Below are 117,401 nucleotides of genomic sequence, written 5' to 3'. Positions count from 1 at the left end.
GTATGACCAGTAAGCAGGAAATTTAATAAAATCGTTTTGTTAAGTCCTCGAGCCAGTCGCCATTGCAAATACGACAGCAGAACATTATTTTTGTTCTTCCCAACGCAATTGTCGCAGAAAAGAACAAGTGTTTCTATGTCCTTACAGAGGTTTGCAGGTGATAATGCAGGATGCTCACAACGCAGTTCGGTCCTTTGCCCACATTATCTTTTTCGTCTATTAAGTAATTATACTGTAAAAAAGAATTATAAGCAAGATCTTGTAAAACGAGGAATTTGAGTTCGTATGAGACAGTTTGAAATCCAAACCTGAACTTTTTGTTTTTCGTCTGTAATTCCAAAGAGTGCGCACTTCTTCGTTGCTTTAAAGTAAGCCGTAGCGGGTTGTTGTGGACTGACGGGGTAACGGACCGTTTGAGCAAAATCGATTGACAGAACCTTTTCCGTATCATCTTCTGAGCAGAAAGAAAATATTCTGAGCTGACACAAAATGTTGACATCTTTCAACCCCGGCCAACGTAGACAAAAGAGAACAACTAACGAGAAACTGACGAACCGAGTTGTTTATCTTTAATAGCGATTTTCTCGAAAACTTATTTTCGAACGTAAACCCACTTTTCGTAGACCAGGTCACAAGTATGTTTAAAATTTTTCAACAGCAGTGTATTCTACTTAAAAAAGTGTCTTAAGAACGTATCAACCCCATTTCTCTAATTTGAAAAATAAACAAAATATGAGCATTTTTTGAAATCACGAAAATTTGACTTTTTTGCTATAACTTAAAAACAAAAGAAGATAGAGGTTTGGTGTTTGCGGGATTGGATTAGTCTCGAAAAAAGAGACCGGGACATGGCACCTACTTTTTTCGTATCTTTTATAGTTTCTAAGATAGCTCATAATAATACCCAAATTTGCCCACCCTGTACACCTCCCAAAATAAGAGAAATTGCTCAGAGTTCAATATCTTCATCACTGTGGACCTTGTATTCAATGCTAAGATCGTGTTTAAACATCCATAGACAAACATTGTCACATTGACAACTAGAAAAATTAATGACCCAATGTCACCAACTTGAACTAGTTCCATAAAATGTTACTAAAATCTCATTACAGCATCGGATGCTGTAAAGAGTCTCATTACAGCACTCGTTTGAGTACTGTTATAGTTTTCATTACCGTCGCGAATTACAAAAAATAATAAATAAATTGGAAAGTTAATAAAAAGACTTATAGTGATTTGTAATTACGAAAACTTGTTAATAAACAATAATATTTAGAAGAAGTCGTTTAATTTGTTCATTAACAACAACGACAAGAAAAAGAATCGTAATAAAATAAACACGATGTTTTTTTATCTATAAGGGGTCGGGCCTAGTAGAAAGTAAACTCTGCCTCGTTGCTTCCGAACGTCCGTCGTCTGCGCCCCTCAGAAACTGACCGACCTGGTAAAGTGGGCTCTTAAATTATGTACATAAAAATAAAGCCAATTTCAGAATAAATTCACAATTACATGAACATAATACACGTAATAAAACACTTTTCGAAATACTGTCGCATCACTTAAAGGTGACGCAACAGGGAGTAGATTATCGCGATGTCAAGTTCTATAACAAGTTACCTTCGAATGTCAGAACTTTAAATCATACCAAATTTAGTAAAACCGTTAAAGAAGCGCTACTAAAAAAATGTTTCTATACGACTGATGAATATTTGAACTGTAGCAATATTTTCAATTAAGGCTTTTTCTTTTGTTTTTACATGTCGTTTATTGTTTGACATTTTTTCTTGACGTTTTTGTATTGTATTGACTGACAAACAAATAAAGATTATTATTATTATTAATATATTTATTCTCAAATAAAATATACTTTAAAAATTAATTTTTATACCATATATATTAAATAAATACCATCCCCATATTTATGTACTCAAAGTTTTCCTTTTTAAACAACTTTTATAATGAATCGTCATGTTATATTTTTGAGAGAATCGTTTTTGACAAATAACACACTCATAGGGTTTCTCTCCAGTGTGGGTTCTCATATGCTTCTTTAAACCGTTCAATTCACTAAATCTTTTACTACAAACGTGACATACAATTGGTTTCTCTCCTGTGTGCGTTTTAATATGCGCCTGTAGTTTGCTTTCGATCCTAAACGATTTTCCACAATAACTACAAACGCAATTCTTTGGTATATCCGCTGAATGAGTTCTGATATGAGCGGTATATTGTCCTCTCACGGCATAAGACCTTCCACAAATTTCACATGTAAAAGGACGTTCTTTTGAATGAACACCCTTAACGTGAGTAGATAATGTACTGGATTGCGTAAAAGTTTTATTACAAAACAAACATTTAAAAGGACGTTCTCCTGTGTGAATTCTCATATGCTCCATTAATTTACATTTAAGTTTGGTTTGTAATCCACAAACGTTGCATTCAAAAACTTGTTTTTCACATAAATTATTGTGTTGCTTTATATGTCTATCTAGTACGGCTTTGTATAAAAAGATTTTTCCACAAATAGGACATTTATTCATCCCTCTATGTGATTGCTTGTGATTTATAAAATCTGAACGTTTATCAAATCCTTCTGAACAAATTTCACAATTAAATCTACGTCCGGTATGATGTTTAAAGTGTGTGTACCAACTGCGATGTGAGGAAAACTTTTTTCCACAAAATTTACAAATATATAACTTTATATCTTGCCCTTCAATCATTTGAATGTCCATTTTTGACTCTAAATCATAATCTGATTCATTTGGTTCATCTTTAATGGAGTCATCAAAGAAATTATCATCCGACAATTCTTCTTTTTGATTAAATATATCTTCCTGCATCTTTTCTTCCATACTACTAGTAGATATAAGTAACTTTAGTTTGTCTTCAGTTTCTAAACAGTTTCTTTTAAATGTATACGCTGTTAAAAGCAAATTTGAACAATTTAAACATATCATTGGTGATTCCGTTAACATTAAATCCTAAAATAAATTAAAATTGATTTTGTAACATATCTTTATTGTTACTTACAACTTCTGGTATGACAAGTTTAAATTGATCTAAATAATTCTGATCATTAAGATCTTTATAACTTCCAGAAGATGGATTTAAACACAAACGACAACATCGTTCAGACATAATTAATTAATACTATTTAATTTACAGTTAGTAATTTGCAATAAGCTTCGAATTACGGCATACACAACAAGATTAAACTGGATATTGTATTTAAGCTATCAAAAATATCAAGTAAAGTAAAACTAGGTTAGGTTTTGAAACGTCAAAAGTAATGTTTAATGTCAACAAATAAATCGCGGGATATTTAAATTAATATTATCTAATAAATTTAATAATATATCAAAATTTCTTTTTTCGAAAACTGCTATTAAAAGTTGACTTTTGCGTAGTACTTAGCGACCGTCAAAACGATAGTTTTTTGTCAACAGGACGTAAAAGTCTATTACGTCCAGGACGCAAAAGACTTTTACGTCCAGCTACGACAATCAAAGAATTTGATACTATTAATTGTTAATTTATTGTTATGAACAAATTATAAACACAAAATAATTCTCGAACGATTTTTTTTGCTCGCTAAAGCTCGCAAAAAAAACTTTTGTTCTCGAATGCAAAAGTGTCATTTCGCTATCTTGTATCAAAAATAACTATTTAGTTCAATTCTAGTAGTTTATGTGTGATTTTTATTCATTAGTCATATTTAAGACTGTAAAACTTTATGCTTTAAAGGTTTGTTAATGTCATAGTAATAAATATACACGTGTCAGTGTTGCCACACAGAGGCCGCTGTAGTATCCTTCTTGAGGGATTTTACTTCTTGAAAACGAAAATTACCGTACTTTATGTAAAAATAAACAGTAAAAATCGATACCTTATCACCGCCCGCTTATGCAACTTCATTCGCATTTTCCTTAATTTCCTTATTTCCGTAATTAAAACTTCCAATTTTCATAATTATTCATTTAAAACCGTTAAAACTTTTCCCGAAAACGTTTCCTGACCGAATTTCAAATAAATAAAAGCAATTAGTGGAAATCGCCGAACGACGCGACGTAATTACCGAAAAGCACATGGTTTCTGAAAATTATTATTTAAAATAATACGAAGAAGTATCAGTAATCAGTGTGTTACTGTATACAAGGCCGTCCGTTCCGAGTGAGTTTCAGCAGCCAGCGAGCTACCGTTCAGCTACCGTACAGCGACTATTTTTTATGACGCGGAATTAGAAATAGTAGAACAATCAAACCGATTTCAAACAATTACTAGTATCATGAAATAACCGTTGAATGATTCTAAAGACCTTCCGATTGTGATTAACATGATTATTAACCAAAATCATCCCGCATCTTAATTAATTAATTTACTTCATTCCTGATGGTCATCCATGGAAAATACTACCCGTATAGGATTGCCCCGGACACCGGCCAACTGCTGAAGCTACTTTGTGTTGAAGTGCGCGTTAATTAATACTGATTAATCGAAGTTAACGTGAAACACGCGGTCGGGAAAATGTATGTAGTGTATGTAGTATGTAGTGCCGTAAACGCTAACCGATTTTGTAAATTATATTTTTGTACTCATAGCATCTAGATACCTATTTCCCGCACAGAGAGGACGAAAACGCGTTTCCCGCACAAATGCTTTTTGTTACCGCAACTAACAGGAATATAATAATAATGACCAAATGTGCATGTTTATAAGAAGAGGTTAATAAGAACGTTTTCTACATTCGTGTGCAGAAAACACAGTTTTAAAATATTTAAAAAAAATCTATAAAAATCAATTTGCAATCAATATTGACGTTTTGAATTTCGGTTGATTTTTTCCTGTCAAAAACCCCACATGCAACTCATATCGTCACACAGGGACGTTTTATTCGTTACAAAAAATATTGTACAATACACATGCGCAAAGGATTTTTTCAGCATTCGCACGCAAATGCAGAACTCGCTCCCTTCGGTCGTTCGTTCTGCAAACTAGCGTGCTCATGTGAAAAGCGAGCCTTTCCGCATTTGTATCGTAAATAACTATTTTGTACTCATAGCATCTAGATACCTATTTCCCGCACAGAGAGGACGTGCGGGAAACCCGTTTTCCCGCACAAATGCTTTTTTGTTACCGCAACTAACAGGAATATTTAATGACCAAATGTGCATGTTTATAAGAAAAGGTTAATAAGAACGTTTTATACATTCGTGTGCAGATAACACAGTTTTAAAATATTTAAAAAAATCTATAAAAATCAATTTGCAATCAATAAAATCAATATTGACGTTTTGAATTTCGGTTGATTTTTTCCTGTCAAAAACCCACATGCAACTCATATCGTCACACAGGGACGTTTTATTCGTTACAAAAAATATTGTACAATACTCATGCGGAAAGGATTTTTCCAGCATTCGCACGCAAATGCTGAACTCACTCCCTTCGGTCGTTCGTTCTGCAAACTAGCGTGCTCATGTGAAAAGCGAGCCTTTCTGCATTTGTATCGTAAATAACTATTTTGTAATTCGCGACGGTAATGAAAGCTATAACAATACTCAAACTGGTGTTGTAATGAGACTCCTTACAGCATCCGATGCTGTAATGAGATTTTAGTAACATTTTATGGAACCAGTTCAAGTTGGTGACGTTGGGTCATTAATTTTTCTAGTTGCCAATGTGACAATATTTGTCTATGGATGTTTAAACACGTTCTTAGCATCGAATACAAGGTCCACAATGATGAGGATATTGAACTTTGAGCAATTTCTCTTATTTTGGGAGGTGTACATGAAACATTTTTGTCAGGTGAATACATTTTGTGTTTTGACAGTTTCTAATTGTCAATTCAAATTTCTATTTTCTAGTGTTACGGTGTTACCAACTGCTACATACCTATTTCCCTACATTGTCAAAATTTATTTTATTTTTGAGAAAAAAAAAGGATAAAAACGCGAATTACAAAAAATAGCATAAAAAACACGTTTCATAAGACTTAAAGCACTCATTCATTAAAAAACTCGTGGCTTCGCCACTCGTTTTTCAATTTAAATTCGTGCACTTCAAACGTGTCTTAAGAAACTTGTTTTTTAAGGGTGATCTATCCGTTTTCTTTTAATATACTATTTTGTAATATTCCACATAAATAAGGGTATCTTTTGAATTATGTTATAAATTTTTCCGATAATTATTTTTAATTAATTGTTAATTACTCCGCTATTCCTTAATCAATTTTATCCGCTCAAAAAAGGAATTTAGTTAATTTTGTACCCCGCATCCGATAGCGCCGTTAAAATTTCGCTACTTTCATTAATTAGCCCCGCACATTATAATTTAGTTTTGATAACTTGTTTTAATACGATCCCCCACTCGGAAAAATCCAGTTTTCACCCCAAACAAGTATAAATAGCCGGTCAAAATTTCATTTTTAATCAGTCTTCAACTGTCTTGATCAGTCTTCGACAGTCTTCAAGAGTCTTCAACCGTTATCAACCGTCTTCAAGAAGTTCGCCAGACTTCACCGAAAAATCGCCGAGTTTTGGAAATAACGGAGTTTCATCGTAAGTTTGTTTTTGGTCTTGCAATTGTGGGACTTTGATTTTATTTTCCGCAATACTTTCCCCGACCTGGTGTTGCTGCGAGTTTTCCGCAACACTCTCCCGACCTGGTATTGCTGCGAGTTTTCCGCAATACTTTCCCCGACCTGGTGTTGCTGCGAGTTTTCCGCAACACTCTCCCGACCTAGTATTGCTGCTAGTTTTCCGCAATACTTTCCCCGACCTGGTGTTGCTGCGAGTTTTCCGCAACACTCTCCCGACCTGGTATTGCTGCGAGTTTTCCGCAATACTTTCCCCGACCTGGTGTTGCTGCGAGTTTTCCGCAACACTCTCCCGACCTGGTATTGCTGCGAGTTTTCCGCAATACTTTCCCCGACCTGGTGTTGCTGCGAGTTTTCCGCAACATCTTCCCGACCTGGTGCTATCGCGAGTTTTCCGTAGCACTTCATCCAGACCAATTATTCCCTTATGAATAATTATTTCAATTACGTCCGAAGTACGACTCCCACAAGATTGCACTAGGCCAGACATTTACCGATTATATATTTAAATAAAGTTTTTTTTTGCTCCGTAAACCCCTATGTTGATTTTTTTTTATTATTAATAAACTTTGATTTTATTTTCTTAATTTATGAACCGCATGTTTTTATTTTTTTAACCCTCTCTCAAACACCCTGAATCTCCGACTGTAGCCCCCAAAAGCTACTTGGAGGCGAAAGAGTTCCTTAACTCTCTAAACATAAGGTGGCGCCCGGGACCGTTAACATCCCGAACATATAAAAGGGCACCAAGACCCCTTTCCTAGGACCGAACCAGGAAAGGACGTCGCAAATTTTGGCGCCCGAGCAGGGACCGTTTTTCAGAACATACAGAAGAAGAGCAGGGACCGTTTTTCCGAATATTAGGAAGAAAATTTAAACCGATAATTAAAAATGAATACCGGCGAAGAACACCTTGAACCACCATTCGAAGGACCCAGTCAGGATGTTGCAAATGTGCGAACGGGATGGATATATAATCTTAGAAAGGCTGATTTAGAAGTAGAATTAGACAAATTTGGTTTAAATGCAACTGGCACCGTGGATAAAATGAAAAAACATCTAGCCAAATTCATCAAGGATGGTCGGACACCGCAACTACAGCTGACAACAGCCGTGATTAGTTCCGAAGACACCCGCTAATTTTTCTTAGAAATACCCGTATTTCAATTCCGTCCCCATTCTCCGACCGTGGTCAAAAATTAATAAACGGCCCTCCTATTTGTTTATTTTATTATTAATAAAGTTTATGGTTATTTGTTTTCCGAATTTTTCTTGTTTTCTTCTTTCCCATACCGAATCCCTGAATCTCCGACTGTAACCCCTAAAAGTTACCTGGAGGCGAAAGAGTTCCTTAACTCTCTAAACAGAGGTGGCGCCCGAGACCGTTAACATCCCGAACATATAAAAGGGCACCAAGACCCCTTTCCTAGGACCGAACCAGGAAAGGACGTCGCACTACGTAGGACGTTCAAACAACTTTTTCAACATCTCAATGACGAAATCTCAATCATAGCAATATCGAAGCAGTTTAATATTTTAAAAGCAGTCGAAAATGTTGGAGAATCTTGGATAGAAGTCAAACAAAGTTGTTTAAAAGGGGTTTGGAGAAAACTGTGGCTAGAATCTACTGAAGATGCCGAAGGAGCAGACACTGATGACCTCGAAGGGATTGTCAATGATTTGGTTCAATACGCAGAAGAGGTGCATTTTGAAGGGATGGAGGTAAACGACATTGAAGACATAATTTTAAATCAAGATGAAGAAGAAATTACATGCGATGAGTTACCACAAAATTTTACTGCTGCAACTGAAGAGGCCACTGAGCATTCAGACACAGAAGACATTACAGAAATTACAAATCAAAAATTACCAGAAGCGTTTTCATTAATCGACAAAGCTGTCGAGATTTTTATTAACCACGATAAGGACGAAAATCGAAGCAGAACTGTAATAAATGCTGTCGCCATAGATGTTCAGTGCTACAAGGACCTGTACACTACACGTAAAATGAATGCAAGACAGCAAACTTTGGATGATTTTTTAAAAACGTAAAAATATTATTACATATTTTTATTGTTAGGAATTATAAATTTATTTTGTTATTACAATGTTGGTATTATTTTTTACTATTCATAATGTTTTTTATAGTTGTTTTATAGTACATAACACATTATAAATATTTTTATTATTGGATTGTTTATTAAAATACTACCTAACATTGATCCCAGCAATGATTTTGTATTATAATTGCATTTGTGTGCGCATTTCACACAGTGTTTACGACGTCGCCGGAACGAATCTAATAAATTTATATGGTGTCTTATGGAATAATGTGATTCGATTTGCGTTGTTTCGATTTGCGTCACACTTTACCGGAACGTAACCCCGACGCAAATCGAGACCCCCTCTGCTCTTGATGGCTGGCATCAGGCGTACAATCCAGTAAAATAGAATAATACTTTGCCGTTTTGATATGACTTAAAATAATTTCATTTATATTATTCTCTAATAAATTAATTGTTTCATTTTGGATTTTATCCCCCAGGCGATGAGGCATATTTGCTTGAGTTTCAATTCTATTAATATATACACACATGTTAGGATCAAATCTTGCGATCATTTCAATACACTTTGAAAAATTACCATTATTTCTTTACTGGAACCGCGAAATGCTAAATTTTGTTCTGCTAAAACCTGAATAGCGTAAATAATTCTTTCGTTAACATCACACTAATGTTTAGTTTCCTCTATGTTTAGTAAGTCCATTATTTGTGTTGCTGTTAATGGACTTGACCACATACCAGGATCATTGGAGACCGATAAATACGTCCCTCCTGCAGCAATTGTAGAATTTATATTTAATGTTTTCGCCGCCGTCTCCATTGATGTTGAATGAAAACCTCCTTCAAAAAACGCTACAAAAATCACAAATAAAATACCGACAAACATAACTTTTAATTTGTATCAATTTATTGAATGAACCGTTTCGCGTCAACAACCTTTGGTACCAACTGATCGTGTTTTGCAATTGGTTTACGAGTCCATCACGTCTATAGTTCTGTGAACCTGGAACCCGAGTTTACGATATTTTGGTTTTATTAGTACCATTCGATAGAGAATCGCTTGTACTCGTTTGTACCACCTTTACTTTCGTTTGTACCTCAGGACTTAAAGTGAGAAAAAAATTTTAAAAATTTGCCGGAACCCCACTTTTTGATTTTCTAATTTTATTAATACCTTTCGGTAGAGAATCGTTTGTACCTGTTTGTACCACTTTCGATTTCGTTTGTACCTCACCCGTTCCAAAATACAGCGATTTTTGATTTTTCAGAATACCGCTGAAATTGTGTATCTCCGGTATTAACACAGATATCGCAAAACGGTCGATGGAATTCGATAGAGAATCGTTTGTACCACTTTTGTTTTCGTTTGTACCTCAACCAGTTCCAAAATACGGGGTTTTTTTGGTTTTTGAGAATACCGCTGAAAGTGTGTGTCTACTACACTATGTTTGCTTTACATAACATAGTTTTTCTATTATCAATTCCATATTACAAATATATACTTATTATAGCTAACGTAGTCTGAAACAGCTATTATTTTTACTAGAACAACTCTCTAAAGGGCACTTTACTCTTTGAAAATTAAAGTTTTTGGAAGTTTCAGTCAGTAATTCTTGTGTCAGCGGTTTTATATTACACAATAAGAATTAAAAAACATACAATCAATCTAAAACTAATATAAAAATTATTTGATTTTACCTCAGAATTACCAAACTTCACGGCCTTGTGCAGCCGTTGCCAGATGGAAATTCAACAAATGGTTTACATATTCGGAAAGAGCTGACCTTGGACTATCTTATTCCGAGTTTTCGTCCGTCAATATCTGTCGACGTCTGTAAAAAACGCTCCTGAAAAAGAGCCTATAGTTGACAACAAACTTTACTTTTGTATTTCCATCTATGTACTTTTCGGACGGATATCTTTGTTATTTATAACGCTAGCGGAAAACTAAGCACACGGTTGGAAAGCTTGGTCGTTTCTCTATCTTAAACCGAGATTTCGTCCGCCGATATCTTGATAATGAGAGCAAGAAAAAATAAGAAACGTCGCGCTACCACGAATTTTTGCCGCGGCTAAACCACGCTTGGGTCAATAACTCTCTTATATGACGGGAAGGAAACTCTAGAACTATATTCATCCTATGGGAAATTTTCTGCTCTTTTCATCGGTATATAACACATCTCAATCACACGTTTGGACAATCGTTTTTCAGCCCAACAACAAACTTTTCCCTTGTATTTCTGTCTACTTTTCGGGCCAATATTTTCGTTATCTAGAAAGATAGCGAAAAACTGAGCACACGGTTGGAAAGCTTGGTCTTTTCTATATCTTAAACCATGGTTTCGTCCGCCGATATATTAATAATAAGAGCAGAAAAAAATAAGAAACGACACACTACATTTAAATCACCTCAAAATTGCCCCACTATAAGGCTTTGTGCAGCCGTTATCAGAAGGAAATTCAACAAATGGTTTACTATTACATATTCGAAAGGAGCTAACCTTGGCCTGTCTTATTTCGAGTTTTCGTCCGGCAATATCTGCCGGCGTCTGTAAAAGAAACACACCTGAAAGACAACTTACAGGTAGCAGAACGCAATCACTTCTTATTCTAACTTTCTTATTTGATGAACGAAAAATTGGGACAAAGTTTTACCCGAGAGAATCCTAACTTCATTTCATGTTGACAGATAATTTTTCATTCACTCTTAATTTATTTAAAACCATATACTATCATATAAGAGAGTTATTGACCCAAGCGTGGTTTAGCCGCGGCAAAAATTCGTGGCAGCGCGACGTTTCTTATTTTTTCTTGCTCTTATTATCAACATATCGGCGGACGAGAGAAAAGACCAAGCTTTCCAACTGTGTGCTTAGTTTTTCGCTATCTTTCTAGATAACAAAGATATGGGCCCTAGAAGTAGGTGGAAATATAAAGGAAAAAGTTTGTTGCTGAGCGGTTTGTTGCTATCGTCTCGCCGGTTTAAAAATATCAACATTATAAAAATTACGTTAAAATAAAATTAACAGTATATCACGTCTGTCAAGTTGGCACTACATCTTGAGATTTGAATAAAAAAAATTATTGCATTAATTGTCGCTTAATTTGTTGTAATTTGTCGTAAAGTTTACAAATTTGTCGCGTCCTTTTTTATAAACAATATTTGATATATTGCATTTTTGAGGTAGTGCTAACTTGACGGTGGGAATCTATGGTATAGAACGGAGATAACAAAAATATAGACGTTATTAATTGTCGTTTATTTCGTTAAAATAATTTTTGAGGTATTGCACTTTAAAGGCATACTAAACGTACTTTAAATTTTCGCCAATCGTCATCAAACGTTACTAAAGATTGGTATGACGTCATATTAAACCCACAATTGACCAATTACAGTATTCCATTTACAGTTACTATAGTAGCGTATTATTGACGTAAGGATCAATGGTGAAAAACCAACATTACCATACTAAAATCGTGAGCAAAACTGTTCATCAAACGTTACCACGGTTGTTTTTCAAACCAGAATTGACGAATTACAGAATTACGATTACAATTACCATAATAACGTATTGATGACGTGTAACAATTCTGCTTATAATTTTAGTGTGTTGCATATGTGAGGTCTACCTCGTCTTACTTGACACTCGGTCTATGTCTTAAAATGGAGATATTTCCGCAAATACATCATACATGCGATACATCATTGGAAAGCTAAAATTATGCTCTTTTCATTAACAGCATAATCAAATATAGTTTGTATTTAAAAAAATACAACTTTGTGTTGTATCTCAAAAATCATCAAATATTTTTAAAATTTTTCATCGGCAGTATATTCTACTTAAAAAAGTGCCTTAAGAACGTATCAACTCCATTTTTCTAATTTCAAAAATAAACGAAATATGAGCATTTTTTGAAATCACGAAAATTTGACTTTTTGGCTATAACTTAAAAACAAAAGAAGATAGAGGTTTGGTGTTTGCGGGATTGGGTTAGTCCCGAAAAAAGAGACCGGGACATGGCACCTACTTTTTTCGTATCTCTTATAGTTTCTGAGATAGCCTATAATAATACCCAAATTTGCCCACCCTGTACAATATACAGGATGTCCTGTTAAGCGTACGGAGCGGCTGTATCTCAACAACGGTAAGGCCTAGAGGTTTGGGAAAAAAATCCTTATAAGCAAATTGGGCAAGAGAAATAGCTGGAAATTATTTTGAAGTTCGTAATTCGACCGCTAGGGGGCGTAACTGCCATAGAGAAACATAAAATTCCCGCTATCTCAGAAAGTTAGACGATGAGCTATAACTTTGACAACATCATTTACTAGCTTGGATAATACCGCATCGCTTTTGTTTTGGGATATTTCTCATATCTGTCATAATAAGGGAGGGGGAGGCCAATGCGTTTTCAAATGTTTACATTTTAATATCTCCTGGACTGTTCAACCGATTTGAATATTTTTGGTCTTGTTTGAAAGAGCATTACATGCTCTTTTAAACGATATTTTCAGTAAGACCGCTTGGTTTAAAACAAGTAAGCTAGAGGGCGTTATCTGCAGCGGTTACATATTTTTGTGATTTTTGAAAAAAAGTTAAATGGAACAGTACTATTTACTTCACCGACCCGGAGTCACCATAAAATTTGCTAAATATTAGTGAAAACCGCATCTCGATATCTCCATCCATTCTCGAATTATAAAAGAAAATGTTAAAAATTAGTATATCTTAATCGGATCCAGTTACCTTAGGAAATAAATAAGAGAGAACAAAAATTTTATTATCTAGAACCTTCCTTCACACTTTATCCAAGCTTAGAACTGCTTCAAAACTACTTTTGAGGCGTGTTGAAAAGCCAACGGATCAATGAAACATCAATAATGATAATAAAACAAAATAAACCAAAACACTTAGAATAACTTAAATTTTTGGCAAAAATAACTCACTAATGGGCGAAATGCCTTCCATAAACCTCGATGCATTTATTTAATCTAGTTTCGACGAAAAAAAAGCGCTGCTTAAGTCTCGGCCCTGGACACGTTTCTACTGGTATTTAGTGTTTTGTCATATTTTCCCTGGTTATTGATTTTTCTTGAAAAGTCAGGTCGTTTAGTCTATCCAATAGATAAAGGGGTGAAAGCAATGTGGGTTTTGCTTGAACCAAGAATGCATATTATGCAAGTTTACATCAGCTTGTGCACAGATGCTTCATGCATCCATAGCATTTGTGATAAAAGGTTTGGATTTGCCCAAATCATATTTAAAAGTCAATGGTAATAGTTCAGTCTGTTATCACAATCGATATCTGTTAAGGCCTGATGTAAAACAACGTGGTGGAGATATTATTCTCTTGAGAAATCTTCTGGACAATTGTTTTCGGAGTTCCCAGATTATGTGGGATCACATTGCCCACCAATGTGATTTACGAATTCATAGGGATGTCTGAATGGGCTACACGTTGCCAGTTTTCCGTAATCGCTAAATCTTAAAAACACTTCTAGAGAAAGATGTCTTTCTTTGTCGTAATTGCATTGCACATTTTTGCCATGCAGTTGCATCGTATTCAAAACATTGAAAATAAATCATCATACGCTCTATCATACACTTCTGCGTTAGTAAATGACATGTTTACAGTTACCATGGTTATGTGATTTGTTTTTGTCGATGAGGTAACTGGATTGATGGCACTCGAGTTTTTAACATTTTCTTCTATAACTCGAGAACGGGTGGCGATATCGAGATGCGGTTTTCACTAAAATTTAGCAAATTTTAAGGTGACTAAGGGTCTGTGAAGTAAACAGTATCGTTTCATTTAACTTTTCTTCAAAAATCATAAAAATATGTAATCGCTGCAGATAACGCCCTCTAGCTCATTTGTTTTAAAGCAAACGGTCTCACTGAAAATATCTTTAAAAATAGCATAAAATGCTCTTTCAAACAACACCGAAAATATTCAAATCGGTTGAATGGTCTAGGAGATATTAAAATGTAAACATATGAAAACGCATTGGCCTCCCCCTCCCTTATTATGACAAATATGAGAAATATCGCAAAACAAAAACGATGCGGTATTATCCAAGCTATTAAATGATGTTGTCAAAGTTATAGCTCATCGTCTAAGTTTCTGAGACAGCGGGAATTTTATGTTTCTCAATGGCAGTTACGCCCCCTAGCGGTTGAATTACGAACTTCAAAATAATTTCCAGCTATTTCTCTTGGTCACTTTGCTTATAAGGATTTTTTTCCCAAACCTCTAGGCCTTAACGTTCTAGAGATACAACCGCTCCGTACGCTTAACGGGACACCCTGTACATATAAAAAATGTATTACTGATTTTTCAAACTTATCTCAGCATAAATAATGCGTCGGATATGTTCAAACCACTAAGGTCCATTACTACCATCTTTTAGTTAAATTTATCTTATAGATAAACCCATCTACTAACCAATCAGAGCGCGTGAAATAGCCGTAACCATAGTAATAATCCCTTAGATAGCTTAACCAGAAGATGGTAGTAACGAGCCTAAGGCCCACTTTTACCACCTCTTGATAAATTTAACCGATAGATAATTACCATGGTTACAGCAGTTTTAAGCGCTCTCATTAGCTAAGAGCGCCAATTTATCTATTGGTTAAATTTATCAAGAGGTGGTAAAAGTGGGCCTTAGTCTCTTTGTCTGCCTCTTTATGGATAATACAGAACCCGTTTCCAATTTTTTTTCATCAGTTTGCGAGCCCCACATGAGATATTCTTGTGTCAAGATATTTTTGCTAGAATTTTTGTATAACTACACGAACACATGATTCATTAGTACCATAGTACAGTACTAAATAAATTCTCTCTTTCATGGTTAACATCCTTTGATTATATATAATATGGATTGAGCTAACTGAATATATCTACTAACAAAAATCTTGCTCAAGGTGAATAGACGCAGATGGAAAGCGATAATGTGAAAGTGTAACAAAGATAGATATATTATATGTCAGTACGCTTCTATATCTATCTCACTTCTATCAGTACACCCATTATATGGCAGTACGCTTCTATGTCTATCTCGGTTCGATCACCTTGCGCAAGCTATCTCTCTCGTTGGCTCAATCCATATTATATATAATCAAAGTTAACATCGCATGAAAAGACTTAATCTCACCAACACAAGTTGTAACTTTTATGGTTTCTATGGTTACATATCATAAATTGAACTTCAATTTCAATTTTCAATTTAGAAAAAATTCCAATTACCTCCGATCTTCCAAAAGGGTCATGGTCTTCACCGTCGTATTTTTTCCTATCCATGGCCACGGTGGCATTCCCTTTGTCTACTGGTAGCACGATGTTGTGCGTTTTTTCTCTGATCGTCAGTAGTGTTCTTCTTTAGTTGATTATTAAGGTTAATTTTGGTGGCTTCGCTTTCACCGCCGGTATTCTGCGAAGCTCGCTTCCACTCCGCAGATGATTTCTTCCTTCGAACCCTGTTCTTTGGGGCGACTGCGTACTTTGAACTTATTTCTAAAGAAGATTGCAACATGGCATCCTAACATCTTTTTATCAATCCTAACAAAATTTTCATCATATTGGCGGTGTATGTTCCTGCAATTTTTCGTAAAAGTTATACAATTGAATATTTACGGAAACTTTATTGAGACAATGTACAAATTAACCCGTCAATTTTGACGTTGACTTCTTAAAAAGGGGGGATTTCTTTTTGTATCGAAGGGTAATTTTCGGTTTAAAAAAGAAAGCCGATTGCAAGTTTTTAGTGAATTTGCTATGTAAAGAGATTGAAAAGAACAATGTTGAAGACGGCGGCAAAATTGAACGTAGACTGTGCTGGTGATAGTAATTGGAACAATCCCAAAAAGATTTCCGTTTATGAGATAAAAGAATGTACCGACTACTCATCAATGTTAGCAGAATTTATTGCAACATGTAAGTTTATTTTAATTTTTTTTAATAAAAAGTTAGTTTTGAATTATTATGTTCGAAATATAATTAAAAGTGCAGCATTTAAAATAAATATTTATTGGAAAAATATGTAATAACAACAACAGCGAACTCTTTCGTTTTTTTGTTAGAAACAACAATAGGCACAAAATTGTTTTGGTAAAAAAAGAAACGACAAAATAACAAACATTATATTGCAAATTATAATAAAATACTGGAAAGAGTTAATATGTATTACGTCACTAATGCGGAAATATTGGAAAAAGGAATGCACTAAAGTTATTTTTTTTATGTAGAATTTTATTATTACTAAGATAAGGAGTAATAATTGTCGTTACTATTTTAACTGGCCATTTAAGCATTATTTATTATTGTTACAGTTTGATTTTAACTCCTTTAAATTTTAATATTGCAATACTGTTTTAAAAATGGGAATAGAAAGACGAAAAGTGAGAGAGTCTTTAAGTACTACTATTATTAAAATCTGGGCTATAGATATAGAACTAGATAGAAAAAGCTTTTTTGATTTGATATGTTATCTTATTTTTTGAACAATAACAGTAATTTAAAAAGACAAAGCTTCCAAATAAGTGCTGTTTTTTTTATCTTTTAATACTGAAAGCAACCCTATGTTGACAAAAAAAACGTAACATTCAAAAACAAATTAGAAAATACAAAATTTCTTTTTTATAAATTAACATTCGGTCTTAATTAACTTTTCAAAAATAAAACATTCAAACCAACCAAATTAACGAAAGTCGAATTTCGATGCGCGACGTTGTTTATTAGTTAATCGCTTACATCGATACTATCATAATCGATACTGGTTAAATCGCGCGGTTTTCTCGAATACTTTAACCCGATTTTATTTGCAACCTTTTCGATCGTTTCTAACGCATAATCCAATTGCTCTTTCGTGTGCGCCGCTGATAGACAAATGCGAATGCGAGACTCCAAAAACGGCGTTGCCGGATATCCAACACCGACAGTTGCTATGTTGTGATTTCGCAATTCTCTAACCACCGCCCTAAAATTATTTTAATAAAAGTATTAAAAAAAATCATAAAAAAATGGATATTAATTACTTACGTAACCTTCGAGTAGAGATACGTTAAAAACGGAACAACCGGAGAATCCTCGTTTCCATAAGTGATGACACCAATTTGAGCTAAACGCCTTCTAAAGTATCTGGTATTCCGCATTAATTTATCAACGCGTTTCTTTCCTTCATCGGTACCATCTTTACCCATCAATATACGTAAAACTCCGATTATTTGAGCCGCAACCGGTGGAGACATTGCTACTGCATATTTATTTGCGTAACTGTATTCTCTTAGGTAAGATACAAATTCCTGAAAAGTAAAAAATAATTACAGTTATTTCTCGTTTTGCACAGTACTATTTTATACGTTATTGCTTTTATTTGGCTCGAAAGTAAAAAAAAAAATAAATGTTAAAAATAAACTGGTTATAATCAATTTTTATATTTATTTTAACATGTAAAATGGTTCACATCTTTTGACCTTAAATCATAAACCAGTAATCATTCGTATGTATAAGTATGGCAGTGTTTTCAATAAGTTTGTTGAAACTGCGCGTCAGTTGTGTGAATTATATGAGAGTTATGCGTTAGTAAAAATATAGTACAGAAAAATTTCAAGTTCGTAACAAAAGAATTACGAATCACTACTTACTTCTATTTAGTTTGTCTTGTGTCGCTGTACTAATTGGTTGATAAAATGTCATCGAAAAGAAGGAAATTTCTGTTGAAATTAGAAAACTGGTACTAAAACATCGAAAAGAAATCTTACGGCAAAATTTCCAAAATTGTAAATGTAAGAATAAGTCGAATAAGAGTCCAGACTATTATCAAAAATTACAATGAGAATGATTCCTTTGATAACAAAGTGCGTACAGGCCGGTCCAAAAAAACTAACTAGAAGAGATTTATCAAAAATTAGCCAATCACATCGCGAGTGAGTCAAAAAGTCTGTAAATCCAAAAACGATTGCAAAGTGTTCTACCTGATCATGGGTTTTTAATACCTCGACTAAAGTTTGCTCATTCTCATATTGTCAAGGACTGAAAATGTCGGTTACAGTTATTAATATTTGTTCTCGTTCAGGTTTAGCTTGTTAGTTGTTAGTCAAGTATATTCTGTATTAGATTATCTTCGTAATTAATATTTGTATCCATGTTGCAAGTTAATTAAGTATTAATAAAACGACAAAAACTTCTTCTTTGCTATTTATTAATATACATACAGTTATCTCACGTAACTGGTTCGCTAGAACTTTTTCAAGTTCCACTAATCGTAGAGGTTTGAAATTTCGGTAGCATGGGTTGTTCATTCGGAACTTTCAATCTAAAATATTTTCAAGATGGCCTCCACTTCTGGGCTACCGGAAGTAGACCATAACTTCGTTATTTAAATGGAATGTTATAGTTTTTATTGCACGTAAAAAAATATGCTGACTTTCATAAACGTTATTGATACCTAGCGGTTTTCATTTTCGAGTTATTTTGATTTTAAACTTTTTTTGCCGAATTTCACCATGCTTTTTAACACCCCATTTCTCAGCCAACGTTAATTCAAAAAAGCTCTATATTGGTACGATTCTCTTCAGATGCAGTTAAATAGATAGGATGGTCAAAAATTGAATTACTGTTTCTCCATATTCAATGGGGAGAAAGTAGAAAATTTTAACTAAGCCTATCAGAGAGGGAATTTAATTCTCTACAAATGATCTATAAACATTCCTATACCTATTTATTGTAGTTTTCCTCATATTGGGAAATTTATCAAAACATGCACGGAGTGCAATTTTTTTTATTAGATACTAACTGTACCCTGCGCGCGTTGCTACTAAAATAAATTTGAAGGAAAGACATTACGCAAATATTCAATTCATTTTGAGTCATTTTATTGATTTCGAGAATTGTCGAAAATTGGTCGAACCAACTTAGAAACCTTCGTGGGCTCATGCACAACAACTTTGCTAAAGATCATCACATGATCAAATGCATAAATGACGATTCTATAAAGGATATACAGACAAACATTCATTTTTATATATACAGGTGCCCGGAAATTGCGTTCATATATTTGAAAGGGTAATTCTACATAAAAAATCATGAAGAAAAGTTCATATAAAGGTGTGTCCTAAAATGCTTCCTAAGGGAGGTAGAGCGCTTTGAAGAAGACGTTCAATATGTGGTTATTTCTCATTATTTCAAAAACTACTAGGGTTAGAAACACGAAATTTTGCATATTTAGCTATGTTTACGGGGTGAATACGATAATCGAATGAAAAATTAGAAGGAATGTGCAATTGCGGAAATGAGGGATAGGGGGCGCAATTTATTTCCCATATTTTTTTTTGCTTTGATCTTTTCACTATTTTAACCTCAAAATTAGAATCTACGGAAAAAAATACATAAAAAATGTTCTGCTTATAAAATGGTCTACGATCACTCGTTTTCAAGATAAATTATACTAAGTAAAATACTGCACACAAATATGTGTATTAAGCTATCACTAAAAATCTTAATAGGCTTCTTTCATTGGTTTGATTTAAGCTGTCAAATGGGTGATAAAAAATTACTTCGTACATTGTCTACAAAAATTTCTGCGAATCATGGTTAATTTTATCAAAATGATTCAAAAGATGATTATTACTAATTTTTGATAATAACTTAAAATTTTACCAAAACCTTAATAAAAACAATCTAAACAAAACGTATTAACAGTTTAACAAAAGTAAACACTTAAACTTAAAACATTAACAAAAAGCACTTAAATTTTTAACAAATAACACCAAAAAAAGTTATAAGAATTGTTCAAAAATTCCACCATCCATGTCAATGCAACATCTCACTCGTTTAATTAATGAACGTCTTACTTTTCAAAAAATACCTTGTTTGTTTCGAATAGTGTTACAACCGTCCCTTACACGTTGTTCTAGCTCCTCGACATTGTTAACTGGTGTTGCATACACTAAATATTTACCGTATGGGTTTTCATCGGCCCAAACATGGATATTATGGAAGTTAATGACGCCTTCCCGGGTAAATCCACCTTCATCGGTAAACAACACGGTAGTCTTGGGATGCTATCGGTGGGTTTTAAGGCCTGCACCTTTTGGAAATGATATGGATGCAGTAGCTGATCTTTAAATACCTCCCAAACGGTGGTTTTCGGCACATTTTCTTGTGCCGATAATCTCCTAGTGCTTACTGTAGGATTGATAGCTACTGCATTGAGCACCCTTTCTTCCACTTCTACAGTCCTCGTAGTGCATGATTTTCCACAGTCATAACGATTTTCCTTAAAGCGCCCAGTTTCATATAATTTTCTATGAATAGAAGCGAACGTTTGTTCACAGGGAAGTTGTAGGTTTGCATATCGTTCTGCGTACAATCTTCGTGCTTCTCTGGCATTTCCATCAGCTCTACCGTACGTAAAGTGAATGTTTGCCATCTCTTCGTTTGAGTATTGAACTATTTTGATTTAATTAAACGTAAATTATAATGGTTGTTGCACTAAAATAATTTTTTATCGACCGTTTGACAGCAAAGATCAACAAATGAAAGGAGCCTACTAAGATTTTTAGTGATAGTTTAATACACATGTTTGTGTGCAGTATTTTACTTACAATTAGTATTATTTATCTTGAAAACGAGTGGTCGTAGACCACTCGATTTTCTAAGCAGAACATTTTTTATGTATTTTTTTCCGTAGATTCTAATTTTGATTTTAAAATAGTGAAAAGATCAAAGCAAAAAAAGTATGGGAAATAAATTGCGACCCTATCCCTTGTTTCCGCAACTGCACATTCCTTCTAATTTTTTATTCGATTATCGTATTCGCCCCGTAAAAATAGCTGGATATGCAAAATTTCGTGTTTCTAACCCTAGTAGTTTTTGAAATAATGAGAAATAACCTCATATTGAAGTCTTCTTCAAAGCGCTCTACCTCCCTTAGGAAGCATTTTAGGACACACCTTTATATGAACTTTTCTTCATGATTTTTTATGTAGAATCACACCTTTAAATATATGAACGCAATTTCCGGGCACCCTGTATAGATAGAATTTTGACAATTTTTGGTCCATGTTTGTATTAGCGACGGGTGTAAGTCATTGAACATGATGGCTGATTATTCAAACGCCGATATTTGAAATTTATTTTGTATTGATGGTGAATGTAATAAACTTTTGGACAGGACGGGTCGAACACTTAATGAGAGATGCCAAACAAATGTAATATCCATCACAAAGAAAAAATTCTTAAAAATTGATAAAGATTTTCTTAGTTGTGGACATATCGAGACCAAAAGAAACCGTATTTCCAGTCACCTGTTATGAAGACAACGAAATAAATGTTTTATCGTATTTTATTACATTTCCAACTGAAATTTAATAAAAAATTTATGTTTTAACTTTATATTTGTTATCCAAATTTAATTTTTGTCATTAATTTTTTCTTTTCATTGTTTCATTTATTTATTTGAACTTATGTTTGTTATTTTTGGTAAATAAAAGTTAGTAAACTAAAAGAATATTAATCGTAGTTAATAGTAATAATAATAATAGAAATAAATTAAACAAAAAATTGTGAAAATGTTATGGCTTTCTAATAAAACTACAAACAGTATCCGGTATTTCCTGCACGTTTTGATAAATTTCCTAATATGAGAGAAACTACAACAAAGAGGTATAGGAATGTTTATGGATAATTTGTACAGAATTAAATTCCCTTTCGGGTAGGGTAATAAAATACGGGGCGTTACATTTATAATTTTCGACCTTCTCCCCATCGAATATGGAGAAACGGTAATTCAATATTTGACCAGCCTGTATAACATTCTTTAATACAAACAAACGACAATCTATTTGATAGCAATCTGAAGAGTAATCGTGCCAATTTAAAGTTGTTTTGAAGTGTTGGCTGGGATATAGAGTTTTAAAGAGCATGGTGAAATTTGCCAAAAAAAATTTAAATCAAAATAACTCGAAAACAAAAAACGCTAGGTACCAATAACATTTATGAAAGTCAACATATATTTTGACGTACAATTAAGAGATGCAAGAAAAACTATAGCATTTCATTTAAAATAACGAAGTTATAGTCTACTTCCGGTAGACTGGACTGGAAGTGGCAGTCATCTTGAAAATATTTTAGATCGAAAGTTCCGAATGAACAACCCATGTTACCAAAATTTCAAAACTGTACGAATAGTGGAACCTAAAAAAGTTCTAACGACTAGTTTCGGGGTAAATGCCCATTTTCAGCCAAGTATTCCAAAATAGATTTTCTTGGTTCTTTGTCGATGGTTTTAAAGTGTTAATTTATAAGATCGATCGAGATAAATATAAATGTGGTTGTTATTATACACTCAGCGGCATAAAAAATGTATCAATGTATCAAACTGTAATAACTTTTGAACGTATTGCTCGATTTGAATAAGGTTTTTCTGTTTGAAATATTCTACCCTTTGCCCTTGCCCTTTGCCAATATTTCTGTAGGTGCCTTCCTCATTTTGGCGCTTTTCAATTTCAGCAATGGTGAATAACGCTAATGCGTGTTTTCTTCATAGACTCAAAGTGTAGCTTGCTATGGGGTGTACCGACAAAAGAAAATAATTTTAATCATAAAGAGCTTGTAGTCTCGTTTGTTCTGATCACTTCTGTTTTTTGTTCAAGTTTCTATTGTTCTTAACAACAAAGTTACAAACTCTAAAAGATAACGCAGCGTTATGGAAATTGGCGAAAAGATTTCAGTGACGTTTAGTGTCGTACACTGTTGCTAAACAAGAAAAATGCCTTTAACCATCACATACATTTTAGAACAAATGGAAAATAATCAATCTTTAATAATTATTAATACTATTAATGTGATATGACAAGTATATTGCTTTATTATAAATCGTAATCAACTCTCAATGGCTGTAGGAAGAAATTGTGGCCAAATGTAGTTAAAGATGAAGCTTCTAATTCACCATCAAAAGACGAACATTCTTGGAAAGTGCAATTGACATGTCCGTTTGAAAAAGATATTGCAGAACTAGTGACTGATAAAACACTAAGTGAAGGTGATTTAATTAACATCGACGACGAAGTTGGCGATTGTGACAATTGTCCTGATGAAGAATTTGAAACAGTTGCATTTACACGAATTATAATCCGCGAAGGACTTGAATTGGGAAGAATTTGGGTAATAATTTTGTAGAAAATGACTTGCCGATATATTAAGATCGTTAAAGAAATAACAAGCAAATTTTAATAACAGATTTTATTAAAAATCTCCTAGCGACGTATGTTTCTACTTACAACTTTGAATTTACACAAATAGTTTTGTCTGATGAAAGTGACCTTGCAGCCAATCACGAAGAGAATGACAGAGATTAACGATAATTATGAATGATGATAACCGCAGTCAAGCATTGCAATAATTTTTTTAGAAATCTTTTAGTTTTTTTTGTTCCTTTGTACATTTTTCAACATTTTTATTTGATTTATGCACCTTATAAAAATTGATACAAAAAATATAATATTAATTATGATTTTAATATAATATAATTTGATTATATGGTTTTATTTTTCATTTAAAAAGTTGCAACATCGATTGTAACATATGCCGTGTAAATAGAGGGATAGGTGCATATCAAATTTAAACCAATTTGTTTTCTGTATACAATCTTTATTTGGAGGCGAAGGAAAATGTGTTATATCAATTATCGTTATCAAAGAGTAAACACTATTGTGTTACGACACTAAACACGCGGTTTTGTGCGTATAAATGGGTTAAAATATTGAAGCTAAATAAATGATTACTAATTGGTATAGTTGGTATTTGTTATATCTAGAAACGGTGAAAAATTAGATAAAAATTTTAATGGGAGTATTTAAAGTTATACAAAAATGAAATTCGCTTTTGTTTCTTATCGCCTGTTAATTACATTTAGCTTTTAAGATTCAAGATAAGTTCGAAATTCAATTTTGGCGTTTAAACCCAATATTGCAATTTTACTGGAAAATTTATAATTGGTCAGAAGTATAATCTTAAGAAATATCTGTATAGATTACTTATCATTTTCATCTGGATTAAATACAATAAAAAAGGTTCAATTTTTTTCGAAATTAGGTATTTTAAACACGAAGTTCGAGGAATTAAAAAACTATTTTTAACACAACATTAACGTCATACTCAATCAATCACGATTAAATTATCAAATTATGATTGTATATTAATCGACGTTAAGCATGATGTTAATATCAGTGTTAATGGGTCTCGTTAAATGAGAAATTAAAAGAACTATCATTTAAGTATTGAACATAAGTTTCTAGAATGTTTATTATTGGTCCGAGAATTTTAACCGTACAAAAATTGATAGATAGTGTTATTAACTATTTTTTTAACATAATTTATTGGTTAAATTGGCCGAAAAACAAAAAAATGACTTTTTAAGGCAACTTTTTATGATAAATGTCATGGCACAACTACAAATTTTCTCCGACGTTTGGTTTTCGTGAAACTATCATCAGGCTTATTCTGTTTTTTGAATAATTCAATGTTTTTTTTAATGAAATACATTGTTTGACATATCATTGAACTCAGAATTAATTATCCTATTTTTTGGTGTGAAAATCAAATATGGCGTTCATAAGAAAAAATAAACCTGAATAAATAATAAGAATAAACCCGTTTTCGTGAAACTATCTTACGAAAACGAAACGTCGGAGAAAATTTCTAGTTGTGTCATAACATTTTTCATAAAAAGTTGCCTTAAGAATGATTTTTCAGATTCACGAAAAAACGAAAAATAAAGGACTTATAGGCAAAAAACGAAAAAGTCATTTTTTTGTTTTTCGGCCATGTTTTAAAAACTAAAACGTCTAGATCCAAAAACTTAGTTGAAAAATGATGAGCTGTAAGATACGCAACTTTGCCCCATTTAACCATTTCTGTATCTCTTATGGTTTCTGAGATCCCAATGGTGGGGGTCGAATTTGAATTACCCTGTAAACAAGTTCTACCAGCAGACTAAGGGAACGACAACGTGATCATGGACAGAAAATAATTCGGCTACAAGATGACGAGCCTTTTGGATAAAGCCACCTACAGGAAAATAAAGAAGATGAAATCAACAAAAATTCCAGTAGAACAACAGAGAAGTTTGTATGTACAGGCCCCAGTACCAACAAGGATTAATGGATTACCTAAAATCAGATATTGTCAGTGCCATAAATTCTAAAAGGTTTCAGTTTCCAGTAGGCGAAGCTCCTTCTGTCTCCTTTCACAAATAACACAAAATCATATGTCAGAAATTTTACGTATTGCCGTTCAGATAGTTCGATGGAAAACATTGTTGCTGTAACTGGAAGTGTACGTCAACATCCGAACACCTCTACTCCACATCGTTCACAAGACTTCTTTGAAACTAACTAAAAAATTGTCACAGAAAACTAATTGACGGGTTGATACCTTTCTGCATTTAAATTAGCAGTAAAATTAACATTTCTAACTATTTTTTTTGTAAATGAAAACCATTTTACTTTTTCTGCAACCCTAACTTTTCCATCCTTAATTAACGTAAATGTTAAACAAAAAAAAAATAACAGATAAGTGCAACAAGGATACAAGCTTCCTTGATTTGGAACGTATGCCAATTTAAAACGTAATTTACCTATTTTGTGTGTTAATTACGACGTTACTCAAAAATAGTTGTTTAACAAAGTAGATAACAGTTATCTATTTTTTTATGAACACTAGCATAAAAAGTACAACAAAAATCCATTAAAAACACTACTTAATAATTCTACTACTTAATAAAATAATTCTAAACCTGAAACATCAAATGGCACCTATATTACTCTATAGAGATTTTTGAAGAAGTTGTCGATAATATTAATATTTTCTTAGTTATTATGTTCTCTCAGTTAACAGTCTTACATAACGGATATAAAACAATATTGCAACTGATGTAAACCAATGTAGGTTTTATCAAAAATTCTTCACACTACTGGCTGTTGCCCGGGTAATTGAGAGAAAATAACTAATTCATAACATGTATATCTGTAGGAGACATTGATGTTGTGAGGTTGAGGCGTCGGTGTCATTGTTAACTCCTTTTTATAAATCAGGTTACCAAAATTTAGATGTCAATTAACTTTCGATATTTATATTATCCAAACTTGAGAAGGTCTTTGGCAATTGGTATACGATTCACTTTCACTTACTATTGGTCAGATATATACTTTATCTAAAAATGTAATTCAAGACAGGATTTACATATCATTTTATGTTGAAGCATTTGGTTTCTGCATAGTGTATTGTTGTATTTTGTTGTATTATAGTGTAGAATATTGAGCACACAATTTGTTTAGACAACTTGTTTATTGATGTGTATGTTCCTCCAGAGGTAAACAAACTGACACATGAAGAGAATATTGATGAAAATGTACAACCTGAAGAATATTTCGCCAATAAAATGAAAATGTGTGATGCTTTTAAACTACAAACCCATAATAACAATAAGACAGTGACGAATTTTTTAACATTTTAACAGTCAAAAATATTTTTGACTGGATGGAATGATAATTCAGTAGTTACTACTATTAGCAACAATTTCACTGTGAAAATGTTGTTAACAGCTAAAAGATATAGAACGGAAAAACATCATGATTTCTGTGAGGCAAAAATGGTGCTGACCATTGTTTGTACACTTGCTAAACAGTGTTATCGTCAATTGTTGGGAATTGTTCGAATGAATCGAACATGTCACAATTAGACTTGAAGTTGTATATTATGGTACGTTTGATAAAAACAGAAGATGATAGAAGTTCTTCACCAAAAGAAGCTCTTCACTATTTGAAGGCTCCGTTCATTGTTTTCTTAAATTAGCAATTATTTTATACCTTGGCCAACCCATTACGTTAACACCCTCACTCATTGATTGTGTATAATGCAATATTGCAACTGACCCATACTAATATCGGTCATATTTAAAACCTTCTAAGAGATTGAAGAATCAATTAATTCGCCAATAACTTTAATAGTCTTCACATTACCGACTGTTATCCGGGTTGATGAAGACAAAATATTTCATCATATGTATCTGCTAGAAAATTTGCATTTTTCATTAAAAAAGAAACTCAAGTAAAACTTTGGATATATTCTTCATACTTGGCAAGCTCTTTAAGAGTTGGGGTGCACCAGCGTATTCAGTATTTAATCGTTCATATTCAGTATATCAGAATCGAAAAAGCATTAATGCTGGTCAGCATGATATCTTTGCTGGGTTATTGAAAGCAATCTTTAAAAATGTACAGTATCGAAAAAGCATTAATGCTAATCAGTTTGAAATCTTTGATGGTATTGAAACTAATCTTTCAAAATGTAGATTTCCTGTTGACGTCACTCAACAACAATGTGCATGATGACGCAGGGTACGTTGATTTGTATTGCACAATTTGTTTTTTAATAGGCTTTTAATAAGACCATATTGGTCTATGGTCGTTTTTTGTTGGGAAAGATTAATTTCTACGTTCTTCCTCGTCAGTTCTGGTATTTCCTATCATTATTTGGATTTTCATCACGGACAAATACGTATATAAACTCGCCTATCTTGCAAATAGAATAGAAGCTCCACAGTTTCCATCATATTTAACGCAAAGCAATTTAATCCGAAGAAACGATAATATAATTTATTAACTGTTATTAAGTGGAGCATTATTGGAACACGCTTTTCAGTTCCCTGTTGTTGTTAAAACAAAAGATATTTCTGAAGATGAAATTGCTGCTGTAGTTTCCGTTAGTGATTGGCTTGATCACGCAAGCAAATGCGAGACTTTTTTAAAGTGAGTTAACGATTTGTGGTAACCAAAATTGAGGAGATCCAAATGCAACTGATGCAAAACAATTTTAGTCTTATCTCAAACGTAGAGAGAAGTTGAAGAATCGCATGACAATATTATGAATAAAATCTTCAAATTACGGACTTGTGCCCAAGTTAGAGAATAAGATCTTATGAGATTGAGGTGGTTGCGTTACGTGGCGCTAGGCAAGAGTCCGGCTGCTAGTACTGACCCTACCATACTGATTAGAAATTGTGTTCCAACTATATCAGTCCCATTATAACTTGTTCACAATATAGATTTTTAGTATATGTAAGTAAATGCGATACTAATTCTGGAAGTGAGAAAAAAGTTTATAACAATTCTGAATATTTATTGGAATTTGAGCTTTATTCAACTGCCATTGTTTGATTTCTAAAGATTCGCTTATATTTCTTCAATTTAGTTCGGTTTCTATAAATTTGTTTGAGTTAATATTAAGTTTTTTAATCAAAACTAATGTTTTATTGAATTTAATTTAGGGATTTTAATATTGAATTTTCAGTGATATTCTTAAATTTGGCCACACTTTGATGACGTTTTTTGGTTAATTTTAAATTTCTCAAAATTATTCTATTGAAAAAGTTTCTTTGATTGAGCGTTATTTTCTTGAGTTCCCTATCAATCCATAAATGATTTTTCAGAAATCATTTAAAAAATCAGTATTTCTTTTATTAGATTCGGGATAGGTTTAGATGAAACGTTTTATGTTGAAATTAAATTTTCCTTTAAATATTTGGATGCAAGTTTCATGAATTCCGTTCCAATTTGATCAAGTTTCTTTGAACTAATTTTAAATGATTTTTCATTTGTTATAATTTTATTATATAAATTAACGCAGAGAATATTATACATTTTAAAAATATTTGTCGTTATTTATTAAAATATTTTATTTCTTTTAACAATTTGAACTTGAATTTGACCTTATAGAGATAACAGCTTATTTGTTGTATATTACTCATATTCATATTATAAATAAAGTACTGGAAATAACTACGAACAGATACAGCACCATTGACGAAAAATGGAATCGAATTATAAAGCGAATGTTAATTACCGTTAAGTTCCACTATGAAGAGAATAAGAAATAGATTGTTCTGAATGTGATGCAACGTCAAAGGATACAGGACAAGTGTTAGCAGCAACCATTTCACAAGTTCCAAATTAATCTGAAGATGTAACTGCACATTATTCTTAACAGCATTATGTACGCAACCGAAATAAACAACCAGGTTTGAAAAATGATTAAGGAAGAAAAACTTACATGTTGAATTATATTTAAAAATCAACGACTAAAAGAAATAGTGTAGGACAAGATCTCGCAGAAAAACTTCCATTTTCCATTTGTTAAACTATTTTTGTAAAGATGAAATAGACATTAAACATGAAATGTGCAGAAAGTTTTTCCTCACTACTCTTGGTTATGGTAAATTACTTGATAAAACTGTGTGGACAGTTTTTAAAAATACTTCTCTGAAGTCACACCAAACTGAGCATGACCCAGTACTAAAGAATTGTACAATTAATATGTATAGAAGTGTTATATAGAAGCAGTGGCGGCGTTAAGGTGGGGCCGGTGGGGGCGATCGCCCGGGGCGTCAGGGCCAAGGGGGCGCCAGGATCAAGGGACATTCGCAAATCTATTAAGTAGTTAATAACGTAAAAAACGTGAAAATAAACGTAAAGCAACAATAAATGCAATACTTTGTTGGTATAGAGCTTAGATTCTCTCTTTGAAATGCTCCCATTTTTTACTGTTTTCTTCTGTAGTTGAGTTAAGTTTCAACGAATCCAGGTTGTACATCAGTTATTTTCCGTAATTTTTCAAAAGGATGTAATGTCGATCGATTTCCGGTGGATTTTGTCGCCGGATAAGCAACACATGGCGAGAAGTGACTCGATTTGACGTAACTATTCGGCGGCGTCTATGAATATTTCGCGTTGGTGACCGTGTTAATGAATCGTTAACACAGACTAGCTGCGTTTTATTTATTTTTTTTTAATCAAAGTAGTGGTTAATGGTGACAAAAACCGTGATATTTTGTTGAAATCGTAAGTTAAAATAACAATTTTCAAATTTTCCTCTTTAAATTGCGGCCAGATAATTTCTTTGTCACACGTCATTATGGTAACCATGAAGAAAAAAGTTTCTGGTTCTAGAAATCGCAAAAGAAAAGCAGAGAGAGACAAACTTTTTGAACATACGGAAAAACGTATGAATATTAATAAATACTTAACAGAAAAGCTTCAAGAAAGTTTTGCTTTATTGTATACTCAGAACTTTCACTACTGAACCCGAAAGCGAAGTATTGGTTAATATTTCTTCTGGTTCAAAACAATTAGACCAAGCTCAAGAATCTGAACTATCACATGAGCAGTTTTCCAGCGAGACTGTATCTGAGAATCAAGTCCAGAATTACAATATATCTACGTGGTTGAAAGTACTGACTAGAAGTATGAGGGATCACATTATAATGTCAGGACCTTTACAAATTTACTTGATGAACGCCGTTTTTCAGTAAATTATTACTCATGAAAAAAAGTTTATGACAATTGTGAATATTTATTGCAATTTAGTTCATTGAATTATTATATTTGGGCGAATTCTCGAAAAGATTATATAGGAAATCTGCCAAATGGACCAATTTGTTTCATTGTGTATACAATATTGCTGCAACCATATACTGCATGTTAACTAAATTCAAATTAGGTGACATAGGTACCTTACATTAACTTAAACTGTACAGCCATGTTCATGGGAAATGTACACTCAAGGTCAAGAGCTAAGCCGAACGCCCACGAGCTTCGGGTGCGCTCGGCTCAACCCGTTTAGCCAGCGGCATGTCGGATCTCACAACAGCGCTTGATCTTGAGTGCGCATTTCCCGTGAACATGACTATACATCTAAACGAAATTGTAAGAAAAAACACGAACTAATAATAAATAAATAAAAAACCAATCTAAAAACAGTATAGATTAAATAAATCACTATCAAAACTTATGATACATCAAAAATTTGTCTTGGAGATGGCTTCAAGAAGGTTAACATTAGTTAATTTTCATGATCAAAACTAAGATGTTTTATAACATTTCACGAATTGCTTTGAGCTTTATTCAACTGCCATTGCTTGATTCCTAAAGATTCGGTTATACTTTGAGATATTGACGATGTTTCTTCAATTGAGTTCGGTTTCTATAAATTTGTTTGAGTTAATATTAAGTTTTTTAATCAAAAGTAATGTTTTATTGAATTGTTTGATATTAAATTTTTAATGAAAATTTGAGGTCAGAATTTTACGGATTTTAATATTGAATTTGCAGTGATATTCTTAAATTTAGCCAAACTTTGATGACGTTTTTTGGTTAATTTTAAATTTCTCAAAATTATTCTTTTGAAGAAGTGTTTTTGATTGAGCGTTATTTCCTTGAGTTCCCTATCAATCCATAAATGATTTTGCTTAAATGATAAATTTAGCGGATAAAAATCAGTGTTTCTTTTATTAGATTCGGAATAGGTTTAGATAAAACTTTTTATGTGAAGATTAAATTTTCTTTTAAATATTTGGGTGTAAGTTTCATGAATTCCGTTCCAGTTTGATCAAATTTCTTTGAACTAATTTTAAATGATTGTTTGTAAATAAAACAAAATTAATTATAAAACTACAAGGAAATTATAAATTTTAAAAATATTTGTTATTTATTAAAATATTTTATTTCTTTTCACAATTTGAACTATCTTTCTGACCTTTATAAAGCAAAAAAAAATCGTATGATTCTAATAGGATTTGGAACTTAAATACATCCCAATATAAATCATCCCAAGATAAAAAATAAATGATGCAATCTTATCTTTGTTATGAAATATTTAATTCCGACTGTCATTTATGTCTCACATGTTGTTTTAATTCAAAATATTTTATCAACTATTTTCATTTCAGCCAAATCACATTCACAATTAAAATATAGTAATAATTTTTTACTTACCTTAGAACCTGCTATATAACCTCCAGCCGATCCAAAACTTTTCGTAAACGTCCCCATTAAAATATCAACATCCTTGGGGTTTACACCAAAATAATCCACAATTCCTTTCCCCTGTTTACCCATAGCACCTATACTGTGCGCTTCATCCAAATATAAATAAGCTTTATATTTCTTTTTTAATTCGATTATTTCTGGTAATCTTACAATAGAACCTTCCATACTGTAGACACCTTCAACCACAATTAAAATTTTTTTCCAAGGTTTATGCTGATTATCATCTCGTTTAGGTTGGCCATAATAAATTTGTTGTTGTAAAATTTTCTCTAAATGTTTCACATCTACAAATTGTTTAAAATTAAAAACAAACACTTTTTTATGAAATTTTTTAGTTACCATTATGTTTAAAAACCTTAACTGTAGCACCAGATAATCGTATACCCAAAATTAACGATGCATGATTCCTCTCATCGCTAATAACGAGGCATCCTGGCGATAATAATGTTGGGAGGTTAAGGGCGTTTGTAGCAAAACCCATTCCGAAGGTGATTGCATCTTCGGTACCCAAAAATTCGGCTGTTAATTTTTCCAATTCAATATGAAGATCATTTGTGCCGTATTGCTGACGTGTAGCCCCCGTGGATACACCATATTTATAAATTGAATCAATCGCGAATTCCGCGCAAGGTCCTTGATTTTCCGCGAAACCTAAATAATTATATGAACCTAAGTTTAAGCACTTTGTGATTGTTCCGGTGAACCTAAATTTTAAAAAAATTCAAATTATATTAACAATTATAATTGAATCGTTTATTTCAGAAAGGGGCTAAGTAACATTTTTGACAATTTTGAGATAAGTGTATATTCGTACTATCTTGTTGTAGACCTATCGTTGGGCGTAGAAAGGAAGTATGATTCATAAGTCTCTAACATTTATTGTAGGGAGAGAATATTTCGTTTGCTGTAGAAAGGTACTAAGTGTCGTTAGATAGTCCCTTTCTGCAACAAACTGTCAGTTTGATGGCTAACAATTACGCGACTGAGGTCCATTACTACCATCTTTTAGTTAAATTTATCTTATAGATAAACCCATCTACTAGCCAATCAAAGCGCGTAAAATAGCCGTAACCACGGTAATAATCCCTTAGATAGCTTAACCAGAAGATGGTAGTAACGAGCTTAAGGCTCGTTACTACCATCAAACACTTATCGACTTATATACAGTCAAAGCGTTGTTAGCTATATTAAGTAACAATAACTGCTTTAAGTGGTAATAATGGAAGAAATAGAAAGTGAATGTTCACTAAGTGATACAGAAATCAGAGTTTCTAAAAAAAGGAAGAGAGGAGTTAACAATTCCGACTGTTATACTCGAAATAATATAAAACATGCTAGAGTTAAAGCAAAACGATATACAGGGTGATTCATAAGTAATGGGCCAAATTGTAAATGTACGTTCAGGAGGCCAAAATAATAATATTTTCATTAACAATAATGGGTCTTAGTCTGCTCCTTACTGAGATACAGGATGTTAAAGCGAAAAAAATAAAATAGATTTTTGTTAATAGATCAGCTACTTTTCTACATAATGACTCATAGTTGACTTATAGTTTTTGTAAGGGTAAACAATAATGTGTGAGAGGATTTGAGTTAACTCGTAGATGTCGCCACATGCGCCATATGAATTAGATGAAATCAGCTACAAATTTTTTTTCGCTCATATTTTACAACATACTTGTTTAATTTGGATAGCCCCATCATTTCTGTAGAAAAAAAGCTATACTTCTTTGATCTTGAAAATATTAACGATTTTCGAGATATTTGAATTTTACTAATTCACTACACTACATTTCACGGTGGTCGACGTAGCATTAATCTGTTAAGACACAAGCATGGCATGGAATGTTGACATTTACCTAACCGTAATTGATAATTGATAACAATATTAAACTGAAACCATAAAAAAATTACGTAATAAAACAATTTATTGTACGCCAGTTAATAAAACGAAATACAACATTAGAACAGACTTGAACTAAGACCACTTACGACAACTGTTATCAAAACCTACATGTTAATGTTGTGCGAAGTTAAATTAAATTTAAGCTTAATTATGAGCTACTGCAAAAGGTTTTCAACATGACCACCACCAGCATTTATACACGCATTTAACCGTTTGGTTAAGGATTGTCTGACTTTAAAAAATGTAGCAGGATTATTTCGTATTGAATTGGCTGCATCTTGAATTCTATTCCATAACTCGTCTCGTGTATTTATAGTAGGTTCAGCATAGACCATTGATTTCATGTAACCCCACACATAAAAATCAAGTGGATTAAAATCGGGACTGCGAGGTGGCCACTGAAATTCACTACCACGTCCAATCCAACGGTGAGGGAATGTTTCATTCAGATGTTCGCGCACAGCACGTGAAAAATGTGGAGGAGCACCGTCTTGCATGAACCACATATTTCTTCTTAGTTGTAATGGAAGATCTCCCAAGAGGTCGACTAAGTCATTATTTAAAAAAATTAAATATGACTCTCCATTTAAATTAGGAGGTAATTCAACTGGGCCCAGTAATGTATTGCCTATTACACCGCACCACACATTTATTTTAAACTCGTGCTGGAAATGTCTATCTTTTTTTAAACGAGGGTTTTCGGTTTCCCAGGCATGACTATTTCGCCAATTAAAAACTCCGCGTCTGGTAAAGGTTGCTTCATCCGTGAAAAGAATGTTATTTAGGAATGTTGGATTATTATTCAATTTTCCTTTTAGCCACTGACAAAATTGAACTCTGATTCGATAATCTGTTGGAAGTAAATTTTGCACAGGTATAAAATGATAGGGATATAAATTTTCCTTGTGTAAAATTCTAGTCACGGATGGTTGGCTTATTCCAGTTGCTGCAGACAATCGACGAGTGCTTATTTCAGAATTTTGCGCAATTCTTACCAAAATTTCATCTTCTTGCTGCGGAGTGATAATCTTAGGACGTCCTGTATGATATTTTGGACGAAATGAACCTGTTTCACCCAATCGATTATAAATATTTTGAAATATCTTCCGGTTTGGCTGCCTTCTGTAAGGGTACATTTCACGATATTTTCTGGATGCTGCTTGCCCAGAAAAACGTTCTTGTGCGTAAACGCATAACATGTCTCTCATTTCTTCGTTTGAAAAGTGATTATGTCTCGGCATTTTGATTTATGTTAGGACAAGAATGAATCAGTTTACTTAACAATAAAATGTTTTAAACTATTCATTAAACGTAAAAGCTCATTGACGTTTCATAATTCATATGGCGCATGTGGCGACATCTACGAGTTAACTCAAATCCTCTCACACATTATTGTTTACCCTTACAAAAACTATAAGTCAACTATGAGTCATTATGTAGAAAAGTAGCTGATCTATTAACAAAAATCTATTTTATTTTTTTCGCTTTAACATCCTGTATCTCAGTAAGGAGCAGACTAAGACCCATTGTTGTTAATAAAAATATTATTATTTTGGCCTCCTGAACGTACATTTACAATTTGGCCCATTACTTATGAATCACCCTGTATATATAAATTAATACTTTAAGATGTCCAATGAAATGTTTCCAAAAGTCGAACGATTAGCTAAAACTGAAAACTTTCCACAAGCTATACGTAGAATTTAATACTAAAGATGAACACGATATTTACTTACAAGCCCTTTTAGAAATGCATGAAGTTCAAAGGAGATCTATGCAGAGATAAAAAAAAATTTCGTTTTTCTACTACATTCATGTTGAATGACAAAAACGTAAACTGTGCCAAATCGCAAAAACATAAAAATACTCGTATACGCTACAGTTACTATGTTAAATGTTTTCATGACCATTGCAATCATCTACCTTTTCGCCGTTCTCAAGTAAATACATGCCGCAAGTGTGAAGAACTTAATATGAAAACAAAAAATTCAACCTTAGGAGAACATGCCAAGCGTGCAGCGGTTGCTGAATTGATGATACATAAACGAGCAAAAAAATTTTACACATCGTTGAAGAACTCTAGTGCTGAGTGCAAAACTCATGACGATTTGGCGGTGGTAACTTTTGATGTTCTATTTGACTCAGTTAATGTATTCATAACTGTAAGAATGGACAAGGGTATTTTTATATATACAGGGTAGCAGGACTTTAACAGCCGATAGATCTTTTAAAATGAACAATCATATAAACATAGGTCGACAAACGCTTTGTTTTGAGATACAGTGTGTTCAAATTTAATTTTTATTTAATATTACACGCGTATTTTAACCGATTCTTTTCAAATTTGGTATACGGAGGTTTTATTGCCATGAGAAAGACGATTATGGAGTCCGTTTTACTATAGCCGCTCTCTGTATCGTATTCTTTACGGATTAAAATAACAATAACTTTTCTTATGATTAAAATTAAGTACGTAATCCATTTTACCAGTATACATTACACGACTGTTAATCCTACAGAACGTTTGTCTAACTTGTTAAATGTGCTTAGCGTATATATAGTGACTTTAATATTAATTTTAATAAGTAATAATTATGAAGTTGAGGTTTATTACAATGTTGGTTTCTTAAATTTTTGAGTTTTATCTCTGAAGATGGTTCTTTAAACCGAAACTAGTCAGATAAATAAAATTTAATAAATGACCAGTTAAAAGTACAGAAGTATCACATTTAATTTCAAACCTTCTTAATAACTTTTCTGTCAGTATACTTTTTGGCTTTTTGAATAAAGCCTCTTCTAAAGCCTTTTCTCTGTACTTTTTAAGAAAAAGGGTACTCTTATCAAAATGCGCTAAAGTTTATAGTTTTCAAGATAATCCGCTTTTTATTATTCGATACAGACCAATGTTTTTAGAGGATAGTTAAAATAGTGTGTGCCATGCAAACGAAGTAGCTAAATTAACAAATGTTTTAGTTTATTAATGTTTTTTAATCTAAATAATAAAAGAAAAAAATTAAAGAAATTGTTGAAAATGTAAAAAATTTTGCTTGCATAATTCTGTCCGACGAATTACTGATCGAGTAGTGGTATTTAAGAACGGCCTTATGTCATTACAAGCGTTCCTAATCCTATTAAAAGTTCATCCCTTGTGGGAATAGCTGTCTCATACAATTTTCCTGTCAAATATCTCCACACAAAAAAGTCTAAAGCATTAAAATCTGCAGATCCATCTTGCAGGAAAATAGTTGTCTAGCCAATTTCTTACCACCCTACCATGATAAGCTGCGCAATCATCAAGTTGAAACCAGGCCTTTCTTCTTAAAGCTAAACCAATGTCATCCCACATATTGGCATGTTCAGCTACCAAAAATTACAAGAACGCTGCAGCGTTTAGTTGTGATGCCAAAAAGTATGGTCCGAAAAGATGATTATTATTAACACCTACCCAGACGTAGACACTAAATTCATGTTGGAAGTTTCGTTGCCGAATTGCGTAGGGATACCCAAACATGTAAATTGTGAAACACGATTCATCGTTCCACATTACATTATTTAAAAGATCTCGATTGTTGGCTCATGCTTTAGCAATCCACCGACAAAACGTTACACGTCGTTCTTCATCGCCTGGTTGCAATCCTTGCAAGGGTTGTAAATGATAAGCACTCGTAGTGGGATCTCTGTCGAACTCACGCAAAATTCTTCTTCTAAAGTTTCTTTGTAGTCTAAGATTGTCATTATTACGATTTTCCCGTCATTATTTAGCCCAAGTAGTTCAACTATTTGTCTATGCACTTTCACAAACACAGAAAGATGCGGATGTCTTCTATTTGGAATCTTCTCCTATACTCTAGGGCTACTTTTGCTGAATTTCCGTTTGTAAACCCATAAACAAAATGAATATCCGCGAACACTTAGTTAGGAAAAATAAACGGCATTTTATAAGGTTTTTATGCAGCAAACAAAAAATGGAAAAAAAACCAATTTAACACAATTAGGAAAAAAAATAATTAATTTAGCAAGTTAATAAACAAGAAAATTGAATGTAACACGTTAACGAATAAGAAAAAATTAATTTTACACTGATCGACAACTGGTGATTTGACACTTTATACAATAAACTAAAACATTAGTGAACTTACCTACTTTGTTTCAATGGCAATTATTATTATACATATCTTTAACAATCCTCTAAAAAAATATCGAATAATAAAAAGCGGATTATATTGAAAACGATCAACTTTAGCGCATTTTGATAAGAGTACCGTTTTTGCTTAAAAAGGTACCCAGAATAAGAATTTTCTTTCAAAAAGCCAAAAAGTATACTGTCAGAAAAGTTATTGTTATTTTAATACGTAAAGAATACGTTACAGAGTGCCGATAGTAAAACGGACTCCATAATCGACTTTCTCATGCCAATAAACCTCCATATACCAAATTTGAATAGAATCGGTTGAAATACAGTATATAGAATCGTAATATTAAATAAAAATCAATTAAAAAATTTAATTTGAAAACGCTGTATCTCCAAAACAAAGCGTTTGTTGACCTATGTTTATATGAAGTTTTTGTGTTAATTTTAAAAGATGTATCGACTGTCGACAGTCCTGCCACAAGAACCTGAAACACCCTGCATTATGAAGGCTCTAATGAAGTTGCTTCATTTTTATGGAACTATATTTAAAAAGAAAGACCTGGCAGTTCCAAAGAATTACGCCTCTACAGTGACAACTTCCCAGGGCAAAACAAGAACCATACACTGCTATGTACGTGTATGACTTTGGTTGAGATCAACAGATTTCAGATAATAGAACAGTTTTTCCCCATAAGAGGCCATTCTTTTATCACGAACAATCGCGATTTTGGCATGGTCAAAAGATGTCTTAAGAAGCACGATACTTACACAGAAATTATTGCTAACCAGAAATTTATGATAAACGAAATTTCTTAAAAAGACATTCTCGATTTCAAAAACTGCTGGCCTAAATATTACAAAAAAAACTGCAAATTCTCTTGAAAACATGAAACCCAGAGTAGTTTGAGATAACAAAAAACCATTTACAATATCCCACTTTCATTATTTTCTTCATGAACATAAAACTCATAACAAAACAACTCACATAAAACAATTAAATTCAGTTATGATAACATGTATTGGTAGTTATACAGTGTGTCCGTAAAGTAACGGATATAGACGATAAAATCATTATGAACGGTTTATGGAAAAATCCCTGAGAGGGGTCTAACGATTTAAATTTTTTGCAACTTTTTGGTGTAGGTTACAAATTTTTTCCGCCATTTCTAACTGAGTTATGACGTCATCGATATTTTTTTCAAATGGCAATTGCCCATTTTTATTGCGGTATATGAAAGAAGATGTTATTCTGAACCTAGTACAGTCAATATTAATATTCGTTACATAAGAAAATTTTCGAGAAAAATTACTTTAAAGTTTAATTACTTCAAATTTGCTTGACATGGAAAAAATAGCAGTAGCCATGAGTAACTATGGTAACCAATCATTTTAAACAATTCTCTAAGTTTTATAAGTGCCAAATCTACTAAATCAGTGGATTTAGTAAAGCTTGTTGTTTCTTATAGCACTGATTTAAACTATTCTTACATCACTTTTGAGTTAATTTTTGTTTACTTTTATTTTTATGTTAATTTATTAAAATGTTACATTTGACCGAGCGGGAAAAATAGAAATTCTGTGTTTTATTGGAATTGGGGATCGAACTCGAACTCAAAAAAAGTAGTAGAGCTCTTTAATGCAACATATCCTGACCATGAACCCATAAGCCAAACTAGGGTAAGCCGCATTGTCACTAAATTTAAAAATCATGGGTATGTACGGGACCTCTCGAAGTCTGGCCGACCAAATGTTTCAGACGAGGCTCAATATAACGTTGTTATGGCTGTGCAAGAAAACCCTCATATTACGGTAAGGGATATTGGGTCGAATCTGGCCATTAGTAAAACAACGGTTCACAAAATATTAAAAAACCGCAAAATATTGAAATGAAATGAAAACATCGCAAAATGAATGAGGTTCACCTATAAGGTAAACCTCATTCATGAGCTCAATAAAGATGATTTTGATAGAAGATCGCAATTTTGTGAGCAGTTGCAACAATCTTCGTCGTCGTTGTGCAACGACGACGAAGATTTCGTTAAAAACATAATTTTTTCCGATGAGACAACATTTACATTAAGTGGGCAAGTTAACAGGTAAAATTGTCGGTATTGGGCTACCCAAAATCCACATTGGGCAAGAGAATCGCATACTCAATATCCGCAAAACATTAATGTGTGGTGCGGAATAGTACAAGATACTATGGGCCCTTACTTTTTTGAGGGAACCTTAACTGGAGAGAGATATTTAGGTTTTCTACGAACAGATCTCATTCCTTCCATAACGGCCAGATTTCCCAATGATGTTGACCCGAGTCGATTTCAACGGCAATTGTTCTTCCAACAAGATGGCGCGCCGCCACACTTTGCGGTTCCTGTTCGTGCATATTTAAATCAATTATTTCCCAATCAATGGATTGGGAGAAAAGGGCCAATTGAATGGCCTGCAAGATCACCTGATTTGACTCCGCTGGACTTCTTCCTTTGGGGATATCTGAAGAGTAAAGTTTATACCACTAGACCAAATACTTTGGAAAAATCAAAATCTGAGAAGAAGTTCAGCGAATAACTCCTGATATCTTAGAGAATTGTCAGGAAGAATTTAGAAATCGTTTAGGTTACTGTCAAGCTGCCCATCGTGCACAATTTGAACACTAACTTAATTTTCATTTTTCATTTATTCATTAATTTTATTTGTTATTTATTCATTTAATTTATTAATTTTATTTTTTATTTGTAATTAAACCGGTTGTTATTCATGGCTACTGCTATTTTTTCATGTTAAACGAATTTGAAGTAATTAAACTTTAAAGTAATTTTTTTCGAAAATTTTCTTATGTAACCAATATTAATATTGACTGTACTAGATTCAGAAAAAAAATCCCCTTTCATATTCCGTAATAAAAATTGGGGATCACTATTTGAAAAAAATATCGATGACGTCATAACTCGGTTAAAAATGGCGGAAAAAATTTGAAACCTACACCAAAAAGTTGCAAAAAATTTAAATCTTTAGACCCGCTTCAGGGTTTTTCCATAGACCGTTCATAATGATTTTATCACCTATATCCGTTACTTTACGGACACACTGTATATGCAATTTGTAATAAAAAATGTCGCGAACACTCTTTAAATTGTAATAGTATATTAAAAAGCAAGTTTCGTAAGACACGTTTGAAATGCACGAATTTAAGTTGTGAATGAATGAGTGCTTTAGGTCTTATGAAACGTGTTTTTTATGCTATTTTTTGTAATTCGCGTTTTTACCCTTTTTTTTCTCGAAAATAAAATAAATTTTGACTATGTAGGGAAATAGGTATGTAGCAGTTGGTAACACCGTAACACTTGAAACTAGAAATTTGAATTGACAATTAGAAACTGTCAAAACACAAAATGTATTCACCTGACAAAAATGTTTCATGTACACCTCCCAAAATAAGAGAAATTGCTCAGAGATCAATAATCAAATGATCATTGTGGATTTCGATGCTAAGAACGTCTTTAAACATCCATAGACAAACATTGTCACATTGACAACTAGAAAAATTAATGACCCAATGTCACCAACTTGAACTGGTTCCATAAAATGTTACTAAAATCTCATTACAGCATTGGATGCTGTAAGGAGTCTCATTACAGCACCCGTTTGAGTACTGTTATAGCTTTCATTACCGTCGCGAATTACAAAAAATATATTATTTTTATCGTTTTTCTCAAAAACATAAAAATGTTACTTACTCCTTTTCTGAAATAAACGATTCAATTATTTTAATTAACAGAATTATACTCAAAAGTCCATCCGTTATCTTTGGTTATTCTGTCTTTTAAATGAATTTCCGCACCAGGTACACTGCATATTGGATAATTCCAACAATCTCTGATTCTTCGATAAACATATCTTGAATAAAAGCTTGAAAACCGATCGTATAAAGGTGGATAACCTTCCCGATTTTTCTCAACAGCTATTTTTGGTGGAAATAAAGCCTGGCTTATATACCCCAGGAACATGAGGATGTAAAAACCGAGTTGGGTGAGAATTTTTGCAAATATACTTGGGTGTTCAAATGATTCTTTAATTGCTCTGGTTTTTTTAAATTTATCCACACCCTGTAACATTAAATATTTAAAAAAATTAAATATCATCTTTTTGGATTAAACTGTTTATTTGTAATGAAATTAGATTCATGAAATTTATGTTTTGTGGGAGTTGCGTAGTTAAAATCATGCAACAAGATTAACGTTAAGTGCTTAAATAAAGGAAAATCAGGCCATTTGTGATTTTATACGCAAATTTACTCAGATAATAAGCATATTATCAACTTAAATACATTTTAAAACAAAAACAAACACGTTTCATGGTTTAACTTACATTTTGTAATAGTTTTCCTTTAAGTTTCCTGGAATCTTCATCAGACGAGGATGTCTGTTAATAAAAAAACATACAATAAATCAAACGAATTAAATCAATCAATCTTGTTTAATTCTCACTAAAACGTGTCCGTTGAGATGGCTTCTAAACGATGGTTTGGCCCCTTTTTTCTAGAACATAAAACACGACATTGATGATTGATTATTTGAATAAAGTAAATAAACACTTACCAGGTGTCCGTTAAGGAGGGTTGGAGAATACTTTTTTAGAGTGGTCTTTTCTATGTTAAAACCGTCCAAGACCTCCGTAACGGAAGCCTCACCAACTCCCTGATCCATCCTCGTTGCCATTCTAACCCGGAGTAAGCGCTTGCGCCTCTCCTTCACTGTGCACTGCGGTGACTGCGACTGCGGCACGATATCAGGCGATTTCGTTTTACGTTTTTGGGCGACGCCGGTTTAAAGCCCGTTATACACGACCGGTAGGTTACAAACACGTTATTCATCAGTATTGAAATTGAACTACTTTGACTAACTTAACACGTTCTTCATTACTAAAACTTACGATTAGATTAAAAAAGTTTTCCAATGTTATATTTCTAAAATGAACAAAGTTAAAATTGAGTAGAACATTGAATTGTGGACTAAAAAGAGACAACAATATTTCTTAGAATCAAAAATGTATTGATTTCTTTGATAACGCGGCATCCAGTGAAATTAAGTTGAAGATAACAGCTTATTTCTTGTATATTACTCATATTCCATAGAAATAAGCTAAACAATAAATTAATCAAGAATAAAAACATTTCAACAAAATTTCTTTTAAAATGAAAATCAGAATTAGTAAACGACCACTACTCAGTCGTCAGCACCTAAATAAGTAGAGTATTATAAATAAAACATTATATGGGCAACTTTTTACGAAGAATTCAGTGGTGCAGGAAGAATTTTTTTCCCATCTTTTATTTTCGAGATTTTAGGCGTAACTTTATTTTTTTAAACGGAAACCATAGTTGGCTATGACCTAAAATAATTTGTTATTTTCTTCTGATAACAAATATATATAGTTTGTGGGGTATATTTCTTATAGTTATTGAATAATTAACAAAAATTCATTTTGTTCTATCTAAAAAAACTAATGTATGTATTTAAAAGTTATGTTGCTATGGTGATAACCATATATACATACTATGATGGAACATAATGTATCAATTTTTTTTGTTCTTTCTGAAACTATTGTATGTATTTAAAACTATTGCCAAAGCTTGTAGCAGTATTTAAAAATTCACCAACAACTCTGGCATTATATGCTGGTGCTCCGTCATATTGAAAATATATCATTTGAGACATATTTAATGGCAAATTGTCGACCAAAGGGTCAATGTGCTGCCTTAATATATTGTGGTATTTACCTTAGTTTAAGTTTTTATGGTAGATACTATATGCCAAAATTCTATTATCTAAAAGGACACACCATACATTGAACCCTAATCTTCTTTGAACACTCAGAGACTTCATCGGTCCAGATGACATTTTGAACAAACAGCAGATTATTATTTAATTTTTCTAAATATCATCTACAAAATTCTAGTCTTAGATTGACATCTCCGGCACGTAAATAATGAGTTAGCCCTGTTTTGTATGGTTTATACTTATTTTTGTTTCACATTCGGGAGCAGCGGCTTTTGGATCAGACGTCTTGTTCAATTTCTCTGCTGATGTTGATGGATTTATCGCAAGTGAAGCCAACACATTGACTTCATCCTCTTGCTAAAATCTATTAAATTTTCTGCTAACCGGCTGAAGGTTCCTCGGAACATATAGCATTCCATCATGTTACAGTTTTCATAATTTTCGGAATTCATTGTAAAGTTTTATTCAGTTTTGTTACACTTTGACACTTAACATCCTGGTGCTTCATACCAGCACATAATGCCAGAGTTGTTATCGAATTTTTAAATACAAACTTAAGCAATTATTTGATACATTATGTGCCATCATAGTATGTATGGTTATCACCATAGCAACATAACTTTTAAATACATACTTTTAAATTAGTTTTAGATAGAACAAAATAAATTTTTGTTATTTATTCAAAAACTATAAGAAATATACCCCACAAACTATATATATTTGTTATCAGAAAAAAATAACAAATTATTTTAGATCATAGCGAACTATGGTTTCCATTAAAAAAAAAAAAGTTACGTCTAAAATCTCGAAAATAAAAGATGGGAAAAAAATTCTACCTACGCCACTGAATTCTTCGTAAAAAGTTGCCCATATAATGTTTTATTTATAATACTCCATCTTTGATAATAAGTGAGATATTCGGGAATGTCGTTTTCGCAAAATTTTCAGTTTTTGCCGATAGGGCGAAAACAAAAGACGATAGCTATTCGGAGTTTTCGGCATTAGCATTTTCTCGAAAAACGAGATCATGAATGTCCGAATAGGTCCGAATAGGCTAACTCGGAAACTATAAGAGTTAGAAAAAAAGTAGCTTACACGTCGTGATCTCATTTTTCGAGAAACTGCTAATGCCAAAAACCTTAAAGCGCTATCGTCTTTTGTTTTTCCCTTGGAGGCCAAAATTGAAAATATCGTAAAACCAGCAAGTGCAATTATCTTGGTTATTATTATAGGTGGAGTATTATAACTAAGACATTACACGATTATGGACACTTTTTTACAAAGAATTTGACAACGTAGTCAAAAACAATTTTTCGATTTTAGATTTTGAGATATTATGACAATTTTCGTTTTTTTAGATGGAAACAACCACCGATTATGCGCTTATTAAATTCGTTATTTTTTTCTGATTACAAAAATATGATTTTAGATAGGTCTATTTCTTGTTGTTGTAAAATAAAGCTAAAAATAAACTTTTTTTTAATGTCGTCAAAGAAATTAAATTTATAGTTTCCTGTAAATTATGATACTATAACTAAAAATTATTATACTAAAAATTTATATAAAATTTACTTTATTTTTTAATATGTAACGTTCTAAACTTTTCGTAATTTTCATAATCCATCTTAAAAAACAGGATTTTTAATTTGACATTTCAGAAAATTTTTGAATACAAACAAATGTTGCTATGTTTATTTGAATTTAAAAAAAATAAAGTCCCTAGATTTTCAAAGTACCGCGATTCATGAAGCCTGTTGTCGAGCCAAAATGGCGGTTTGACAGCTTGTCACTACATCTCACCACTTATTTACAAAAATATTGCCGTCATGTTGCCTTTGGAGTTGCAAAAATGGCAGTAAGAAGGACTTTCGACTCTTCAGAGTACCACGAGAAAAAAAGAAAGGAAATTTGGCATAATGTTATCAATAGAATAACATAGTTTTAAATTTCCCGCTTGACTTTCGAGCCAAAATGGCGTTTTTTATGGGCGCCATCTATCAATAATTTATTAAGTCATTTAATAATAATATTAAATATTAATAAAAAATGTGAAATAATGTATTTGCTGCTCAGTGTTAACTTCCGTGACGTACACTTTGCTTTTTTAAGTGACCCGACAAGTAAAAATCAAGAAGGTTGAGGCTGGGCGATCACGGTAGCGAGGCCACTGGATCATCAAAAAACTTTTACTACAATTTTTTTCATCTTTTAGTGATTATTTGTCATGAGGAATAAATCCTCAAATTTATGTGTATAGGTTGAAAATCACCCTGTATAGAAGTGTACTTTTACACTTCTATACAGGGTGTCGTGGCATAATCTTAATCACAAATACTAGAGTTAAAATGATGATGATTCGTGGAAAAATTTTTGGTCTAAACCCATAAATGGCTAAGATATGGACTTTCTAAGTTAAGAAATTTTTAAACATGTTCTTAAATATTTTCAATATGATTTGTCTTAGGAAGATAACATTTGGTAAACAGTCCAATTTTATTCGCAAAAAGATATAACCTTGATTATGAAATGTTTTTATTAATCGTAGATGCCTATAAAAACAAATTATAACTGGAGCAGTAAAGCAACTGTCAAATCATTACCCAACATTCGTCAGTTGGTAATAATTGTTTAAAATGACAAATAATTACAGTTTTAGTGAGAAAACTGATATGCTTTTAACATTGGGACAGTGTTTGGGCAATGCTAAGGCAGTGGTTAGATGATATTACAAACAAGGACTAAAAACGAAAAGTATTTTGTTCGTTTCCGATCAGAACGAAAACGAAAAATTTCGTTTTCGTTCTTTTCGTTCACAGCCAAAAAATATCGTTTTCGTTTTCGTGAACCGAAATGAAATAACGGTTAAAACCGGTTTTTTACTATTTTTCTAATAAAAGTATGCCAACATGCTTTTTTTATTTTTTTTTTATATTTGACAAATAAGTCACTTGTCATAATTTTAATCATAGCTGGCAAAAATTACTAACATAAAATTTATGCTTTTAAAAACTTAAATGTTAAAAATTTCAATCAACTGCATTTTAAGTGATGATGGCATTTTTGCTTTTTATAAATATTAAAAATAAAATTTAGAATGAATTGTTTGGGACCGTTTCTGTATTGGAGAGGCACGAATCTGTTTTAGTTTTTTTCATTTATTCCCATAAAATTTAGTTACTTGAAAACCACGCACAAACTGCTATACAGTTTAGTGGTATGCCAGTGACAGATTTTTTTTGTTTTTCTTGCTTCATATTTTAAATAATAATATTTGTTTCTTTTCTCTCTGATCTTGCTTTATTTCAATTAACTTTTACTTATTAAAAAATTTTGTGTTATGGTTAATTTTTGGTTATTTGTAAATAAAGTTATTATTATTATTAAAAATAAGAGAAAAAAATTTTTAACATATTTATTTTATAGTAAAAATATACAGGGTGATTCACATAAGAACCGACACAGAGCAGGGACATGTAGAGGACAATAAATTAAGATGATTTAACGTAACTTACCTCTATACTAAGTTGTACACCTGAGGAGTTATAGGCCTTCAAAGTTGGCTCTTAAATTTTTAAAAAGTTCAATATCTTCGTAATACATTAAGCTAGAAAAACCAAATTTGGTATACGTTATGAGTGTACCAAGGGTATTAATTGGTAGCAAATTGAACTCAACTGAAGCATTTCAAAGGGTTGATTAAAGGTGATGGTACCCTAAATTTTGACAGATTTTTTAATCTTTTGGCGGATTTAATACATTACTACTTCATTTCATGTGGAATTTAATTCTAAAACTTTTCTTACTCTTATTATTTTCTAAAAAACTTCGTCGTTTTCATAGAAAACTTAAATAACTAAACCCACGTATTTCGTAATGTTGCTTAAAATAAGCGAAAATTCAGTAGTCGGCTATGAAATTGTACGTCAAACTTGACAAATAGGTTATAAAGTTATTTGACGACAAGGTTTTATAACCTATTTGTCAAGTTTGACGTACAATTTCACAGCCGACTACTGAATTTTCGATGATTTTAAGTAGCATTAACGAAATTCGTGTCTTTAATTATTTGAGTTTTTTTATGAAAACGACAATGTTTTTAAAAAATAATAAGAGTAAAAAAAGTTTTAGAATTAAATTCCACATGAAATCAGGTAATAATGTGTTAAATTCACCAAAAGGTTAAAAAAATCTGTCAAAATTTAGGGGACCATCAGGAGTACAACTTAGTATAGAGATAAGTTGTGTTAAATCGTCTTAATTTATTATCCTCTATATGTCCCTGTTCTATGTCGGTTCTTATGTGAATCACCTGTATATAAATAATTCAGCATTCCAAAATAAATAAAAATTTTAGTTAATTAAATTAAAGATATATTCTAAAGTAAATCACAGGATAATTATTAATTTTAGTATATATGAATATATTTATATAAAAATTAATTGTAACTATTTAATCTAAGAAGCAAGACACTTTCCAATAAATTTTTTTAAACTTGCATCCCCGATATGTCTACTAGGAGTAGGTTACAAAAATATTGTGTCATTAAACCGGTTAAAACCGGTAACCGAAATTATTTATTTCGTTTTCAATCATGAACGAAAAATAAAAATTTCGTTTTTGTTTCCGTTTTCGTTCTTATAAATTATTCGGTTAATTTCGTTCTTTCGTTCTCGTTTTCGTTCCGTTCTTAGTCCCTGATTACAAATAACTGATGATACTGTTTATATTACAGTTCGGACATTTCGGAATATCCAAAAGTACGGCTTATCGTATACTACACGAACAGTAATTGTATCCATACCACTTGTCTACAGTACAAGAATTAAAAATTGCTGATCATCCGTTGCGAGTAGTTTTGCCATACTATGGTGGAAAAATGTACTATTGATGCTTCGTGTTTAGAAAAAATACTTTTTATTGATTACCATTAACTTGATATATTGCTTTAATGCTTTACTTACGATTAATTCTTATGGGCACCTACGATTAAAGACAGAATTTCATGGGCAAGGTTGTATCTTTTTGTGAATAACTTTAAAACAATGCGTCTAATCAAAAAGTACTAAGAGTAAAAATAATTTTAAAATGCAATAGGCTTTTAGAATCAGTTGGTCATTTTAAGGGTTTACGACATAATAAAAAAGTTTTAAGGAAATAACCTCTGTGAACACCTGCATTGATCCCGTGGTTACATATTTTCAAAAGTGATCTTAAACAATTTCTCATGATAACATTACATTGTTTGCCAAATTTTATCTTTCTAAGACAAACCATATTGAAAATGTTTAAGAAAATGTTTCAACATTTTTTAACTTTGAAGGTCCATATATTAAGCATTTATGGGTTTAGACCAAAAATTTTTACACGAATCGTCATTATTTTAACTTTAGTATATGTGATTAAAATCCTCTATAATTAGAATTTTAATAATCGCTTTGTGGAATAAAAGAAGGAGTAAACCAGAAGAGGAGAATACCTTTCTCTGTCATATGGCATGAAGACACAGAAATTGTGAAATTATTACTTTATGGTTAGATAATTGTTCAGCTAAGAACAAAAACTGGACACTTGTTTCTTTTTGATTGGTGGTTTTGATGGATTTAGGAGAGAAAAATTCACAATCGGTCACATTTTTACAGTCTAACAAACTCTACGGAACACATTGCAATATGATGTAGATGTGTAGACTATATTTATAGAATTCAAATAAGCATACGACTCTGTCGATAGAAAACAAATACTTAAAGTCCTCAGACACTTTAACATACCCTCAAGGCTTATAAGATTACTAAAATCCAGACTAACGAGCACAGAGGCATGTGTCCGTATACAAAAAGCTAACCGAAGTATTTGTCATGATAGAAGGTCTAAAGCAAGGAGGAGGCTGGCTCCAATATTTTTTTAACCTCAATTTTGAATATGTAATAACGAAAATGGAAATAAGAAAACCCAATTGAGATCGATCATAAAAGGAACTATCTCCTCGTTTCTTTTCACCTCCAAATACGCCTAGCTACTTTCTACTTTTAAATGCCAATTTTGGCCATTATTAATGTTAAGGGTTTACTGCCTTCGAAGAAACAGTGAGCATTATGACACCCCAACACCAACTCTTGATGTTAATCAATTTTAACCAAGTTTTTGATCTTTAAGTTGTTAAAAAAACTTTTATAGATGATGAAGGAATTTTAAGGTTGGAAAAAGACTCGGTATATTTCTATTGATCATTAACCTCTATCATAACATATTGTTGCAAGCATCGACCGCAATTTTGTTTAGTTCTGTACGTGTCAGCACTCATCCGTATTACGTAAACTTGTAACCTGTTATACAGGATGGTTTTACGAAAATGGAAAGTTTTTAATTTTACGCGAAAACTGTTAACTTTAAGGAAAAAACTAGAGACACAAAAAAGAACTATTACAGAATAAGCTTTACAACCCATATTTTTTATGTTAATATTCCATGGCATCAAAAAGTTCTTACGAAAAAATCAAAGTGGTTGTGAATTTCATCCCCTTAGAAGGCACTAGGAAAGCTCAAGGTATGCTTGAAAATAAGGTCTTAACCAGTAGTAAATACGTACAAAATTTCAAATTCTACGGTTTACTGATAGCCGAAATAAAAAATAAAATGTAAATTTTTGGCTCTACTTTGATCGCTCATAGCTCGAAAACAAAAGAGCTGCAACCCTATGTTTATATAAAAAACTTGTATTATTTTGGCAAGTACTACATCTTAGTAAAGTTTCCCGATTAAAAACTGAACCAGCCTGTACATGTACCTGTTTCCCGGTATATATTCGTACTTAAAGAAAAGTAGAATCATGATTGATCATTTGGATTGCACTCATAATTGTATAGAACATTTGTCAAATTGATACTATTCGTAGGCTCCCTTATACAACGGATTTATGTCCAAACCAACATTGCCCACTCACAGTACAGTCAACGAATTAACTTACAACCATTAACTTCGTTTGCGTAAATATCTCCATATGACATAAACACGGAAAATCTCTTAAACAGGACTCACGGAATGACGGGTTCCACAGAATTTCTAAGCGCACGTTCACCGACTGTCAACGTTTGCAAACGGAGGCCAAACTGTTGGCAACATTTCTGGTGAACGCAACCCTAACTTCAAACGTGTTTGGTAAACGGCCGCCATTTTATCAATCGTAAGATTTTTCCGTTAGCAAACGCAAACGGTGTTTGGTGTCATCTTAAATTTAAATACAACAAAAAAGAATGGCAGAACCCCGAAATGATTTATTTAATGGGTTAGTCTATACTATCTTTGAAAATGAAGAATGCATGATAAATTGAGCGGTATGTATCTATAAATGAATTAAAATTGTAAATAAATTAAAAATAAATGTCATTAAAGCGCCATCTGTTGTTATCAAACCATATGTCTATAGAAAAATTGGCCGTTCACCAAATCACCAACGCAATCGTAACCCGTTTGCGTTTGCCAACGTAAACGGAATTCTCTGGTGAACGCGCCCAATATAGAATGGAAGATTACTACTAACAGGATCTGTACCAACAGCGGCACCAAACAGGCTGACTTCTTCCTTTTTTATCCTCATCGTGGCGATTCATTAATCCTATATACAGCTGACCGAAGCTGACCAGACCGAAGATTTACGACATTATTTATTTTATTTTATTTATCATTTATATTATAATATATGGAATTATAGATCAGATTTATATGGATGTCAAGTCAGATGGTTTAAACTTTCCCCCGCATCCAACTTCTTCTATCGAAATTCTGTCACAAACTAGAACTAGCAACCTTGCATTTAGTTGCCGGTAACCCTCGCTAGCTCTATGGATAATAGAGAACCCGTTTCCAAAAATTTTTTCATAAGTTTGCGAGCTCCAACATGAGATATTTTTGTGTCCGGGTATTTTTGCTGGAATTTTTGTATAACTACACGAAAACATGATTTACTAGTACCATAGCACAGTACTAAATAAATTCTCTCTTTCACGGTTAACATCACATGAAAAGACTTAATCTCACCAACATAAGTTGTAACTTTTATGGTTTCTATGGTTACATATCACAAATTGAACTTAAAAATTGTCATATATTATACAACAAGACGATCGAAAATACTCGATAATACGAGACGTATTGCCTGAAACACCACGAGACCGAAGGTCGAGTGGTGTTTTTTAAGGCAATACGTCCAGATTCGAGTATTTTCGATTGTCGTGTTGTATATGGCTAGACTATTTCATGAATAAAAAATATACATATTTTTAGAATTTTTATATTTTTTTAATAAATTACATTGATTGTTATGGAAACATGCATGGATGTCTCGAAATTAATTAAATGTCAAACAAGCGATAATACAAAGGTTCGTATTACAGCGATAATACAAAGGTTCGTATTATCGTTCTCCATGGTTACGGCCAAATAACCGCTGAAATACTCGCAATTGACGGAAAACCGCGATTTGTTATTGGCTGTTCACGATATGAATGAAATAGTCAATAATTAGTTAACTTCTGTAGTTAGAATATAAAGTTCGTGCGATTTAGTGGTTTGAACATATCCGACGCATTATTTATGCTGAGATAAGTTTGAAAAATCAGTAATAAATTTTTTTTTCTTTGAAAGGAAAATCATTAAATAATATTTTTGACAATGTTTGACATATAACCTCCATTACTATCATAACCTACATTTAAATGTATGAGGTGAAATAATCTAAGTCGTACGTCCTTATCTTGATTCATACCATTTCTAAGCGATCTGTCACTGCCAGCTCTCGTGGTTTCTACTATAGCTAACAATTTTCGATGAATTTTGTAAGACATTTATATACTCGGTAATTAATGTTTTAAAAATCACAGAGTAGAAATAATAAATTGTTAAGTGACAAATAATTAAATAGATCATCATAGAAATTTAAAATTTTGTAAAACATAACCGTAAACGTTCCTTTATAATCTCAAAAAGTCTCACTTTTTAATAACTAACTGCTTCAGAGAAAACACTTTATTTTTATAACTATTCTTTACAAACGTCATTTTAAATAGGTGCTTTTCAAAAATGTATAACAAATTAATTGAGCACCATCCTCGAGATTAAAATTTGGTATAATCTAGCCATAGGCGCCACAGGCAAGCGAAGCGGGGGACATTGCCAGATCCTTGTTAGGCACTCTTTTATAACCTCAAAAGGTTTCCGGTCGAAGTTAACCGACACCTGTCCATATATTTAACAAGTCAGTTAGTTTTGACTTATCCCGCATATTGAAAACCGCTAACAGGATTCGAACAAGGTACGGCTTATACAGACACTCACTCCATAAATGGAACAAAGCTGCGGACCCCATGTGTGACTGCGTTAAGGAGAATCAGACCATTGAACATATTGTCTTATGTGTAATACTGCGAAATATCGGCATACCCTGGCGAATTGGATTCAACATGCCGTAATCAATGCCGGCAATCGAATGGATTAACAACTTGACAAACAAGATATAACTGTTCGTCCGCTATTTTGTTTTTTTTTAATACATTTGTCCCGAAAGTCAACGTCAAGCGAGTACCGAGTGAGAGGCCAACTCATATCTGTTCTGGTGAAAGTATGAAAAAAGTTCTATGTCTCTTAGTTAATTGATAATAGACAGATTTTTGAAAATGTTATGAGACTAAATATATACAAAGTGTCCCGAAACTCAACGTCAAGCGGGCACCGAGTGAGAGGCCAACCCATACCTGTTCTGTATAGACATATTTTTGAAAATGTTAAAAATCGTTCCCGTACATTATATTTTTAGGTACTAGGGTCAGAAATGTTCGCAATTTAATCGCATTTTTTTAATAAAGTAATCCTTATTAACTATGCTACTATAAAAGTCACACGTTATACGAAAAAGTATTGGTTTGATTGAGTTAAGGTTGAACAAATTTATTTCTATTAAGTTTGACACACGATTTCGAAACAAAGGAGTATGACAGCACCCTTGGCAAGTGATTTTAAAAGATGGCCTGTTTAGGCAAGATTCCAAAGTGGTACAATACTTCTTATCACTTTTCTTTTCATAAAAAATATTATTGCCTGTTTTTCTGCAAAAAGCACGTTATTTAAAAAATCATAAACTATTTGTATTTCCTCCAAACTAATGAACCAACTTTGTTAGAAGATGTGTCAATACCTACGGATAAATGTGGTTTCAATAAGATGGTATGTTTTTTTTTAATAATGTGTTTTTTTGCAGAAAAATAAGCAATAATATTTTTTATAAAAAGGAAAATGGCAAGTGTTTTACCATTTTGGAATCTTGACTAAACAGGCTATCTTTTAAAATCACTTGCTAAGGGTGCTGTCGTACTCCTTTGTTTAGAAATCGTGTGTCAAGCTTAATAGAAATAAATTTTTTCAACCTTAACAATCAAACTCATATTTTTTTCGCAAAATTCTATAGAAGAAGAATCATTACTTTATTAAAAAAAATCAGTATTAAATTGCGAACATTTCTAACCGTAGCACCTAAAGATATGATCTGCGAAAACGATTTTTAACATTTTCCAAAATATGTCTATTACCACTTAACTAAGAGACATAAACTTTTTTATTTTGACCAGAACATGTATGAGTTGGCCTCTCACCCAGTACCCACTTGACGTTGAATTTCAGGACACCTGTAGAGGTACCTATATTTTATATTTTGTTTTATGCTTTATATGTATTACCATGTAGCTATACGATAAAGAAATAAATAAATCGAAATTTATGGTTTTTCTTATAATAATCAGTGTTGTTAAATCCCTCTTTGAGAGGATCATTTTTTGTTTTGATAATCAAAACGAAAATAAAGTATTAGTCGATAAGTTAGATAATCTTGTGTAACTTTCTACTAGTTTAAATTGTTTGTTAAGCTTATTAATGAGGTTTTTACAAAGTAGTTATAAAAAATGTGTGCGTGTACTTGAAGAGGTGCTCGAATTTATAATGATAATCTTAAAAAGATCTCAAAAGGTACAATAATAATAATTGATTATTTTTTGATGTAGTTTTTATGAACTTATAAAATTTCTTTAGATCCATCTTTATTATTATTAAATGTTTTTCTTCAAATTATTGTAATATTATTAGTTTAATGTTTTGTTTAATTTATTAAAACTGGACTGAAGATGTTCTATCGTCTAAAACCGGCTTGAATACGTTCTCATGTAACCACCTTGAATTTAAATCGTTTTCAATTTTTCCTTTTTGATTATTTTTGAATAAAAAATTTTCCAATGAGGACTATCCATAAATACCAAGTGATATAGATATTGAGAAATGTGATTATACATAGTTAATTTTATGGGTTGAGTTGGTAGAATGGAATGGTATAAAATAAAGAATGGTGAGCGGTGTCTGGACGGTCGACAACGACGACGCTCCGAGTGAGTCACTCTCCGTCCCAAATAGACGCCGACGACCAATCAGCGCCTCGACGCTCTCTCCCCCATTGAAAACAATTTCCGCACGATGCGGAGTCCTTTCAATCTGACGTTTGACAGTAGTGCCGGTTCCGTTTACGCAAGAAGTTTCGGTAAATCCTCAGTGCAAAAGAAACCCGAGAAGAAATAAACTCCCCGCCGTAAGAATACTTAAAGAAAATAACTCGCAAAAATCCCACATACAAAATCTGAAAAAAATTGTTCAAAACGTTAAGTTATGGATCTTGGAAATACGAATAGTAATTTTGGAGATACAGAGAAAATTCGAGAAATTCGACGAGAAGGTGATTCCGTTGATGATTTCGAACACTTAGGACATGACGTTTCACCCTTGGTGGAAATTCCTAGACCGTTGTTGGACGCCGGGAAAATCGATAAGGTTGTAGAGAATACTAGCGCCACCGTTGGCGACGGCGCTAATCAACTGGGTTTGTTCGATACGAAGAAGGCAGAAGCTGTTTCACCTAAAATGGACACGAATTTACTTGACCTCGTCGATACTATTCCGGATAGAAAGGAAGCAGACGCCAAATTGGATAAGTTTTTAAGCGAATTTACAACACCCAGTGAGAAACATCTAAAAGAAGCTGTTAAAGAAACCACCGATTCCATCAAAGAATCAATGATGGACGACTTTAAATCCGCCTCCCAAAACTTTATGGACATGGAACGAGGTTCTTTAAGTACCAACTCCCAAAACAACTTCCAACCGAACGAAACAACTGTGGATGATCTTATGGAACGATTTTCTGATAGTGATCCTGAGGATGATTTTAAATTAACCAAGGAAGACATAGCGAAGAGCAACGATCATATAAAAGGTGATTTATTTAAGGATTTAGACGATTTTGAGCTTCCAAAAACGATCCAAAATCCAATTGAAACCGAAAAAACTCAAAAAATTGAGAAAATTGAAAAAATCGTTGAATCTAAAAGCAAAACTCCGGAACCGGAACTCGATTTGATCTCTTCAAAATCCGACACTATTAAACTTGATAAATCGATTTCAAACGATAAAATGATTTCCATTGATAGAGAAATTTCCACTCCAATTCTTCCAAAAGAATCTGAACAATCCATAATCGAAAAAGATGAACCGATTATTCTTAGTAAATCGGTAGAAGATGTTGTTGAAGTCTTAAAACCCGTAGAAAAAGAATCTAAAAGTGAAGAAAAAATCGACAAAATTGAAAAACCGGAAAAAACTGTTATCCAAGCTGAAGCTATGTTCTGTAAAATGGGTCTTGGTGAGTAAAAAAATCGAATTTTTACGGTCTTATAATTCACCTCGACCACAATACCGTTTGTCCGTTCCTTTTTATAAGTCTCAAGTGACCCCATTGCAACAACACCAACTGCGGCAACTACAAGCCGTTTACCATCTTGTAGAACGTATTTAAAACGGTATCTTTTTAATTAAAAAATTGTTAATCAGTTCGAGTTTATGGTTTTATAAAGTATAAATTTTACATGTAATCTTGTTAATTAACACTAATTTAAAAAAATAATATAAAATCTAAAAATAGACAAAAAAGGAGTAAATTAAATTAAAACAGAAGGTGGTGAAATAGTGAGGTACATGTGAGGTAATCAATATTTTTATAAAAGCGCTGCAGGGAATTACCGATGACTCATTCAGGTTTTTGTGACAAATCCAACGTGGAATGATATTTACTATTTCGTTCCATATCTAGTAGATTGATCACATTTGTTTGTTCGAACAATTTCTACGAATTTTGATTAAATAATTAAACTTATCTGAAAAATTTAATTATACAGAGTGTTTCTGTAAGTCGTGCCATAATTTTAATCACAAGTATTAGAGTAAAAATGATGACGATTCGTGTAAAAATTCTTGATCTTAACTTAAAAAATTTTTAATCATTTTCTTAAATATTTTTGTCTTAGAAAGATAAAATTTGGCAAACAATGCAATGTTATCATGAGAAATCGTTTAAGATTTCCTTTGAAAATATGCAACCACGGGGTCAATGCTATACAGGTGTTCACAAAGGTTATTTCGTTAACACTTTTTTATTATGTCGTAAACCATAAAATTTTCCAACTGTTTCTAGAAGCCTATTTCATTTTAAAATTGTTTTCACTCTTAGACATTTTTTAGACGCACCGTTTTAGAGTTATTCATAAAAAGATACAACCTCCTTTTTGAAATATTGTCATAAATCGTAACAAATCGTAACAAATCGTAAGTAAAGCAGTAAAGCAATCTATCAAATTAATGATCATCAATACAAAGTATGTTTTCTGAACAAGCAGCATCAATAGCACATTTTTCCATCATAGTAAGGCAACACCGTACTCGCAACGGATGATCAACAATTTTTAATTCTTGCACTGTAGACAAGCTAGCTAAGCCGTACTTTTGGATATTCCGAAATGTCCAAACTATTGATATCAACACTACCATCAGTTGTTTGCAACATCGCCGCTGCGTTAGCATTGCCTAAACACTCTGCCAACGTTAAAAGCATGTCAGTTTGCGCACTAAAACTGTAATTATTTGTTATTTTAAACAACTACTACCTAATCTTAACCTATCTGCTATACCGACTGACGAATGTTAGTTTGACAGTTGTTTTACTGTTCCAGTTACATTAATGAAAATATTTCATAATCGACGTTGTATCTTTTTGCGAATAACTCGAAAAGGATGCGTCTAATCAAAAATTTCTAAGAGTGAAAACAATATTAAAGTAAAATAGGCTTTTAGAATCAGTTGGAAAATTTAAGGGTTTAAGACATAATAAAAAAGTTTTAAGGAAATGCCTTGTGTGAACAACCTGTAGAGCATTGATCCCGTGGTTGCATATTTTCAATAGTGATCTTAACCGATTTCTCCTGATAACATTGTACTGTTTACCAAATTTTTGTTTCTAAAACTAACCATAAAAATTTGCCATTTATGGATTTGGACCAGAAATTTTTACACGAATTGTCATCATTTTAACTTTAGTATTTGTGATTAAAATTATGCCATGACTTACAAGAATGAACCAGAAAAAAAAGTTCAAATATTTTTGAATGTCCCTGTAATTATTGGATACGCCCACGTGCGTTTATTTATAACGTGTTTCCGGAGATAGAAAAAGTGCTGAGCATTTTTCTCCTTTATTTTTATTCATTTTATATTTTTAAAACTCGGGTTTTAAAAAGATATGTAGCCAAAAATAATCATTACGTAAATTATTGTTAAAATTATTTTGTGAATCTTAAATTTAACCACATAGACTAATTAAAATACAAAATTGATCTAACTTGATATACGCTAGGTAGCCAAAATATTGTAGGTCAACTGGGAAGTCAAAATACTATTCAATACTATTCTCAAGGTTACCGTTTTGTTAAATTTATTATACGTTTCGTTATTAAGTTATTCACGAAATATACAGGGTGTTTCGGTGACTCGGGGAACAAATTTAGCCACATATACTAGAGTGAAAATGATGTCGATTCATGTAAAAAAAAATTAGTAAAAGTCTTCAAACTTCAATGATACAGGCCATCAAAGTTAAGAAATTTTAACACATCTTTCCAAATATCTTAAACACTATTTACAGTAAAGCGCTAAAATTTGGTACAGTATAAATCAATGTGATGTAAAATCGTTAGGCAATTTATGAGTTGGATCGGTACGCGGGAACAATGCTATACAGGCTGTTCCTAAAGTTTGTTTGCTCAGAACTTTTTTATTCTATCATAATCCTACATTTATTTTTGCAGTTTCTAATAGTAAATTTAGTTTAGAAACTTTTATTACTCTTAGATAATATTGATAAAAATCGCCGTTTTCGTGTTAAATGCAGAAAAGTTGGGTTCCGATTTCAATAATAGCACTAAAAAAAAAGAAATCTAAGTTTTTGAACATTTCCTTTAGTATTTTTTATTACTTGTCTTGTTATTTTATGTACCTTTTTTATTATTCCTGTCGTTTTTTTGTTAATTTTTAATTTTTTTTTTTTGATTCTTTTATTAAACCAACTAAATCAAATTAGAAATGTGATTTAGCTAAATCTACACTTGGACATGTGCATACGTAATAGTTATGACAGCTCAGTTAGATTTTCACTTGTCATTGCTAATTCAGATTATTTATTAATTTTTTTTAGTGTTATTGAATTCGGAGCCTAAAATTTTTGCATTTCATACGAAAACGGTGGTTTTTATCAATATTCTCTAAAAGTGATAAAAGTTTCTAAACTAAATTTACTATTAGAAACTGCAAAAATAAATGTAGGATTATGATAGCGTACCGATCCAACTCAAAAATTGCCTAGTGATTGTTAGTGATTTTACGTGATATTAGTTTACACTGTACCAAATTTCAACGTTTTACCATAAATAGTGTTTAAGATATTTAGAAAAATGTGTTAAAATTTCCTAACTTTGATGGCCTGTATCTTTGCAATTTGAGGACTTTTACTAATTTTTTTTACATGAATCGTCATCATTTCATCAGTTACCGAAACACCCTGTATAAAATTTTTAAGAATTACTAATTAATCAACTTCAGTATCACCCATTAATTATTATTCAACATTTCTTGGTAGTAATGATTTTAATTTGTTATGAAAAGTTGTTAAAATTCCAAAAATATCTTCAGTACTTATAGTTAGAAATTAACCTACTTAATTTAACGGTTGTTACTGTGGCATAAAATAATTGATTTCTCCAGAGCAGTTAACAAATAATAATTAAATTTTGTTGAGGTTATAAAGGAACGTTTGAGGTTAGGTTATACATTTGAAGTTTCCATGGTTATCAATTTATTTTGTGTAAATGTTCAAAGATTACCTATTTAATTAAACTAAAACTACAAGTAGCAGAATCACTAGAACTAACACTAGACCTAGAACTAGACTCTTTCGTGTTATGCCGTTCGTCTTTTGAAATATGTTTGATGTTTCGGATGCCATGCTGCAACCTTCTTCAGAAACAACTTCGAACTTGCTTCTGAAGAAGGTTGCAACATAGCATCCGAAACGTCAAACATTTTTCAAAAGATACATGACTTAACCCGAAAATTTCTAGTTCTAGGTCTACTGTTAGTTCTAGTGATAGTGCTAGTGTTAGTTCTAGTTTTAGCTTAATTGACACTGGCCGTGAAAACCTTCGTACTTACATTGCCTATTTAATTTGACGTTTTTTCAGTATGGTTAAAGGAAAATGTTGTTTTAGTAGTAGATTAAGGAGTAAATTAAGGATTGAAACTTTTTTTTTGTACAGAAAAATGGCTTTTTTTTCTACTTTTGAAGTTATGTGTGAGATGCACACTATTATTTTGGGGTATTCTATTTACATAAATATATCATCATATAATACTATTCTTACTCCTCAAAATGCGCGCTCAAGATGATGCTGTACAATTTTTCCATTATAAGTTATGGCCATGTTAACATGACATAATGAGTTGGAACCCAGTATATGGATGTGGGGAACACGCCCGTCCGAATTTTCTATTGTATTTAATGTTTATGGAATCTTTTTTGCTTCTGTTCCATAGATCTTGTGCCAGATCGCCTCTTGTGTTGAGCATGTGGTCCATCACGTTGAAGTGACCAGCAAAAGTCGGCTAGCATAGATTGGGACCATTTTCCCTAATACCGTCTTTTTCATTTCTTTTATAACCTGATGGAAAACCTTCACGCTCATGTTGCAACCTAATTTTTTGAAGTTTTTTAGCATCACAATAATAGCTTTGTTATTGCCTAAGAAACAATTCGAGGCATTCGCTAGTCGAGGCATCTCTTTAATTCGAAATCAACACATTTTCAAAATCAGTAGTTTTCATCAATTCTCAATAGCCCAACGATATCCCTTCTTTTATTTTGGCATCATTCAACTTGCGATATTTATCTACAAGGTTCTTAAAATAAGCACCATTTTTATTAAGCGCCTTTACGACCTTCTTCATTATTCCTAATTTGATATGAAGCGGGTGTAGTAAGATCTTTTTCGCATTAATCAATGAATCTTTAAGAATGTTTAGGTCTCTTGCTTCGAGGCAAGTACGAATAAGCCACTTTTGTTTAACATACTGCTGTTTCCTACCTATGTTGTTTCATCAAAATATAAAACATGGGTATTTTGTTAAACCCGACTATTGTTCAAGAAGCATGAACATTTGTGTTGTTTATATTTAATAACTTCAAGAATAGTTTTAACATTATAGCATGATTCTTTTAAGTGTACAGAATGAGCAATAGGTAAGGAAACGTATTTGTTGGAGTTATGCAGCAAATCTGCTTTCAAACTTCTCTTAGAGAAATCAATAAAAGAAATCAATAAAAGAAATCAATAAGCTGTAAACCCCCAGTAACACTAATAACTTCGCTGTTTTGGTTTCTTCCTTCTTAAAGATTTCTTACTTTTACTTAAAGGAGCTCTTTGTTTACTGTTTTTTTTTGTTGAAATTAGCGTTTTTTTTTTCCGACCGGTATTCTCGGGGGGTTTAGACTGGGTAAGTGGTAGATCTGCGGGTATCTAGCTTCTTTCCAAATCTTTTGCGATGGGTTTGGTGGCATATTGTCGGTGGGCTTTTATTGGGTTTCCATTTTTGGGTTACGAAGATACTTTTTTCGGGGCGTTGAGATCGGACGTTAGAGCGGGCGCCTATAGCATCCATCTGCTTAGATTGCTGACGTGGCAATTTGTAATATGCTTATGCTTATTTGACATAATAGGAAACCATTTTTGAACCAGTAGCAGAAAGTATTTGCCGCTTCGTGGCACAGCCACATCACCTTGTCAGAGTCAAATTATCTCCCCTAACTTGTTCTATCTCGATAAATGTAAATAATCCACACATGAATTATGACCTACAGATGGATTGATGTACGAAATTATCTTAGTAACTATTTAAGTGTTGGTTAAAAAATTAAATAAAGCTAAAATCTTCTTCTTTCCGGAAATATAAAAGTTATTGCTTACTATCAAAAAGGTTGTTAAAAAGCCTCAAAATAACTATGGTTTTGTTGGGGTTTAGGTGAAATTTAAAAAAATTTTTCAAATAATTCTACACTACTAGATGAAACCTTTCGTATGGTCCAAATAAAAAAAAATATTTTCGGGCCATCAATCCATTTAAATTTTTATTTTTATTTTGCATCCATTAAGTCCAATTGACACCAATTGTAAGTCCATATCATAATGCGCAGATAGGAAATTTTGGAATCTTTTAAAAACGTTTTTAAAATATTTTAAAATAAACTCTACAAATAATAATATCACGACTTGTTTTAAACATAAAACTTTTTTTGAGGTGTGTTAACTTACTTTCATATCAGTTTTTACTCATTCTAATTTTATTATCTACGTTTCAAAAATATTTTTATATATGTTACGCAGACAGCAGATAACCGTCGATTGCTCATTATGAATCACTTTATTACCAAGTATGAATAATGATTCACTTCGTAATTTAAAGTCGAGGATGTGTCTCTCAGATGTAATTAGTGATTATAATCACACTTCATTTCTCAGGTATATTATATAACTTACGTCTCAATAATAATATAGTGTTGACGAAATGATTGGATTTATCGAAAAGTTATGTTTATATAAGATTATGTGGAAATAATAATTCGAGATATTTTTTATCAAATACAGTTATTTATTTTATACGCAAATTAAACAAAAAATTATGAAATTCCTAAAGTTAGTTATGATTAATTGAGTAATTCGATTCGTCTTTTCCGGTTTTGCATAATTTTGCATTTATGTATTTGGAGTTACAGCTAAAAAGTTTAATGAATTTTAAATATGCATCCAAACTGACAAAGTTTTGGCGTACGTAATTAATTTTAGTGATTGATTAGAAGGAAATATTAGCAACTTAAATAACACTTTTGTAATGTAAGTTATCTATGTTTAGTTTTTAACTGCTTCTTTAAAATTTCGCTTAAATTAATTTGTTTTTCTATTTTAATTATTTATTACTTAAAAAGTATTCTTTTTATATTCTCCATGAACTTCTCCATCTTATTATCTTCTACTTACCTTTACATTTTAATCATAACACGATTTATATGACTTTAAATAACTTTTCACTCCATGATGATATCTCAATTCACTCTCGAGATACGATGGTGTAAAAGCACGTTTATCACTTAACCTCAATAACCGCAGAGTTGAGCTTACAAACTTTAGACATTATCATACTATATACCCTATACATTGGTCTACTTTATAGAATTTATTCTTGTACGTTGAGTTTCAAATAGCATTTGGTATTTTAAATTCGAAAATATATTTTAATAGGCAGACTTATTTGGTAGAAAAAAGTTTCTTTCTGTCATCTTTCTGATTCTTTCAATTTAACTGTTTTTTTTCAATGTCTTTAGTTTCTCTCGGGTCCCTTCTTTCACTCTATTCCATTTTTCTTTGTTCCTTTCATTTTGGATTTGTTCAAGCTTTCTGTTATCCTTGATTTTCGGTTTCTACCTGGTTTCCATCTTATGTTAGCATTTTATTTCTAACCACTTTCTATTTTCTGGATTCTTAATAACTTTTTGCGTGCATGTTCTTATTTTATATGATTATATGATTTATATGATTTATATGTTCTTCTTTTTTCCTCTATATAACTTTATCTATTATATTTCATACTTTTTTGCTTGGCTTTGTTTCTTCCTCTGCTTGTTATTTTCCTTATCTTTGGTTAGGTTTTGCGTTTTAACTAGTTTATGGCGTCTCTTTTTTTGGAATATAGCCTGGTGGGGAAAAGATGTCACATGGAAAATGTTGCTGGAAACAGGAAAATGTTAATAACTAAATGGAAGAAGATGCTAGCTGAAACGTTTGGTAGATAGAAAAAGACACTAACTTAATAGTAAATGCTAGCACCGAAAAGAAGAAACCCGAAAAATAAAATTTGAATGACAAAAATGCTATATCGTCGGCTTAGTAAGAAAACCACGTAACTCCAATTTTTACCAAAAATAAGATTTTGGTTAATTATGCAACTAATTATTAAATCTTTCAATTCCGAAAACTGCGCGTATATTAAAATACAAGTTTCTGCTCAAATGCTTAAAATGAAAAGCACTTAACACGACTGTCAAATTAAAAAAATCCAATTTTCTTTGTCTCCTGTAAAATTTTCCGAAACGGAGTTACGTGGTTTCAAATAACTATAATAATCTAGATTTTCAATAAATACGGTGTTGGTTGAAAACGCAAACAAAAAGAAAACTTAAATGTTTGTTAACTGTTGATTTAAGAAAATCACACATAAACAAATCTGGTGAGTGAGGCATTCTATTATCTTCGTATTCGATATCCCCTTGAAAAGGTTTGCAAGCATTGATGAGAATAGATTACATTACATTACATTGCATCGACTACATATCGGGTAGGCGGACTAACCAACCTTGCACCGCGACCCTAAGGATCTATTGTACCCCAATAGATATCGTTATCAAATTTCACCGTGCAGTCAGTCCAATGCTCTTAACGAACATTAATACCTTGCTCAGCGAAAGGTCATTCAGATCCCTTGAGGAGATAAATTGCGACCCAAAAATCGAGAATCTGATACGGTTAACGGCAGGGCAGTGGCATAAAACATGCTCAACCGTCTCTGCTTCCTCCGCACATAGTCGGCATTCAACATCGTCGGCTAAACCCAACAAGTTGAGGTGTGCTTTTAATCGGCACTGTCCAGTAAAAACACCCATTAGAACTTTTATGCTACTACGGGCAAGTCCTAAAATATTCCCGGGTTTGACAGTGGCGATGTTAATAAACACCTTAGCATGTCTCATTCCAGGAGAACTGGTCCACAGTAGGCGAAGTCTCTCTTCAGCCCACACTCCAATCCTATATTTGGCTTTCGCAAATGATACACCAACTGCTGGTTCCGGCCCCACAAACGCTTCAGCGCTGCCATCTCGTGCTAGCTTATCTGCCACTTCATTGCCAGCAACCCCAGAGTGACCCGGGACCCAGATCAGTGAGACTCTGTTATCACAACTCAGTGTGTTTAATGTTCTCTTACAATCATTAACCAGAGCCGACACCGTTTTCACGGCTTGCAGCGCCTGGAGAGCGGCTTGACTGTCTGAGAAAATTCGTACTGTCATGTTCTTCGCCCCTCTTTCAAGAAGGATTTTAGCACCCATGTCAATAGAAAATACTTCCGCCTGGAATACAGTACAGTACGTACCCAGGCTGTAAGCTTGCTTAATTCGCCAGACAGTATACTGCCAGACACCTCGTCTGGCAGTATACTCCTGCTCCTACCCCTTCAGGCGTTTTTGATCCATCTGTGTATAAGCAAATGTCTGCCTGAACCAGAGAATTTTCATTTTCGATCCAGGACTGCCGCTCAAACAGTACAATCTGGTATCGAGCATTAATCACTGATAGTGATACCGCCAAATCTAACGGCATTGATAGTACAGTATCAGTGCTTATAATGTCTTCCGCAGCCCATTGGTAGGACATGTCGGAACAGTTTTGAGCATATTGCTTAAATCTGTAAATGGTTGTTCTAGCCACTTTCTCTATAAGCAAATGCAGAGGAGATAGGCCAAGCAGAACCTCCATTGCTAGAGTTGGCGTTGTGCCTATCGCACCAGAGATTGCCAATCCAGCTACTCGTTGAATTCGTGAAAGTTTACTGATAACTGAAGTCTGTCGGACTTTCCTATACCAGGCTGCTGCTCCGTATGTGATCATAGGTCTAACCACAGTCACATAGAGCCAGTACAGTCTTTCAGGGGTAAGACCCCAATTTTTTCCACAAAGACTGCGACAAGTCCACAAGGATAGTCTAGCTTTGTGTAAAACTCCCTGCAAATGTCCATTCCATGACAGGGTTTAAAAGAAGTTAAGAAAATATTGCAATTTGACTGCACTTCAAATACGATTTCGATGTGAAATTAAAGCTATATAAAGCTATTCTCTTTAAAATGGTATATAACATATTTTGATATTCTTTTAATACTACCTTCACATTTTATCATCAAAATGTACCAGTTTGTATCTTAAGTTAGCCAAGGAAGCGAAGTATATTTAAATTAAAAAAAAACATGATACCTGACATATTTTTGAAAATTAAGGAACAGTTCTGATACTAAATTATAGTTAAAAATATCCTCTGTCCGATGTTAAATTAAATTGGAATAGCTCCTATCATTTTATTTGGCATTTCTGTCCAAAAAAATAGGAAATGTTCAAATAAATATATTGTCAATTAAAAAAAATCCTGCAAGGTGTAATTTTGATTGTTGAGAAATACCATTAGTACGAATTTAAAGCTAAAAGTATTCTCTTTAAAACGGTATATGATACTTTTATATTGTTTTAATACTACCTTCAAATTTTATCATCAAAATGTACCAATTTGTATCTTAAGTTAGCCAAGGAAGCGAAGTATATTTAAATTTAAAAAAAAATGATACCTGACATATTTTTGAAAATTAAGGAACAGTTCTGATACTAAATTATAGTTAAAAATATCCTCTGTCCGATGTTAAATTAAATTGGAATAGCTCCTATCATTTTATTTGGCATTTCTGTCCAAAAAAATAGGAAATGTTCAAATAAATATATTGTTAATTAAAAAAAATCCTACAAGGTGTAATTTTGACTGTTGAGAAATACCATTAGTACGAATTTAAAGCTAAAAGTATTCTCTTTAAAACGGTGTATGATACTTTTATATTGTTTTAATACTACCTTGAAATTTTAATATCAAAATTATTGGTTATTGATTATTTAATATCAATTTTTTTATTGGCTTATTTGATAGTTTAGCAAAATGGAAGACTTCTATAATTTTTTATTTTTTAAACTGGACTTTAGTTTTTCAAGAAAATTGAAAATGAAAATTTGATAAAACTTTGGAGACGTCACCGTCGTTTCGCACGCGATTGGTTGAAATAAAAATCAATAAAAGATGCATGAGCGAGATGCCACGAGAATCTTATGCGCTAGAATGATGCACGTTTGTGTCTTCTTCATCTTACGTGAAAACTTCGTAAACGTCACCAAAGCTTTTATAGAGGGGATTTTGAATTTTAATATTAATTATTGCAAAAATTAAACTATTTTAGGATCTGAAAATGTTAGCAATACTTCTATTTTTACATAGTTTATCGATTTTTTGGAAAGACGGTCTTTCTATTCCATTGAGGGTAACGACCCCATTATAGTGAAACATATCCTTTCGATAATATAAAACACTGTCTCGTTTTACTTTAAATTTTTATCAAAAAATGTGAAAACGTTGCAATTTTAATTTCTAAGGATATTATTATTAATGAAAATATATTTTTTCTTTATGGGGTGGATCCTTTTTGGCCTTGGCATTTTGCCAATCTAACATTTGTTACGTCATTGACTCTCTCAGGTTATTTGACGAAAAATATATTGATTTTTTTATAAATTAATTTTATTTAACTGAAATCTAGGCAACCAAAGTAACACTTTTATTTAATAAGTTAACTATCACATTTAATACTTTAAATTTTAATTAAATATTTTCCAATTTAACTCTTCAAATAATTTTAAAATCGATTTAAGTTAATTCTTTATAAACAGTTTTATTTTGTACTTTTTATTTACCAAGAAAAAAATTTCTATGTGTTATCTACCTCATTAAATTCTTTTCTTTCATCATCCACATCCAGCCATTACTTAACGACCCTAATTATTTTCCAATTTAATCTCCCCTAACATATATTTACCGAGACAATCGCAAAAGTCCTTTCAGTACACTTAAAAATCTCTTTGTTGTATCATTTAAAAATCGTTTTTATTTACATTAGTAATCAAGATAAGATAATTTCTAAAACTAAATTTTGTTGTAATATTTCATTTTGATTGCGGTGTCTAATTTTTGTTGCGTGTTGTTTTTTAATCGTGTAAATTTGTTAATATCCCGGGGTGGGTGAGTTGCCAAAAAGCAGGAAAGGTACTTTGCAGCAGTGTGCCACTACGCTAGCAGTATTGGCTCTAGATACCCTCGGTTTGGGTCGATATTGTACCGAGAACGCCTGCCCAGTTCCAGTAGAACGATTGAATCCAAACCGGCGTGACGTTCGCGTTTTAACACCGATTGATAAATAATATATATATTTGCAATAAAAATTAATAAATATAAAAATTTGTACGGTGCCAATTTTTTTTAATTAACGAAAAAATGTCCACCGATCAAGTACTCTCACTTGCTAAAAACGTGGTTGATGATACGATTAACGGTGCTACGATTAAGTTATCAACGTTGAAGGGTGACGAAAAGATGTCGAATTGTGGAAAATCGATGTTGTGCAGTTTAATGAATCCATGTAGGTGAAATTTTTTTATTTGAAATTAAAACTAAAAGATTTATAAAGATTATTTTGTTGTTGTTAAAGAAGTCTTTTTGACCTTGATTTATACTTGACAATGTGAAATAGAAAATTGAAAAACTTCGCTAAAAATAAACCGGTGCTGTTATTTTTTATTGTTATCTGCATTTTGATAAAATAGGGTGAAAGAAAAATCGTAATATAAGTATAATATCGATTACTGGATTATCGGAAACGTTTTTATCGAGGGAAAATTTCCCACTATTATTAACATATTTTTAATTGATTGATTATTTAGTTATAAGAAAGTTTTTTTCATCCACTTTCGCTTTATAAAAATGGGAACAATACGTTTTTATTGAATCACAAAGAGAACATGATTCTTTAACAGTGGAATATTGTGTGTTATAACGTTTTGTTTAGACTTTCTTTGTCTTATCGCTTTAAATGTGTTAATTAATAATTATTGTTCGAAACGCAGTTTCAAGTTGTTGTTTGAATCATTATTAGCTATTTGAATACTTTTATGGTTTGATTTGAATTATTAAATTATGTAACATTTTATTTGCAATAAAAGTAATAACGTTTTTTTTTGTATTTTCAGATGCTTGGTTTATCCCAGAAAAATTAAACCCTAGAGGTGAGTTAATAACTTTTTGATTTATGACTATCCTGTTAATTAATCAGTTTAAAGACATTTTTTATTTTAACTTATTTTTTATTTTAATATATTTAATCATTTTTGCCTTCCAAAAGATTAATGAATTAATATTCTAGAATTTTTGTGAATCAACATTTTTTTTTAGAATGCTACTTTTGTGTGATGAAATCATGTTTGCTAATTTTGGAAATTTTTTTAGTAATATTTGATTTAATAATTGAACAAAAATTTAACGAAAGTAACAACAATTTTTATGCAATCAAATTTAAGCGATATTAAAAAAATTGATAACGTTCCTAATTAAGATGGATCCAATTTATATTTAAATTAAATATGAAACTTTATAGAATATTTTCTGTGAATTTGGTTTTCCAACGTTTATTATATTAAAGATATAAAATTTCAAATATATTAAACACAACCCAACTAAAATATTATTTTAAAATTTAACTGAATCTTTAAAAATTCATAGCTTTGCTGTGGATTAAGATAGAGAAATGAAAGACCAATTGTTGTAGAATATTCACTGTGAGGTTGTTTCGTGATATAAAGAATATGATTTTTTTCATATAAAAGTAATCCAAATTAATAAATATCAAATTTAACCCTTTGTGTCCCAAGAAGTCAAAAATTTTGAAACTTTGTGACAGAATTAAAACGCTATCAAAATACACTCAGTAAAGGCTTTTGGAATCAATTTTAGCAAAATATGCAATCCCCCATTCCAGGGCGATAATTGTACTTGAGAGTACCGTTAAGCATCAAAATATATTTTAGTGATGTTGCAGTATACAAAAACTTTTATTACTAATATAAAAATAATACATTTTTTATTACGTTAGAAAATAAGTAACACTTGCTTTAGCTAAATCAAATTATGATATTCAGAAAAACAGTTCTTTCTTTCATTACAACATAAATAAACATTGCACGCAGTACATTTTGAGTGGGGTCTAGCTTTGGCAGAACAATTTTTACAACTTCCTCTTTCTTTTGAACTTGCGCTACGACATTTTCGTGGACGCAGTAAATTTGAATATTTATTTATCAGACCTACAGCTATAGAACGACGAAAATCTGATAGAATATTGAGAAAAAACATATTGAGCAAAAACTAACATTTTCACATAATCTAAGTGTCAAAAAAGATGCTAATTCAAAATTTTTTGGCAACCGCGTTTATTGAAATTAAGAAATGAAACTTATTTTAAATTGAAGCTTAAAGCTTTCTGTTTAAATCGATATGTAATAATCGTTGGGTTGGATTGGAAAAATATTGAAAAAAAAGTAGAAACAAAACTTACATTTTTGTATAACCTAAAAGTGTCAAAAAAGATGATAAATTAAAAATTCCTGGAAGCCGTATTTATTGAAATTAAGGAACGAGACTTGTTCTAAATTAAAGCTCAAAGCTTTCTCTTTAAAATGATGTATAATAATTGTTGGGTTGGATTGGAAAAATATTAAGAAAAAAAATGTTGAAACAAAACTTACATTTTCGTATAACCTAAAAGTGTCAAAAAAGAAACTAATTTAAAAATTCCTAGAAGCTGTATTTATTGAAATTAAGGAATGAGACTTGTTCTAAATTAAAGCTCAAAGCTTTCTCTTTAAAACGATGTATAATAATTGTTGGGTTGGATTGGAAAAATATTAAGAAACAAAACTTAAATTTTCGTATAATCTAAAACTGCCAAAAAAGAAGCTAATTTAAAAATTCCTGGAAGCCGTATTTATTGAAATTATGGAATGAGACTTGTTCTAAATTAAAGCTCAAAGCTTTCTCTTTAAAACGATATATAATGATTGTTGGGTTGGATTGGAAAAATATTAAGAAAATAAATGTTGAAACAAAACTTACATTTTCGTATAACCTAAAACTGTCAAAAAAGAAGCTAATTTAAAAATTCCTGGAAGCCGTATTTATTGAAATTAAGGAATGAGACTTGTTCTAAATTAAAGCTCAAAGCTTTCTCTTTAAAACAATGTATAATAATTGTTGGGTTGGATTGAAAAAATATTGAGAAAAAATGTTGAAATAAAACTTACATTTTCGTATAATCTAAAAGTGTCAAAAAAGATGATAAACTAAATTTCCTGGAAGCGGTTTATTTATTGAAATTAAGGAATAAGAGTTATTTTAAATTAAAGCTTAATGCTTTCTTCTTAAAATGATCTGTAATAATCACACCTAATAACCATTTATTAAAGAGATACCTTTTTGAACAACAAAATTCAACAACACCACTTTCACTAAACTTCTAACCTCACATCTGGACGAATAAATTTAAATATACCTAAAAACCCTACAGTGCGGATTGTGTCATTTTTTATACAGATTCTTTCTTGTATAGTAGAAAGTACCGACAGCTCTATATGCTTCGAATAGATGACTACGGTTTAAAATGAGTGTTTAAAACTACCGGTACTTTAAAGTACCGTCGGGACACAAAGGGTTAAGCAACATTTAAGAAACTATAAATTTGTTACTAACTAACATGTAGTAACGTTATAAAGGTCAATGATCTTTACGGAATATTTGCGATAGATTTTTACAATTCCGAGGGTTTTTTCTTCCTAAATTGACGGTAAAGGTTGGTATTGTCTAGAAGCAAGTAGTAAGTACTCAATATCTTCGATCATCCGCATAACCTTATTTTGCCACGTCTGGATAGTCTTGACTTTATTATCGCTTGCGCATGATCACAGTTGAATTCCATATACCCAGATTGTGTTAAGAATCGGGTTGTACACAATTAATTTATTTTGCGTGGACATATTGGAGTGTCGTTATAGCAGCTCATACATTTATCGCACTCTGAAGCCTAATTCTTCGCGGTTTCTTCACATGTTAGAAGCTACATGACAATTTGAGCCTTGTGTCCAAAGTCATGTCTAGGTATTTTACTGTGTTAGCATATTTCGAAGCGTTTCGTGTATTTTACAACACGTACAATTTACGTGGGAAGACTCCACTGTGTGTCCACTGTTGAACTATGTCCAACTACTATTAAGCAACTAGCAAGTATTGTCGTATCATCAGCGAATGTTACTACGGTTACGTTGTCGTTTTGTGCAAATCATATGTGAATGAAGCAGGAGCCAGGATGGTTCCAAAACGGCTACCCTGTAAAAATTTAAATATACTGCTTCCTGTCGCCGCTCCGTCTAAAAAAACGTCCAGTTAGGTAGGATACCAAGAGTTGAAATCGCCGAGCAATATTGCTTATTTTTTAGGGTCTTCTCGATTTGATCTGTAATCTGAAACTAACTGTGTTCTAGCTATGAGTATGTATAAATCTTCATATACCGCAATATTTTCACGCATTACTACTGCGGTTCTTCCCATCACATTGTTTACTGGAGTATTGTTTACAGGTGAGTTTGTCCTGTGGAGTATATCTCTGACACCAGGTGTTAATTTTGTTAAGGTTTGCATTCCAAATGGCGATTCGAAGACCGTTTCTGCCCATGGTTTCTGTGCACTCTAGTCAATATGAATGGACAACTCATTCTGTCCATCATCTGGCGTATCATTAGCAAGGTGCGCTGGGTGCCTGTCCATATGTAGTTACTCTTGACATTTTTTGCAGAAAAACTCTCAGGTTTTGGCGCTGGTGCGCTCCGGCACTCCTTGCACTACAATATCTGTCTGCTTCTTCGCATTGCCGCTATTTTTTTTACATCTTTGAAGATGTAAATGTAATTTATTCCGAACACTTTTTAGGGTCTTTTTCTTTTTTTCTAATCACTTGTTGGTGTTGCGCTTCTTTGATAAGAGATATGAATTTTTGAACATACGGAACGTTACCCAACCAAAATCTTACTTTAAAATTGAAAAAAGAAACAGATTTCTTTTTAAATTCATAACTTTGCTGTGGATTAAGACGGAGAAATCAAGTTGTAAAGTTGTTCCGAAACAGAAAATCCATGAGAAACCTAAACCTTTTACAGTGATGTTTGCAGACTTATTGCCGTGTTTACCTCCTTCAATCAAATTTTATTGATGGAATCCAATTCTCCAAGACGGCATCGAAGTAGTGGTAAAGTGATAATTTTGATGCTGTACTTAACACAGTAATTGCTTCGTATAGTATGATGTTAAAGTCGACTCGAATCGTTGAGAATTCGGTTTGTAAATATGTTTTAAGTCTCTCATCAAACCGAGTGCAGGCTGTCAAAATTCCAAATCGACTTTTGGACATCATGGGTTTGTAATTTTCAAGTTTATACTGTGACCATATTTCGTATATATAATCGTACTAATATCGTCTTAATTTCAAAGTGTATAGATAACTATTTAAAACTAATAAATCGTTAACGGTTATCTCAATATACCACTTAAAAGCTCGTGATTCTCGTGAATGCATTTCGGTGTAGAAATACACCGTTCCCGAAATTGAAATTTTGAAAGATTAACACTAATCGGCTAAAATGTCAAGTTTGGAGCGGTGCTCATCCGAGATTAAACTTTTCGAAGGGGTAGTTGGTTGAAATCCCCTAATCTACCATATTATCTTTCCAATAGTATATCTAGAGTGCTGCTAAGCTTTGCAGTTTTCACAAACATCCATACTACATGAAGTTCCGTAATAAAACTTTTGGAAAACATTTTTTTTAAATCTCGCAATTTTTCTTTATTCCATTGCCAAAGTTGAATTGTGCATATTTATCGTGGTCATTCGTTACAGTTTCATTCATCATGTAACGCTTCAATCTTTCTAATATTTTTGACGTTTTTCTATATATTTTTCTCTATTTAGTTCTAATTTAGTAAAAAGAAAATTTTGGTAACATAATGAAAGAAATTAAAAATCAGACAGTAACCAGACGTTATTTTACAGTTTTAACAATAAGTATGCAAAAATAACGATTATTAAAAATAAAGACGGACTAATAAAGAAGACTGGGAGAGAAGTGATAACCAGGTGGAAAAAGTATTTCCAGGAACTTTCTAATAGAGTACAGATATAGAAGAGAACCAACTGTCAAAATGTAACAAGAGTGAAAATAAATAAAAGGTAGGCAACAAACGAAATTAAATTAGCATTAAGAAAGCTAAAAAATAGAAAGCACCAGTAAATAACAAAATAACTGTGGAAATATTAAATAATACCGGAGAAAAAGTATTGAATCTACTAATGGAAATAATGAATAAAGCCGTGAAACCAGAGGCATTAAATAGAAATACCTAAAGATTGGCAAATAGGCCTAATTGTACCAATCTGCAAGAAAGGGGAGAAGAAAAATTAAAAATTATCGGGGCATAACAGTATTGAGCATAGTTCTGAAAGTATACAGACATGTAACAGAGCGTATATTAAGATCAAAGATAGAATCTACACTTCTGGAAATACAAAGTGGATTCAGAACAGCTTATAGCGCATATTTACATTAAAAGAGTAAGAAATAGAATGCATATTTCTCCTTTCTGGATTTAGAGAAGGCTATTGATAAGGCGTTTAGAGGGATATTGTGGGAAGGGCTACGTGCCTGAGGGATTGTAGACAAAATGATAAAAGTTATCCAGAGCATTTATAGAAACAGCGTGAACCATGTGATAAAGCAAAATGCACAATCGAAAACTTCATAACCAGACAAGGAGGAGTTATGAGTTCGACTTTGTTCATACTGTTAATGGCTGATATAATGAGGGAATGTCATAAAAGAACAAGCAATGGTCTAAGGTTATACAAATTTAAGAACAATAAAGATTTCGGACTGTGCACTTGCGGATGATTCTGTGATAATTACAAGAAGTAACGATGACCTTCAGAGAAATATTACAACATGGAATCAATTATTAAAGGAATGCGGCATAAGAATAATTAGACAGAAAAGAGGAGGAGAATCGAAGGCTAACTGAAAATTGAAATTGAGAATGAAGTGTTAGAGCAGGTTGAATAGTACAAGTATTTGGGAGTTACAATCGATGAAACTGGAAAGCAGGAGAAGGATATAAACGAAAGAATAGAGAGAACTATTAAAACATACTTTACACTAACGGAAAATTTTATTGGGAAAAGAGAAGTTACAAGAAGTTCTAAAACTAAGGGTGCGTTTACGTTGGAGCTGCGATAAACGATACTAGCAAAATAACGAAATTGTTGTCATAGTTTTATATGCAAGTGTTTATATTGGAGCGACGAATTGTCACAAGCTTGACAGCCGACTAACGATAAGAGCGACGCTAATTGTATTCCCTATTTTCTTTGCTATTATCACGTGTGGTCGGCATGGATATCGACTGTTTAATTAGTGAAATTTTTGTTAGATCTCCCTTGTGGGACCAAAAAGATAAAAATTACCACAACAGATTTGTTCTGACAAATCGTTTTCAATTCATTTTGCGCAGCTCTTATCGCTGCTCTCATTGTTGTTCTTATCGTTTATCGCAGCTCTCGTTCCAATATAAACACCTGCATATAAAACTATGACAACAATTTCGTTGTTTTGGTAGTATCGTCGTTATTATCGTTTATCGCAGCTCCAACGTAAACACACCCTAATGTGTGTAATCCGCGCAATGTGTGGACACCCTTAGATCATATGTATTGAAATAGTAAAAAAACCGTATAACGTGGTACAAACGAGGTCTTTATTCTATATAATATACTTCTAACTGAAATATATTTGAATTATTTATATAACACATAAATAGTTAAAAGAAGGAATTATTAACTAAAAAATGTATTGCAACTTCAACGAAAACTTTGAAAATTTGTAGGTATTGGGTAATTCAATTGGAATGTCTATATATAGACAGCTTTTTTGGCAAAACTGGTTGTACAGAATAGCATATAGTTGGTCAGTTTTAATAGGTGTTTGGAACACAATACAGTTTTAAAATTAATTATTTTTGAATAGTTAGACGATTAGCCAATGTTTGAAATAATTTGATAATTATAAAAGAATTTTAATATTTATCGAGTATTTTAATGATTTTTAAGTCATCGTTTTAAATTAAAAAATATATTTTTGGGTGTAACAACTACATTTAAAGGATTAAAAAAATATATTTTAATGAGTTATAAACAAGAATAAAAAAATCGTACCCGAATTAATTGCAACAACTACAACATTCATTTTGATAACCTGCCTTGGGGGAATGAATTGGAACGTTCCCCCTATCATTATTACGACTCGTTTACTCGATAAATTATATACCTCACTTATTTTAACATCGTTGTTCCTAAGAAAATCATCGCACCTTCCAAATCAAAATGTTCTTAATAACTTATTTAATGATGTAAGAGAATTTTAATAGGAATATAATTCATTATAAATCCATCGAAAAAAATTTAATGTTATAGAATTTTATTAGAACAAGGTCATTAGATTCGTACTTCTTGCTGCGAAAGCTACATCTCATAACGAAACGTTAAGCTTATAATCTTCTCATATTTACATGTTTACCTGGTTTAACACAACAAGTTATCCGAATTATTGATAACAACTATTAATTTTTCTATATAATTCTTTCTAGCACTATTCTTCATTTAAAAGCAATTATAAGAGACTCTCATGAACTACTCTTTTTTAGAACTTCACATCTAGTCCAGGTAAAATGTTTTTCGTATTTCAATTTCCCATTTTAATGAAGAATAGATTGTCCTTTCCTTTCTCATTCGAAATTGAATCCTTTGAATAGATTTTTTATTGGATATCTAACGCTCAGCGAATAAAACAGATCTTCGGTTTCAGTTGGTTTCAGTTTAAAGATTTTGTTTGATAAAATAATTTAACTACTGTCCGTATTAAGATTCTTGGCTAACGAGAGTGTGGATACGTTACCGGAAATGTATTTAATCCGTTGTGATTGTACGACGAAAGAGGATTGGAGCTGCTATAAAAACATAACACGTAAGGATATAGAACTGTATATTTAACTTTCTGAACCATGTCAACGAAAGCAAATTATATCTAAATGCTACATAAATGTATAGCTTACATAAACAGTTATTACACCGTCTGAGTTAAACTCCAGATGTCAAATGGATTTCACTGATTCAGTATCAACCTGACTATGAAAATAAATTCATACTTGATTATCAAGACCAGCTAACAAAATTTATTATTTTAAGATCACTCAAATCTAAACGAACTAAATAAATGGTTTATTCTTTGTTAGATATATTTACTCTACTAGGTTGTTACAGTCCAACAATGACATAGTGTTTTTCAACAAAATTATTGAAAATTAAAAATGTATTGGTATACTTTAAAAATTATCCATGATAAACATAGCTATTCACATAGACAGTTATATTTTACTGAAAGGATTGACCGGGACATTGAAAGTATACTGACCACTTCGACGGAAGACTAATAGTAATAATAATGAATGATAATGCATATTAGAGAAGTTTATAAGATTTGTATAACTCATGAAAAAGTTAACGCACGCACCACGAAAACTCCTAATAAAGCCCGTACATTTGCTTATTTGGCTATCATTACCAAATCTTTCATGTGAAGCGTTGAAACTGGAAAAGAGAATCATACAAGCTTTTGACTAGATTGAAGCATATCCCAATGCTTTTAAGTTTGAACCCGTTTCGGTGAACATAGAGACTTTCAACCGATGAAAAATTCAAAAAATCTCTCATTCCTCCTAATAGGGATTTCTGTTTTATCCGACAATTTCTGTTCGTTCTGTTTCTGTGATGTTGATGTCCATGAGACTCATCCCATCCTTTAGACAGTCATCGTGGTGGTTTTTTACTATGCGATTTCCCTATTTTAGTATTTTGACGACCATTGCTAATCTGTTCTGATTCATCCTATCGGCATGTGCGTTCCATTCATGTTGTATTTGTCTGCCATTCTGTTGTGTTGTAATGGTTGGCTGTCTCGTAAAATTTCTTAAGCAGATGCTGCAGATTAGCTTCACTATCTGCAATGAGGTAGTTCTTCATCTAATTTAATATTGGTATAGTTATTTCTATCATATCTCATATTAATGTTATTATTTTGAGATTGACTGATTTTTGTTTTAGGGTTTTAATTTCACGTTGTCAAACGTTTGTGTGGGGTCGACAAAACAGAGAAAGTGTGGTTTATCAAATTTTATGGACTTTTCAATTATTTGGCGTAAAATGAAGATTTTATCGACCGCGAATTTGTGAAGACCTGTCGTTCCTCTTATATGGTGATACGCTTATAAGTTTTGTTAGCAGTATGAAATCAGAGCTGAATATTATACCACCATAGATCTTGTTTGTTACTCTTTTTGAAAAGTATTGATACTGGTGTTTCGTTCTTTGAGTAACTGGCTCCGTACTTTTTCGGCGTTTTAATGTAGCTATGTTTTTTTCACTTGTTCAAGAGTTTTGATCATTATTGTACTAATGTGTTCAGGGTGGTAATATTATCTAAGTTTGCTTCCTTATTTTCCTATTGGGTGTCACGTATTCATTTACCGACTTTCTTAGGTTTCTACGCATTTACCATATGTTTTTCTGCCCGCTGTAAAGGTCTTTTTCCATTGATCTCAAAATGTTTTCCCAGTATTTTCCCGTTGTTTAATCTCTTATATTCGTCTCTAGTTATCACAATGACATAATGTGAGTGATCACCTTTTGATTGGCTAGTTATTTATTTTTCCTCGAAATCTATTCTAATATTAATTATTATTTCTAATACCGATTTTGTGATCTCATTGTCAAAGGATTCTAAATTATGTTTCATTTATTGTTTCATCTGAGATTCGTTTGTAATATCATGTGTAATTTTCCCAGTATCATTTTATGATCACTTTCTATCTATATATGACTATATATGACATCGAGTATACACGATGCATGCGTGAATTTGTTCGTTATTATTAGGTAGTCAATAGTGGTGTTTTGCTATTTGAAAAGATAAATTTGTGGAGAAAAGAGGTATTATTTATTCGTAGACTGTGAAAGATGTATACATTTAGCAGCAGTCCTCCGCATTGGTTGATGACTTCTTGGTTGTATCGTTGTTTCATTCTATCAGCACGAGTTGGTGTTGTTTTGGAATGCCCTCTATTATGTCCCTTAAGTTTCATGTATTAACAGACATAGTTGCTATATTTTGTGAATTCGCTTCCTTAGATATCTATTCGGTGCTTATTCAATTTTGTAATAATTTCTTGGCACTTTTTATTCCATGGTTTAACATTCCACGATTCAAGTATTCTTCTCTGTCTCATTTTTCTTTTTCTTGTCATGTCATTTTTTTTGTCCTGTGCCCGAGGATGATTTCTCTTTTCTCTTAGGAATTTGTGTTATTATCTATATTATATACCTGATGATACCTATATCTGGACTTGGAACCAGCAACATAGCTACCGAGGTACTTCATTTACTTAGCGTCCATGCAGACAGAAAAATCTAATAGCATGAAAAAAACGTTAAATAGGGCCGTTACCCTCAATCGAATAGATAGACTGTCAGGATTGGTAACATTTTCAGATCAACATCAGAGACAAAAACGTGCATCGTTCGGATCTCTTCTTCTAGCGCATAAGATTCTCGTGGCAGCTCGCTCATGCACCTTTTATTGATTTTTATTTAAACCAACCGCGTGCGAAACGACGGTGACGTCTCCAAAGTTTTTTCAAATTTTCATTATTTCTTTTGTGGAAAAACTAAAGCCCAGTTTGAAAAATTACAAATTATAGAAGTCAATTTTGCTAAACTATCGAATAAGTCAATAAAAAAAACTGTAACGGCTCCATTGCTGAGGACCTGTTGTTGTAGGTTCAAGATGCAGAAAAATATTGGTGGTAATAAATGTTCTTCAGTGTATACTAGCATCTTTGTAAGAGTTTTTGTAGCAAAGAAGTACTGGCACGAAATGTATGGATGTGCTTCTGAATTAAACTGATGACGAGCTTCATCAAATTGCTACACAAAAATAGAATCATAAAACAATTGTATTCTAGATCTCAGTTCAATATTTGTACAGAAGATGTTTTAGAAATCAAGGATGTACCTAGTACCGATATTTCAGCATGCTAAGTTACGAATTTACACCAGATAAGATTTCAAAAAGTGTCTTTGTAGCTCAGTATAAAGTAGATAAAATTAATAAGTAATACTAGGATTATTTATTTTTTATAATGTGATCTGATTATTCTAATTAATAACGGTGAGAATTTTTATAAATATATTTCCTAGTAAATGAATGTATTCTAAGTTGACTGGGCATTGTGTACATTTCCTAGGAATTATTTATAATCAATAGGATTCATACATTTCCGATCACATTTACACAAATCTCACGAATCAGCTGTATTAAGCATAATAATCGTCATTCAGTGAGATTGAGCGTAGAGTTAAGTAGTGTCATAGCTCTAAAACCTCGATGTTTGAAATCTAATAGAATCACTGTCTTGTATTAAATTCTTCCCGATACTTCTCTGTTCTCGATCTTTATCTACAGTATTATTTGGTTGTCGAACTGTACGTTCCAAAGAATGCATTTTCCTTTAAATCATCATTATCACCTTTATTTACCTATTTACTTTATTTTTTGGATCCTTGCGTTCTGATATCTTTGAGGAAATACAGAGATTTTTAGTATTGCTTGTTTACTTCACTAATATTGTCTCCCGATAATATTTAACTTACAGTAAAATAACTGTTTACAATAAACTTGGTATGAAAAACGTTCGGAAGTCGGAAATGCGAGACAAAAACTTTTGAGGTTATCGTCAAATTAACCTACATTAAAATAAAAGGATGGTTATTGTCCCATTTAAAAGAAATGAAAAATAAATACATACTAAAATCTTACAAAATGAGGAAATTAATCAAAAAAAATTGAACGAAAATGTTTTTAATAAAACATTTAAAAAAACAAGGATCAGTCCAGAAACTAACAATCCACTAGGCAGAAAACAAGTAAACAAAATATGCATCACACTTTTATATAACAAAATGCGTCACAAGGTTCAAATTGTCTGGGCAATTTAAAAAATGAATATGACATATTATTACTATTTTGAATATTTAAAGAAAGATTTATTTTATTATTTTCTATTTATTTATTTAAAGAAAGTTAACATTATTATTATTAATTTGTTTTTCAATTTCATGATATTCAAGTATAATAAATTAAAAACTTTTATTCATGGAATAATTTAACGATTTCAATATCATGTATGGAGAAAATACACCACTGAGCTATTGTGCTAAATAATTGTAAGTGTTTTTATAATGTAAATTTTATTATTTTTAGGTAATTCTAATCTATAGTGTATTTCCAATACATGTCTTTTTGGTTGCAAAAAAGTATGTTTTGTTGAGAGGAGTCCTTATCACAAAACTTTATTCTCTACATCTAGGTAGCAGTATCTAAATAACTTTAAAAGAATTCCACCATATTGCCAGAAAAGTTTCATTCGGTTATCAATTGCTTTAATATCTTTAGTGACGTTTAAGACGAAAGATGGAAACCACGCAGATATTGGAAGAAATACTTATTGGCAGTAAAATGGGAAAAACGCTGCGCGACCCAACACCATTTTAATAGATCTTAATAATATCTTAATATCCAAATACATCACGTTTAACAACGAGGAAATAAACAAAAACTTCTAGTTTAGTTGCAAGTGTCAATATCATAATTCAGCCTCACTAGACGTTCAAAAGTTATTATATAGTGCTTTGGTATCATTGCTTGGCCTTGAAAGGATTGTTCAAAAATCACCTCTTCTCTTTGCCTATTGCCGAGACCTTTCGTTATAGTACAAAATGGAACGCGAACATTAAGACAAACGAATTAAAAAAAAATGTCAACCTCAAATGTTAATCATAAAAATGCTTTATTTCATAATGTTCGCAATATGATAACTAAGAATGGTTCATAATCACATTTCGATTCCTAATTGATGGCTAGTGCAATAATGAAATAAATAAGTGAATTCCTTTTTTTTTGGCAGAACAAGACCAAGGCAACTCCTTCAACTACAGCCTTTTCCATCGATACAATACCACGTGTTGTAACCAATGTATTGTAAACAACAAACATATATAATATATATATATATATATATATATGTATAATATATACAGGTGGTTTTTTGAAAACGATCCGCCTGAGATTTTTCCGAAAACAGATTCATTTATATTTCAAGGGGGAAACGGTTTGACCTATGATTCACACTTTTGACGTTTACCCCTACGCCCCCACGAATACCTTCTCAAATATTTTAAATGGAATGACCCATCGCATGGTATCTCAAATGAAAGCTTATCTTATAAGGATTATGGTGACGTGTCACTTGAGCATTTTTTTAAAATTTAGCATTGAGAAATGATCAATTCATTTTACATTAGGATAAGAATTTAAACATCTAAGTAGGCGTTAAAAATAACATTTTAACAAAACTAAAAAAAGAACATTCACAAGAACTGCTCAAAACGAGCACCATTAGTCTCCATGCAGTAGTAAAGCCGGTTTTCAAATTCTTGCCTTACTTTCTGAAAACTTTCTCGTGGAATGTTTCGCCACTCGTTGCTAATTCGTTGACGCAAGTCATTTAAATCTATGGGTTTAGTCTTATAAACTATTGACTTGAAATGATCCCAAAGGAAGAAGTCAAGTCTTGTGAGGTCCGGTGATCGTGGAGGCATTCGATTGTTCCTTATCTACCAATCCAGTGATTTGGAAACTTCCGGTTAAACCAATTACGAACATTCGCAGCATAATGCAGTGGTGCACCATCCTGCTGGAAGAACAATTGATGTTCGTCGAGTACTTGATTACCTTCTTCATCAAGCTGGTTTTCCACTTCTTAGTTATTAGAGGATCGATGATGTTTTCCAACATATTCAAGTACACGTCACCGTTTAGCGTTTTATTAATGAATATGGGTCCAACTATTGAATTACCTAGTATTCCAGCCCAAACATTAATCTTTTGAGGTCTCTGGGTATGTTCCTCTCTTGTAACATTGGGATTTAATGTAAAAAGTGCACTCATCACTGAAGCAAATGTTTTTTACTAAATTTGGATTCGCAATGATCATTTCTCTCTTTCTTGCAATATTTGTATCTTGTATGGGCGAAATTTATGCAGCTTTGTCATTTTGCGTACCGACGAGTAAGAAAGTCTGGTGGATGCTGCAACCTGACGCAAAGAACTGGTTGGCTCCATGGTAAAATTTCCAATTACTTCCATCTCCGCCAGTTCATCTACCACCTTATTAGTATGCCTTTTCTTGTTCTCTACCGATCCAGGTACTTAAAATTTTTGCACAAGTTCGCGAACGTATTTATGCTCCATATGCTTATTTGGATGTCTTTGATTAAAAACTCTTGCTGTTGCACGATGCTGTCGCACATTGCTCGGCATCGCATAAATGTAGATAACTTCCACCCTTTCAGCAATAGAGTTTTACGGAAACCAATGTAAGTTAAGTTGACTAAACGGAAACAACTAATGTGACAGTTTGTTATACAAAACGTCAACGGCTTGTTTTCTTTTGTTTCCACGCCTAACTAATGAAAATTAGGTTGCGATAACGCTTATCGTTCGCCTGAAGTGGCAATGATAAACTTTGTCATAAAATGTATGAGAAAATAGGAAACGTGGGCAAGTGACACATCACCATAATCCTTATAAGATAAGCTTTCATTTGAGATACCACGCTATGGGTCATTCCATTTAACATTTTTTGGGGGGTATTCGTGGGGCGCAGGGGTAAACGTTAAAAGTGTGAATCATAGGTCAAACCGTTTCCCCCTTGAAATATAAGTGGACCTTTTTTCAGAAATTTTCAATTTCCTTTTGGTTTCAGAAATATCTTAGGCGGATCGTTTTCAAAAAATCACCCGGTATATAATTTGATATATCCTCTGGTTCAGCCGACAACTACAGATCATATAGTGGCCATAGTGTTTCAGAGAGTAAACTAGATGTAAAGAATTAATTATTAAAGATAATGAAGTTTGAAAAGAAATATTAGAACAAAATTTGTGTTCTTCTTTGCGGAAATTATAAAGGCTTGATTTACACATTCTGTCTATTAGTATTTCTTGTGATGTGGATAACCAGCATGTATAAAGAATATTCTTGTCATACAGCTATCTTTCCATCTTTTTTGAAGACGTCCTAACATTTATGGATGCTGGTGTACAATCTCTGACAATCCTTGGCAATCCTTTTCCATACGTGAACGTGTTCGTTCCAGAGTCTCTTGCGTGCACGCATTCATCTTACCACATCTTCCGTCTCGCTTTCCTTTTTTCTTTTTTGATCCTATGATGTTTAAAGTGACTTTTTAGTTTTCACTGTCTCTTAGTTTTTCGTGGTCTCACTTTGGTCTCGGTTGTTTCACAATAGAAGCTAATTGATGATTCATTTTAAGGTATAGCATAAATATTTTATAACGCTTCAAATTAGACCGAAAAACTAGACTAGATTGATCCATACGAAAACAAAATCCTTTTGAATAAACCAGCTTCGAGTAATTTAACATACCGCAAAACACCAACAAAATAAGATTTACTATTCTGCCTACAATTCTCAATATTTCAAATTAAAAAAAAAATATATATACAGGGTGAGTTTTTTTCCATGTTTAGTATAGAGATCTTGAAAACTAGCGGATGTTTAAAAAAGCAGTCTAACTGATTTTTTTATTTAAGCAATAATTTTTGAGTTATGACACAAACTTGTAATTTTTCTAATGGAAACCATAGTTGGCCATGACTTTATAAAAAAGGCCTTTTCTCAACGATTTTAATGATATACCACTTGACATAGATATTTTTATTAACAAATAAATTATAGCCATTTATTCTTTTAATTGCAAACTGTTCAGATAGTATGCTATGGAAACAATTGATAGATACGTTTGGTTATGACAGCTTAAGGTAAACGTAAGTTTCAATGATTTCGTACTAAGACACAAGAAAAGGAAGTTACAAAAAAAGCGTGATATCATTGAGTGTTACATTTTATGCTATAAAAATGCAATACAAGCTGCAGAACAGTATTTTGAATAATATTTTGATCGTCGTCAGCCTTCTCTACCTACTTTTAAGAGGCTGTATGATAATTTGGGCGAGTATGGTTCTTTCTGTAAACCAACTAAGGATGCAAGACAGAACCAAATGTATTAGCACGAATCTATCAAGATACATCGTTAAAGGGAGATCGTTATCTTCACTTTCTACAGAACGAGTTCGATAATATGTTGGATGAATTGCTCCTACAGACACGTCATTTGCTTAAATGGTCTCAACACAATGGGGCATCACCACATAATAAGCTAACAGTACGAAATCATGGAAACTTTCGTTTGCCTTGAGCTGTCATAACCAAACGTATCTATCAATTGTTTCCATAGCGTACTACCTGAACAGTTTGCAAATTAAAAGAATAAATGTCTATAATTTATTTATTAATAAAAATATCCATATCAAGTGGTATATCATTAGAATCGTTGAGAAAAGGCCTTTTTTATAAAGTCATGGCCAACTATGGTTTCCGTTAGAAATTTACAAGTTCATGTCATAACTCAAAAATTATTGCTTAAATAAAAAAATCAGTTAGACTATTTTATTAAACATGTAATACCCTACAAATTTTTCCTTTACACATTTTGCCTAAAATCAATAATAACGGAGCCATAGGTATCGAACGATATATCAAAAAAACTATTGTTTCGAGATATCTAGTTAGCCATGCAATTCATCAAAAAAACAAAAAGCTCATTAAATTGAGTTCATGAAACGGCATTTCTTTCCCTATTTAATCGTCTCTCTATATCCGTTACTTTTCGAGATCTCCATGCTAAACATGGAAAAAACTCACCCTGTATGAAACTATTCTTTTATAGACGTCATTTATGAAAGAGAATCGATTAAATAAAAAATACTACATAGCTTTTGTTTTTAACTCCTTAAGTTGTAATCAATGTATAAACGTAAAGGAGGGCAAAACAAACAAAACATTCATTGCAAAAGTTGGCGTGGTGCTTATCGCACTAAAAATCACCAACCCGGATATTCATTGTATTCCCAAAAGTTTGCCGATAACTTGAGATTTATTGGAATTTCGTGTAGCAGGTTGCGATTTCAGACATAATCAAAAGGCTGACCAGTTACGTAGTTTTCAATTCTACTCACAAACCTTCTTTTATGGAGAACTTATTTCGTGTAGACATTTTAATACGTGATTTGGAACTAAACTTCGAAAATTCTTAATTTCTCATAATAATAATGAATAATTTAAATCATAGTCATAGATTCTCGATTAAAAAAAATTCGATAAAATTATAGTACCTAATAAGCTGAATTTCTTCCCCACCTCTCCATTTGCAATCGATTTCCTTATTAAAACATGGGGGGCTTTATTGATCTATCGGTTTTTAGACAACCACCTGAGCGCCTGCGCCCATTTCGCGACCCCCTTTGGTCGGGGTGGCGTCGTGGCGCCTGCGTCCCTTTCCTCCTGGTCCCTTTTTGCGTCTGTGACTAAATAGTAGTGAAGGCAACTTTTGGGGTTAGCCAAAGTGGCCAAGTAACCGGTACCCGTTTTCAAAATTAGCCGCTCCTTGTGGCCTTTGGCCAAAAGTGTCTCTCGGTCTCTCTCAAACGGTTCGCGACTTTTCATTATACTGCGGCAAGAGAGTCGCAGAGTGTCTCCGGACATCATTCCTGCGACGAATTCTCGAAGGACAAAAATAATTCTTTGAACGATCGAAGAAAAGACTTTCAACACGATGGATAAGTTGTTTGCAATTCGACGTGAAGAGCGTAAGTGTGTTGTGTGTGTAGATTTGTCTGTTGGTGTTGTATGTTGAGTTGAGTTGGCAAGCGTGTGTGGGTGGTTGGCATCGATGTTTTTGTATTTGCAGGACTAAATTCGTCTTGCATCGTTCCAGTTTGCCATCGAATCGCGAGAAGATCGCGTCGCGTTTAAAATTAATAATAATATCAATGTGATTTTAACTTTTTGAAACTGGAACAATTTTGAATTTTAAAGTTTATTAAAAATTATTTTGGAAGTGAAAACGATAAAAGTATGTACTAAGCGTGTATTTTGGGAGCTTTCTGTTATTTTTTTTGTGTATTTGATTTTTTTTTAAATACCACAAGATGCCAACGCTGAACTCGTAACGTTTGAAAGAATCGATTCTCCTTACTAAAATTAGAAATAGAGGTGCCATACTCTGTGAATGCCGGCCTATTTTCGGTTTCTATCTTTCTCCGGTTGCTCTTATTTTATACCGATTTAGTTTAAATAAGAGTCATTTTAGTATTTATTTGGAAGATTTTTGGAGAATTTGGAAGCTGTTTAACATTCGATTGGTTTATAGAAAGAAGAAGTGAATGTTTTAATGAGGTTGCATTTATTTATGGTTAAAAAAAAGGATCTAGAAATAATCTGGAACGTCTCTCTTATATAAGATGAGGACTGTTTTAGGGTCACGAAATTAAAATTTTAAATGTCCCTGAATGTAAGACTTATTTTAATTTTAAAATGAGGACAATTTTTCTTAAAGTGGCTACTTAATATTTTAATTTTTATTTATAGAAGTTAAATCTTTTCTATCTTAAATCTTTTTTTAAATCTTAAATTAAGTTTAAAATGTCATAAAATTAGCATAATCCGGATCTACTTAAATAACATTAACATAGAATCGGATGATGATAATTTAACAACTGACAGCGTTTAGAAGATAACAATATATTTTAATCAAATCGTTAGTTAAATAGTAATAAATGTCTTGACTACGATGTTCATCCATACATATCGACGCTACCAAGCCAAAACGACATAAACGCCAAATTGGTCAGTTTTTATTTAGCTACACCGTTGAACAGTATGTTTAAATGTGCATCCATCAGATAAAGCGACATAACCGTAAACAAACGGTGCTTCGCTATCTCTTGCTTAATGCCATTACACTAAAGTAGAAAAATTGTCATTTGCAGAAATGTGCTGCTACCATGTGCTGTATGATTAAAAAACCCCACTGATAAATACAAAATATCCGGTCCATTTGGACACATTTCAAAAAATAACGTAAGCAATTCCCTACGAAACTTTCGTGTACTTTTTATACTCGAATATGTTTGATGTATTGATGTTTCTTCTTCGCAAGTGAAAATTATTTGCATAACATCGCGTAATATGGTATAGTTATAGTATAGATTTAGTATTATCGATACCGTCTGAGTAGTCAGACAACTAGATCTATCATAAGAATACTTACAACTTGTAGACTAGATACTGCTAGTAGACGACTAGATTCTACTAATAGAACACTATTCATTGCTTACACAAGATTAGATACTGATGGCAGAGGACTAGTTACTGCTTATAGAACACTAGATGCTGCTAATGGAAAAGTAGATACTAATGATAGAAAACTGTACAGCAGACAGAAGACTTCTTCTTCTTATCCTCGTGATTCCTACAAAGAGTAAGTGGCGCCGATTGAAGTTTCTTTGGCAGCAATTCAGCTAGCACGTAGGATTACGTGTTAGTGTTTACGGTTTATAGTTTAGTTGCCATCCATTGAGGTCTATACTCCTCGCTCATATCCTGCCATTCTTTACCATTGCTTGCGTTTGCCTTTACTTGGTTCCATGTTACACCCTGTTCAGTTAGATCTCACTTAGGTTCTTCTTTTCGTGTTTTAGATTCAAGGGATTGTCTTGTTATACAGCGTGTCCCGTATCTTCCGCATCAGAGCATTATACGGTTGTAGAATACATTATTCTGAAGCGATCTTTCTAATAAATTTTTTTCGAAATGTTTATAATAACCGCACGGGAACTGTTTAACGACGACCAATAACGGACAACTTTGATTCATCGAAAAAGTTTATTTCTCTTTCCATGACGAATTTATTGGTGAGTACACGTGGGAAACGAGTTATCATCGGCGTAGCGGACCGGCCGAGGGTGGCACCGATTACCTGAGTCTGATTTGCGATCTGCTGATTGGACGAAAAACAGTTCCTTTAAACAGTTCCCGTGCGGTTATTATAAACATTTCGAAAAAATTTTATTAGAAAGATCGCTTCAGAATAATGTATCCTACAACCGTATAATGCTCTGATGCGGAAGATACGGGACACGCTGTATTGTTTTGTTCCTTTCGTAGGGTATACCCAATCCATTTTCGTTCTTTAATAATTGTTTCCACTTTAATTTCTCTAGCATATATTACATTTGTTGTCTTGTATGTATTATTAGGCAAATATCATCTGCAAATTCCAAATCTTCCAATTTTGCAACCCTTTCCAGTTTATATCTCATATATTGTTTATTGTTCCTTTGATTATCCAGTCTATTATTATTAGGAATATGTACTGTACTACTGCAATTCCATACATAAGAATGACCTCCCACATCCTTTCATGGTTCACCGACTCGAAGGTCCTCTTGTATATAGTTTCACGTGGGGGTGAATTTCTTCACAGCACTTAAAATCACTAAATTGCGCGAGGACATTTCTTCGTTCGTTTACTTGTTCGAGAATAACCTTTCATGCGTGTATATGAATGAGTTAGAAGCAAAAGAGCATAGCTGCAAAATGGAAGAAAAAAGACTTACAGTTTTTTGACTGTCTTAATTTTAACTTCATAGCCAATTATTATGGCGCTATATGTATGGTAAGCATTTGTTTCGATATACCACTAAAACTCATAAATTAGCCAAATCTGCACAAAATTCTCGTTGACTCAAAAATGTACTTGTACCGTTTTGCTGCTTACCCCTTTATATAATCTGTGCATGGTCTAAAGCCGGTTTAGTTCAACCAGTCTTTGGAATTTGTATACATATGTACTGCCAGAGGACCAGATACCGTTAAGGAAAGGCTGAATGTTGAATGTTGAAACCCAGACGACTGGATGTTGAAAGCAGCCGATTAGAAACTGGCAATGGAAACTTTGATACCGCTAATAGCAGACTACTTACTGCTTGAAGAAGATTAGATACTGATGATAAAAAGTAAGTACTGTTTGCAAAGGGCTACATATTGGTAATGGAAAAGTAGTTACTACCAATACAAGACTATTTACTGCTTGTAGAAGATTAGACACTGTTGATATAAGATTATATACTGTGCGAAGAAGGCTAGATATTGGTTCTGAAGGACTAGATAATGCAAATGGAAAAGTAGCAGCTACTAGTAGGATACAACTTACTACTTGTAGAAGATTTGATACTGTTGGCAAAAGACTAGATACTATTGGGGAGATTTACTGCAAGTAGTAAGTTGTATTGGAAAGGATGGTAAAAACTATTCATTGCCCTTATCGTGTTTTTAAATCATTATAATGGGCACTGTAACTTGCAACGAGTTTTCTTTCCTCCAAGTTTTATTTTAACTTCAGTCGCAGAGTGACTTTTTAATCATGAATAATATAATTAAGAACTAATGTAATTGGATTGTACATCGAATTTGTCAATAAATCTTTTATTTTCTCACATATACGAAGATCTTAATAGATATATATATTTAGACAGCCTCTGAATTCGCATAGACTGTTTGTTTTGACTATATGTGTTAAACAGTAAATTAAATTGGATTAAAAAAGCTTTTATTTTATTTTCTGTAATTTCATAAAAAAGCGTATTGAATTTAATACATTTAGGGTGTTTCATAAATGTTTTTAATGTTTATGAAAAATCATTTAAAATGGATCCAAACACGATCCATTTTGTTACTAAATTTTATGATATTTCTGCCAATTATCACGAAGCCTATAAAACGTATCGAAACTCCACTATTCGGTATAATTTAACAATATTTGACTCCAGATTCATCTTTACTACTTCTATATAAAAACATTATTGACAATTAGACGGTAAAAACATTTCTATTACAAGTTTTTATTTATAGAAATATTTTTACTTCATTCTTACAGTGGTGCCTGATAACGGTTTGTTAAAAACTGAAACAAATTTGTAGTACCGATTATAATTAATAATAATACAATAGCTTTAAAAAATATTGATCTTTTTCAATTATTTACATGATACTATAATTAGGTATAATATCTTTAATGTATTAATTTTTACAAAATCAAAACTACTTTATTTACTATTTTTGAAGTAAAATATATGAAAGTATTGCATTAACCAAGAAGCCATGGACAACAATCGCATATTGTTTTTTTGCTTGACAGGTGATTGAATATCTACTATTAAATGTGTTAATTAGTGCTTAACACTAATTGGTGTAGTGGTTTTTCTAGTGCTGTACGTAGAATTTAATTTTTTATTATTTATCATGGGAGACACCACAAATTTGTTCACTTTTGCAGAACAAACAGACATGTTTTTAATTTATGGCGAGGTACATAAAAATAGAGCTTCTGCTGTTCGAAGGTACCGTGAACAATTTCCCACTAGAAGAATACCAAATCGTAAAACGTTTGAAGCCATTGAGGTTTCGACGAACTGCTAACGTTGAAGAATTGATACTCGATGCTGTTCAGTTATCCCCTAGTACTAGCACCAGAAGATTGTCACTTCGTTTTGATGTTTCGAGTTGTATCCATATCACGTTACACATGTGCAAGATTTATTACCAGAAGACTATAACAAGCGCAGACATTTCTGCAACTGGTTAATTCGACAATGTACACGAAACCCTAACTTCCTGAGCTGCCTCCTAGTTACTGGCGAATCTTGTTTTACCAGAAACGGCATTATTATTTTTCGAAACACCTATACTTGACACGAAGACAACCCTCATACGACTGCTTCTGCTGGGGTACCATTTAAAAAAATGAAGTTCTGGCACTTCCAAATTTCGAAAAGTTAACGTGCCGTAGTAAACTGACCAAACGATCTGGACAGCTGTTTTCAGCACCAAAACATACTCCATCATGTTGCTTAATTATGCTCTGAATCCTAAATTGATATCCCTAAAATCCAGTGTTCTCCGATTTTTTGAACAAATGTCTGCTGGAGCAGATTTTTCTAGAAAAATTCGAATAACTCGAGAACGGCCGCATCAAATTGCAAAAAATAAAGTTATTCTTACACCTTGAAAACAGACAAATCCAAATATCTAAAAATATACAGTGTTCCATTAAAAAAAATACATTTTATGTCACCACACTTTTCTGGACCAGCCCGTATATGCGAAAATATTTTCCAGAAATACACTCATATATATAGTACAAGTCTGCGTTTGAAAAAAATTCCTAACTTAATTGGTATCGGAGCTATGGATGCCTGATGCACTGTTGCAGGACCCTGTATACGCAGTGCACATAAAGTAAGGAATAAATTTGATTAATAAAAATTTATTTTCAACTTACGGGTCATAATTTGAAAAAAACTTAAAATGATGTTTTAAATTTATATAGATTCATCTATTGAGATTCGTCTAATTTGAAAACGGTTTGAGATATTTTTATTAGTCAAAATATTTTAGTATAAAAAATTGTTTATCACTGTTAGTTTTTCTGGAAAATGCGTCAACTTTATTTTTTTAAATGGATCTTATAGCATTTTTTAATAGAAATATCAGCACCCGGTCTTGCGACGAGAGATCTGTATAAAATCGATCGTCTAGAGTCAATGGTGAGGGTAATAGCTACAAGATTAACTAAAATACAAAAATACCCCCTGATGACATTCTTTTAAATGACACCACGTCTCGCGTATAATTTTTCGACAGAATAACTGTTTCAACCCAACCTCATTCTCAATGCTAAATACATCCAATTGAACATCATTGTCAACCACAGTATAATAAACCAAGGCAGCATTGTTAAGATGATGATTTCCAATTTATTCTTTTTCTGGCCTAAGGAAAAGATTATCTCAATCGAACCTCATAATAACTCAGAGATGATTCAACCCAATCTAGCCGATGAGCTTCAAATCAAAACTGACATTTAAATGTCACTATGAAGAACTTCTAAACATACTTTTCCTACCTTACAGTTATTCTATTAACTAATTTCTTGAACTCAAATTAAACTGCGTTAGTCGTGTTCGGGCTAGTTCTTTGCCTTCTTTTCCCTTCAGTTATTATTAATTTCGTTCATTCTTCCTTGCTTCTATTTAATAAATCTGTCTGAGTGCCGGGAAGCGGTTCTTCAGTACTTATTACTATACGTTGAGATTCGGGCAGATGTTGTGGTTTTGTGTTTATTTGTTGTCTTCTGCAGTGGCATATCCAGAAAGTCTACTTGGGGGGAGGGCACAGTAATTTTTCATTTAAATGACATTTGGAATAAAATTTATTTCATATGTATAATATAACAATGTTTATTGTGAAATAATTAATAACAAATAAAATAAATCCTTTTTTTTAATAACAACATAATGTAAAGAAATGCAACCTTTTTGTTATCATATCAAACGCATAATAGTGAGTTTACACATGCATGGATTTAGTGGCGCCAATAAAAACTGGCGCGCCAGTAAAATTAAATTGCATGTGTAAACATCAACTGGCATGCAAGTTGAAACCATGCATGCATGGACCGGAAAAGTCTGCACCCTTCTGAAATTACTGGCGCCAGTAATGAGTCTAAAACATGTAACCATGGCAACATAGGTGAGTGTCCACAAAAATACAAAATTTTTTAATGTCAAATTTAGGTTATGTTTCATTGCATTCAAATTAAATCCCAATTACGTTAACACATTCAACGATAACGTATAATTATCCACCTTAAACCTAGAATATATCCATTTTCGTTTCGGTTGAGGTCCTAATTTGTGTATATAGTTGTAGTACACTTTAAAAACGCCGTGGCACATGTAATGTAAACCTTTACTGGCGTGCAAGTAGAACTGGCGCAACTACTGGCGCCACTAAATCCATGCATGTCTAAACTCACCTTAAGTACCTATATTTAAGTACATCTACAAAACAAAATCTAGTTTTCTTATTATCTTTTGAAGTTCATCCAACACTTCTTCGGGCGTAATTGTTATTGAAGGATAAATATACAATAGCGTAATTCCATTTAATCTATCCTCATTTATAGTGTTTCTTAAATATGTTTTCAACAATTTTAGAGTTGAAAATGTTCTCTCTGGAGCAGCTGTGCTACTGGCAAGGTGCACAACATTTTCAACAACGTATAAATATGAGGAAAGATAATCGCAAATTGAAGTTTAAATTCACCGTTTTGAGACGTTATCTACGAACTGGTCAACTATATAAAATATATAGTTGACAAATATTTATAAAATTCTACTAACTTCAAATTTTAATTGTTGTTCTTCCAAATTTTCAATTTTTTCTAGTGATTGAACTAAACATCCAAAGGCTACTAAGATGTAAGATGTAATAAATCTCTCATCTAATTGCATTATTACATTGTGTAAGAATGGAATGACAACTGATATTTTGTAATATTCTTCTGCAGTTTCTGTTTCAAAATTCGCTCTATTTCTTTATCTTGGTCTTTTCAATTGTTCTCCAAATATATTCCACATCAACTGGTATCCTTCTAGAAATGTATTGATAAAAGATGTGTCAACACTGTTTCGCAGATTGTTTAGTTCTTCTATGCAATTTTCTGCAAGGAAAACTGGTTGAAACCAGTCGGTATTTATCATTTGAAATAATTTTGACATATAGTGTGCATACAAAAACGACTTCCATAACTAAAAGAGACAACATAAATTCGGAAGAACTTACAGAATTTTTTAACGTTGTTGCCCCAGATGATGATTCCCGATCTTTCCAAGTTTTCCAAGTATTTCAGTACAACAATGGAGTCTTGTCGTTGAATGCATCGTGTGGGACATAGTTGTTTCAATTTATCTCGTCTTGATGTGGGACTTAGGTGTATTAAAAAAAATTGTATACATTTTCTCTTTCTTTACAGTTTCTAATAGGCTGTACAGTACTGGCGTCTGAAATAGCCAAATTCAAAGAATGGAAAGCACAGTGAAAATACAAGATTGTCGGATATAGTTGTTTTAATGTAGCTTGTATCTGTAGTCTCAGCGGCCAGTACTGAAAAATATGTAGCTTCTTTTACATCTAAAATAATTTTTCTTAATATTAAATTGTTACAAACAGTAATGTTTGTGTTATGACCAAGAAATAAGTAATCAACTGAATCTAAGTAAAATTACCCGAAGGTATTGCAAAACAATTATTTAGAGAGCCACAAATAATCCCACATAAAAAATACGAATAATAATGGGTTGTGTTGATTCGTACCAAAGGCTTTTACAAGCAGGCTTATTTCTGAAAAGCAGCCGCTTTCCGTCGCCACTCTCGATAACATGCAATAATGTAACGCTTATTAACCATGCTACTATAGAAGTCACAAATCAAACAATAAAGTTTAGTTTTGCAAAAAAAGATATTAGCTTGATTAAGTTAAAGTTGAAAGAATTTTTGTCTATTAAGTTTGACACACGATATCTAAAAAAATAAATAGTACAAAGATGACCTGTTTAGTCAAGATTTCAAAATGGTACACTTGCCATTTTTCTTTTCCTAAAAAATATTATTGCCTGTTTGGCGCTTTGGTGTATTAAAAAAACTGTATACATTTTCTATTATACCCATACAGTTTCTAATAGGCTGTACAGTACTGGTGTCTGAAATAGCCAGATTCAAAGAATGGAAAGCACAGTGAACATACAAGATTGTCGGATATAGTTGTTTTAATTAATGTAGCTTGTATCTGTAGTCTCATCGGCCAATACTGAAAAATATGTAGCTTCTTTTACATCTAAAATAATTTTTCTTAATATTAAATTGTTACAAACAGTAGCTTCAGTTTATTGTTTGTTTCACATTCATGATTCAATTTAATACATTGTATTATTTAGTTAATAGTATTTTGTCTGGGGGGGGGGCAATTGCCCCTGTTATCAGCATAGCATTGTTTGAATACCTGTTCGACGTGGTTTTCCGCTATTCACTGGGGCTTAAACGGTTAATATATATGACATTTCTTCATTTTTATAAAAGAGTTCAGCCGATTATGGAATGCTTTGGTATTTTGTATTATGAGTTGGGTGAAAAAGGCGGATTATTGCGGAATTGGATTATTACAGATTGTTTTATACTTTTTAAACTAAAACTAGAACTAACTCTAGGTCTAGTGTTAGTTCTTGTGATAGTGCTAGTGTTAGTTCTAGCTTTAGTTTAATTAATATCGGCCGTGAAAGCCTTCGTACTTATGTTTTATACTTCATTTTCATAAATAAAGTATAGGAGATGTTGTATATAAAAGCAAACTTTATGGGTGGGTCAGGTGAAAACGGCGATATTTCAGTATTCTTCTTTTTAAGGAAAAATAATACGAATATTACCGAATGTTATCTTAAACCATCTTAAAGAATATATTTTAAGCTATCACTTGATTTATAAAACATTTCTTTTAAAACTTTTGATATATTATATTGTAAGTTATGTTAATGAAATTTTTAAAAAATCAACCCAACTATGTACCTATATGTTAAGAAGTGGGGAAAAGAATTTAATATTTTAAATGAAAATCAAAAAAATATTATTATTATAAGAAAACCAGTTTATTTAAGAATTAATTTTTTTGTCTTTTTGTTAACTCATTCATTATCGATGTCGTTCGCAACATTTCCCCCACAATACCTTTAATAAAATTCTTCCAACAAACCTCCAACTCGATGCACTTAGCAAAGTTCGCTGCCACGTTCGCTACCGTCACTCTTCCCATCTTTATCGCTTTCACCGTTTAAATTAGCAAGTAAAAAAGAGCGCGAAAGATAGTGAGTGTGTTGAGAACGTTCTCTCCTTCTCAAAAACTCAGACCTCGTCTGAAGGCTAAAGTTGCCCAGACTTACACAATATAGGTAGTCTCGAAACGAACACGTTGGCCGCTTTGTTTCTCCTAAACGAAACAGCTTTCTCTAAGTTTTCAACTGATCAACGTTGTTTTCTGACTGAAAGTTTATCATAAAAGGTTTGATTTTGATTTAAAATGGTGCGAAGGAATAATAGGTATCAAGAGAAGGAACTTCCACCTTCTAAAGGACCTGGTGAGAGAAATTTTTTTAACACTTTCTTTCTTCGTGTTTTTAACTCTTTCTTGGTGTTGAAAGCATATGGTTAAAAAGAATGTATTCCTTTTACTATGATAATATGGGAACATTTTTCATTTCTAATAATAATATAGGAGTTATGAAATATTATTGAATGTAATTTTACGTTTAAATTTTTAAGATTTTTTTAACATATGATAAAACCCCACCGCAAATTGATAACGTTAGTTTTACATTTACATGTTGAGTTTAAATTGCTTGTATAAGGAAAATTTTTCTTTGATAAATAAATTTAATTACTCTGCTGATGTTGTTGAAAATCGATATTTATATTTATTAATAATTGATTTATGTTAACGTGGCAGATTAAAATAGAAATGTCTAATTTAATTTATGCAAAATAAAACAGAACCTGTTCTGATTATCTAATGAATTTTTCAAAAATTACATTCTTATTTATTAATTTTGTTAAATATTTAATTAATTAAAAATTTAAAAAATTGCTTGCTGCTCTAATTGGCATTAAATGTATTATGAGTATTAAGGAGAAGAATCGATTGTGTTTCCAAGGTATAACGAATACCCTCGACATGCAAAGTGAATAAATTAAATGGTGCGTGTGCAGATAAGGTCGCTAACCTGTTGTTAAAGAAGAAAAAAATGACCTGCATTTGAAAGAAATAGAATATTCAATTTTCTTGAACTCAACTCACTTTAAAATTTTAGGAATTCTAACTTGTTTAAATTTTCTCTTATTTTCTAATGCGAACGTTGCCAAAGTTTTTGTAAAAAAAAACTTGGCTCTACTTTGCTTTTAAAAGTTGTAAGTTGAAACATTTTATTTGTTAATTTGTTTACTTTTCACTTCATTTTTGAAACTAATTTTAATACATTTGAATTTTTTTTTGTACCTGATGATGATATATTAAATTGAAACTTGATTTTAATTATTTCTATTTTGTTGCAGTGGCCGATTTAGTTTACTGGAGAGACCCCAAAAAATCCGGTCCAGTTTTTGGAGGAGTTCTCGTCGTACTTTTGGCGCTCACCTATTTCTCGTTAATCAGCGTAATAGCTTATCTATCCCTGTTAGGTTTAACGGGAACGATCTCGTTTAGAGTCTATAAGAATATCATTCAAGCGGTACAAAAAACCGGAGATGGACATCCATTTAAGTAAGTTATACTGAAATTAATACAAGTACGAAGGCTTTCATGGCCAGTAGGTATTAACACAATTACTCGCGCGTCTTTTCAAAAAGAGTTTAACGTTTCAGATACCATGTTACAACCTTCATCAGAAACAAGTTCGAAATGAACAGTTGTTAACAAAAAAGTTTAAATTTTTTTGAATTTTTATATATTTTTTTTTTAACTAAAACTAGTACTACCACTAGACGGAGAACTAGAAACATTCGGGTTTAGCCACACGTCTCTCAAGACGGCTAAACCCGAATGATTCTAGTGGTCGGTCTAGTGTTACTTCTACGTAGTAACAGTGCTAGTGTAAAATATCATTAAAAAATTACACTAGTTAAATTCGAGATGTTGCCGGCCACCTAGAAACATTCAGGATTAGCCGCAGGTCTCCCAGTATGGCTAAACTCGAATGATTCTAGTTCTAGGTCTGGTGTTAGTTCTGGTGATAGTGCTTGTGTAAAACTAGAACTAACACTAGACCTACAACTAGAAAATATCGTGTTTAGCCCGAAACACCCGAAAAAACCCGAAACTTAGTTCTAGATCTAGTGTTAGTTCTAGTTCAATAAACAACATAGTAATATCTTGTGCTAACTAGCGCAAGATGCATTTTGCGCAATTTTGTTAGTTCTAGTGATAGTGCTAGTGTAAAGCTAGAACTAACACTAGACCGAGAACTATAAACGTTCGGGTTTAGCCGCACGCCTCTCAAGACGACTAAACCCGAATGATTCTAGTTCTAGGTCTTGTATTAGTTCTAGTGCTAGTGTAAAACTAGAACTAACACAAGTCATGAGAGACGTACGGCTAAACCCGAATGTTTCTAGTTCTAGTGTTCTAATGATAGTGCAAGTATTAATTCTAGGTTCAAAAAAATTGATACATTGCTGTTGTACTAAAACTAACAGTAATTCTAGGTCTATAGTTAGTTCCAGTTTTAGTTCTACTGAAATTAATATCATGATTATAACAAAAAACAATCTTTATTATACAGAGAATTTTTGGATACTGATCTTTCGTTGCCGCAAGAAAAAGTTGAAGAAATCTCGAAAGTAGCGGTGGCTCATTTTAATGCAGCTATGGTGGAGTTGAGGAGGCTCTTTTTAGTGGAAGATTTGGTGGATTCGATTAAATTTGGTGTGCTCCTTTGGTGTTTAACGTATCTTGGTCATTGGTTTAATGGAATGACCCTAATTATTATTGGTAAGTTTATTATTTTTCCCTAAACATGTATCTCTATTAATGTTTTTTTTATCTTTAGCATGGGTAGCTTTGTTTACACTTCCGAAAGTTTACGAAACCAATAAGGCTCAAATCGATGCCAATATTGATATCGTTAGAAATAAACTGGAGGACATTACGTCGAAGTAAGTTGATAATTAAGTTTGTGATAATTTACATTTTAAGGATTTTAACTTTAATTAGGGATTTTGAAAGGAATACCTTTTATGTGTTAATTAGAAATTATATACTACTAGTAACTTCTTTTTTAAAAGAAAAATTCTTTTTGTATTAGTTGTTTACTGCAACTAATTCGTTTGAGTGATCAGCAAAGCTCGGATATTTCGGTACCGTCTCAGTAGCGTCGCCAGCGCAGAACCTACCGTTCCGATCGCTCACACATCTATAAGCATGCCAGGCCTGCATTCATCCGGATGTGTTCAGAGAATTCAGTACCAATTCATTTAATATCCTTTTTATTTATCGTTAAATTCATCATTTTCTGAATTAGAATTGTACTATTGTTTCAGTTTTTATAATTTCAAACGGAGTGTATTGAATATTTTATTTAATTATCATCGAATATTTTCTTGATTTGTTTTAATTAAAAGTGCCTTGTTGTTTTAGGCTTTATAATTTAAAACTACTTCTATTAAGAGTTAATATTTTGATTTTTATTAACTGAATTACCCTGTTGTTTTAGTTTTTATAATTTATTCCAATAGCACACTTAATAGCGATTTTTGGCGATACGTTCATTAATTGGCATTCATTAATTGACAACAATGTAGCATTTTGCAACCAAGAAATATCTTCTAAATATGGCCTGTTAGTTCTAGCAGTTACATTTGTGCCAGTTACCAGTTGTGACGTCGAGTTAGGTCGTCATTTTCTGAAGTAAATTTAGAAAAAGTCATTATTATTCAATCATTTCACCAAATAGGAACTGAGAGTCGAGAAAAATTATAATAAAGTGCATAATTACTTGCTTATTTAGCGTTAATACAGACCCTTGCTAACGCGCGCCTATGGATTACCATGACAGCGCTGCAGACCAGTGAACTCGGGATCTTGGCTATGCGTCGCTCGTCAATATCCCAACATTCGTGAACTGGTCGACTGGACTTAGGTACCGAAGAATCCGAGCTCTAGTGATCAGAAACCTCAGTTTCGGAATCTGATAATGATCGTGACTTTCAACTCGCCAATAAAAAGTGCAGTCGACCACTACGATGCCTCAGTCACTAACCGGTTCCTTGAACACCGTCGCAAACATCAACTACAAATAAAAACTTACAATTTCCCGATGAGTAGACTTAACTTTTCCAATATTTAGACCAATAACTCGTTCAATACTCGAGATGTAATTATTAAAACGGAACACGGTTTTATAATTAAATCAGATAACATTAAAGCTCAATACCTTGCGAATCAATATAATTTAAAACTCACTGAATTTTCGGAAACAAAAAATCTCACCCTTTCGTTCAGAAAAATTCCTTCAGCTTCATACTTTGCTGTTATCCCATCAGTGGACTTGAAATTGGTGACCAAGAAATAAGTTATCAACTGATTCTAAGTAAAATTACCCAAAAGTATTGGAAAAGAATTATTTAGAGAGCCATAAATAATCCCACATAAAAAATAGGAATTATAATGGGTTATGTTGATTCGTAACAAGGGCTTTTGTAAGCAGGCTTATTTCTAAAAAGCAGCCGCTTTCCGCCGCCACTCTCGATTACATGCAATAAAGTGACCCTTATTAATTTATTAACCATGCTACTATAGAAGTCACAAATCAAACAACAAAGGTCGTTAGTTTTGCAAAAAAAAAGCTATTAGCTTAATTGAGTTAAGGTTGAAAGAATTTTTGTCTATTAAGTTTGACACACGATATCTAAAAAAATAAATAGTACAAAGATGACCTGTTTAGTCAAGACTTCAAAATGGTACACTTGCCATTTTCTTTTCCTAAAAAATATTATTGCCTATTAAAATGCATACTTTCGTATGTTATTTGTATTTCCTCCAAAATAATTTAACAACTTTATTAGATGATGTGCCACTCAATATCTACAGAGAAATGTGGTTTCAACAAGATGGTTGCCCAGCTCATTATGCTTGTCCTGTACGAGATAATAATAAATAACGTGTTTTTTTGTAAAAAAACAAGCAATAATATTTTTTATGAAAAGAAAAATTGCAAGTGTTGTACTATTTCGGAAACTTGATTAAACAGGCCATTTTTAAAAATAACTTGCCATGGGTGTTGTTCTACTGCTTTTTTTAGAAATTGTGTGTCAAACTTATGTCTATTAAGCAACTATTAAGTTTGACACACAATTTCAACCTTAGCTCAATCAAAGTATTTTTTTTTTTTGCAAAAATAACGACTTTTGTTGTTTGATTTGTGACTTCTATAGTAGCATGGTTCATAAAGAATACATTATTAAAAAAATCACTATTAAATAAAAATTTGTCTATACAGAACAGTTATGGGTTGGCCTCTCACCCGGTGCCCGCTTGACGTTGAGTTTCGGGACACTCTGTATACATAATGTCCTGAAACTCAACGTCAAGCGGGCGCCGGGTGAGAGGCCAACCCATACCTGTTCTGGTAAAAATGAGAAAAAGATTCCATGTTTCTTAGTTAAGTGGTAATAGACCAAGGTTTATATATAAGAGGTTGTCTAGATTCGTACGTAATCATACTGCGCATTACGTCACATGTGGAAAATAATACCGCCAAGCAATTCAAATTAAACAAATGCACGGAATACCACATGGCCATGAGGTTGCGTGCGCAATCCGTGATCGCTTACGTCACGAAACACTCCTGCTCTTGCCCCTCGCCCACAAACTAAATCAAAGTATTGCAGCATAGGTACTTTACTTTCCGGAACAGTCATAACTTTAATAAAATCTGTCTTTCATCAATTGCCGTATTTGAGTATCATCAAATATTCCACCTTTCAACTTTTCCATAGTAAGCTTCGAAAATTTTCTACAAATGTAATTAAAACAATCTCCTTCCTTGTTCAACACTTTTACATATTGCTTTATCATTCCTAACTTAATATGTAATGGTGGAAGTATGATTTTGTCTCTGCTCACCAACGGCTCCCTTATTACATTGGCTTTACCGACAGTTAAAGCATTTTTTACAGTCCAAACATCTTGTTCCCAATGAAGTTGCTTTGCTCTACTGTCCCACATACAAATGAAGCAAGGTTATTTCGTGTATCCACTTTGTTGACCAAGTAAAAAATTAACCATTTTCAAATCCACACATCTTCTTTGAATTTTGTTGATTGGTCAATTGGAATTGATGTAAATTTATTTCCATTGTGCAGTAAGACGCATTTTAAACTTCTTTTACAACTGTCAATAAAAAGGCGCCACGCAGTAGATTTGTATTCTTTTAAACCCATGTCTAGAAGCAGCTTCGCGATATCATTACAGTACACCAGTCGTTCATTTTCACTAAAAAATTGTAATAACTCACTTTCTCGCGTTCTGTATGTTGTAATTGTTACTGTTGGAGCCAATAAATTTTTTTCTTTCAATCTTGAGGCTAAACAGTTCTGATCCTTGTTTTGATAAATTGAGATCACGTTATACGTGATCACTGAGTTCATTTTGAGAAAATAACTTCGGCGTAGATGTTTCACTTTCACTGGTAGACTGTCCCGATTTCTGTGAATTCGGCAACATCATTGCTTCTGAGGGCATGCAAATTACTTTTGAAACGTAAATAGGCCGAGGGAGATTTTCACTGTGTAGAACAGGACATTTTGTAGACTGTAAGTCTGGATATCTCCACGTTTGATTTCGATTAAAACCTTTAGCATCTACTACGCAAAAGTAAGAATCATCGAAATGATTCTTAGGCTCCATCCAGATCATAGAAATACCAAAGTCTAATCCAGAACGTTCTCCTTTTTTTCCACAACCGTAAAGACGCAACACAGGACTTACAAACTTTATGAGAACCCATAATTTATCTAGTTTGTCCATTTGAAAACCGAAATATTCAACATATGTCTCCTCGACAAAGTCTGTGATATTCCTTTTTTGTTTTTTTGTTATGCAGGGTGAGTCGAGAGGAACGGACCAAACTTTAGGAGTGTATTGTACGCTTGAAAATAATGTAAAAAAAAACTCATATGTTGTTATCCGATTTTCATTTGTTTTCAATTGGTTGCATAACTACAGTTAAACATTTAACGTAGATTTGACAGTTTGATTTGCATTAAGTGCTATAAAATGCCAAGTACTTATTCATATTTAGAATATACAGACATGTTATTTGTATATGGTTTTTGTAACGGGAGTGCTACAGCTGCTGCAGATGAATATCGTCAACGGTTTCTAAATCGCAGACATCCTAATAAAAACGTTTTTATTAGGGTTTTCAATAAACTGCGCGAAACCGGTACACTTCCCAGCGTTAAAGTAACATCGGAACGAGCTACGCGTCAATGTTTAAATGAAGTAGAACATATTTTGGATCTAGTAGAAAAAGATGCAACGACCAGCTCACGCAGAATTGCTGTTCAATTAGGCATCCCACAAAAGAGAGTAATAAACACACTCCACGAGCAATGCTTATATCCATACCATTTAGCTAAGTTACAACATCTACTGCCGGAAGATTATGTTAAACGAGTCGAATTTTGTCGGTGGATAAATAATGATCATCGTGTTATATCGCATATTCTTTTCACGGATGAAGCAACATTTACCCGCGACGACCTACATAATACTCGTAATAGTCACGTATGGTCCGATGAAAATCCCCATGCAACAATCGAAAACAACTTTCTACACAAGTTTTCGGTAAATGTGTGGTGTGGTATGATCAACGGTTATTTAATTGGCCCTTTCATTTTGGAGAATCGCCTCACAGGAAACCATTACCTAGAGTTTTTACAAAATGAATTAAATGATTTACTGCAGGATGTTCCTCTAAACATTAGAAGGCAAATGTACTTTCAACACGATGGAGCTCCGGCGCATTTCGCTCGCGAGGTCAAGCAACATTTGGCCGAAAGGTTTCCAGGGCGTTGGATTGGTCGTGGTGGTCCTATTAGTTGGCCTCCAAGATCTCCAGATCTCACAGCACTTGATTATTGTTTGTGGTGATGGTTCAAAAGTGAGGTATACAAAGTCAAAGTTGACACTAGGGATGCACTTCTTAGGCACATTCTAAATGTTGCAGTTAATATTAAGGAAAATCATGCAGCAATTAGGAAAGCAACAAGAGCTCTTAGTAAACGAAGCCGGAAATGTTTAGAAGTTAATAGCGATATTTTCGGACAATTACTAAAATAACGCTGATGACCAATATTTAATGTTAATGTATAAGATTTTGTTTAATTGTAGTTATGCAGTAAGTTATGCAATAAAAAAAAATAAAATAAAAGAAAATCGGATAACAACATATAAGTTTTTTACATTATTTTCAAGCGTACAATATACTCCGAAAGTTTGGTCCGTTCCTCCCGACTCACCCTGTATAAACACCACAAATATTACAAAATAAATCACTACTATATTTACACTTTCTTCGTGACGAACTCATGTTAACACATGACAACTTATCCAGATTCACGTGTAAGTACGTCAATATTGTCAAATAACTGAGATCTGAGCTGTTCTGTGGAGCAAGGGGTCTGAGAGTGATGTTTATATGCGCGAAAAAGTTGCGCAGAAGCTTAATCATTACTGGGAAAATAAATTTTATTACTAACAAGATAACCGATAATTGTTCAAAATATAAGATATGTAAAAATCATAAAAAAAACAAGAGCACATTCAGTACTTTCATGAATATATTCGTAATCTTTGCACTTGAAAACATAAAATTTAATGTATAATTTAAAGATATCCGGGCAACAAAAAAATATTTGTTGTAGAGCTGTGCAATAAGTCCAATCGTTTCTAAAATATATTCCAAATCAATTTATAGTGTGGTTTCATTGTGCGAATAAGTAATATACTAAACATCGAGAAGGCGACATCACAGACCCCCTCTGAGACTTTTTGCATACTACTTTGGCGCTTGTGCAAGGTCAAGGTCCAGTATTAAAAAAAAGACGGATTTTCAGGGTTTCTAGTTAACTCGTTTCCTATATTATTTAAAGAGAGGATCTGTCTTAAACTGTTATAAAAAGGAGGATTGGAGTTACATTCAATTGAAGATTTCCTTCGATTAAAGGCTCCTACATCATGGGAGAAAAGGAATCGTTGTTGGAATTGTCTGAACTAGTCTGTCAATGTGCATAACAAAAATAATTCTACGTATTAACTCACAATAACATTTTGTGTTTATTTTTTTAATTTTAACTACGATTATTAAAATTAGAATGACTAGAATAATCAACAACGTCATATTTTGGGCTACTTACTGGCGTCCATTCGGATTCTTTCTATCTGAGTTATTTCGCGTAGAACACCAACCACACATCTTTTGTAGGTCTACTTATATTTCCAGTTATCAGAATTAATTTCATAAAGTGACGTCGTTTATACTCTTTTATTTTCGGGGGAACATTTCTCCACTACGTAACATAGGCTAACTAACCTCAATGTTGTAATTGGATATTGACTCTTCATGCATTCTATATAAAGATCGTCTGGTGGCATAAACAATGGAACAGCACGTCATACATTGGAAAATATGGATGCTTATTTATTTTAGTCAATCACAGAAAAGGTATCCATCAACGAGGGCAAGAATAGACTGAGATGCGGGACCAGTTCAATACTATCATGAGGATGTCCAAATTTGTCGTTGTAGTCACATTCTACCTAATGATAAAGAGTTATATGTAGCAAATGTGTGGAAATTATTAAATCGAATCATTAAAACCAGCAGAAAATTCATTTTTTATCGAATATAAATGGTGAATTGACTTTCTTACGTTTAATAAAGAAAATAAAAGCGTTTCCGCTTTACTAGATATCAAAATGTTGATATACGCGATAGAAGATGAGTTTATGATACTTCCTTGTCGATTTTTTTGAGCAACCTCTGTTTAACTATACGAAATCTTACATTCTTTGTCGCTTACAGCTGCGATGCTGAGAAGGCAAGAAGCAACAATAAATTTGAAATTTTAATAAATTGTTATACATACCTAATTCAAAACATTACTTACTTTGTGAACATCGTTTTCTTTAATTATATGGTACATCTTTGATCTCCCGATCTAAGAAAAACCAAAAATACTTAAATTAGTTTATCAGAATCTTTCAAAATCCTTAAAATAAATCCAAAGGTTACTGAAATCAATTTAATCATAAGTTTAACAATTTTTTAATTTAATTTTATAACGTTTGTCTTCTTTTTAGAGTTAAAGCTGCGATACCTATAGGAAAGAAACCGGAAGAGAAGAAACAACAATAAAAAAATATATAAACGGTCGTGTTTTTAACTATTAAAAGTCAGTCGTCGTCATCACTAATAATTACAAAAAAAAGTACTACTGTAACTTTGAGAAAACAAAGAGCAAAAAACGTTTTGTAAATACTTTTGATTTTTATTTATCTTGTTTCTCTTTTAAAATGTTCTTAGAAAAACTTATCTGATTTTAATTCATTATTATTATTATCAATGCAAATATCACCATTATTACTACTATTTTATTACTATTATTATGTTTATTTTTAGTTAGTGCTAGTGGTATGAATATTTTTTCAATTCCCTCCGTTATGATTTTTTTCTTCTTTCTCTTCGTCTTTTCTTCCAACGAAAAAATAATATTTATAAAAAAGGTCGTTAATTAAAGATATTATTATAAGTAATGTTTTTTTTGTTTAATTACTTTTCAATTCTAACACACCTCATTTATTTTTTTAATTTAATTAAAAAATGTAATATATAAGCCTTTTCAAAAGTTAAAAACCTTTTAAAAATTTATAATAAGATTATAGAAAAGGTGTTTTTTTAACTTTTGTAGCACCCTGTAAATGTACTTTAAAAGGCGTTTTATAATCCGTACGTTAATGTGATGCTATAGTGAGGTGCACCGCTACAAAAAAAATCTTTAAAAAAATATCAAATTTTATTTACACATGTTGCTTGTTCGAATTTATCAAGTTTTTTTTTAGACTGATACGTGTATTATTTACGAAATAATATTAATAATAACAAAAGGATGTAAGTAAACCAATTGTAATCAAGAGATTTTTATTTAAATATTTTAATCGAACCTCGTGGCGTTAATAGAAACGCCGAAAAAAAATCGGGGGACGTAGAGTTTAACACCCGTACTAAAAGAATACGAAAATTAAAAATACTACTGTATTTATTCAATGTTGTATGTTAAAAAAATATATGACAACAGAGTAAAAAAATTGATTATCCATAAGACCAAAATCTTTAAAACGGTACGAACTAAAATTATATATCGCGGACGCGCTTGCGCCCTAAATAGTTAAATGTTTCTTAGATTTTATGAGCGTGCTTTTTGGTTGTGTTCTTTAAATTGGCATCGTTTCAATCAATTTTTCTTCATATTTTCTATTCAAATTTGTGTACGATCGAGAATAAATAAATAAATTAATAAAAATCATTAGTTTTGTCCTTTCGTTAAGTTAATAGTGAATTGTTACACGTTTTTATATAAGCCTATGTATTTGCTTTTGTGGAATTATATTAAAAATGATTTCAAAAGCTTAATAATTACTTGTTTTTTTTTAATTCTTAGTAATATTAAGGTCCAGTTGTACAATATACCGATAAACTTCCCGATAGCGTTATCTGGCTGATAAGTTAGTTTGTACTGTATTACAATGTACGGATATTTTTGTCGGTGAGATTATTGGCAGGATAACTTATCGGGTACTCAGTGGTGTCGATAGGACAGTTATTTGCCAGATATATGTCCGGCAAATAAGAAAAATTAAAATTCTACTGGCAGTGGAACTCGACCCGACAACTTCGCGGCACAATTTTGATCAGATCAACTACGCCATTAATCCGGATCAACGTTGCCGTCTGTCTATGTTTTTAGTTACTATGGATGTATTTAAGTGAGTAAATAGGCGAACAAGTACTATTTTTGATTCAGTGCCGCTCGTGTTTTTTAGTAAAATATTGTAGTGTTCAAAGTGCTTCAATTTTGTAGTGGACAAAAATTATATTTTATAAAATGAGTGATAATGAAATAGATTTTGGAAGTGACGGTTCATTAGCTGATCCCACTTTCGAGCCCAAATCTGGTTCGAGTAAACAAATTCGAATTAATGAAACAACGGAAACTACCAGGTGTGTACGTACTATCAGTGATAATGGGAGTACTGAAGAATTTCACCAAAAGCAACTTTCTGGCGTCAATGAAATTCTTTTTAATGGAGAATTTTTCAAAATAGTGGAGCAGGTATTTTTTAAGTTCAATACTTGCAATTCAAAATATACATACCGTATTTTCTCGAATCTTATCCGCACTCGAATCTAATCCGCACCTCGATTTTAAAAATGCAATGATGGTAAAAAAAGTTGGTTTTCCAATGTAATCCACATCCGATTGTAATCCGCATTTGATTTTAGAGCATACAAAATTTGTAAAAAGGGTGCGGATTAGATTCGAGAAAATACGGTATATTTTCATCACAATGTTTATTTAATCAAACGAGAGAGCTTCGACTCTATACCAAACGAAAATGGTAGGTATAATCGCTATTTGTCAAGTATGCCTTAAGAAACTTAAAGGTTCGCTACACGGAAGCTCTAACTTTATACACCACTTACGCGAAAAACATCCAAGCACATTTAATGATTCAAGAGAAAAGATCTGAAACCACAAAAAGCTTGCGTGCTAGATCTGCAACTGATGTTCTTTCTTTTATTTGCGAAACGTGCTCTCCATTCTCTATTATCGAGCATCCTAGTTTCTTAAAATTGCTCCCCGAAAGAAGGCTCCCCAGTAGATGTACAATAACCAGAATGCTTTCCGAGAGCCACACGGAGTTCAAACAAAAGTTGTCAGTAGATCTGGCCAAAATTGAATTTATATGTGCAACAGCTGATATTTGGAATGGAGGAAAAAGAGCGTTTTTTGGATACACATGCCACTGGCTGGAGGCAGATACCTTAGAAAGAAAATCTGCAGCCTTAGCATGCCGCAGGTTTAAAGGTATACATTCTTTTGATCGAATAACAGATATCATTCGCGAAATCAATGTCCAGTACAATATATCAGTCGGCAAAATACTATGTATAATATACCATAACCGACAATGGATCAAATTTCGTCAACGCATTTAGAGAATTTGGAGTTATTCTGAGCAACATCTTGTAAAATCTTGTAAAAAAGTTAAGCATTAATAAATTATTATTTTAGAGAAAAAAAGGTGAAAATGAGAGCGACAATGATGATAGCTCTGACGATGATAACCAGTTAGAATACTCCAGCCCTGAGTTTCACAATTATACGCCAATTTTGTCAAAGCATTTTCGATGTGCTAGCCATATGCTCAACCTTCTGGCCACTACCGATTTTATAAAAATATTAGATGGCTCAACAAATCAGGCAGTTCATAGCATTCATAAAGCTACTTTCAACAGGTAAGAAATAAAAATTCGAGCTTAAATTTATTAAGGGTGCTCATTTAAAGGCGCAAAACTCTCGAAAACTGGACAAACTGTGCAATTTTAAACCCTCGCAAATGAAATATTAAAATTTGTATGGAAAACTTTTGCACAAAAGGGCAACTTTGCGCGTCAATTTTGTCACACAAATTTGTGCAGTGTGCTGTGCAGCCCTCAATCAGCTATTTTGATAAGTACACTTATTATATGTGTATTAACTTTTTACATTTTACTTAACACAGGTATACAAAACTATGGAATAAATGTAATAGGCCAAAATCTGCGGAAATAATAAAAACAGTTTTATCTCCGTATCTGGTTATGCCTTGCGTTACAAGATGGAACTCACTGTATGATTCGGTTCAGAAGCTAATAGAAATCAAAACCAGATTAGGTGAACTATGCTACAAGCTGGAAATTTCTACTTTTAATGAGGAAAAAATTGAATATTTGGAAGAATATACAAGAGTAATGCAACCTATCGCAGAAGCTATCGACTTCCTTCAGAGAGAACAAAATATGTTCTTTGGCTATTTCACTCCCACTTTAGTGTCCATCAAAATAAAAATGCGACGTTTAGCTTCCGAAAACTTGAAATTTCTTACGGAAATTAATATTCAAATGCAATCAAAGTTACTTGAGAAATATTTTCGTTTGCACTCTGACTCCTGGGATGCAGTTATTGCATCCCAAAATTTTGCAAAGTCTTGTTGGAAAGTGCTGAGTCATACACACTAGATGATGTTCTAGATAAAGTTAAAGACTATGCGCTGCAGTTTAAAAGACAATCGGTAGGGGAAGAAAATAATTTACAGCCTTCCATAAGTGCTAATACATCATTTCTCGAATTTGAAGACGAGTCCACAGGTATTCGATTAAAACAAACCAACCGACGAAATTTTTGTAAATAACTTCTTTTTTTTAGATGAAAATCAATATATAGACTCCCATGGCAGAGCTATAGCAACCGAAGTAATTTTGTACTTGAATGACGATGATAGAAGCAGTGATGCTTTGCACCGGTTTCCTATTATAAAAAAAATGTTTTTAAAATACAACGCCTCTTCCTTCCTCTGCGCCAGTGGAAAAACTTTTTTCTTTTGCTGGAATTGTCAATCGATCGACAAGGCAAAATCTTGCCGACCGTAATTTTGAAATGTTGGTATTAAAAAAAGCAAATAAAAAATGAATTATGTTTTCCTACTTTTGGTACGGCATAAGTAGAAGTGTCTACTCAAAAATATGGTTTATTTTGAATAAATTTGTTTATACTGGTTCAGCTTTAATAGTCTTACTTTTATTCTTCAGTAGTGTTATGTTACTGACAATGAATAATAATGTTAATTATCACTAAAGGTTTTCACTATCACTAAATATTTAGTGGTAGTGCAATTTTTTTCACTATCATTAAAGAAAAAGAAAGAAAAAGGGCAGTTCAACACTATCAACACACTATCAAATTAGGTGATGAAGCAAAACAAAAGTAGATTATTGTTTATGGCTTGGGTACAAAATTTTGAAAAGCAGAACTTTTTTAAAAAACATAATATTTTCGGACGAAGCATGGTTCACCACTAATGGAGTGGTTACATCACCAAATTGTCGATTCTAGTCAAAGACTAATCCACATTATCGCATAGCTTGTAAACGCCAATAAATACTAGAAAATTGTTTATTTAATTATCTTCACGGCGTGGATTTAGAAAAACGCAATAAATTATATTTTCAACAATGTTGCGGCTCACATTCGACCATTTTAATTAGAAAGTTGTTAAATACGTTATTTGGAAAGAAATGGATTGGTAGATATGGCCCGTAACCATGGCCGCCAAGAAGTCCGGATTTATCTATTATGGATTTTTATTTTTGGGGTTATGTAAAACAAAAAGTGCACACTGACAATTTTAATAAGAGTTTAGACCGTTTAAAACAAAAAATTGAAACTGTTATTAGAGAAATTCCGTTGGACCATATTAGAAAGAGTTATAAACAATGTCGGAAAAGGGCTGAATTATGTGCTAGTGTTGGTGTATCATTAGTTTAGTATCATTGAATAAGCTTTTATGTTAATTTAGTTTAGATCGAAAATGTTTTGTTAATCTAATGATTTAAAAGTCTGCAGTTTGCTTTTATATCCTAAATTAATAACATTCGGTATATCGCTATAATTTAACATAACAAACATTTTATCTTAATCAACTTTTGTTGTACATTGCTCAGAAAGACCACTTTACCTGCAACGGTTAACAAACTTCTTGCGTTAACTTTGGTACTTTGAGGACATTTGACATAAAACTTGGTTATATTTCGTTTTATGACAACCAGACTTTAATTGCAAAAGATGGAATTTGAATTCAAAAATTTATCGTTAATTATACCCTACGGGGACACAATCCGGGGACACACTGTATTTACCATTGCCGATTAGTTTAGTCATTAGCCTGTTTTCGTGCAGATTTTCTTGAAGAAATCGCCATTTTGGTTGATAATAAAAATCAACGATTGATTGATTCTACAACCAAAATAACTTCTTCTGGATCACTGATGCAAATATCTGTATTCTCTCCGAAATTATTTTCCATTGAAACAAAATATTCTCGTTTATTAAAATCTTTTCCCACTTTAACTTCAACACCTGACTTTGCTTCTCCCGTTAAGCATTCCACACATCATATCGTTACTAATTCCTATTTACCCTTCTGCACACCAAGATGTCTGAGCTCAACCAAGTTCGCAATTGGCAAAAAAAAATTTGATTTAATAGTTTCCCTTGATATTTGTCGCCCTGCATCTTCTTTCACTGCGTCTCCATTACACATAGTTAATAAAAAGGATTCGGGGGATTGGATTCCTTGCGGAAACTACCGCCAATTAACTTGATTCCTGTTCCAGATCGTTACCCACTACCTCAAGGTTTTTATCAAATACCTATTGCTGAAAGGGATATTTATAAAACTGCTATTACAAGTCCTTTTGGACTTGCGTTTAATAGCTTGAATTTACCAGAATGCTTTGCGAGCTCAGAAACGCAGCACAAACGTTCCAATGGTTCATTTATGAAGTCACTAATGGTTTAAACTTTGTATTCGTATATTTAGATGGCATTCTTATTTATAACGAGTAAAAATGAGGACGAACATCTTTCACATTTATATCAATGTTTAAAAGATTATATAATTTTGGTATGGATATAAAAGCTTCAAAATGTGTTTTTGGGGTGCAATCCATTGATTTTCCCCGGATAAGTGAAACGACTCTTATAAAATGTAAATTTTTTTCGATATTAATTGTCATCTTTTGGGGTTCAGCCCTGCTTAGTTAAAGACTAATTTTAAACATATTTTCAAGTTTTAAAAGTTTAAGTGAGTGTTGACACTGAAGCGAAAACTTTTTGTGTCAGGTAAAGTACTTTTTCTGTTTACAGTATGGTAAAATGTTACTAAAAAATTTTATTCAGAATAAAAAGTTATGGCCATATGCAAATTTTCGGAATCATCGGCCTACTTTATAAGATTAGATACTTTTTCAAGATTTTTTGTTTTGAGATTCAAATTGTTCGGGAGAAATAAAATTGTTGTTAAAATTTCGTTAAAAATCGTTGTTAAAATGTTCACAAAAAATTAATTGTGTGTTCGCCCGCAAAAGAAAACAGTTAATCATTATTAACAGTTTACAAAATTACAGTTTGGCAGATTAACATTGACAGGAAAGCAATTTTGTTTTTCCATGGCAGTCTTTTTAGAAAGAAAATTGTTTAATATGGATTTTTATCAAAGTAGGCCGATCATTCCGAAAATTTGCATATGGGCATAGTTTTTCATTCTGAACAAAACTTCTTAGTAACACTTTCACGTACTGTAAACAGAAAAGGTACTTTACCTGCTACAAAAAAAGTTTTTCTTTCACTGTCAAGACTCATTTGTTTTTTAAAGTTGAAAATATGTTCAAAATTAGTCTTTCATCAAGCAGGGCTAAACCCCAAAAAATTACAATTAATATCGAAAAAAATTTACCTTTTATAAGAGTCGTTTCACCTATCCGGGGACACACTGTATATAGGGTGCCATTTAAAAAATTGGTCGTGACCTTCATCTAAGCTTGAAAATAAGGTCATGGTCAAAAAATGTTATCGTCATATGGTTTCCCCCTTCGTTCAGAACAACTTTCATTTGGTTCATTTTTATGTAAAATGAACCATTTTCGAGATAATCGCTTGTCTCACGTTAAATGGACCACCTGAAAATCCAGCGATTAAATTTTTCAAACATTTTGTACATGGCCATAATTTTACGATTTTTACCGACCATAAACCACATCTATAATTAAATAACAATAATATAATATAATAACCGTATACAGGTTAATCTATAACACCCTATACATACGTAGTGTTAGTTGTGTGTCGTGAAAATATGTTATAAACAATTATTCTGTCAAAATCATAATTCAAATTTCAAAGAAAGACGTTAGCGATACCAACCTACGTACAAATGACTAGGTATGGGGAAAAAGTGCTACCAATCGATTCTTATTTTGCCTACAGCAATTCTATCGCCAAAAACATTTTTACTACAGCGAACATCTCTATCCTTCCGATAAGTTTATCGGCCGGATAGTTATACCGGGTGTAACAGGATCATGGTATGTCCTTTAGTTTTGAAGATAATTGATTCAAATTTGGGACATCCTATACACATGATAAGAGACACTTTTTGACATACAAGTAATTTTTTTTTCAATTCCGGTTTCGCCGGAAGTGACACTAACTTTAGATTTTTAAATGGAACACCCTGTATATTATTACATTTTTGAAATCTGAATAATTTTCTGAATCCAATGGCACCACATAAGTAATATTTTAAACGTCAATATTTTTTAGAATTTAAAGTTTAATTTTCCATTTAAGCGTGCCATGAGAGTTCCGTTTTATTCTAATTAACCCGTCTAATGCTAGAAACATCTAAATTCCGCCAAAAATACCAAATTGCGTGATTTATGTGCAAATAAATTTCATCAAAATGGTTTTTGGCGTATAACCCAATTTTTTCTAATGGAACCATACTTATTGGTACCGTGGTACCATTTATTAGTACTATTAATAAGAAATTTATTTATACCTAGTATCAGAACATACGATAAATACAATAAAAATTATAGCTAAACAAAAAAAGAAAATACAATTTTCATCTAATTAAATGTTAAGACGTTACTAAGGTGGCTTTGGAATTAAAAAAATGAACACAAAACATTACATCAGTTGTTCAAAATGCTCTCCATTAACGTCATTATACGTCTGAACTCTCACAGCTGTTTCCCGAAGAACATTTTCCAATTGGTCGGCCGTTATGCTATTAGTGCTCGTCTTACTCGTAGCTCTAGATCTTCACGGGTTGTAACAGCGGTTGCGTAAACAATGTTTTTTAAATGGCCCCAAACAAAGAAATCAAAGGGTGTCAAATCAGGTGACCTTGGAGGCTACCTTATTGGACCATTTGTCGAAATTACATTGTCTCCGAATCTTTGTTGAAGGTAATTAGTTACTGTTCTTGAATTATGGGGAGGCGCTGCATCTTGTTGGAAATACATTTCCTGTTGTAAAAGGTGGGGTAACTGGGCTAAACTACCCGCAATTTCATTTTGCAGAAATCCTAAGTATCTGTCTCCAGTCAGAGGTCCTTCAAATATTATTGGGCTAATCATTCTACTACCGATTATTACAAGCCAGACACTGAAACCGAACCGCACTTAAAAGTTACCCTCCCGCAATAAATTTTGATTTTCTTGTGACCAATATTTTGTATGTTGAATAATCCCAAATTCGTAAATCTGGATTCGTCCGAAAATAAGATCATTCCCAAAAATCATTGTTTGGCTGCACGTTATTCTGCAAAATCCAATTGCAATATTCCATCCTACGTTCGTAATCATTTTTACAAGTGCTGGTGCAATTGGTATTTAAGATTTATACTTGTATTTGTGCAAAATTCGGCTTACCGTTTGGTGACTGATATCCAATTCAAACCCAATTTGTCTTAAATAAAGAGTCTTATCAACTTCTATTCGTGCCAAAACATTAATTTCCGTTTCTTCGTTAATAATTGAATTATCTTCGGGATCATGGTTGGGCTATCTTTGGACTTGATTTTCAAGACGATTAAAATAATTTCTCGCTGGACATTGTCTATCAGGATATCGTTCGGCATAATGGTTTCTAGCTACACAGGCATTTCTTCTACATTCCCCATAAATAATTAACATGTCCACTTTTTCATGTCTTGTATAAGTTTGCGGCATTTTGAACAAAATTAGCAATAAATGTAAACACTTTTTAAAGGAAGCATAAAAACACCGATAAACAAACAATCTACCTTGTATTTGACATATTAAACAGTTTCATTGTTTCCAAAGCCACCTTAGTAACGTCTTAATCATTTAATTAGATCAAAATTGTATTTTCTTATTTTGTTTAGCTGTAATTTTTATTGTATTTATCGTATGTTCTAATACTAGGTATAAATAAATTTCTTATTAATAGTACTAATAAATAGTACCATGGTACCAATATGGTTAGAAAAATTAGAAAAAATTGGGTTATACCCCAAA

At 32.4% G+C, this 117,401-nt stretch overlaps 3 protein-coding genes across 9 annotated transcripts; 1 reads left to right on the top strand and 2 right to left on the bottom strand.

Annotated features, from left to right (window-relative positions):
- Positions 1-1,824: 1,824 nt before the first annotated feature.
- Positions 1,825-3,282, bottom strand: LOC111422128 (zinc finger protein OZF-like). Of its 2 annotated transcripts, none has more exons than XM_023055354.2 (2): positions 3,034-3,282; positions 1,825-2,984 (listed from the first exon to the last, which is right to left on the bottom strand). In XM_023055354.2, the coding sequence occupies exons 1-2, from the start codon at positions 3,139-3,141 to the stop codon at positions 1,920-1,922; spliced, it is 1,173 nt and encodes a 390-aa protein (XP_022911122.1). In that variant the 5' UTR covers positions 3,142-3,282; the 3' UTR covers positions 1,825-1,919. The 2 variants fall into 2 exon arrangements, with proteins under 2 accessions (XP_022911122.1, XP_022911123.1); XM_023055355.2 differs by having other exon boundaries at positions 3,037-3,282.
- Positions 3,283-16,351: 13,069 nt separating this feature from the next.
- Positions 16,352-108,006, top strand: LOC111422120 (reticulon). Of its 6 annotated transcripts, none has more exons than XM_071199677.1 (6): positions 16,352-16,593; positions 69,760-69,795; positions 98,749-98,956; positions 99,975-100,183; positions 100,242-100,347; positions 107,558-108,006. In XM_071199677.1, the coding sequence occupies exons 1-6, from the start codon at positions 16,458-16,460 to the stop codon at positions 107,610-107,612; spliced, it is 750 nt and encodes a 249-aa protein (XP_071055778.1). In that variant the 5' UTR covers positions 16,352-16,457; the 3' UTR covers positions 107,613-108,006. The 6 variants fall into 6 exon arrangements, with proteins under 6 accessions (XP_071055778.1, XP_022911106.2, XP_022911107.1 ...); XM_023055338.2 differs by lacking the exon at positions 16,352-16,593 and adding an exon at positions 55,720-57,089; XM_023055339.2 differs by lacking the exon at positions 16,352-16,593 and adding an exon at positions 68,792-69,152.
- On the bottom strand, positions 16,671-43,355 carry LOC111422111 (serine palmitoyltransferase long chain base subunit). The gene is made up of 8 exons (XM_023055325.2): positions 43,180-43,355; positions 43,069-43,119; positions 42,950-43,003; positions 42,368-42,687; positions 32,883-33,247; positions 32,490-32,827; positions 17,698-17,960; positions 16,671-17,635 (listed from the first exon to the last, which is right to left on the bottom strand). The coding sequence occupies exons 1-8, from the start codon at positions 43,297-43,299 to the stop codon at positions 17,398-17,400; spliced, it is 1,749 nt and encodes a 582-aa protein (XP_022911093.2). The 5' UTR covers positions 43,300-43,355; the 3' UTR covers positions 16,671-17,397.
- Positions 108,007-117,401: the final 9,395 nt, after the last annotated feature.

The sequence above is a fragment of the Onthophagus taurus genome, chromosome 11, assembly GCF_036711975.1.
Source record: "Onthophagus taurus isolate NC chromosome 11, IU_Otau_3.0, whole genome shotgun sequence".
In the NCBI taxonomy this organism is placed as follows: domain Eukaryota; kingdom Metazoa; phylum Arthropoda; class Insecta; order Coleoptera; family Scarabaeidae; genus Onthophagus; species Onthophagus taurus.
The sequence above is the reverse complement of the archived record's forward strand: the minus strand, read 5'-3'. Positions and strand labels throughout refer to the sequence as shown.

Coding starts and splice junctions, on each gene's coding strand:
- LOC111422128 (XM_023055354.2), bottom strand. CDS start 3,141: ATGTCTGAACGATGTTGTCGTTTGTGTTTAAATCCATCTTCTGGAAGT. Junction 2,985..3,033: donor AACTTGTCATACCAGAAGTT/GTAAGTAACAAT, acceptor AATTTATTTTAG/GATTTAATGTTAACGGAATC.
- LOC111422111 (XM_023055325.2), bottom strand. CDS start 43,299: ATGGCAACGAGGATGGATCAGGGAGTTGGTGAGGCTTCCGTTACGGAG. Junction 43,004..43,068: donor ATCTCAACGGACACGTTTTA/GTGAGAATTAAA, acceptor TTTTATTAACAG/ACATCCTCGTCTGATGAAGA. Junction 17,636..17,697: donor TATCTCTACTCGAAGGTTAC/GTAAGTAATTAA, acceptor AAATAATTTTAG/GGCGGTGGTTAGAGAATTGC.
- LOC111422120 (XM_023055338.2), top strand. CDS start 56,060: ATGGATCTTGGAAATACGAATAGTAATTTTGGAGATACAGAGAAAATT. Junction 57,090..69,759: donor GTTCTGTAAAATGGGTCTTG/GTGAGTAAAAAA, acceptor TTGTATTTTCAG/ATGCTTGGTTTATCCCAGAA. Junction 100,348..107,557: donor CTGGAGGACATTACGTCGAA/GTAAGTTGATAA, acceptor TCTTCTTTTTAG/AGTTAAAGCTGCGATACCTA.